Raw genomic sequence first — 129,488 nt, 5'->3', positions numbered from 1 at the left:
AGCGAGTTGGGAAAACACTGTGTGAGCTCTGCGTGTGAGGGTGTGCAAGGAGTCACAAATCTGCCTTGCAATTACCCGCTAACTTGGCCTCAAGAGAAAAAGCCAGACCAGGAGGTCTCTGACACGTTTCGGAGGGGCAGCTCTCTGCGCTGCCCCCCAGCCCTTCCTCCAGCCCCTGTGCAGGGCACGGCGCTGGAGCTTCCCAGATACTGCATTGCATCCATGTATTGCTGTAGTAACTGCTTGGTTTTCCTGGGTTTTTCATTTGCAGCTCAGCTCTGGCTTTTAAATTTAAAAAGCATGAGGCATGGTTTTTGTGGGATGCTGAAGCCCTCTGCTCCTGCCTTTGGAAGGAAGGCTTAGCAGGGAAGGAGCATTTTAATTTAAATTAAGGGAGCATTACCCACGCATTTCACATTTCATATTCTCCAGAAGTGCCAGCCATACTCCTTGCTGCTATGTTATTTTTTTCCCCTGATTTGACTTTATTCAAGCTAGAAGGTGAAGCTGAGCTGCTCATGCACCAGAGAAAGGCCAGCAGAGGCACCAGTATGACCGTACCCGGTGTTTTGGGTGTGGAGCTCATGCCACGGCTGGAGACATGGCCCCATCCCTCCCCACAGAGCATTTCTGAATTTGGTGGTGATGGAGCTTCACCCTGCAGGGATCTACATCTTGGTGCTCAGACACAGCATCTGTCCCTGCCCTGGAGCACTTGGGTGTAGCCAAGGGGTCTACTCAACACCCCTCCCCCGCCCCCCCCCCCCGCCCCCCCCCAACAACAACTTGAATTCTTCAAAGTGAGGCAGGTCTGTAGTTAACAAGTCACGGCAAATTTCCACACAAAATAAGCCCAGCACCTGCAGTCATGGGCACCTGTTTTATCCTGATGAAACCAGAGGTGCTGAGCCCTGACCAACAGTGTGGAGATCCCTGACCGACCTCATGGAGCACACGGCAACCGAAAGGTAAGTTTAAAAGCAAGGACTTCAAAGGGACATTTGGCTGTATGTCTTCAAAAGGAGACACAAGGGGAAGGGAATTAAATCCTAACAAAGACACCTTGATAGGAAGGAAATGTTCTTCCTTTCTCTGTTTAAAAAAAAAAAAAACAACAAACAACCCAAAACACCCAAAAAAGCAATGTCTGCAGTTGCCCATGTGCTGCCCTTCACGTTTTCCCTTGGGATCTGATGGACACAGAGACTCCAAATGGGCGCAGGGTCCCATTGTGGTGCATGTATCACAGCCCCATTGCAGCTCTGGGCCTGTGGTCCACTGCCCCATTGCCCCTTTGGCACAGCCAGGAAACCTCCCTGAAACCGTTAATGTCACCAGTGCTGTCCTAGCTGGGGGTTAGTTCCGATTAAGAAATGGGTCTTGATATATTGGACACAGAAATCAGAAAAAATAGGGTTTGGGTTTTTAAAATTTAACTAAAAGGGAAATAAAAAGGATTGTATGTTTTAGGGTGGCCCAAAGATTTCTCACAGGTTTGATGCTGCAATGACACATTTAACAACAGGGTCCTAAATCACAGGTAAAGAGAACTAAGGTGATGCTGCACCTGCACCTTGACTTCACTGTGGCTGAAAGCGCAAGCAATTGCCTTTAATTGCCTCTGTCACTTTTAACCTGTGTTTTGTGTGTGCCAGATGAACAGTCATTGAACCAGGGAGAATTTCTCCAAGCATCAAGACAAAGCCAAGGCTCACATTAATTAAAATGGGGTTAATTATAATAACTCTAGTACAATATGGATAGTATAATAGGACTAATTAGAGTGGGGCTAATAATAAGAGGGTTCAAGCCACAGCAGCCACTGTACAAAACCTGCACCCAAGTTCTTCAAAGGTTTCCTTGAACTTGTATCCCACTCAACTCAAGGACAATCCAGCATCTAAAAGCCGCTGCAAAGCTTTGACTGCATTTTTCCCAAGCATCCAGGCTTGCGTCCCACCAACCATATGTCTGCCTCTGCCTGCTAGCAGATTGCACCAAATATTTTCCTTTTTTATCGTGGCTGAGCAAACAAACACCATCTGTGGGGCTTGTCAAGGGAAATCCCGGCCCCCTCCGCGCCAACGGGAAGGCAGCCACGCGTGTCCGTGGGGCCTGATGATTCTGCCATCCAAACCCTGAGACGAGAGCTTTTCTCCGCTCCACATCTCTGCCCATCCGCCAAGCTGAGTTAGGACCTGGCATTTTGCAAACAGATTTAAAAGTCGGGTTTTATTACAGAAATGCTGGGGCCCATCAAAGGAGACTGCCTACTGATGACCCAGGCTTGTGGGACTGCCTTGGGGTGGTGGCAGGTGAAAGAGGGCAAGAAGGCTTTTTTTTCAGTTGGCTCTATCCACACAGGTATTTCACAGATGTATCTGCGCTGCCAGTGGCTTTGAGATTTTTCCAGCCACGCTCGAATCCCTGGCCCAGGTCTGATGGTGATTTTTGGTCCTGCTTGACCTGCTTAGAGGCAAGGGGCTAGGTGGGCGGCTGATGGGGGGTGCAAATTATTCCCTGTTCAAACCTTTATTCCTTTGGAAGGTAAAGGGGGGGGACGACACTGTGTGGTATGGAGGGTCTGTGCTATTCATTCATACACCCCAGCACAAGCGGGGAGCCCTGGGAGCAGGGGAGCATCAGCAGCTTCTGAAGCAAAGGTGCGCACATGGTCCCCAGCTGCATCGCTGTGCGCGGGGCTTCCTCCCGCTTTGTTTTTCCGTTACCTGCCTTTCTGTCAGAAACCCCTCTTCTCTCTCTTCTGGAAAAAACAGAACGGTAATGTCAATTTTGTAAAATCCCCCGCAGTTTTGACCCAGCTGAGGACTCACAGAAAGCTCTCACCGAGCGAAGGGCCTGACGGATGCAGGTGTAAATTACCTGTCACCCGGGTTGCTTTTCCACTCGCGCTTCTGCAGCGCCGGGTCCAGAGCGTGTGCTCTGACCAAATCTTTTGTACAACTGCCCTTTGGATTTAGCAATTTGCACGGCGAAAGCAGAACCGATGAACCACAGGCTTCTGTGCTGCTGCCTTTAATTAAAAATGCCATGTCTAACACCAGCAGATGTTCCTGCTATCGAGACTTGACTAATAATTTAATGCCATGTAATGCAATGCTGACTGTGCTGCTTAGTCTGAAAGCGTAATAGACTTTTTTTATTATTATTATTATTATTTCCTTTTGGGGATCAAATCCCTCAATATTTGAAATCTTGGAACTTGCTAGTCTAATGGCCCTAACCAATTACTGCGCCGAACGATCTTAGCAGCCCCATGTCTTTCAAGTCGGCACTGCAGCCCACGATGCCTCTGAGACCACGGTGGGCTCGCAGGGCTTTTGGCATGCGGCAAAATTGGCCCCAGAGGGGCTGCCTGAGGAGCAAACTAAGCCTGTTAAAGGCTTTGATTCAGACGTTTGGGGAAAGAGGGAATTCGAAGCGTGAGGCAGCTCCTCCTCCCATTTTTTTTCAGTTTTCTGCTTGAGTGGATCCATCCCATCGCTTGCTGTGGGCACTCGGCATGTCGGAGCTGAACACCCTTTCCTGGCAGGGCACAGTGGCATCAGGATGTGCCCAATACTTGAGCAGACGAGAGGGACCCCCTCCTCGCAGATGCTTTGGCCCTTTTAACCCCTGGGAAAACAGCTGACTTGTGAGACTTGAGGGAACTGCCTCCCTCAGCACGCTCCTTGATGTTACATGATGAATCACATAATAATTGTATATTTATTGAAAAACAGCAGGGAGCTTCGCTAATGAATAAAATATCAGGTACCAGTGTATTTACATAAAAGGGTCTTTACCAGATGGGCAATGCTTTGAAATGAAGCAGGAGGTAGATGAGGATTTTTTACCTTCCTCGTCAGCCGGGAAGCCCTGCGCCATCCTTCAGCGCGGGTTTTGCTCTGAAACCCCGCATTGTTTGAAAATCACCTTATCAGTTTAGCATGGCGAAGATGATCGTTGCCTCGGTGGGGTATGGAGCGGCTGATTAATGCATGTACCGAATGTGACTGCCGCACTATATCACACCACTGCTGAAACTGTTTTACCGGGTTTCTGTCATGCAACAAATTTATTTTAAAGTGTGTGGGCCTTATACTGCCTGGAATGGCTTTACTTGTACTTTAAATACTGCATAAACCAAATTTAGAGATATATTTCTCGCTTTCCCCTGTTCTCTGCATCATTTTTTTTTTTTGCTTCTGACTGTCCAATTGGTTGCAGTAATTCACTGCAGAGGAAGACGTTTCTTAGATTTCCAAGAGCACCAACTCCTTAACCTTTATAAAATTAGGGAGAATGAATCACTCGTGACTTTTACATCTTTCTCAAACACAAGTATTTGTTAGATGCTGGCTGCCCAGAGCAGCGCTTTGCCTCAGTTTAACTCAGTTGTAAATGTTTGTAAATTCGCACATAATGTCTCCACACAATGGAGACTACACGTGGATTTATTGAGAGGGACACTAAACATATTTCAGCCAGAGGAAAGGAAGACGAGGTACTTATCTGTTTTATTGTCCTATACAGTATATATCGGCATCTCATATTTTGTGAACATAAATGCCAGGTTGACTCAAGAGATCTATGGATCAAGTGTTGTTTGTAATCTGCGCTGAATGCTTCAAATTGTGTTAAAGTTTCATCTTGGCAGCAAAGCCTTTTGCCATCTTCCAGTAACCCTGCCGCACTGGGAGACGCTAGGGGCTGGTTTTTTGGAGCATAGGACAAGCACACAACGGCCACGTAAGAGACAGTTGGACATTAAGGTTGCATCCAGCAATTGTTCACGTTTAAGGGACAAATGACTGTTTTAGCTTATTTGACAGTTTATCCTGGTTTTGACAGTGTGAGGGAGTAGGTCCCTGTCCCAGCTCCATCCCCCGCAGCTCAAGGAAAGGAGCGAGGGTGCCCTGTCCAGCTGTGTCCCCTGCTGTCATCCCTCTCCTGCAACCAGTTGTTTTGGTGCCTGCACACACACAATGGGAAGAAACACCATGGGAAGGGCTGGTCCGTGACCTCACTGGGCTTGGGGACAAGCTCCCCTTTGGGCAGGACAGTGCCTGGGACACCTCTCCCTGCCCCCTTCCTTCCCCAAGGTAGGCAAGGAGGTTGCTGAAGCAGCTCACCACAGTCAGCTCCTGCCAGAAACATGGCGGATCCTACCTGCCTCCGAGGAGCATCTGACCCCCACGCATGTCTCTTAACAAGGCGCGGTTTGCATTTGGATTTTGCTTCCATGCTCACCTCTGAGGCTGTTGCTTCTTTCCCCAGAGCTGCTTCCCTCCGCGGCAGAGGGCCTGCCGATCCCCACCACCGCAGATGACAGGCTGTTAGCAAAGGGGACACCGCTCAGTGTTATTAATGCAGCGGGGGGTTTCCTGAGCACCAGAAAACAACAGGCTATTACAGAGATACAACTGCACTTTTCACAGCTGGATCCAAGCGCACAGATGCAGCTACTGTGCTGTCAATGACAACAAACATCTCTCCTCTCTGCGCCGGTGAAACCGAGAGCTGTGTTGATGGGGTGCGTGGAGGAGGATGACTACATCCACCCCTCTCCCTCAGGGCTCAGGCCCCAATTCTGCAAGGACAGAGTCACCTGCAAAGGGCAGGCTGTTGTTTAACCCTTCACACTCTCCACACACCTCCACAGTTTCCTTTCTCATGGATAAAGGTCAAGAGTTATCATGAAGACAGAGAGAGCCAAGATGGTGTTTGCTGGGGTCAAGCAGGTTAGGAGATCTGACGACACTGATGTAATAAAGGCTGAATATGCCACCATTCAAATCAGGGTGACGGTGTTTCATCCTGTGACACATCAGCTTGCTCCAGATGACAGTACCAAATTTCTCGAATCAGTGGAGCCGAGAGATTTCACAATTCCCCATCCTGCGTGGTGCTGACCTCCTTGCACCTCTGGCTAATGTTAGTAGTAAAGATAAATATTTAACCTTCCATAAATAAAGAAAAGAAAAGAAAAATCCCAATTTAAACCATCCCAGGTGTTCAGGAGCTACAGAGGGAATGAACTACCAAAGCAGAGGAGTGTGAAACCTGAAAACTCAAGAAATTCCTTCTTGGAAGACAAGGATAACTTACTGAGAAATGTTTTCAGCCCCGATTTAACACTTATCTGAGTAGAAGTCCTCTCTAGATGGAGTAAGAGCTGTGGAAAATGCCCATGTTGCCACTAGTGGTGAAAATAGACCCTCTTGTCAGGCTGCCATCGCTCAGCTGAGCGGTGCCAACACCCTGGTGCTTTTACTTCACCCGGGGAGCAGGGATGAGGGGAAACCATTCACCACCAGGAAGCAAATGGAGACCTAGGACAAGAAACACCGCCAAAATTTCAGATGGGCTGTTGGGACGCCGCTCTGATGGCTGTCTCCTACGATAGTCGCCAACCAAATTTTGCAGCTCCGCACCACCACGTCCTTTTATGATGAAGTTCCCTCAAAGAATAACTCGCTCGCTTTAATCATGTTTGCTTCGAGATTTATGGCTTGATGCTTATTCACCGGCGGAGCTTCTCGATGCGAAATGTCAGTAAGCCTGTTATAAATCGCTCCTGGCATTCCTGCTCTATCTTTTATTTGGCCAGGAGTATTTCTACCTGAAAGTGATAAATTCCTGCTATAACTGCTTTATGTGCTTCAGTAATTACACTGTATGGGAAAGGCGGGGGCTGCGTCTATGGAGGTACCACCTCAAAACCAGCAACCGGTAAAACGTGGGAGATTGGGCTGAACCCTGAGGTGCTACTGGACGCACAGGCTGAGGAAAAAAACACCCTTGAAACCAAAAGTAACAGTGACTGGTGAAGTATCTCCATCAGACTGAAGCTGATGAACAGGTGGAAGAGAGAGAAGAAAATTAAATTTTCAAAGTCAGAGTGGAAAGGCATCGGCATGGGGTGGGTGCTCTTCCTGGGCTATGTGCTGTGTGTGAGGGGAGGAGGCCCTCAGCACCGTGACACTGTGCCTGCCCACCCATGTCTGGCCTTGTTTTGGTAGGAGATGTTCGTGCTGCCTTAGACATGTTGATTATACATAGACAGATATTGGAGAGATGTATATACACACATTGGGTTTGAGTATTTGATTGATTTCATAGAATCAAAGAATCATAGAATGGTTTTGGTTGGAAGGGAACTTTTAAAGGCCATCTAGCCCAACTCCCCTGCAATGAGCAGGGATATCTTCAACTAGATCAGATTGCTCAGAGGCCCGTCCAACCTGGCCTTGAATGTTTCCAGGGATGGCGCATCTACCACCTCTCTGGGCAGCCTGTTCCAGTGTTTCACCACCCTCTTTGTAAAACATTTCTTCCTTATAGCTAGTCTAAATCTACCCTCTTGTAGTTTAAAACCATTACCTGTTGTCCTGTCATAACAGGCCCTGTTAAAAAGTTTGTCCCCATCTTTCCTGTAGAACTGTCCCTTCCAGTTCCTTTAAGACCTGGAAGACTGCTCTAAGGCCTCCCTGGAGCCTCCTCTTCTCCAGGCTGAACTCAGCCTATCTGCAGAGGAGAGGTGCTCCAGCCCTCTGATCATCTTCGTGGCCCTTCTCTGGACCTGCTCCAACAGGTCCATGTCCTTCTTATGTTGGCGGCCCCAGAGTTGGACACAGTACTCCAGATAGGGTCTCACAAGAGCAGAGTAGAGGGTCAGAATCACCTCCCTCGACCTGCTGGGCATGATTCTTTTGATGCAGCCCAGGTTACGGTTGGCTTTCTGGGCTGGGAACGAACATTGCCAGCTCATGTACAGCTTTTCATCCACCAGTACCCCCAAATCCTTCTCAGCAGGGCTACTCTCAATCCCTTCATCCCTCAGCCTATATTGATACTGGGGGTTGCCCTCACCCAGGGGCAGGAGCCTGGACTTAGCCCCTCATGAGGTTCACATGCGCCCACTTCTCAAGCCTGTCCATATCCCTCTGGATGGCATCCCGTCCCTCCAGCATGTGAACCGCACCACTCAGTTTGGTGTTGTTGGCAAACTTGCTGAGGGTACACCTGATCCCAGTGTCCATGTCACTGATGAAGACATTGAACAATACTGGTCCCAGTACGGACCCCTGAGGAATGCCACTCATCAGTGGTCTCCACTGGACAATGAGACATTGACCACTACCCTCTGGATGTGACCATCCAACCAATTCCTCATCCACCAAACAGTCCACCCATCAAATCCCAAACTCTCAATTTTAGAAGGAAGGATGTTGTGGAGGATCATGTCAGAGGCCTTACAGAAGTCCACATAGATGACATCCTTAGCTCTTCCCTTGTCCACCGATGTAGTCACTCCATCATAGAAGGCCACAAGGTTGGTCAGGCAGGACTTGCCCTTGGTCAAGCCATGCTAGCTGTCTCAAATCACTTCCCTGTCCTCCACGTGCCTTAGCATAGCTTCTAAGAGGATCTCTTCCTTGATCTTCCCAGGCACAGAGCTAAGGCTGACAGGTCAGTAGTTCCCAGGGTCCTCCCTTCTGCCCTTTTCAAAAATGGGTGCAATGTTTCCCTTTCTCCAGTCACTGGGAACTTCACCTGACAGCCACATGGAAAGTGGCTTGGCAACCACATCAGCCAGTTCCCTCAGGACTCTGAGCTGCATCCGATCAGGTCCCATAGACTTCTGTATGTTCAGGTTCCTCAGGTGCTCACGAACCTGGTCTTCTCTTCTTGCAGGAGGGACTTTTCTCTCCCAGTCCCTGCCTTACAGTTCATCCACTTGAGAGGTGTGGTGAGAAAGGTTGCCAGGTGTGCCACTGAGGCAAAAAGGTTGTTGAGCACCTCAGCCTTCTCCTTGTCCCTTGTTACCAATTGGCCAGTCTTGCTCATCAGGGGGGTACGCATTCATTGGCCTTCTTTTTCTCCATGACATCCCTATAGAAGGCCTTCTTATTATTCTTTGCGTTCCTTCCCAAGTTCAGCTCCAGCCACAGCCTTGGCCTTCCTGACTCCATCCCTACACAACTGGGCAGTGTCCCTAGCCTCTTCCCAGGACACCTGTCCCTCCTGCCATTGCCTGTGCATCTCTTCCTTGACCTTTAGTTTGACCAGCAGGTCTTGACTCAGCTATGCTGGTCTCTTACCTTCCTTTCCTGATTTCTTACACCTGGGGATCGAGAGCTCTTGCACTCTATGGTAATCATCCTCAAAGATCTGCCAGCTCTGTTCTGCTCCCTTGTCCCTGAGGGCACTTTCTCAGAGGGTCCTATTGACCAGGTCCTCGAAGAGCTGGAATTTTGCTTTCCTAAAATTCAGGGTCCTGAATTTACTCTTCCCCTGACCCATATCCGTCAGGACTGTGAACTCTACTAGAGCATGATCACTGCAGCCCAGGCTGCCCCCAGGCTTGATCTCACCAATTAGCTCACTTGCCTTGGCCACCATCAGGGCCAGTATTGCATCCCCTCTGGTGGGGCTGTCTATTACCTGGCTTAAGAAGTTATCTTTGTTGCACTCCAGGAGCCTCCTGGATTGCCTACAGCTTGCTGTGCTACTCTTCCAGCAAGACTTTCCCTTGGTTGATGAGATACAAGTTAGAGATCAGTTAGGTAAACTGGATATCTACAAGTCCATGGGGACTGATGGGATGCACCCGCAAGTGCTGAGGGAGCTGGGGGAAGTCTTTGCTGAGCCACTTTCCATCACCTTTGAAAGGTCCTGGAGAACAGGTGAGGTGCCTGAGGACTGGAGGGAAGCCAATGTCACTCCAGTCTTCAAAAAGGGCAAGAAAGATGACCTGTGAAACTACAAGCCAGTCAGCCTGACCTCCACCCCTGGAAAGATGATGGAACAGCTTGTTCTGGTGTTCTGGTTGTCATCTCAAAGCACCTGGAAGAAAAGAAGCTTATCAGAAGTAATCAACATGGATTCACCAAGGGGAAGTCATGTCTTACTAATCTGATAGCCTTCTATGATGGCGTGACTGGATGTGTGGAGGGCAGGGGATGCTGTCTACCTTGACTTCAGCAAGGCTTTCGACATTGTCTCCCACATCATCCTCACAGGCAAGATTAGGAAGTGTGGGTTAGATGAATGCACAGTGCGGTGGATTGAACAGTGGCTGGCAGATAGAGCTCAGAGGGTTGTGGTTAGTCGTGCAGAATCTGGTTGGAGGTCAGTAACGAGCGTCTCCCTCAGGGGTCAGTACTGGGTCCAGTCCAGTTCCATATATACATCAATGACCTGGATGAAGGGATAGAGTGTATCATCAGCAAGTTTGCTGTTGACACAAAACTGGGAGGGGTGGCTGACATGCCAGAAGGCTGTGCCGCCATTCAGCATGACCTGGACAGGCTGGAGACTTGGGCAGAGAGAAACCTCATGAAATTTAACAAGGGCAAGTGTAGGGTATTGCAGCTGGGGAGGAATAACCCCATGCATTAGTACAGGTTGGGGGCTGACCTGCTGGAGAGCAGCTCTGTGGAAAGGGACCTGGGAGTCCTGGTGGACAACAGGATGACCATGAGCCAGCAATGTGCCCTAGTGGCCAAGAAGGCAAACGGCACCCTGGGGTGCATCAAGAAGAGTGTGGCCAGCAGGTCGAGGGAGGTCACCCTTCCCCTCTACTCTGCCCTGGTGGGGCCACATCTGGGGTATTGTGTCCAGTTCTGGGCTCCCCAGTTCAAGAAGGACAGGGTACTGCTGGAGACGGTCCAGCAAAGGGCTACAAAGATGATTAGGGGATTGGAACATCTCTCTTATGAGGAAAGGCTGAGGGACTTGGGTCTTTTTAGAGAAAAGAACACTGAGGGGGGAATCTTATCAATGCTTCTAAATACTTAAAGGGAGGGTGCTGGGGGCATGGGAACAGTCTCTTTTCAGTGGTGCCCAGTGATAGGACAAGACGTAATGGGCACAAACTTGAATATAGGAAATTCCATCTTAACATGAGAAGGGACTTCTTTACTTTGAGGGTGGCAGAGCACTGGAACAGGCTGCCCAGAGAGGTTGTGGAGTCTGCCACTCTGGAGACATTCAAAACCCGCCTGGATGCCATCCTGTGCAACTTGCTGTACGTGATCCTGCTGCGGCAAGGGGGTTGGACTAGATGATCTCCAGAGGTCCTTTCCAACCATGACCATTCTGTGATTCTGTGATTCTGTGGTGGGGTGGCTGAAGTCCCCCAGCAGGACGAGAGCCTGAGAGTGTGATGCCTCCTGTGGCTAGAGTAAGAAGGCTTCATCAGTAGGCTTGCCTAGTTCAGGTGGCCTGTGGTAGACACCAACCACAAGGTTCCCTTTGTTGCCCATACATGGGCTTTCAACCTGCTCATGGCTGTTCTTCAGAGATAGCTCTTCACAGTCTATCCTAATTTCTTGATGTAAAGGGCAATGCCTCCACTCTTCCTTCGTCACCTTTCCCTTCCGAACAGCCTGTAGCCATCTATAGCTGATTTGGATGCTATTGAGGCACCCCAACCCTGAACTTTCCGCCTAGCAGCCATCCCGCCACTTTCCTCAGCCCGCCCCCCACGGGTGGCCCCGCCCCTTTTCGCCCGGTCTCGCCCCGCTGCTGAAGCGCGGGAAGCGCGGCCGCCCGGGGGCGGAGAGCGTGGCTTCTTCGTGGGCGCATGCGCACTGGTGGGCGCGCAGCCTTTGGCGCCTGCGCCGTGGCACCGGGCGGGGAATTTGCAGCAGTATCTGCGGCGGCGGGAAGCCATGCGGGAGGTGCTGCGCGGCCGCTCGGGCAACCGGCCGGCTCCGGGCGGCGAGCCCCTCACCGCTGCCACTATGGCGCCGCCCGGCCCCTCCTGGGCCCGCACCCGCGCCGCGCTGGGGCGGCTGGAGAGGGCGCTGAACTGCTCCCGCTGGTAAGGGACCCCCCCCCTGCCCCTTTCCCCTTTCCACCGCGGCCGTTACGGCCGTTGGGCCCCGGCTGCCGGCAGGCGAGCGGAGCTGCCGCTGGCGCCGTGCCCGTAAGGCCGCGTGTGTTAAAACTGCCGCGTTTCTCCTTCCTCTGCCCACAGCGCCGGCGTCCTGCGGGAGCCCGTGTCCCTGGGGCAGTGCGAGCACGTCTTCTGCCTGTAAGTAGCGTGGCGCGACGGGGCTCGGCCGCCCCGCCGCTCTCGCCGGGCCACTGGCGGTGTGATGGGCTCCCCGAGGTCCCCGTCCTCCTTGCTGCCATGCTTTGGAGCAAGGGCTGGCGCCTTAGGGAGGTGGGCATCGGTGGCGCTTTCCGGCTGGGGAGAGGAAAGTGGGAGCTGCAGTCCCCCAGTAGGTCCAGCTCACTGCTCTGGGGCGGCTGTCTGGCTTGCCAGAGCGAAGGCCTGGCTTTGTGAGTGCTGGGTAGGCTTCAGGGTGTTGGCCAGGTGTAAGGTGAACCCTCAGCCCGATGGTAGGGGGGTGTGTCCACTTGTAGTTGGGCTGGAGAAGAAAACAGTTTCCAGTTCTTACTGTCATCTCCAACTCCTTCTTCTTCCTTCAAAACAAACTATAAGAGCAGCCTGGAAAGATGCTTCCTGTTTCCAGGGGGGCTTTGATCTGCTTGAGAGGGTTGGGTGCTGCTTTTCATTGCTTCGGCTTTCTGCTATGTTAATGGATTTGCTCCTTCAGATCTGCCACTGTAGCTGTTCCTGTATTCATGTCCATCCAAATGTGTTGGGATAGCATGAGTGCCTCTGTTTATAGCTTGTCAAATAATCTGAATTAAGTTAAAAACATCCTAATAACGAGGCAGGTCTGAGGTGGTGGTAGTTACTTGGCCTGTCTTAGAACAGCTCACTGCATCGTTGGTACAGGCAGAGGCTGAAATGTTCCTGCCCTAGAACCTGATTTGTGGAAAGTGGTGGAGGCTGTCCTGTATGTCACTGCTCTTCATGGCATACAAATGCAAACACAGGGACTTAAAGTCAGTCATGTATCTTAAAGAGTTTATCTGCACAGCACAGATATGAGCTGTCTAGGAAAATCCTGTGCCTGTTACAGTGGAGAGGATAGACACTTTCTAACCACTGCTTGTAAGCCAGTCTAGATATTCAGCTTCACCTCTTGTTCACCACCATACTGCAGTCACTATGTGAATAAAAGCAGAGGAAAACCCTCCGTCCCTCCTGGATGTGTATTTACTCCTTGTCTTCAGCTGCAACTTTCTAATGGGAGCTTAAAGTGTTGAAGGCCTGAAGAGTAAAATACCAGCTAAAAGATTTCCTTGCTTTTTAAGAAGTAACTGATTATGGGACACGTGCCCAGTCAGGCACCCAGTATGGATGTATTAAAAGATGTACATGTGACTTATTACTATCCAGATGTGTTTTTTTTTCCCAGTGTTGACCATGAACTGCTGTATTCTAAATTGCTGAATTCTGCCTTCTGAAGCAATTTTTTTGTTACTTGTTCCATTTTTATTACCTGTGGTTAGATTACTTCGTAAAATAACCTCCAGAAGCTTGTAGAAGTTATTTGTAAATATCATAGAATGGTTAGAGTTGGAAGGGACCTTAAAGATCGCCTGCTGTGGGCAGGGACACCTTCCACTAGACCAGGTTGCTCAAAACCTCATCCAGCCTGGCCTTGAACACCTCCAGGGATGGGGCATCCATGACTTCTCTGGGCAACCTGTTCCAGTGCCTCACCACCCTTGTAGTGAAAAATGTCTTCCTAGTATCTAACCTAAATCTATCCTCTTTCAGTTTAAAACCATTACCCCTAATCCTGTCACTACGCTCCCTGATAAAGAGGCCCTCTCCACCTTTCCTGTAGGCCCCCCTTATGTACTGGAAAGCTGCTATAAAGTCTCCCTGGAGCCTTCTCTTTCTGGGCTGAATATGTTCATACCTATCTAATAAAATGTTGGGGTTTTTTTTGTTCTGTTTCAAGTGTTTGTTTGTTTTTTTTCTCAGGTGTAGTGTAGATTGCTGAAGGCTAGCATAAGGCTGGCTTAATAAACATAATTGTTTAGTTGTTGGGCGTCTAAGACTGTGGTTTTATTTTGGATAACTGTAGCGTATTCTAGGTGGTAGATTTCAAATGCAGTTTGTTGAAGCATTGGGTTTTTTTAAGAAAAAATTTCAAGACATCAGAATATGATGCATTTTGCAGTGATGAGGATGGAAAGAATAGTCAACAGGAATCTTAAGCATTCATTAGCAGCTCCTTCTTACTCCAGAAAAAAGAGTTTATTTGCTATTACCCAAGTTGTTGTTATATCGGATCTTTTCTCCATTGTGCGCCTGGACTTTTAGTCATCAATTTAACGTGTCCTTTGATGACTGAGTCTTGGATAGTGGCTATTTTTTTAAATAAAACTAAAGAAATTTAGATTAAGTTGTTTACATGCAAATTTGGTAGGGCGTGGATTGAATCTGCAGTATTCTAATGTGAACTGTTTCTTATCCGTTGCCAAGACAGACATTTATTAATATAGCTGGGAAGGAGTGAGGTTAATGGCCGGAGCTGACTGCAATGTACTGCAATAATCAGGTCACACATAATGTAACTGGTTCTCCCTCAGCATGGGTTTTATTAGGGCAGGGGTATTTATTAAGATCAGTTTCTGCAGTTTTGTCTGAGTAACTCTACTAAGTTAGTTATAGTTAATGGATAATGACTGTAAAAACCCAACAGCTAGAAGTAATTAGGAAATGTCATGGTATAAAAGTCATTCCGCATTTCCTTTGCACTACCTTTTACGGACATGGGAGACCTGAGGCCAGCTTTCCTAGAGAACAAGACCTGGTGGTTCTTATCTTTGCTCCAAGTGATTTGTCAATGTCATGTAGAATATATATGTCAGATCCAAGCACTGTACTTCAGTTGCCCGATCATAGCAGTGAGGTCCTTTACCCGCTCAGAGCAGGCTGTTTAACGCACAAAACATACCTAGCAGCAATTTTTACATACCAGATTTCCTGTCTTGGAACTAACTGAAGGCATGATACTTGTGTGGTGTTTGAGGGAGAGATGCCAGTGCAGAGAACAGATCTGAAAATAACTCTCCTCTTCAGGAAAGTGGTGGTAGTTATTCTTCTGGTATTGTTAACTGATATGCTGCTAGTTTTGGGATGTATGACTGTCAGCTTCCAAGCTGACTATATGTTTAGAGACTAGATGCGTAGACTTTGATCTTCCTCTCCAGGTAGCAGTGCCTTGATATTACTTACATTCTGTTCCTCCAAATGTTTAACATGATCTGCTCGCATTTAATTTTATACCTTTGGCTAGAATTGTGTGTGCTACGTGGTTTTAAGGTAATGGAGAATTTTGAAATTAATTCAGTCGTGAGTATGTGAAATTATAACAAATATTTAATAGGATAGGTTGGAATTTGAGAAGTAACAATGTCCCTTGAATGTTGCAGTTCAGATGGCAAATCATAAGGTCCTCTCACCAGACTAATCAAATGAATAGAAGATTTTTAGGCTCATATAGGGAAAGTAGAAGTACTAAGAAGTTACAAGTGTTAAATGACCTTTACTAAGTAAATCTGTTCCCCCACCAACCCCACCTCAATCATCTCCTGACATAAATGCTCTGAAAGAGAAAAGTGATGGAATACTCTGCATACCTGCAGATCCTCATGGGAATTTGACAGAAAAGTGTTCAGACAGGTGAAACTTCACAATATCAAGAACATTTTAAGTAGGAAAAACTGAAAATGATAGTTTACTATGGATTGGCTTCCTGTCATGTTTGAAAATGAAGGCTGCAGAAGAATAGCCCTATCTTTAGCTGAGGTGTAAAAGAACATGGAGTTTTAACTGTTTGAGCCTAATTGTTATCTGGAGACAAACAGCAACAGAGCTTTATCATACCTTGAAAGTTTGGATCAGCTTGTGAGTCTGTGGGAGTCCCAAGGTACTCCATCTTTCATGACAGTGTCCTGACAAGGCTTTGGTCTTGGCTTGCTTAATTATGGCTTCTCGCTTGCTGTGATAAATATGCTCCCTCTTTCATTTGTGACAACTCATGTGAGCTTTGCAATAGTGGTTTGTCAACGCTAAAATAAGAGATTCTTGCCGAACATTTGACTGTGAAAAGGTTGATAGTGAGTACAGTAGATAACTTATGCTGGATAATGGATTTTTACATTTGACTTCCAGATCTTGTGTGAGTGACTGTGTTGGCACAGAATGCCCAGTGTGCCACGTGCCAGCTTGGGTGCAAGATGTGCAGATAAACCGGCAACTGGATAACATGATTCAGCTTTGCAGCAAACTGCGGCAACTACTGGGTGTGGACACCTCAGGTAAGAGCAAACCTGGGTCTCTGACAGCTGTTGAATCCAGACCGCTCCGTTTCATTTCACGGGCTTTAGAGACAATGAGCAGTGCAGCCCTGTTTAAGATTCTGAAAGGCTGTTCCAAATCATGTTTGGAAAATTTGATTTGAAGAGAACTGTCTGTATGGATTGCTCGTTCTTTGAATCTGTTTTACTAAGAAATCTGCATGAGTGGGTTCGTTCATAATTCATTAGAATCCGTCTTCCAAAATTAGATGAAAGTGTGATATATTCCCAAGTCACGTGGCAGTTAGTTGAACGAACCAGGGGCACAAGTTGTCATATTTTGTGCTCTTAGGGGAGCACAAATGTGCAATATTCTGCAGTGCACACTTTAGAGGGACCCTGTTAAAGGATAAATGCATACATTCTCTTGCTTCTTGTGTATTTGTGCACGGGGGTGTGCGTGCTGTCCCAGTAATTTTCAGTTTAGGGTTTTTGCACAGGGAAAAAATTATCTGTGTTCCTTGCCTAAAAGGGGAAGGGGGTAAGTCTTAACTCATTTATTTTCTGATCCCGAACAATCAAAACAAGTTTGCTACAGTGGAATTTAGTCACTGCTGACTGTGCTAGAAGATTGCAGAGGTTGTACTCAGGGAATTCATCTCTTTATCAAATTTTAGGCTGATTGTCAAAGTAGGAAAAAATGAAGTGAAATGAGCGTAGGTGAGTGTATGCCTCTTCAGCAAGCCCAGAGAGGAGCATTTTATGTAATACCAAGTTTTAGAAAACATTCATTTAGCTGTCAGATATAGAAAAGGTAATTCTTCCTTCATTATTGCTTCCTAATATGTTTGTCTAAATTAAAGATTCTTTTTCTAAGTCTAATCCCATCAGCACCTTTGTGTTCATTTATGGGGGAGCTCCTTATTGACATCAAAACCACACTGAAGTGAGGAGGCTGGAAGCTTATGTCCAACTGTAAGGGAATACATTTTATATAGATATAAAATCCTATGGTGATTAAATTTTCTGGAGCCTAGAAAACAGTGGCTTAAATAGGGTTTCAGGGGAACATTTTAAGTGGTGAAGGCTTTTAAAAACATAGTTGGAGCAGAATCTCTGAGAGGAGCTATTTGTGATGATATAAATAAAGCATTTAAAATACAACATGGCAGTATTATTGATACCGTTTAGGCGTTTTAGAGAACTCTTACAGATGGATTAACTCTTAAAAATTAGTCTGATGTTTAACTGTACTAGAAATTGGATAATACACTTAATCCCATCATTTTTTCTAAAGAAAAGTTTGTGTGGTGTCGCTAAACCATAGAAGAAAATGAGGTGGTTTTTATTGTTCCTTGTTCTGACTTAAAAGTGGACACAAAACTGAAGTTTACAAGAGTGTTTTATTTGGAGCTAAGGTTATGAACTGATGTGGGAGATTTACTTTACATCACTTGTAGTCTTTGCCCTGTACTAGTGATTAATGGCCTTTTGAATGTTTCATACAGAGATTAAGAGAAAACTGTCATGAGTTGGTGGTAGTTCACCATCAGGATACATAAGTAAATGAGTACACTTCTAACAACAGGCAATTATGTGTTGTACTATGGCAAATCATAGGATGCTGTAGCTTTAGAGATTTTGAGGCAAATCCTTTACAATGTTTTGTCAATTATCTCTGGCAAATCTGTCACCTCCCATAGATGTATGTCTTGAACTTAATGTATACAAACTGAAATATGCTTGAATTTGAGAATTGGAGCCTCTCTTATTAAGGAGTTGCTTTTGTGTTCTTATGGCACTGTACATCTGCCACTTTCCTGACAAGAATGTTTTCTTTTGTTTTTTTTTTTTGTTAGAAGGTCAGAAATTGTATTTTGTGTTCCAGTAAAGGAAACAGACGGAAAAATCAATCTTTCTGTGGAGAAAAAGAAGAGAAGCAGTTGAAAAAGGAATTTTTCCATGTATTTTTTTGTCTTCTGCATATTTGTTTTCTCTGCCTTGTTTTGAGACAATTGTGGCTTGTCTCAAGGCTTCTGTTTGAGATCCTTTTTAACACTGAAGTTTCTAATACCAATGCATCATACTACCCATTTTTTAATCTAGGGCAGACCTAGTGAACACAGTAAGTTGTGTCTATTGTCTTTAAAAATGCACAGAACTACTATGACTGAAAAGGATAGGGTTAAACTCACGTGTTGGGTAGTTCAAGTATAAAAATTCTTGTACCCCCAGGTTCAACAGTGGATGTGAGAGTGATCTCACTTTGTACTCTGCTGGGATAAGGATAGTTTTTTGCCAAACTGTGCCTGTGTTTTAAGAAGCGACACCAAGTAATTCAGGAAAGACTGCACAAAACAGCTAATGTTTTCCTTTTAAATTCAAGGGAAGCACAGTAAATGACACTACAGAATAGTACTGGGAGAACTGAAGGGGAATTGGCAAACAACAAACCTGAAATTGGCTAGAAAACACAAGCTATAGGTAGCAAACGCTGTCTCAAAACTAACTCACTTGTTAGAGTTGTTATAACCTTAGTCTGTGTCAAGGTGAGGAGAGCTGTCTGGCCTTTTTGCTGTCCAGTGTTGTACCTTTAGAAGGGTAATGAGAAGCTATCTGGCTGGCAGGCTTCATAGATGGGATGTCTGCAACCTCAAAATCTTTAGCTCTAATGTTGCAGAGTCCAAGACATCTTGAGAATTGGAATTGATGGGATGATAGGCTTCATAGGTGGGCAATTAGTACGAACTTGTTGAATCATGGTCATAGTGTATAGAGTATACTAGAGATGAAGAAGGTTGATTTACAGTGATGACTTTGAAAGTGAATTTCTAAATACTTCAGCAGATTCTTGTGTTATGTTCTTTAAAAAGAAGAGGTGGTTGTAAATTTTCACAACAACCATTTATAGATGATTTTACCTTGTTCTTTGTGGCATAATCTGCTTCACTCTAGCACAGTCAAAAAGAAAGCCTTTCTCTCCCCTTCTCATACAGAGCTAGACTTTGCAGGTGTTGGTCAAAGCTTCCTAAGCTCATGTTGATGCTGGTGGACAGTAGGAGAGATTAACTTTTGATTAGCCTTTATAGTATCATAATTTAGTTTCACATTTACTGATGTGGAGGGAAAGACGTTGAGCTCCTATTGTAACAGATTACATTGCATTTCATGTATGCTATGACATTTTTCATAATAGCTAAAGATGAGTTTCTGAATAGCTGGAATTTCTCCCTTTTTCCCCCTGCGTTGAATACTTAACTTGCAAAATAATCATTCTTCAGCGAAGGCACTAATGTTGCACAGATGGTACCAAAGCACTTCCCTTTGATTTTTAATAAGGGACTAGTTTGTCAAAGAGATTTCTCAACTTCTGTTCTGAAACCCATAATAGAGAATAATTTGAAAGGCACACAATGTGCATCATTATATTCCTTTGATGCAGATTAATGATAGCTAAACCACATTTTCTAATTGCTCCTCTTTTTTTCTGCTCTAGCCTGTTATTGCACTACAGCAGAACTTGGAGATGTAGCTCTCTAGTTGCAAGGCACTGCATATCTCTTAATATTTTTGTCTACTCTCAACCCTTTTAATACTTAAGAAATTAAACTCTGAAATGTCAGCATTAAGAAACTTGTGCTTATTATGTGCAAATAAATCTAATTTAGAAAGAATTCAGTTAATATATTGTGTATATGAATGTTACGCTTAATAGGTGATGGAGAGTAAATTTACAACATTTATTGTAGGCTGATTTGAATACTGTTATTGTGGATAGTTTTTACACTATTGTAAATGCTTAAAATATAGAATTAGTAAAACATGCTTTATTAAATTTTGGGAGGATACTTATGTATTAGACAATTAAATCTTAATCATACATAGTAATTTTTTCATTCCTGTTGAGATGCAAGCTCTGACTTCCAACTTGGAGACAGCAAAAAATTACTTTGAATCGCTTTTTTGTATGAGCAATTTTCTCTGAAGGTAGTTTAATTGAATGCACTTAGCTACCAGATATTGTCCTCTTTATATAAATTAACATTTACATATTAAACCATAAGATTTTCCTTTCAGTTCCTTAGCACCGTGTCTCTACTCTCTTTTTCTCTCCCTCTCACAGCTCTGGGTCCATCAAAGAATTAGATTTTCAGGGAGGGTTGATTAGCTCTTTGTCCTTATTACTTCTACTCTGTACCTTGTACACTTTGGAAATGGAGGAAAGGGGCAGCAGAGGCTAAGAATAATGATTTTGCAGATCATCTGCAGAACTGTTCAGGTAAAGTTGGTGTTAGCTACACAGCGTTCTGAAGGATGGAGTTATTGAAGAATCTCTGAGAGGCTACACACACCCTGGCAGAAATTGCAGTTTCTTCCCCAGTAGGCTGTGGACATGCCCTGGGTGTGCATGGCTGGCCTCTCGATGTGACGAATCTCTTTCACAGCAGGCATGGCCTTATAATCGTGGTCTGCGAGTGCCTCCCTGTCCTAAAACATGCAACGTACCCTTTTACACCTGAAGTAGTTGCATGTGAGTAAAAACAATCCCGGGAAAGCATTTATTTGGTGTATTTTCAGCAGGTTTTTAATAACCTGACTAGTAAGTCTCTGCTGAGCAACCAGTAATGAACAGATCGGTGTAAGAACCCTTGTGGTTGAATTTTCACAAGCTTTCTTGCTGCCAGAAGTAGCATATACATAGCTTCCAGTGTAAATACTTAATTGTGTTATGCTGCTTTAGATCCTACTTCTGAAGGACAGTGCCTTTGATTGAATTTGTCACTTGGAATTCAAAGTCTTACTGTGCTATACATATCAAAAAGAATTCTGGACATCACAAAATTGTCACACAAATTACTTTTGCAAGCTGATTTTATTCTTTTTACTTGGAGATGACTGATAGTTCTAGCAAGGTAAATATTTTAGAAGGAAATCTGCTAGTTGTGTAAACAGTGAAGGCAAGACAAGTAAATAGTAACTTTTATATTTTGCATCTGTTTGCAATCAAGCTCTTCCTTTTTTTAGATATTATTGTCAGAATGAAATTGGATATGATATCTTTCTGAAGGCTAGCTAGTTATGAGATTTCAGTGTCAATTTCTGTGCTTTTTTCCCTGTTTGTGCCAAGCTCAGCCCTACAGGAAAACCAAATAGCTGCAGCTTTGTACTTGATGATTATCTTTAGATACCTAAATTATTGATTAGCTAGCCTCAAGATCTAAAGACACTTTTGGTCTGATGCTTTACATATTACTCTAGCTAAATCTCTTAATATCTAGCATATTTTAATTCAAGGGGTAAATAGGGTAATTTAAATCAAGATTGAGGAAACATTTAACTTTACAATATTGCTTTAGAGGAAAACTGCAAATGTCTATTTTGGTGTTGAATACAGTTCTGTTTTAAGTGAAATTTCAGACTTCTTTTTTGTGGCTGAGGGATTGGGGCTAGTTTGTCTGCTGTCTGTGAGTTTATCACACTTGCTGTGGAAAACAGGCTATAGTTACTAACACCAAAATAGAAGAGAAGGCAAACTATCCATAGAAAGTTAATGCGCTAAAGTGAAAGTAACACAGAGTTGCAGTGAGGTCTGTCTTTGGCTTTTAATAATCAAGACTTTGTAGTTTATTTCATGTGTTTAAAAAAACCCTGCTAATCTTGGTCTTAGTTCTGTTTAAAAATAATAATAGCAATACCCTACTTGCCTTGCTAGGCAAAATTAATTTTGGTTTTGTGATTGATTTGTATAAATCGCCAAGACACTTGTGAATGGTGGTTTAGTCCCTGAGGTTGGAGGCAACAGAAAGAATGAGTTGTGCGTTTACTTTGGAGGACTTAGAATCACAGAATCATAGAATGGTTTAGGTTGCAGATCACCGAGTTCCTACCCCCCTGCCATAGGCAGGGACACCTCCCACTAGACCAGGTTGCCCAAGGCCACATCCAGCCTGGCCTTGAACACCTCTAGGGATGGGGCCTCAACAACCTCTCGGGGGAACCTGTTCCAGTGCCTTAACCACCCTTAAAGTGAAAAATTTCTTCCTAATGTTTAGTCTAAACCTGCCCTCTTCCAGTTTAAATCCATTCCCCCTCGTCCTATCGCTACATGCCCTAGTAAAAAGTCCTTCCCCAGCTCTCCTGTAGGCCCCCTTTAGGTATTGGAAGGCAGCGATAAGATCTCCCCGGAGCTTTTTCTTCTCCAGGCTGAACAGCCCCAACTCTTTCAGCCTCTCCTCATAGGAGAGGTGCTCCAGCCCTCGGATCATCCTTGTGGCTCTCCTCTGGACACCCTCCAGCAGGTCCATGTCCTTCTTATGTTGGGGACTCCAGAGCTGGATGCAGTACTCCAGTTGGGGTCTCACGAGAGTGGAGTAGAGGGGCAGAATCACCTCCTTTGACCTGCTGGCCACACTTTTTCTGATTCAGCCCAGGATACGGTTGGCCTTCTGGGCTGCGATTGCACACTGCTGGCTCATGTTGAGTTTCTTGTCAATCAGCACCCTCAGGTCCTTCTCCTCAGGGCTGCTCTCCAGCCATTCCCCGCCGAGCCTGTATTTGTGCTTGGGATTGCCCCGACCCAGATGTAAGACCTTGCACTTGGCCTTGTTGAACTGACTTGTCCCAGTAACCTAAAATAACTTAGTTTCCAACAAGGAATCTGTAAAAAATCTGTTACAGTTCTTTTGCACTGAAAGAGTCGTTGTCAAATAAAATTAGTGTCTTAACTTAGAGGTCACTTTATGCTCCCTAATTTATTCTTAAGCCATGAGGACACCATTTATAGTCCTTGTCCTCAACTGTTATTTCATGCATTGGGAGTACAGGATATTCCTCTGTCATCTTGGTTATTGATTTGTAATATGCTGCACAATGTGACTTATAAAATTGCTCCACTGCATATTTTTAAAGAAATGCTTGAGATTATCAAAATACATAGCTTCCTTGGAATTATTTACTGCCAAGGGGTAAAGGATCAAGTGACAGGACACAATTACTTACAGATTTTCTATATATTGCTTTGATTAATCTGCTGTATCTGTGGAATCCGTCAAAATTTGTCAGGAGTGTTCCACATTCTTATAAGGATGTTATAAGATGTTATAAGGATGCCTGCTTGCAGTTATTCTTCCTGTTCATCTTCAGATGAACTGTAATATCTTTTTAGAAAATTGATTCTATGCTCTTTTGTGTATGCACAGACTACTTTAAGCCTTTTTCCAAGGAGAACTCAGTGAGAGAACAAGCTTCTCTCCTCTCTGTAATCTGGTCACTTGTCTTCTGTGCACGTGCTGCATTGTGAACCCAGACTATCGAGGAAATTTCTCTACCAGGGTGCTCACTGGCATAATGGATAGCTTTAGCTGCACTGGAATCCCTGAACTCCAACGTAGCAAGTGACCTTCCAGGTTGTTTTAAAGCCATTACATGTGTCTGGAGGCACTCATAGGTTTTATTTAGTAATGCTTCATCAGGTATTACAGTTGTTATTCTGATCTTTTTTCTTTGCAACGTTCTAATGAAGAGTACTCTATAAATTATTTTTCCTCTTCCCTGATGCACTTAGATTCCACAGAAGATATGTCCACACCAGCAGACTCAGACCCTAGAAAAAAGAAGAAGGAAGAGATAAAAATGTGGTTCAGCCCAAGAAGTAGGAAGATTCGTTGTGTCCTGAACAAGAGTCAGCCAAAGACTAAAAGCCATGACCTTTGTCAAGACACATCTTCAATTTATGATTTCTTTCCTTCCCCTCCTCATGAAAAGCCCTCCAAGCCAACAGAAAAGCCAACACAGAGACAGAGTAAGAAGATGAAGAAACGTCTAGCAGACATTAACAAAGTGTGGAGCTTAGAGAAGCCTGAGCAAAAAGGAGGAGTTGAGGAGAAGGCTGATAAGGAAAAGTGTGTGACTATCTGCAGTCAACCGGTAGTCCTGTGCACTCCAGAACCAAATAGCCCTGAAGAGATACTTCAGGAGTCTATAAAGCCAGCTGCCTCCAGCAAAACTACAGAAAATGTGGAAATATTGCCACAGGTAAAATCCTCAGAGAAGAAAGGTAACAGTGAGGTTGCGTGTCCTGCGCAAGTCAGCAAGGAAAATAGTTGTGCTACAGAGACATCACTGTCAACAGAAAATGAAACCACACCTTTAAAACGTGGAAGGGAGCAATCCAGACTTCCAGATAATTCTCAGTCTAAAAGACCAAGAAGAACTGAGAGGAGCATTATTGGGAAGTCAGGCAGGCAAGCAGATTGCTTAGAGGAGTTACCTCAGGGTTGCCCCATCTCTCCAGCGACTGAACACATGACACCAGTTCAGATTTCTTCGTCTGTATCGAAAGTCACTGACACTGTAATGAAGACGAGAAGCTCTGCAGTCTTTCAAGCAGTAGATAGTTCTTCACTTTCAAAATCTCCCTCTACACCATCTACTTCTAAGACTGGTAATCGAGTAGGAATACCACACAGTCCTTCTGTGTTGAAGTCCCCTGGTGGTAACACAATTGCCAGAAGAAATTACAAAGGAGAAACTTTGCTCCATGTTGCTTCCATCAAGGTAGGACCATCATCTTCTAGTTCAACTTTAAACAGAGGTTTAAAAAGACAATGTTGTATTAAAAATATCCTGGAAACCAGTTACTTGAGTACATCCTGTTTCTGGGGGAGGAATCTTATTTTGTGGTCTCTTTCTTCTAGGTTTATTGTGGAGTTTCCAACCTGATTCTCTGATTTGATAAAGAAATGACTATTGGAAAGATCAAAGATGGTTATACTTCAGAAACTCAATGTACTACAGTGTCAGTTATACCTATGAGTTCTAGGAAGTGATAAGCATTCAAATGTTTTGGCCTTATGTGCCAGAAAGCTGTCTCTGTGATTTGTGATGAGAAGTTTAGCTAAGTATTTCAGATCTCACCGGGTGATCTTGATCAGTTTAACTTGACTTGGTAACTCAGCCAGGACAAGATCTGAATTATCTACATGAAGATAACTCTGTGCAACCTTAATTAAGATTAACTATTTCACAATCTTTGAGGTCCTCCATCTGATGCAAGTGTTAGCTCAAGAGGAATGAAATGCTGCACCCTGGTATTCCCATGCTGAGCCCTGTGCTCTGAGCATGTCATTCTCACAGATAGTGGAGAAAGAATTAGGATGGGATGTTCTCAGTTGACTTCACTTTCATGTAGGATCAATGCTATTCTTGGAAAGACAGTTGTCACTTATTTTGCTGTTAATATCTTAGCTACTTGCTGCTGTGGTAGAGCTTCATGGCTTTGCTCTTTGCAAGGGCTGGCCTTCCCTGTTATTATGGGAAAGCTGCATGCAGGTAGGGTAAGCTGAAAGTTTCCGGTCAAACTCATCAGATGCGCTAATATGGCAGTTCTCTTCTGAGATGTCATTTCAAAGAGTTTGTAGTCTGGTAACTTAAATGTACTTTGTGCTAAATCATAATGTAAGAAATACTGTGTGGTTAATAAACTGCCTATACTGGTTGAATTGATTCACCTGTAAGCATCCTGACATTTATTCAGCACTTCTGTTTGTTGAGACAAAGGCTGTTCTTGATAACTAACCTTGCCCTCTTTCAAAGTCATTCTAATAAGCCACTCCTGCCCGAGACCTTTTTAAATGGAAGTGGCAGCCAAGCTGAGTTGAGTTCAAATATCTTACTTGATGCCATTGATACGGAATTAGGGAGGAGAAAATGAAACATTGTTCTTACAGGACTCAAGAGCTTTAAAGGATAGATCTCTTGTTACTTCTTGTTGTAAATCCTGTACATTTCTCTTTATTAAAGCACTGTTTACCAATTATCCTTCCATGATTTTCTGGGAATTTGTAAGGAATACTGTTATGACTGATTGGTTCTAAAAAAAATTGATCTACCTGACAAGTTTTCACACAGCTGTGGTTTCCAGCAATGTCTGGTACTTCTTTGGAACACAAGTATTTCATCTAAGAAAATAGCATCTTTGCTGCTTATTGTGAGACTTGGAGTAAACAGCAATATGCTAATAAGGTGGTTTTTCATTGCAAAGCATTTTGAAGATAAACGAGTAAAAATTGAACAGTTCATGCTATAGACAAAATGAATAAACAAGTTTTGATTATCCAAGTTCAGGGGTGTAGCTGGCTCTGCTTGTTGGCATTGGTACACCCCTCTCTGAGAAAGAGATATGGCTATTTCAGTGGGCTGAAAAGCTGAACTCCAGCTGTAGTGTAGGCGGTGGAGTAGTTGTACACATGAATGCTTTTTTCAGCCCTGTGTGTGAATTCATTTTGGTGTTGCCTTTTAATGTTTATAATTATTGAGTTAAAATGGGAAGTTGCTTCTGTTCCTCATTAGTTCTGCTTTGGTTTTAATCCGTCAATTCCATTTGCATTGAGGTGCTCATTAGTAAAGGCTTGTTTAACTAGGTAGGGCTTCAGACTGATCCGAAAGTTACCACTGTTTTTTAAATGTAATTAAAATAAGGCAAGGAGAGTGGTCTTTTGGTTATGGTCGTAGTTCGCTTGCACATGTCTCTGTTTCCAGCTACTAAACTTCCAATGCAAGTCTGAGAAAGTTGTTTTACTGTCTCTGAACCTCTGTTTCTCATCTGTAGAAGGAGATTATATAGATTATCTCCTTTTATTTGTAGTGTTCTTTCTTCTTGTTAAATCTTGCTTAATCGTGGGTATATTAAGGCATTCCTAAGAAGTTGCTGCATCCCCTGGTAGTCAGTGATTTTAGGCACAGTTCCTAGTCCATGTCAAAGTGGATTATAGAATCATAGAATGGTTAGAGTTGGAAGCAACCTTAAAGATCATCTCGTTCTAACCCCCCTGCCATGGGCAGGGATACCTCCTGCTAGACCAGGTTGCTCAAAGCCCCATCCAACCTGGCCTTGAACACCTCCAGGGATGGGGCATCCACAACTTCTCTGGGCAACCTGTTCCAGTGCCTTACCACCTGCACAGTGAAAAATGTCTTCCTAGTATCTAACCTAAATCTACCCTCTTTCAGTTTAAAACCGTTACCCCTCGTCCTATCACTACATTCCCTGATAAAGAGGCCCTCCCCATCTTTCCTGTAGGCCCCCTTTAGGTACTGGAAGGCTGCTAAAAGGTCTCCCTGGAGCTTTCTCTTCTCCAGGCTGAACAACCCCAACTCTCTCAGCTGGTCTTCATACAAGAGGTGTTCCAGCCCTCTGGTCATCTTGGTGGCCCTCCTTTGGACTCACTTCAACAGGTCCATGTCTTTCTTATGCTGGGGACCCCAGAGCTGGACGCAGTACTCCAGGTGGGGTCTCACCAGAGCAGAGTAGAGGGGCAGAAGTACCTCCCTTGACCTGCTGGCCACGCTTCTTCTGATGCAGCCCAGGATAGGGTTGGCTTTCTGGGCTGTGAGCGCATGTTGCCAGCTCATGTTGAGCTTCTCATCACCCAACACCCCCAAGTCCTTCTCAGGGCTCTCTCAATCTGTTCTCCACCTAGGGTGTATTTGTGCTTGGGATTGCCCTCACCCAGGGGCAGGACCCTGGACTTGGCCTTGTTGAACTTGATAATGTTTGCATAGGCCCACCTCTCCAGCCTGTCCAGGTCCCTCTGGATCGCATCCCTTCAGTCCAGTGAACACAGCTTGGTGTTGTTGGCAAACTTGCTGAGGGTGCACTCAATCCCACTGTCCATGTCACCAACAGAGATATTAAACAGCACCGGTCCCAGCAGCAATGCCTGAGGAACACCACTCGTCACTGGTTGCCACTTGGACATTGAGCCATTGACCACAACTCTGAGTGTGGCCATCCAGGCAGTTCCTTACCCACCAAGTCATCTTTTGGTCAAATCCATGTCTCTCCAATTTATAGAGAAGGATATTGTGTGGGACACTGTCAAATGTGTTGCACAAGTCCAGGTAGATGATGTCAGTTGCTCTTCCCTAATCTACCAACACTGTAATGCTGTCATAGAAGGCCACCAAATTTGTCAGGCATGATTTGCCCTTAGTGAAGCCATGTTGGCTGTCACCAATCACCCCCTTATTTTCCATGTGCCTTAGCATGCTTTCCAGGAGGATCTGCTCCATGACTTTGCCAGGCACAGATGTGAGACTGACCAGCCTGTAGTTCCCTGGATCTTCCTTTTTTCCCTTTTTAAAAATGGGAGTTATGTTTCCCCTTTTCTAGTTGGTAGGAACTTCACTGAACTGCCACAACTTCTCAAATATGATGGATAGTGGCTTGGCAATTACATCTGTTGGTTCCCTCAGGACCCAGGGATGAATCTCATCAGGTTCCATGGACTTCTACATCTTCAGGTTCTTTAGATGGTCTTAAACCTGATCCCCTACAGCGTGTGTTACTTTATTCTCCCAGTCCCTGCCTTTGCCTTCTGCAACTTGGGCAGGGTGGGTAGCCCTTGCAGGTGAAAACCGAGGCAAAAAAGTCATTGAGTACCTCAGCCTTGTCCATGTTCCAGGTGACCAGGTCTCCCATTTCTTCTGGAGAGGGCCCACATTTTCTCTGATCTTCCTTTTGTCACTGTTATGCCTATAGAAGCATTTCTTGTTGCCTTTAACATCCCTGGCCAGATTTAATTCTATTTGGGTTCTAGCTTTCCTAACCTGATCCCTGGCTGCTCAGACAATTTCTCTGTATACCTCCCAGACTACCTGTCCTTGCTTTCACCCTCTGTAGGCTTCCTTTTTGAGTTTGAGATTGTCCAGGAGTTCCTTGTTCATCCATGCAGGCCTCCTAGTGTTTTTGCTTGACTTTCTCTTTGTAGGGATACATCACTTCTGAGCTTGGAAGAGGTGATCCTTGAATATTAACCAGCTTTCTTGGGCCCCTCTTCCCTCCAGGGCTTTATTGCATACTACTCTGCCAAGCAGATCCCTGCAGAGGCCAAAATCTGTTCTTCTGAAGTCCAGGGTAGTGAGCTTACTGTGTGCCCTCCTTACTTGCCCAAAGGATCTTGGACTCCATCTTATTAAGACTTAAGTTGTTCAAGCCAGCATGATGTGAGGACTTGGTCTTTCTAAAGAACTATGAGTCATGGGGTTTGGTAACATTTTACTTTGTGAAGCAGTGAATGAGAAATAGTAGTGATTAATTGCCATGAATCTGCAGGGGATGAGTGGCAATTGCGAGAAAATGTTTTTTTTTGCATGCAGGTATCTTTCATATAGCCGGTATGTTTCTAGATCACTCTTCTAAGTTGTAGGAGCCCTGCTATGGAACTGATAAACGTGTTTTCTCAAAGGAACTGTTCTTGACAGTATTAGACTTTATTCTGTATGTATGTTCTCATTGTGTTGTGGTTTTTTTATTGTTGTGTTTTTGTGTTTTTTTTTTTTTTTTCCCAAAATAGCCCTGTCATTTTTTTCTGTTTCTGGAAGAAGTATTTCTCTTCCAGTTTTGTTTTATAGGTGATTTTTTTTTTCTTGTTCTTTCTACAGCTAGTTATGTTTTTCCATGTGTGTAATGGGAAACAGACTTATAGCTGCCACCCCCCCACCCCCACCCCCAGTGAAATAAAGTCTAATTCTCTGGGACTCCATGAACTATAAAAATAAATCTGTATTATTTTCATTAGCTGTTAAGGTCTAATACCCTGAATTTAATTAAAGCTAATTGAGTTCTCCCTTTTTTCTTATTTAAAAGAGATAATAAACAACATTATCAGGCATTAAAATTAAGTGTATTGTGCTGTTTCAAATGATTCTGAGGGATTGTCCCCATTTACAACTACTAGTTATTAACTTACTGGAATCAAAATGGTTCTCAAAAAAGGTTCTAGTGTGGATGAACTTAATGCTGATTTAAACTAATAAATTAAAATAAATGTGACTCTTCCCATAACAAACACCAGTCATGTTTATCTTCCTCCGTAGTCATTAAAGGTGAAACTTCCAATTAGTTAAAATACAAAACGTGACCTGCTGCACTCCTAATATTCTAAACTGGTGGGAAATTGCCCAATCAACAGCCTTTCCACATAGGATTTTTTTTTTTACAGTAAAATAACAAGTTGTTCACAGGACTAGCTCCTGTGGCAATTAAAAATGCAACAGACTACTAGTGCATAGTCTTAAATCTATTACGGAGAAAAAACCATAATCATAGTTTCTTGGTACAGTATTTCAGGTCTTGGTTGTGCCTCTGTTTCTTCACAAGGGAGATGATGGGGCAGTTCACAGTGTGGAATCACTGCCGGTGTAGATTCCAGGAAGAGGAATAGTGAACTGTGGCGCAACAGGATAACAGGACCATGGCAAAAGTCGCAGTGGTACAAAGGAGTGGATGGGAGGTAGCTGGGAGAAGGTTTTGATTTTTTTTTCTTATGCTTCAAGGTAGAAGCAATTAGAGAGTTGTCTCTGTTCTGAGGAAAGAAGAAAATGCATTTATGCAGAGCGTCTATTTAGTCTGAAGAAAGAGAGAAGGAGCATTGGGACCAGTTTTGGTTACCTCCTGTTTCGGGGACCCTTTAGTTTTGACAGTTGACCAGGAGAGACTTCATAAAGGCTTCACCCATGACTAGCCTGCTGTGCTGGACTCTTCACATTCATTATATTTAACACTGTAATAACTATCAGATAATTCCTTTGGAGCCTGTGAGACTGTTCTTCCTTTTTATTGCTTTGTTACCAGTTAATAACGCATTAGAAAGGAGAGTGAAAGAAGATTTTGTGGTTTTGTAAGCATGTGAGGGCCAACATCAGAATACCTTTTAGATCTTTTCTTCAGGTGTCTGACCTAGTCAGCTGTGCAGTTCCCAGTTTTGGTACCAGATGGGTATGTATCATGGTTGAGTGTACATGAGAGGAACATCTCCCCTCCTGCCTTTCCTCTTGAGCCTTTAGGTACAAGAGGGGAGTTGTGCTGCTGTGCAGTTGGGCACTCCCAGCCTCCTCTGAGCAAAAGGCAGGGGGGGTAGACAGCATCATTCCTGCCAGCTGCTTCACAGTGAATTAATGCATCCATTGTTCCAAGGTCTTTTTGTCCAGACTTCGTGATTTTGTGTGGCATGTGACTTAGCTGTGTGTATAATTTCCATTTCATTGGAGAAATGAGATCTGCTGGCAGAAACTAGAAGGATGACTCAGCCGCAGGTGTAGCACCTGAGACTGCTTTGAAGTTTGTAGTTTGACATTGACTCTCTAATGTTAAAGGCAAGTGGTATAGGAATGGTACACAGCCTCCTGATTATGAGTAGTAGCCAGCAGATAGCTTAAGACAAATATGAAGCAGTGTAATGGTTTCAAATGCAGAATTTAAGAATATGAAAATTGGCCATGAGTCAAAGCAATCCGTCTTCCCAAGTGGTGATTTGAAAGCTTAGAAACAAATTGCCATTTCTTTTTCGGTAATGCTTGGTTGTTGCTTCTCTTGTTTCTGAGATGGGTTAAACTGAACTTGGTTTTGTTAACAGTTAAGCGTAGCTACTTGTATGCTTGTTAGTTGATAAACAGTCTGCCGGGTAGGGAATTAATTTGGAGAAATTCAAGGTGAGAAACCTGCTGGTTCCTGGAAAGAGTTGCTTGGAGCATTCACCGTTACTATAAGCACTCTGTAATTCATATTTGCCCTCTTTGAGTTGTAAATGAGTTTTAAATAACCTAATTTTCTCCCCCCCACCGCCTGCCATAACTTAAACATTGGGTTTTGGGGTTGGTATTTGGGTTTGAAAGTGTTTTTTTGTTTTTGTTTTTTTTTTTATTATTATTTGGTTTTGACTTAAAGATGGAAGCCACTTGGTTACCTTTGCAAATAAAGGGAGAAATGTTTGGTTGAAGTGGTACAGGTTTTTAGCTGCATCTTTATGTACAGCCCTAATTCTTTGGATCTCTGTCTTTTGAACTGGTAGAATATGTTTTCTTTAACTTAATAATTTAAATGTGACTTTTGGGTGGAAAATGTCTATGGTTAATGGAAATAGTAAAAGGTAAAATGGAGCCCTCCTCCCTATAAAATAGGGCTGAAAGGACACTTACAGTTCTTCTTAACCATCTGTCTGTATTAAAATCACGACACAATTGACTTGGAAAAAAAAAAAAACACAAACCAAAAAACCTTGTCTAAGCCAAGAGAGGGTGTTTTTCTGGGCTTATGCCATCTGCGTCTGCAGGAACTAAATTCTCATTGGGAGGGAAGTGTTTGTAAAGCTGTGTAAATACCCTTCTCTGTGTAAGCTAATGCTGTCTTCTAGATCTGCCAACAGATGGCCCCAATGCCTTTCTTGCTTCCGTGGTTTTCAGAGCTCCCTTAAGCTGTAGCAGAGGAAGAGCAAACCCATTGCATTATTGTGTTGTCACTATACATAAGCTTTGTTATAAGCTTAAAATGTCCTTTGCTTTGTTCCTTCCAAACGAATAATTTTACATTCTGCAGTAGTTTCTGGCTCTTCAGAAGCTGGTTGTAATCCTTCATTGATAATGAGATTTAAAAATAAACACTTCCCTGTGAATTGTTAGTTAGCATTTTTTTTTACCTTGTGTTTGTCCTGTTCTCTACTTCTGAACAAGTAGTATCTCTAATTATGTTTCCACTCTGCTTTTGCTACAGACTGCTAAGGCCAGCTGTGAGGGCCCCTCATCGTGTCTGGTATGGTTGTAACTATGTATTTGGGACTGGTGATTTTATGCTGGCATTGCTAGATCAAGTAAACTCAAGGGGCTAAATGTACAAAGTATTTCAATACTGGTCAAAGCACAACTTTATGAAGCATGTTTGAATTAATAATCTCAAAGCAATAGGTGGGTATAGGTGTAGTCTCTCCTTCTTTCTTACTTGTGGAGGAAAGACACGTGGTATATAGATATTTGTGGCTTGGACTTGCCCGTACTTAGCCTTTCTTGTTTAGAGTGGAGCAAAACTTTTAAATGTGTGAGTAATTCCATCAGCTCTGATAGAACTGGTCAATATGTTAACTGCACTTTTTTTACTTTTGGATCAGTATTTGAATAGTGATCCTCTTTCGGGGGGAGGCTAACAAGTGTCTGCTAAGGATCTGCTGCTTGAAGTTTAGTTATCGTCTTTTTTTTTTTTTTTTTTTTTTTTTTTAAAAAAAACCCTACATATTCACAATACAGTAACTGACTGAAGAGCCTTTGAGGGGACAAAAGGCATGTTCTCCTAGCTGTGAACAATTTTGTTAACATATCTCTTGTAATCCTGATTGACAGCATCCATCCAGTCATTGCACAGTACAACTGGCATGCCAGCTTCACCTCCCTTTCTGTCACTCTCATTGCTAGGTGCTGGTTGCAGGGAGCAGGTTCCATTTACAGCTGTGGTGATGACAATATTTTTCTTCTGTAAACAGCAAAATACCAATTTTCTAATTTTGACCTAGACCTGGATTTCGTTCTGTGAATGTTGTCAGTATTGGTTTTCACACCGGCAACATTTCCTTTGATAAAGCTGCAGTAATTTTTTACAAATCAACATCCACATAACTGTTCTGAAAAGCTGTGATACTACCTAATGCCCACACAAATTATTAACTATGCTTACTGCTTTAAAGGAGTACTCTTGAAATGTCAAACCCTTGCTGTACATATTTGCAAACCTAACTTTAAATGATAAGCTCAGATCTCACTCATTATAGATAATTGTATCTTCCCTCTGTAGACAAAGATCTAATGCTGAGCACTGTGTTAGCTGCCTCTGAATAACTCTTCAGATTTGATGCATGTCTATTACTTTGCAACAATAAAGTATTCTAACAGCAGTATATTCTTTAATTGCTTTGAAAGGTAATGTTTTCCTGGGACATCTAGGTTATTAATATAATGCATGAAACTTACCTCTGTGTTAATTTTCTTGACTGTTGTAAAGCCAATGATTCTCACCATTTTTTTGGTGAATTTTGAGTGGACAATTGTTGCGTGCTGGATTTATTTCTGCTAAGCAGCCTGTCTGAATTTTTTCTCTCGCTAAAGAGTAAAGTTATTTTGTTTTTTCCAAAGTGTTTCTTGATTTAAAAAAAAAAGGGATTAACTTTATTTTTGTTGTATTTAGAGCTTAAATGAATGTTCTCTCACTTTTTCTAAAGTATACTGTGGAGTAAAAGTTAGGAATTCCTTGACTTGCCACTACTTAAGGGCACAGAACTTTCTGTATAACGTGGATTAAACTTCTCTTCCCCCCTCCAGGTCCTAGTATTTATATGTTACAAGTTTGGCTAAGGGCTAGACCTAGATACCAGTTTATATATTAGTTTCTTCACTGGGGATCATAATGCCCTGGTGTAGGGAAAGTGCCAGCAGTCATCTTGATGTGCAGGAGAGATATCCTAGAAAACAACAAAAAAATCCCAACAAATAAAATCGGGACACTGGTGATTGGTGACAAGCCATGCAGAAACTTGAGGCTTACTATGCTAGCTTAGCCTTTGAAAAGCTTGCATTATTTAGGTAGATTTGGTCATTAGATGACATTTTGCAGTCTCCTTCCCTGTTACCCCATCAGCTGAGAAATGGTGCGTAACTGCTCCTGGTCTGTAATTGTGCAGATAAATGATTGCTTTGGCTTATGAAGTGGTACCTGACGCTGAGAAGTGTGGGACAGCTTGGCCCCTTTAGTTGTGTACCTGCAGCTGTAGAGCATTCCTGGCATTGCAGAAAAAATTTTAGAACAGAATTCATGGCACCTCTTCCAGTAGGGGCAGACTTTTGCAATTGCTACTCTGTAGCAACAAATGCCAGAAGCAGGAACTGGCTGAAATGCACAAAGTAAGTTTTAAGTACCAACGCAGAATCATAGAATAGTTTGGGTTGGAAGGCAACTTTTAAAGGCCATCTAGTCCAACCTCCCCTGCAATGAGCAGGGATATCATCAACTAGATCAGGTTGCTCAGAGGCCCGTCCAACCTGGCTTTGAATGTTTCCAGGGATGGCGCATCTACCACCTCTCTGGGCAGCCTGTTCCAGTGTCTCACCACCCTCATTGTAAAACATTTCTTCCTTCTATCTTGTCTAAATCTACCCTCTTGTAGTTTAAAGCCATTACCCCTAGTCCCATAACAACAGGCCTTTTTAAAAACTTTCATAGAATCATAGAATGGTTTAGGTTGGAAGAGACCTTGAAGATCATCTAGTTCCAATTCCCCTGTGATAGGCAGGGACACCTCCCACTAGACCAGGTTGCTCAACTTTGTCCCCACCTTTCTTATAAGCCTCCTTTAAGTATTGGAAAAGTACAATGCTGGGGGTGCGGATGGTGCTGTGAAAGGAGAAGGGGGTCAGAGTTGGTTTGGTTTTAGTCTCTTTGGGTTACTTTTCCCACCTGCTTTAGGATAACCTGTGCCACAGAGATTTCCTTGCCTCAGCTCCTGCAGGAAGCTTCTCCATGCCTATTTATAGCCGCATCTGTATATGCTCCAATCTTATTACTAACTTTCTCTCTTATACTTGCCTTTTCAGAATGTCAAAACCTCTGTCCAGTTGCTTCCTTCACCTTGTCTCTACTCAGCCTCTTTCCTCTTCCCATAATATCTGCATCAGTTTCCACCCTTTCCCACATACCTTTACTTGCTTATAGTAAAAGCTGAATATAATCTTCTTCCATAAAGCAAAGGAAAACTATTTTGATAGAACAACTGTCAAAGAAAGTGTCAGTGAGGTTCAACATGAGTAGTAATTGCAGTGTTAAATAAAACTCTCTTCCTTTTGACTTGTGGAAAGACAATTTATAGAATCTTGTCAGGCTTATTAATCTATTTCACCTATGCGTGTTCCTAGCCAGTTACTTAGATTATTTTGAAAAAAAAAATCCAGTCTGAAGGACAAGGAATTTCTGAATAACTGTTCCTGATTTTAATCCTTGCAGTTGACTCTAGTGGACAGATTGCAATCAGCAAAAACTTCTCCGCTTATTCTGCATTAAGTCTTATGTGCGTTGTTTTTATGTAAAAATGTATACTTGTGCAAAATATGTAGGTGCTTCTAAATGAACAGTAATGATAAACGGTGGTCTCCAAACTGGTTGAGTTTGTATCTTGACAATAGCTAGATGGAAGACTTGTATCATTACATTTTTATTGCAGCTAAATTTATAATTCTGCATCTCTTAAATTTTTGTTGTCTTTGTGTATTTTCATCTTTTTTTAATAATTATGTGTTTTCCAATGTAGGGTGACTTAGCAGCTGTTGAAGAGCTGCTGAAAAATGGAGCAGATCCCAATGTCAAAGATAATGCTGGCTGGACACCACTGGTGAGTGTTGAAGACTTTTTTTCTGTCATATGTCTTCTGATCAGATTTCATTTCATCCATCCTTTCGTCTCCTATATTTTAGTTCCTTTTACATGCATTTAGATGACAAAGAATTATGCAATTGAAGAAGCGATGATAAACAAATTCAAAAGAATTTATTAGCAACTACTGATTTGCCCGAATCTAACTCTCCTTTGCTAGGGTAGGGCATGCCAAGAAATCTTATCAGCCTGTGATTCTGGAAATGGAGAAAATATAACTCTGATAAGTAGATAATGATCAGTTGCAGATAAGGTGTGTATTTTATGGGTTCTTAATGTCCTCAGTGGTTTTTTTACCATTTTGGAAATATATGAAGTAGTTGAATGAAAAAATTGCTTACTTGAATTATAGAAAATAAACAAAAGGTTCTTTTCGACCATGACTTCTTCCTCTCCTTAAGAATACTCTTCACAGAGTCTGTAATCTGGGATGCTTTGTTCCCCATAGTCTAATTTGCACACAATTGGCCTTTGTTCAGTTCTTCTCTGTGCTTTTTATTAGTGCTAGGTTCCAAGGTTAATTCATGTCAGGAATGTAATGTGGTATCCTTGCATCGCCTTCCCCGACCATCTACTGAGAGGTGTTTGAAAATGAATGCACTAACTGGTGTGACAGAGGTCCTTCCCCTGCATTCTGTTTCACTTGAGTTTTCTCTCTTTACTACTTACGGATTTACCCAACTAGCACGAGGCATGTAATCATGGGCACAAAGAAGTGGTGGAGCTGTTGCTACAATACAAGGCATTAGTGAATACTACTGGGTATCAGAATGACTCGCCACTTCATGATGCTGCCAAGAATGGGCATGTGAGCATCGTTGAGCTGCTGCTTTTGCATGGTGCCTCCCGTGATGCAGTGTAAGTACACGTGGGATGTTATTTTAAAAAAAGTTAGTGATAAATGTGATTTATTTGAAGTGAAGAGGTGGGTATTAAATATATGCTCTGCTCTACTTATATCCCTCTTTTTCAGGTAGGTCTTTCCTTTCCATTTGGCTTTGTCCTAAGCTTTTCTGAGGGATGTCCAAATAGCTAGAATATTGGAGACAGTACTAGGAAAGTAACAGAATATGCTTACCCTGTTCTTGCATTTCTCTCTTGGCATCTTGTTATAGCTACTGTCAGATCTAAGGTGCTGAGCTAGATGAGGTTTGAACTGCTATTTTGTCTCTCTACTTTTACTACACTACTTGCTAGCAGAAGGTATTTCAGTCCAGTCTCTTCTACTTTCACAAATAGCATAGAATCTCAGATTTGGGGAGTTTTTTATTTTTTCCATTCTGGATCAAAGCACTTGGTACATTTTTTAATTAAATAAAAAAAAGCTTAGAAATGTTTTCAGTTGAATCTTCTATACAATTATGCCTCCTGAAGATTTTGGCATTTGTGTATAGGAGATGCTAAAGTGTCTGTTAGTCTATGAATAATCCTACAAGCTATTATTTCAGACACTAAATGTGGCTTTAGGTGTTGCAATATTGTGTCAGGGCCTGTGTGTATAAAATTTGAGTCCAAAGCATGTTGTCAATATGTGTGTGCATATAGTAACATGATAGGATGAAGTCTTGTGTGACGCATAAAGAAGCATAAACAAGTTCAGCTTAATCACTTCAGCTCTCGGTATTAATTCTTGAAGCTTACAGAATTAAGTTACTCTGTGGAAAAGCACAGAGTTTTCAAAAACAGTCCTAATCTTGAATACACTGGATTAAAAAAAAAAATAGTAGCAACAAAACATCCCACAAAACTTTAGGATGAAAAAGTAAAACAAGGATCATTTTTTCACCTTCACTTTCTTCTTGAACAACAAAGACCAGCACATTACACCTTGAAAAGCTGACAGCTTCAGAAACTAATTTTCAAGCCACTTGAATATTGGGAAGTGGTTGCGTGACACTTTACCACTTGTCTATCTGTTATTTGAAAGTGTAGTACAGGCAGCAGCTTTGATGGAACGTTTTGACAGGGCATAAGCCTGGAAGGTTTGCACACCAGAGACTCCAAATGCCAAGAGTGGACTCTTCATGTCTCTTCGTAGCCTTGGTCTCTGCCGCATGTGTTCATGCAAACTGAGATGAAGCTGAACCTCTTTCAGCTCATTCTGCATGAGCAAACATGACTTCCTATTGAAACAGAAACTTTTTAATCATGGAATGAAAGATGTATGTAACCCTTAAGCTCTGGCTTAGCTTTTCACTGAATACAGGTAATGTTCAGTTGTACATTAAAACTGTGTGACCCAGGGTATGTCATAACTCTGCAACTAGCTACCTCTTGCAGTACCTCTTAGTATCAAAAATGGCTTCTAACCCACTCCTAAGTATGCACTGTTCTTGACTTAATCTCTAGGGGACTTGGAATCTCTAGTGTGTGGTGTTAGTGAATAGATACGTACCTTTTTTTCTTATCACTTAAAATCTTTTGGGGAACAAATTTAGCTGCCTTTAAACTTTGTTTCATTTGTCTGGCAAAAGGAACCACAGAGTGCTTTGGCAAAAATCCAGTCATGTACTCCCCCTGCCCCGGAAAAAATGAGGCTTCCAAATCTTCTGTAGTCCCTCTATCTCTGGCTGAAATGCTACTGTGCATGTTACTATTGCATTGATGATGGAAAGGGTTGGGACCCCTCCCCCCCCATTTTTACAGACCATTAGAGGCATAGAGAAAAGGAAGTACAAGCAAAATGTTTAGACTTGAATAGTAAGACTTTACTGACCTTTTCCAAACGTGACCAAGAAACAACAGAAACAAGAACTGTATGTCTGAGACTTCTGAGGATCTGTCTTGTGCCTCCATCCCTTCCTTCCTGTGTCCTGCAAGCTTCCAGCAACGAGTTGTGCTATGATCTTTCCCTGGATCATGATTTTTGCAAATCTTACAGGTTTTTTTTCTGCCACTGTTTCTGGTAGTTGTGGTCCTAACTAAACAGTGGTTGGATTTGTCTAGGTAAGTGGATTTGAACCTTCTTTAATGTAGAAGGTTTAAATATTTTTTTCTACTGGATGCAGGTGCGCTGATAATGAAGTCACATCTGACAAGAAGCTTGCTTTTCTTCAGTGACATTTTTCCTAGATCCCCGAGACCTGCAGACCACAGTTTTAAAAACAGGAGGTGAGAATAGGGTGACCACTTAAGATGGTGCAATTACGGTTCTTTTCAGTATGACTAGTTGTAATTGGCCTCTTTGTACTTAATGCAGGATTTGCTTACCTTCATATTATCACTCTAGGATCTTTAAAGTAGGAATTGAACAGTGATGAGTAGAACTTGCGTCTCTTCTCAAACGTTTATTTCATTAGGAATATACCTGAGCAGTGTCATAACTTTAGAGGTATGCAAGTGTTTGAGCTAAGACTGTACCAAACTAATTTTGCCAAACTGATGAATTTGTCTAACTTTAGTTTGCGTTTTTTTTCTGTTATGAAAATCTTTCTAGTCCTTTTATGGGCTCTTCAGGCTCTCAGTGAACTAACTTTCAGCCCAGGAGAAAGCTCTCTTTATCCTAGCATATAAAAGTGGGGTGTGGAGGAAAGTTTGATTAGTTCACTGGATTCTTAAAGTCGTTTCCTTTAGCTAAGCTAAGTAAAATGTGAACATGATAAATGTATTCAAATGATACTTGGGACACTATGAAATATATAGCATGAAACCCCACAAAAGTGACTGATGTCTTGCTGCTGTTTTGACCATAGAATTGACTCAGTTTTGTGTCTTAATGTCCCTTGTGTGTTGGAGAGTTAATCTACTGGAATAAAAACAGAGCCTGTGTTGAATAGCCTGCTTCCAGCAGTAGTTTTGAAATTTAGCATGATACTCAGTTGTGGAAGATTAAATATTTTTTTGAAGATGTGCAATATTTACTGACTGCAGGTACAAAGGTAGGTAAGATCCACTGGTCTGTGGAGAGATGTAAGATATATCTGGGAGCAAATACAGCCACTTTCTATGGGACCTCAATTCATGAGGCCCACAGATATTACCATAACCCTTAGCCATCAGAGAGCTGAGACTTTGCAATTTCAAATTTAGAACGTCAGGTTCACAGACCCATTCTCATCTCATTCTGAGTGTCTTTCAGGCTAGTCTTTTCTCCTTGCATGTTAGTACATCGTGCATTAGGAAGTAACTGTATGTAACATGAAGCAGCTACATACCTTTTGGACCAAGCAAATACAGATGAGAGCTACCTCTTTTGCCAGAAAGCAATCCTAGTATTTCAGTATTCCTGGGCAAAAATATTTTTTTAGAAATCTGTAAGATTTAATAGTTGTGGCACTTCATTTGCCATTTCAAGTTTTCACTGACTGGGAAAGATACAAACTACAAATGAAAAATATTATGTGGACCAGTGGACCTATTAATTGTCCCACTGGTCTAGTTAATTTTTTAAAGTTAATCTCCTACACATAGCTAATTTATATTTTTATAGCTTTTTTCATGTGCTCGCTCTCTTGAATTCTGTCTTTTTTCCTTGCTTCACAGCAAGCCAAGTGATTTGAAAAATTAGATCTGTGCATTTGCAATTTCACAGTACTTCCTAAATGCTTTCACTCAAATGGGCTATCTTGCCAGTTCTTCATGCACAATAAGTTTAGCAGTAGTAAAAATTGTTGTGTTGCCGTATTTTTTGAGATGTTGGTTGTCTTTGAGTAGTTGTCAGTCTGATTCTGAATAAACCTGTGGGATTGCTTAGGGATAGACCATGGTCTTCAATTTGAATAGCAGAGGTGCAAAAACTATTATAACCTGCAGTTAATTCCAGGAGGCATTAGACCCATGACACTGACATAATTTTGTCTGCTTTGTCTAAGTCAAGATAGTGCAAGGCTTTGTTGTGTAAGTGCAAGACAGTATGCTTAACTTTCTGCTGACAGCAGGTTAATTAAAACGCTGGCCCTGTTTGGGTGTCGAAGACGGTCTTTCTAGCTACACAGATTAATTTTTTTTCCTTCTGTCAGGTTCATAAAAGATTTCTGCTTACCACACTCTTGGAATATGAGTGCTGACTGGAGAGCCCCAAACTGGTCAGATTTTCATATGGGAATCAGTGGTTACATCACTGCACAGGGACTGACCTGGTTGCAGGACTTCCATTCAATACTGAACTCTTTTTATGGGGCTGGGGTAAAACTTGGTTTATTCTCAGCTGTGGAACAGCTATTAACTTCTGGTGTCAAAATGGAGCAGCTTAAAACTCCTTATTACAAAGTATTGTATAGTCTTTGATTGCTTGTATCAAAAGCTGTGAAAGTTTGGGGCTTCTAAAGAATTGACAAGGATGTGTCTCCTTATTTATCTTCTGTCCTATGGTTGCTTATTTCCTGAAAGTTTACTGAAACATTTAGAAGGTAGCTGTTAAGTTTCTTTTTGACTACAGCAGTAGCCTCTGTTGTCTTTGTACCTAAGACTTCAGCAATGTTGCACCGTAAACGGAATCCCATTTCTAAAGCTTTTCATAAGAAGTTCTTTGATCTCTCAGTCCTCAAGATATCATCTGTCATCTCATGTAAAGTCATACTCAGCAGATTACATTAAGTTGCTCTTCATTGGGCTCATCTTTGTTCTCAGCACAGACATCCTACTCTTTGATTGGAATTTGTTCTAGCTGTAAGAGCCCTCTACTGACTATTCAGTACCTTGATGACTGACTAATAGGAGACTGCTTGCATCAAAGGATACATCTGACTCTTAAATGTTTAAAACAACTTGGAAAAAGCCCACTTGCATTCTTGTAGAAAGAAGTATGCCTTAGAGACCTTGTATTCTAGCTGAAGCACCAGAGACACTTATTTCTCTCTTGCAGAAACAATTGTGTCTTCCGTCTGAGTGTGGAACTTGTCCCATTAAGCAGTCATGTGCGTTGGACCCATTCTTAACAAACCCAGACCTGCAGCAGGAGCATACAGACAGAGTTACTGATACTTCTAAAAAAGCTGTGTTTATGTGTCAGGGTGTGCATGTCTCTTATTTTGCAAACTGAATCAAAATTCATTTTTTACTCTGAACAAGGTGGATGATTTTGCTTGTTCAGCTGGGCTGAGCGAAGACAGATTTGAGCGTGCATTTTTGCTAAAAGCTTCTGTTTCTCATTCTTGTGCCTTACGCCTTTCTGGTGTTCTTGTGGCTGCATAGATCTGGTCCTTGATGCTGATTGTAGCGTTCAAAATAATATACATTCCTAATATGTCAAAAATGATTCCTCGAGTAACTGCACTGCTCAGTGTACCAACCCAACAAAGACTGGGCAAGGTCTCTTTCTGATCATGATTACTTACTTTTTGGATGGTTAGTGGGTGGTTAACTAAAAAGAACAAATCTGGTTTTCATGCTTTTTCTTTGGAAAGGATTTGTAAATTACAGTAATACCATACTTGAAATCTGTTGTTAGGATGTGTTCCTTGTCTCAGTTTTTATTTTGTAAACCCTCTTTTTTCCTGTTTCAGCTACTTTTTCTCACTTTCCTTAAGCTCAACAAGCTGCTTTGTTGCAGATATTTGAAACTCTTAAACCCATCCCTTGGGCTGATGTTCCTTTTTTCAGACCTCAGCTCCCAAGTTTGTCACATTTTAGTTTGACTATGGCAACCTTAACATCCTATGAATAGCCATTAATTCTTCAGTGCTGCATAATGACAGGATAGCATTTTGCAATACACTGGTAAGAGGCAATGGAAATGATCTTAAAAATGCAGAAAAAAAAAATCAAGTGAATATAGAGGGAGTAGCTGGAGCTCTTATTTGTACGGTTTAATTGGCAAAAAATGTACTATATTTAAATGTGTTGGCCTATATATTTATCTATGGTAAACATTCATAAGGTTTTTTTCCAGCAATAAAGGATCTTACTGTGACTTGGGGGGGTAGACACTCCCAAATCTCTGCTACTGACACACAGTGATTTCCTGCCCCTGCTTAGTTCACAGTAAAAGGTCAACCATCTAGTCTAAAGGTGATTTTAGTGTATGTGCTAATTTTTTTTTTTTTCCCCAACCCTCTCTGGATGCGTTGTTCAAAGGAACTCTGTCCTGCAGCAGTTTGAGTCGAATATGGCCCTTATTTAAAGAAAGGGCAAGAGCTACCCTGATGATGCATGACAAAGCAGGAACAGCATGACAATATTTAATGGGCTGCAACTCCCAGGACTAAGCTGAGATTTAACCAATTATCTTTTAGTCTGCAGAGTTTGTATTATGCTAGCTCTTCGCTCATTAGTAACACAGAAGAGCTTGGGGTTGGTAATATTGTAAAATTAACAATTGTAAAATACCACCCCAGAATCTTCTGTGTGGGGTTTTTGTGGATTGTTGTTTTCCCAAGAGGCTATGTTAGTGAGCAGTGCTCAGTGAATAGCATAGAAAGGTGCTAAGGTCAGATACATCTTTCAGCTTTGCAGTGGTCAAAGTCCCCCAGTTAAGTCAGAGTGAAGACTTAATGATTGGAGCTTCTCTTTGGGCTGGATTGGGTTATGGCCTAATGTGGAATTCCCTACAAAGCTTCCTAGATTCTTACTCTGCATAGGAACATGTGGCTAACTAAGAGACAGCGCTTTGAAGATGCAGTGGTTTTTTGACCTCTTTAAATGTTTCATTGTTTGATGACTAAGCTTGCTGGATTTCAGATACTGAGTCAGGGCTTTGTTCTCCGTGACAAGCTTCCTCTTCATAACGAGCTCTTATTATGCTTTTTGAGAGCCAGAGCTACGTGAGGTGGGGAGAAGAGGATCACTGGAATAGCCATTATTCTCGCAAAGGGCAAAGCAAGCAGAATATTTCCCAAGAGTACTGGCAAAGGACCATGTTTGTTGACAGCAATTATACCTGTTCTGCAGTTTCAAGCTTTTCTCCACTCACTATTGTCCTGCTGCTGCAAAGTTGTGTGAAGAAGAGATAGAAGCCATGGCTGTGCTTGATGTTTTGCTTAATAGCAAATCGTATCTGTCTGAGTAATGCTAAAAGAATGGGAGAGGAAATGGGTCTTGAAACATATCTAATAACTATGAGGTGCCACATAGGATGAATAGTGTTCAACAAAATTGGCAAAACAACTAAAATTTGAATGGATTGGCTGTAATGTGTTCTGTGGAACAGCACACTGAGGGGAAAATGAGATGCATACTCAAATTTTGGAAGTGCGAGGGAGTCACAGTTCCCAAGTAGGAAGCAGATAGCTTTTCCCATAAAAGCATAACCGCATCAAGCTCCAGTGTTTACCACAGTATGTAGAATCTTCTGACATGTCTTTTATGGCAAATGGGTAAGCCAAAAATACATTTTTCTTGCTTATATGACTGCAATGAAAGATTAAAGCTGAAATTTCTGGGTCTTGTGAATGATATCAAAGTGCATCGTGAAACAGTTTAAGGGCTGTGGTTTATTTAACTGAACATACAGCTCTGAACGTTCCTTACTCCTCAGCTGAATGCAGCAGCTTGTAATTCAGTATCCATCTGTCTTGATGCAATTCTTACTTGAAATTTTGTGGTTTCTAGCTGAAATTACATATTAATAAGAAAGTGGGAGGGAAAGCTACACAGCTAATGTGCCCAGTTAGTTAAGAATCAATTCACATTTTATTTACTTAAACCCATCTGTGCTTGTTTTGCCAGTAATATATTTGGTCTGCGGCCTGTAGACTATGCAGAAAGTGAAAAGATGAAGACTGTGCTAATGTTACCAGTGAAGAATGAATCGTTTTCACTTAACCGACCCTTTGAGGTAAGTGTTTTTTTGTTTTGTTTTGCTTTTTAAAAAACATAATTTTATCCTATGAGTATTGAAGGCTTGGACCTAAGTACAGAACATCATCTGACTTCACAGGGACATTTAAAATAGGTTGGGATACTAACTTGGACAATATTTCCAGAATATGCGTGGGACATTCCCAGGTCAAGAGGGACAGGGAACTGCTGGAGCGAGTCCAGCGAAGGGCAACTAAGATGATTAAGGGCTTGGAGCATCTCCCTGATGAGGAAAGGCTGAGAGAGCTGGGACTCTTTAGCCTGGAGAAGAGAAGGCTGAGGGGAGACCTTATTATGGCGTACAAGTATCTAAAGGGTGGGTTGAAGGAGGATGGAGCCAGGCTCTTTTCAATGGTTCCCAGTGACAGGACGAGGGGTAATGGGCACAAGTTAGAACACAGGAAGTTCCGTTCAAATACACGGAAACACTTCTTTACGGTGAGGGTGACAGAGCACTGGAACAGGCTGCCCAGGGAGGTTGTGGAGTCCCCTTCTCTGGAGATTTTCAAGACCCGCCTGGATGCAGTCCTGAGTAATGTGCTCTAGGCAATCCTGCGTTAGCAGGGGAGTTGGACTAGATGATCTCTAGAGGTCCCTTCCAACTCTGAAAATTCTGTGATTCTGTGACACTTACAAGCTATGGTATTCTATGTTATCATAGCTTTATCTGGGAAAACAAAGGATGTTTCTTGTCATTATAGGAAAACGAACACCGTATTATTCCTGAAATACTGTTGGTTGAACATGCTATTGTTGTTTTCTGCCTATTTAAATTTGTTCTACTAGCCAAACTGGCTGAAAGCAGCAGCAGTGTTTGCTCCAGGTGCTTTTTGTGTGCCTTTAAAAGGCTGTTCCAGTGTTGTCCTTTGTCCAACAATAAAGGTATCAGCTCAGCAGTTGGAAAGAGCTTTTTGAAGATTGTTTTGGGGGTTTCGTTTTTGTTCCCCCCCCATTTTGCCAAAGACTTCTCAGGACTTCGGACCAAAATCAGGCTATTCAGACTTAGCAAGTTAACTACATTATGAAAAGCTTTGTGCTTCCTAATGAATGATGATTAGACTCACCAGGCTGGTACAAGCAGTCGTATTCTACTCCAGGGTATACAACCTGTTGTGATCCCTCCTCATTGAGGTAATAAGATACCCATTGGCCAGAAGTAAACTGTTGGAGCTAAATCAGCAAGGATATGACTGTTCTTCCCATCTGCAGCAAATGTAAGATGCAGCTTTTCTGTTGCAAACAAAACATGCAGTATTTGCATTTGCTTTGGAGTGCGTGCATGCCAGTGGATGGTTACCAACTTGTATGGATGACTTGATCCAAAATCTGAGGCTTTAAGGTATCTGGGTCTCAAAGGTGTGTCTGTACTAAGGAATCAGGGAGTACTTACAAAGACCCAGGAGCTAAAGTATTATGTCTTTGTCAGCATAAAATTTTAGCAAGCAGCTCCTCTTACTTTGCGTTAGTAGTATCCACATGAAAAAACTTAGGCGTTTGTTACCTACAGGGCAATGTATTAGGGACTTTTTTTAGTAAAAGGAGATGCAGGTGTTTAATTATGTAGGTTACTCAACATATTGGTAGTGTATCTGTTGGTGATACGTCACTAAAAGTAGAGGCTTTACTACTTCACTGGTAGATTTTTTTTCTTCAACTTTCTTCTTCTTGCAGTCAGCAAGGCTGTTTACACAACGTTCAAACAGCTAAATGTGTGCACACCAGTGTCACGTAAAAAAAAAAGGTAAAGAAGAAAAAAAATTATGCACAAGCTGGTTTTAGTACCTTGCATAAGCTAAATAACGTACCTCTAATATCAAGCTTTTTTCCTCTAGAGCTGGTTTGTTATATAGAGATTTATTTATGGACCCTGTCCACTAGGCTTGCCATGAATTGTTTTTCAAAATGCTTATTCTTTGTTACATAAATCTGTCAAGCAAGTTAGTTGCTTTCTTTATCTTCCCAAACATTCAGCTTACTGTAGGACTTTCTTTTCATGCAGGCACTGAGTCCCAGCCAGCAAAGAGATGGACCTCTTGTTATACTAGGGAGCAATCTTAGTTCGGAGCAACAGAAATTGCTGATCAAACTAGCAACAGTTCTGAAGGCTCGAAGGTGTACTGAATTTAACAGCAGAGGTATGCAGTCTTGTTGAAATGTCTGTGTCCAAATATAAGTAACTACAGTTCTGCACTTTATCCTTTAAAATACTGGCTGCAACAGGTTTTTTTTGATGTACCTAATAAGTGCAGTTTCTGAAATCCCTGAATTATACCAGTAGTAGAACGATGGTGTCTTGTGTTGTGTGTAAATGCATATGAAGCCTTGCCTGGTTACTGAGGCGGGAAGCTTCTGGGGGAGTCACAGTTTGACAGTATATTGTCTGTTATTTAAAATCCATAAGTTCTCCTCAAAGACCTCTTTACACTTCTTCTACCAACTTTTACGAAGGTCTCTGTTCATATGATACATCCTGTAAGGTTTTTATCTTCCAGAAGTGAGTCTTAGGCAGATGGTGCCTTTTTAGAAAGAACGTGTCACTGACTAAAAGTTGACAATTTTTTTCTCACATGCTACCTTCCTTCAAATTTTGTTCTTCATTAAGAGGATGGAGCCAAATTATGTGGATTTGGTTTGTTTCTTTTTTGTTCCCTTTTGAGGGGGGTAACATTGTCTTAATGCCTGCTATTAGCTTTTCTTTGGAGTGCTGATTCTTCTGCTTGTGAAAGAAATGCTAAGGTAATTTTCCCCTGCCATCTTTCACACCCTGATTACTACTCCGGAATTGAGTTGAGTTCTGTTAGCTTTGTGTTAAAGCAGTGAGATTCCATAGTAAGATTCCTGTCAGAGTTAAATATAATTTTAAAAGGATTGGAAAAAAAGTACTAGCCTATAAAACAGAGCCTCCTTTGAAGATTTAAGTGTTAGCTTAGAACTATAAAAACATGGCTTCTCTTTTTCACAGCAAGTATATGTTGAAACCCACAAAACTCCTAATAGCTCTTCTACTTACTCGTGTCTTAGTCTCAAAAATCACATACTTGTGCTGGAAAGAGTGGGTCATAAATTATTATAGTCTGTTTATTCTTTAAATGGTGACTGATTGCTTTTCAGACAGCCATGGCTCTGATTTTTATGTGCTCTTACTTCTACTGATGTAATCTTTCTCCTAGTAACTCATCTTGTTATACCTGATGTTCCAATGCCAAGTACTGTCAAATGTATGATGGCTGTTCTGACTGGATGTTGGGTCCTCAAGTTTGAATGTAAGTATTAAATATATGGGATTCTGGGGCTTTGTAACCTGAAACCAGAGAAAAAATTCTTTTTCAACAACTGCCCTAATGTCGACACTATATTAGCATAAAGTGTGAGGGATTTGTTTTTTAATCTCCTGAATGACGAGAAATTTAATTAAATACAACAACTCCTTCCTTGGCAAATATGTGCGTTTCATTATTAGATGCATTGGGTAGGTCATACCCTAAGTATCAGTGGGGAGTGAATTTGTACATTGCTACATTAAGAATGATTTGGAAGATTATAGAAAATATCCTGGGAGAGGAGGGAGTTTGTTAAATTCTTGGATTTCTTATAAGCAGCTTCCACTGAAATTGATAGGAAACTTTTGCTTGCTTGGGGTATGTGATCAAGGCCTGTAGGAAGGTAAGGTGTTGCTTATTTACATATAAGCTGAGATGTGTTGAAAGTTACAACTTCTAACCAAAGTTATGCTCTCAGCTGATCATAACCCCTGTTTGTACTTTCCACTGAAGTTCTCTATTTGTTGAGAAAATTGTCAGGCTTTATGCAATCACAGGCTCAGGCGGATCAAATGTATATGCAACTTTTGATACCCATTTCTGTACACGAGCCCTGCAGACTGGAGTGCTATTCAACCAAGATAGTAACTTCCAAGCAAAGATGACTCGCATAGTGTCCCCTTAGCATGCAAGTAGTTTGATGTCATCTTTCATGCAATCTGTAATTAGTTTTTATACAGTGCATGCTTTTTTTAAACAGCTGTTCTGTGAACTTACACCTCAAATTCTGGTTTTTATTTGTTCTTTCTAATGTATTTCTTAGTATCTACTTTCACAGTAGTTGTAAAAGCCATCTTCTTGCCCTTGACCTTTATGGATCAGTCCTTTTAGCTAGTAAGTACACTACAAATGAGTTAATTATCCGTGGAAAACTCACAGACAAATTTCATTCCAGTTTTCTACTGTGTGATTAAACATCAGAATACAAGGATTCTTTAATGGTCTACATTTTCCAGTCACTAATGTTTATGAAGGCACTGCTTAAAGGTTCAAAAGATGCATAGTAGTTTTTCAAATGAGGCATATCATCAGACTCTTTGAACATTGGATGCTTTTTCACAGTGTTCATTTGGCTTGTAGATAGTCAGTGGACTTGTTCCATGCTTTTTTTAAAAGGTCTGTTGAATAGGTGTCCCCTCAGAAATGTTTTCTGCAACACCTACAGTGGCTTCTGTTTGTGGCCTTATAAGCATTTGCAAATGAAAAAACATTGTGTTGTCTTTGTGCTGTGATTCGTACAAATAGGTGTAGCTTCTTGTTGAATGCATAACATGGAGAAATACTGTTTATGCTTAAACAAGCAGATGGATTTAATAACCTCCAGACACTTTGTTGATAAGCAGAAGGGAGATAGTTTCTTGTTTGGAGGTAGGGATGCAGCAGGAAACTCAGGCGGCCTAGAAGCGATGTTTGGGTTGGGTAACTGGAAAGGGTGTGTGCAGGTGCTCTGGAGCAATATCCTGTTTAAGGCAAAATCGTCTTGCGCTGTGGTGAGTCACTTTGCAGGTTCGTGGCTTCACTCAGTTCAGGAGGTCTGTGTACCTTCTATCATACATGCTAGGGTGGTTTTCCTTCATTTCATTTTATCTTCTTGCTAATCAGATGCTCAGAAAACTAACGTTGCCAGTAAAGGTATGTAGCTTTCTTTAGCTGAGTGGTAGGGAGATTTAATTAGTGAGACCTGAGTTTAAATCTTTATGGAAGAACTTTTATATTTAGAACTGATTGGAAAATAAAAAATAAAAAGAAAAATAGTGTGGGGGTTATTCAGGGAATATTTTCTTTTTTTTTTTTTTTTTTTTTTTGGTTTGCAGCTGAGTTTTATGTTGTTGGTACTGATTAGTACAATCCTGACTGTTAATGCTCCGAGCTTAGTAAGCAACATACTACTTAAAAGCGAGTGATTCTCCTCCCTAGTGGGAAATGTTAGTAATAACTCATGGGGTCTGATGCAGCTAAGTGCCTATAATTAACAGCACCACTCCATCTGTTCCCACCAGTCTGTTATTAGTCTTCTTCAGAGTCATTACAAGTTAAAGATTGTTATAACAAATAATGGCACTCCTGCTGATGGAACATTTGTCTAGGAAAAAGAGGTCTTTGCTTTTCTTTTCCATAATTTTTCTCCTTATTTATTGTGTCTTTTTGACTTCTGTTTGGTTAAGTTTCCTTAAATGTTATGCAAATAAACTTCCAAAAGTATGTGCATATTCCTGTTTACTTCTGTCAAAGCAAATAAATTGAAGGAGTTGCTTATAGTTCAGTATTCTTAACTGTTCACTTGAAGTAAATTCATGTTCAAAAACTTCACTGAAATATTTGAAAAAACAAAGCTCACTGTAGCACTTAATGAAATGCTGACTATGCATAAGTAAGTATTTGAATTTTTTTTTTTTACTACAAGGTAAGCTGCATTTGACAGTGATTTCTAAAGTTATATTTATAGCCTATGCATAATTATACCACTTTTTTAAAAACATCGCAGGCATGCAAAAAGCAGTATTTCATTTGAGAGTATATTTCTTATGTTAACTCTTCTGTTACAGCAGGCTTTCAAGATGTGTTTCTCTAATAAAAAGCAATTTCCTTCTCTTGTATAACTCTACAGTACTTCCCTTTACATGTGCCTATACACACACAGATATAGCATCCATTAGTATCAGTAGAGAGGTAATGTGGAATTTTCCAGAAGAGTTTGAGCTAGATGTAACGCCTCTAAATATTAGAGAACCAAGATTTGAAGATGTATTTTCAGTTTTGGAGTTTTCTTTTGTCTTCAGGTAGAAGATTAGGATGAAAGGATGGCACCACTGAGCAATATTAGATCTTCATAGAAGAATTATTTCACCTTACCAGTTGCAGTTCCATATTTTCCATATATAATACACTGTCAGCAGTATATCCACTTTCAAAGCAGCACAGAATTCAATTGAGACAGTGTTGTCACTGTGCTCCTTGCCCTTGGCCATATCTTTCATTGGTTTCATTATTTTATTGCCTTCATTATTTCTGGGACGGTAATAGGGCACAAAGTAGCATATCATTATCCTTCTGCAAGTAGGCTGAGACAAAGATTCAAGTGTCACTGTTTCCTCTATGCTTTTTGTAGAGCATAGAATAGTGTAATTAAAACCAGCAGAAGTCTTTAATAGCTTTTCAGCTTGTTTTTTCTTAAACTGATTGTCATCTGTTTAAAGCAGGGAATGAAAAATTATCTCAGTAACGATATGCGTTGAAACAAGCTTGTGTCAGTCTTTGCAGCAAAGTATCTGGCAGAATTTTAAGCTTCTGATTGCTTATTCCTTTATCTGTTTTGCTTACCTGGAACAGCTCTGATCATTTAAAAGAATGCAAAAAACCCCTACTTTTCCTGTAAGGACTCAGAACAACTGGGAGTTGACTGGGAGAGCTAAGGGATTGCATGACTGACATTTCAAGGCAAAAGCATCTTTCTGAATTTCTTGGAACAACATGCCCATCCTTGTTTAGACTATTAGACAAGGGAAGTGCAAAGCTGGTTGAGCTGACTGCTTCTCAGGCTGGACTGTCTCTCTTCCATGCATAAACATAACACAGATACTCAGCAAAGCCCTCCCTCCTTAAAACAGGTGAAAACTTTGATCACTGGAGTTTCACACTTCTTTTACAGTAGAGACTTATTTCAACTGCCTCTTTCTACAAAAGGACTTGCAGCTCTGTGGGAGGTGGTAGAAGTATGTAAGGTGCATGCTCTCGTCGTATTGGGTGTACAGCAGAGGGGAATGTTTCACATCGACAGGGTCTGAACCTCTGCACTCCCACAGTGTCTGCACCTTCTGGAAAGGAGTGAAACAGTTTTGCTTCAAAGTTGGCACAAGTGTAGGCTGAAGCTGCTAGGGTTTGCAGAGGAGAAAATGGGGGCAAGGATATCTTCAGTCTGGTGTTTGCCTTTGTCTGCAGAACTGGAAAGTGGGCTGCTTTGAAATAAGGTCTAGAAGAAAATTAAACCATGTTTCCCTCTGTTCCGTATTATCCAGATGCTGAGTTTACGATATTTAGAGATTCCTTTTGTTCTCATTCAGTTTTGGTTTGAAGAAAACCTTACATTAAGGAAGCCCATTCTGAGGCAAAGGATGGGGAATATTACTACTTTCATTTAAAAGCATATGAGAGGATCTGGAGCGAGGATGAGCACTTCCAGTAGAATTGAACCTGCCCTCTGCACCTTAGGAATGGCTACCTCCAGTTTAGAAAACAGTTGTGGCAAATACTGGTTTCCTAAAGAAGATAGGACACTTGGGGGTTTAAGTGAAGTAATCCTTTTCACATTACATGCTCCTATCTTCTAGGAATTGATGTTTAAGGACTTTATAAGCATCTGCTCCATCATGTTTAATAAATATCACTTGGATTAACTTGTTAATTACCATTCGTAAGCAGATTCATTTTAGTCTCTGCAACATTGTGTCATTTGACACTGTTCCACACAAAATCCTGGTCTCTAATTTGGAGAGACGTGGATTTGACCAATGTACCACTTGGTGGATAAGGAACTGGCTGGTTGGTCACACTCAAAGAGTTGCAGTCAGTGGCTCCATGTCCAAGCAGTGACAAGTAGTGTTCCTCAGGGGTTGGTGCTGGGACCGGTGCTGTTTAACATCTCTGTTGGTGACATGGATGTTGGGATGGAGTGCACCTTCAACAAGTCTGCCAACAACACCAAGCTGTGTGGTGCAGTTGGCCCGCTGGAGTGAAGGGATGCCATTCAGAGGGACCTGGACAGGCTGGAGAAATGGCCCTGTGCAAACCTCATGGAGTTCAACAAGGCCAAGTGCAAGGTCCTGCACATAGTCCGGGGCAATCCCAAGCACAAATACAGGCTGGGCGGGGAATGGATTGAAAGCAGCCCTCAGGAGAAGGACTTGGGGGTGTTGGTTGATGAGAAGCTCAACGTGAGCCGGCAATGTGCGCTCACAGCCCGGAAAGCTAACTGTATCCTGGGCTGCATCAGAAGCAGCATGGCCAGCAGGTCAAGGGAGGTGATTCTGCCCCTCTACTCTGCTCTTGTGAGACCACACCTGAACTATTGCATCCAGCTCTGGAGCCCTCAACATAAGAAGGACAAGGAGCTATTGGAGTGAGTCCAGAGGAGGGCCACCAAGACAACCAGAGGTCTGGAGCACCTCTTCTGTGAAGACAGGCTGAGAGAGTTGGGGTTTTTCAGCCTGGAGAAGAGAAAGCTCTGGGGAGACCTTATAGCAACCTTCCAGTATCTGAAGGGGGACTCCAGGAAGGCTGGAGAAGGACTTTTACAAAGGCATGTAGTGATAAGATGAAGGGTAATGGCTTCAAACTTGAAGAGGATAGATTTAGAATGGATATTAGGAAAAAGTTTTTCTCTCTGAGGGTGATGAGGCACTGGAACAGGTTGTCCAGAAAAGTTGTGGAAACTCCAGCCCTGGAGATGTTCAAGGCCAGGCTGGATGGGGCTTTGAGCAACCTGGTGTAGTGGGAGGTGTCTCTGACCATGGCAGGGGTGTTGGAACTAGATGATCTTTAAGGTCGCTTCCAACTCTAACCATTCTATGATTCTATGATTTCCATGTGTTGGAAAAATAGACTGGTCTTGTTTCATGGAGCAGAGTAGAGATCTCATTTGGTGAAAATCTGTTATTTCTAAAGTTACTTTATAAACATTTAAGAGACAGTATAAAAATTCTTTTCTGTGCTGTAGCTGAGACCAGTAATGCTGTTGATGAAAGCAAATTGAAGCTAGCCGTGCCAAATTCCTTTAAGGCTTTCTCTCAGTCCAGATTTCCTCCTTTTCTAGGAAAATAATCCCATCAAGCTTTACTCTATCTGCACATAAGTCTTAAAACCTAGCGCACAGTGAGCTGTGCAAGTTTCAATGGCAATCTCTACTAGATCTCGGATGTGTACTATCTTATCTTCTTTGTTGCTATCGTGTATTTCTAAATTACTTTTAGCTGTTCTAAGAGATTTTGGGGACTAACCCCTGCTCTTTGCTTTATTAATGCAAATCCAACAAAACTCCACTAAGGCTAATTGAGTTACTGAGAGCTACCCCTGGGTATCTGTGGGTGATTACAACTTGTTCTTGGCAACCAGTTCTTTTTGTATTTCATCCTGTTTAAATTGTTTTTGCTGATGCAGTTAGTTTCATTATAAGCCAATAAGACTTACATGAATAAGGATTATAGGGCTCTGATCTTAAATTTTGCAAATAATGATTTCTTTATTTCCAGTACTAATAGCTACAGTTGTATCAAAGGTCAATTAACGATACCATTAGAGTGGGCACACTTTTGACCTGCTTGCTCCTTATATACTGGAAGGTGAGAAGGTAGGGGCAGCTGTTCAGTGAAGTAATCAGGATCAGTATAAGTAGTGATGCTTTACTGATATTGCTAATGAGGGAAAAAAATGAGCAGTATTCTCCTTGCCAAATGTGGTGGCATCAAGCTGAAATGCAGCTGTATTAAGCTAAAACCTTTTTCTGCAGTATTTTCTAGGGACCTTAATGCAGGCTCAGTTTTTGCTAGAATTTGGCAAATGAACTTGTATATATCTACAACTTGCAAGCATGAAATCACCCATTTAAGAGGATTTTAAACTTCTAGTGTTCTGTATTTCTAGGGAGGAACCTTGCGTGACCACTCTGCACATGTGATCTTGCCCCAGTGTGGTCTTCTGTCAGGCAAGCTTTATTAATGAGTGTTTGCAGACTTGAACTGGGCATTGCAAAAGCTCTGGTCCATCTGAAATGGAACTATGCCACTTGCCTTAGTACAGGTCTTACCTTTGTGTGGGTAATTGATCCAAGAACTACTGTGATTAAACTAGAGGGCCATTAAAGCATAGTTGCAGTAATCACCCTCTTCTCTTTAGGGAAGAGAACGTGTTGTGTGGCGATGAAGCTGTAATGCACGGTCCAAGGGGGATCAAAAGAGACTTCAGGGCTTTGGAACAGTTGGTAAGGGCATCTGGAGCACAGGTTTTTTCCTCTCTCCTCACAGTTGCAGACAGTGACATTGGAAGAAACAGACGAGCCCAGTCTCTTAATGTGTGGCTCCGTGGCTGGTTTCAGTGCCACAATTTGGGGGTTTTCGATAATGGGGTGGCCTACACCACACCAGGTTTTGCTGGTGTCAGGTGGGGTTTACCTTTCTCAAAGCAGGAAGAGGGTCTTGGTTCATGAACTAGTGGGGCTGATTGACAGTTTTAAACTAGGCTTGAGGGGGGAGGAGGGCAATATCAGGCTTGCCCGTGACAAGCTGTGGGACAACAGGCAATGGTTAGAGGGACAAAGTGCTAGCGAGGACCCACAGACTGTTGCTCTGAGATGTGCCGACTACACTGCAGCACACTTGAGGTCTTATGGAGATGAACCAGGGGCTCCTGGGATAATGGGAGCCAAGAAGGATAAGCCAGTGAAAGACCCCAAAGGAATTAAGGGATGTTCCTCTAAGAAGGTGACACAGCTAAGAGCCCAGCTGAAGTGCCTCTACACCAATGCATGCATTATGGGCAATGAACAGGAGGAACTGGAAGCCACTGTGCTGCTAGAAAGCTACGACCTAGTTGCCATTATTGAAACCTTGGCGGGACGAATCCCATGACTGGAGTGTGGCTGTCAATGGCTACAGGCTGTTCAGAAGGGACAGGTGAGGAAGGAGGGGTGGAGGCATTGCCCTTTACATCAAGAAATGGAGAGAGTGTGAAGAGCTGTCTCTGAGGAATAGCCATGAGTGGGTTGAAAGCCTATGGGTAAGAATAAGAGACTGAGGCAACAAAGGGAACCTTGTGGTTGGTGTCAGGCCACCTGATCTAGGTGAGCCTATTGATGAAGCCTTCTGACTCTAGCTGCAGGAGGTATCACACTCTCAGGCTATTGTCCTGCAGGGGGACTTCAACCACCCCACCATCTGCTGGAAGAATAGCATAGAGAACTGTAGGCAATCCAGGAGGCTCCTGGAGTGCAACAAAGATCACTTCTTAAGCCAGGTAATAGACAGCCCCACCAGAGGGGATGCAATACTGGCCCTGATGGTGGCCAAGGCAAGTGAGCTAATTGGTGAGATCAAGCCTGGGGGCAGCCTGGGCTGCAGTGATCATGCTCTAGTAGAGTTCACAGTCCTGACGGATATGGGTCAGGGGAAGAATAAATTCAGGACCCTGAATTTTAGGAAAGCAAAATTCCAGCTCTTCGAGGACCTGGTCAATAGGACCCTCTGGGAAAGTGCCCTCAGGGACAAGGGAGCAGAACAGAGCTGGCAGATCTTTGAGGATGATTACCATAGAGTGCAAGAGCTCTCGATCCCCAGGTGTAAGAAATCAGGAAAGGAAGGTAAGAGACCAGCACAGCTGAGTCAAGACCTGCTGGTCAAACTAAAGGTCAAGGAAGAGATGCACAGGCAATGGCAGGAGGGACAGGTGTCCTGGGAAGAGGCTAGGGACACTGCCCAGTTGTGTAGGGATGGGGTCAGGAAGGCCAAGGCTGTGGCTGGAGCTGAACTTGGGAAGGAACACAAAGAATAATAATAAGGCCTTCTATAGGGATGTCATGGAGAAAAAGAAGGCCAATGAATGCGTACCCCCCTGATGAGCAAGACTGGCCAATTGGTAACAAGGGACAAGGAGAAGGCTGAGGTGCTCAACAACCTTTTTGCCTCAGTGGCACACCTGGCAACCTTTCTCACCACACCTCTCAAGTGGATGGACTGTAAGGCAGGGACTGGGAGAGAAAAGTCCCTCCTGCAGTAAGAGAAGACCAGGTTCGTGAGCACCTGAGGAACCTGAACATGATGAGATTCAGCTCAGAGTCCTGAGGGAACTGGCTGATGTGGTTGCCAAGCCACTTTCCATGTGGCTGTCAGGTGAAGTTCCCAGTGAGTGGAGAAAGGGAAACATTGCACCCATTTTTGAAAAGGGCAGAAGGGAGGCCCCTGGGAACTACTGACCTGTCAGCCTTAGCTCTGTGCCTGGGAAGATCAAGGAAGAGATCCTCTTAGAAGCTATGCTAAGGCACGTGGAGGACAGGGAAGTGATTTGAGACAGCCAGCATGGCTTGACCAAGGGCAAGTCCTGCCTGACCAACCTTGTGGCCTTCTATGATGGAGTGACTACATCGGTGGACAAGGGAAGAGCTAAGGATGTCATCTATGTGGACTTCTGTAAGGCCTCTGACATGATCCTCCACAACATCCTTCTTTCTGAATTGGTGAGTTTTGGATTTGATGGGTGGACTGTTTGGCGGATCAGGAATTGGTTGGATGGTCACATCCAGAGGGTAGTGGTCAATGTCTCATTGTCCAAGTGGAGACCACTGATGAGTGGCATTCCTCAGGGGTCTGTACTGGGACCAGTACTGTTCAATGTTTTCATCGGTGACATGGACACTGGGATCAGGTGTACCCTCAGCAAGTTTGCCAACACCACCAAACTGAGTGGTGCGGTTCACATGCTGGAGGGACGGGATGCCATCCAGAGGGATATGGACAGGCTTGAGAAGTGGGCGCATGTGAACCTCATGAGGTTCAACAGGGCTAAGTCCAGGCTCCTGCCCCTGGGTGAGGGCAACCCCCAGTATCAATATAGGCTGAGGGATGAAGGGATTGAGAGTAGCCCTGCTGAGAAGGATTTGGGGGTACTGGTGGATGAAAAGCTGTACATGAGCTGGCAATGTTCGTTCCCAGCCCAGAAAGCCAACCGTATCCTGGGCTGCATCAAAAGAAGCGTGGCCAGCAGTTTGAGGGAGGTGATTCTGACCCTCTACTCTGCTCTTGTGAGACCCTATCTGGAGTACTGCGTCCAACTCTGGGGCCGCCAACATAAGAAGGACATGGACCTGTTGGAGCAGGTCCAGAGAAGGGCCACGAAGGAGAAGAGAAGGCTCCAGGGAGGCCTTAGAGCAGTCTTCCAGGTCTTAAAGGAACTGGAAGGGACAGTTCTACAGGAAAGATGGGGACAAACTTTTTAACAGGGCCTGTTATGACAGGACAACAGGTAATGGTTTTAAACTATAAGAGGGTAGATTTAGACTAGCTATAAGGAAGAAATGTTGATTCTATGATTCTTTGATTCTATGAAATCAATCAAATACTCAAACCCAATGTGTGTATATACATCTCTCCAATATCTGTCTATGTATAATCAACATGTCTAAGGCAGCACCTGTTGGAGGGTCACGAAGATGATCAGATGGCTGGAGCACCTCTCCTCTGCAGATAGGCTAAAGAGTTCAGCCTGGAGAAGAGAAGGCTCCAGGGAGACCTTAGAGCAGCCTTCCAGTACTTAAAGGGGGCTTATAAGAAAGATGGGGACAAACTTTTTAACAGGGCCTGTTGCAATAGGACAAGGGGTAATGGTTTTAAACTAAAAGAGGTAGATTTTATCTAAAAGGAAGAAATGTTTTACAAAGAGGGTGGTGAAATGCTGGAACAGGCTGCCCAGAGAAGTGGTAGATGTGCCATCCCTGGAAACATTCAAGGCCAGGTTGTACAGGCCTCTGAGCAACCTGATCTAGTTGAAGATCTTCCTGCTTATTGCAGGGGGGGTTGAACTAGATGGCCTTTAAACGTCCCTTCCAACCCAAACTATTCTATGATTCTATATTACATGAATAAACTTGATCAACCTCAAAGCTAGAAGGTCTGCAGCTCTTATTGGCAATAGTATCATGGAATAAATCAAGATTGACTGGGATCCTAAGTAAGTCAAGTGGTCTTATTTTAAATAGAACAGACCAGATTTTTACTTAGGCTTGCTTGTAAATAACGCACAAACTGCAAATGTGGGAAGGAAAACAACATAATCCTGATCTCTGCCCCCTCCTAAAATTACATGTGTCCTCTGAAAAGTAAGTTTACTTTCCCCTCCATTTTCAGAAAGCTTAAGGATGTCCTTGTCCTCCCAAGATTGTCAGCCCTGTTGTGGCGGGGCTCATTGACAGAGCTTTAAACTAGATTTGAAGGGGAATGGGGATAGATCTAAGCTTGCTAGCAAAAAGCCTGAAAGCGGCATGCTGGCACTAGACCTGGAAAAGATAGGAGGTGTAACTGGGCCCCTTAGGAATAAGTCTGGGGGTGGCAGAATTTCAGGTCCCTCCAGCAAAAAGGACAAAGGACCAATAGCCCAGCTGAAGTGCTTATACACTAATGCATGTAGCATGGGCAACAAACAGGAGGAGCTGGAAGCCATTGTACAGCAGGATAGTTGCCATCACAGAAACTTGGTGGGATGACTCACATAGCTATAGTGCTGCCATGGATGGCTATAGGCTCTTCAGGAAGGATAGGCAAGCAAGGAGAGGCGGGGGTGTGGCCCTATATGTCAGGGAGTGTTATGAATGCTTTGAACTAAATTATGGAGATAATGGGGTTGAATGTTTATGGGTAAGAATGGGGTGGAGCCAACTAGGGAAGGTGCCCTGCTGGATCTGTTGTTTGTAAACAGGAAAGGTCTTGTGGGGGATGTGACGGTTGGAGGCTGTCTTGGGAACAGCGATCATGAAATGATAGAGTATTCGATTCTGGGAGAAGCAAGGAGGGGGTTCAGCAGAACTGCCACCTTGGACTTCCGGATGGTGGACTTTGGGCTTTTCAAGAGCCTGGTTGACAAAGTCCCCTGGGAGGCAGTCCCCCAGGGCAAAGGAGCCCAGGAAGCCTGGATGTTTTTCAAGAAGGAAGTCTTAAAGGTGCAGGAGCAGGCTGTCCCCGTGTGCCAAAAGACAAGCCGTCGGGGGGAAAAAGATTGGCCTGGCTAAACAGGGAGCTAGTGTTGTGACTTAGGGGAAAAAAAAGAGGATTTATGGCCTCTGGAAGGAAGGGCAGGCCATTCAAGAGGACTACAAAGAGGTAGTAAAGCTATGTAGGGAAAAAATCAGGAGGGCCAAAGCCCAGTTAGAACTAAACCTGGCTTCTGTTGTCAAGGTATATTATCAATAAAAAGAGGACTATGGATAATCTCTGTCCTCTAGTAGATGGGGCCAGTAACATAGTGACCAAGGATGAGGAAAAGGCTGAAGTACTCAATACCGCCTTTGCCTCAGTCTTCAGCAGTAGGACCAGTTGTTCCCCAAGAACCCAGGCCCCTGAGCTAGAAGACAAGGATGGGAGCAGAATGAAGCCCCTGTAATCCAAAGGGAAATGGTGAAGGACCTGCTTCAGCACCTGGAGGTGCACAAATCTATGGGGCCGGATGGGATCCACCCAAGGGTACTGAGGGAGCTAGAAGAAGTGCTCACCAGGCCACTTTGCATCATTTATGAGCAGTCCTGGATAACTGGGGAGGTCCCAGCTGACTGGAGGTTGGCAAATGTGACACCCATCTACAAGAAGGGCCGGAAGGAGGATCCAGGGAACTACAGGCCTGTCAGTCTGACCTTGGTGCCTGGGAAGGTCATGGAACAGATCATCCTCAGTGCAATTACACGGCACATGCAGGAGAACAGGGTGATCGGGCCCAGTTAGCATGGGTCCATGAAAGGCAGGTCATGCCTGACAAACCTGATCTCCTTCTATGATAAGGTGACCCACTTAGTGGATGAGGGAAAAGCTGTGGATGTTATCTACCTGGATTTTTGTAAAGCTTTTGACACCGTTTCCCACAGCATTTTCCTGGAGAAACTGGCTGCTCATGGCCTGGACAGGCGTACTCTTCACTGGGTAAAAAACTGGCTGGATGGCCATGCTCAGAGAGTGGTGGTGAATGGCGTTAAATCCAGTTGGTGTCCGGTCACAAGTGGTGTCCCCCAGGGCTCAGTGCTGGGGCCGGTTCTCTTTAATATCTTTATCAATGATCTGGATGAGGGGATCAAATGCACCCTCAGTAAGTTCACAGATGACACTAAGCTAGGCGGGCGTGTTGATCTGCTTGAGGGTAGGTTGGCTCTGCAGAGGGATCTGGACAGGCTGGACTGATGGGCCAAGGCCAATGGTATGAGATTCAACAAGCGTAAGTGCCGGGTCCTGCACATGGGTCACAACAACCCCATGCAGCGCTACAGGATTGGGGCGGAGTGGCTTGAAAGCTGCCCGGGAGAAAAGGACCTGGGGGTGTTGGTGGACAGCCGGCTGAATATGAGCTGGTAGTGTGCCCAGGTGGCCAAGAAGGCCAACAACATCCTAGCCTGTATCAGGAATAGTGTGGTGAGCAGGACTAGGGAAGTGATCATCCCCCTGTACTCGGCACTGGTGAGACCCCACCTCGAGTACTGCGTTCAGTTTTGGGCCCCTCGCTACAAGAAGGACACTGAGGTGTTGGAGCATGTCCAGAGAACGGCTACAAAGCTGGTGAGGGGTCTGGAGGACAAATCTTATGAGGAACAACTGAGGGAACTGAGGTTGTTTAACCTGGAGAAGAGGAGGCTGAGGGGAGACCTTATCGCCCTCTACAACTACCTGAAAGGAGGTTGTAGAGAGTTGGGGGCTGACCTCTTCTCCCTGGTGACAAGTGATAGGATGAGATGAAATGGGTTTAAGTTACGTCAGGGGAGGCTTAGATTGGATATTAGGAAACACTTTTTCACTGAAAGGGTTATTAAACATTGGAATAGGCTGCCCAGGGAGGTGGTGGATTCACCATCCCTGGAGGTGTTTAAAAAAAGGGTAGATGTGGTACTTAGGGACATGGTTTAGAAGTGTTATTTGTCAGGGTAGGTTAATGGTTGGACTTGATGATCTTAAAGGTCCCTTTCCAACCTCAGCAATTCTATGATTCTATGATTATTTTTTTTTGCATAAGTACTTAAAATGACCATCTCAATTTCAGAAGGGAGATGGCATAGTATTGATGGTGTCCTGATCGCTTTTTAATTAGGATAATAGCAATTCTTTTTTTCGGTCCATTCATTTGACCAGTGTCTTGGCATCGAGTTCTTGCTGGTGGCTTTTCGATACAGTGCCAATCAAATGAGAGTCTGTGATATCAGGACTTCTGGGAATCAATTTAACATGGCTCCTGTTAGAAGTCAAAGGGCACTATACCTCTGATTAAATAGGAGTGCTTTAAGGTCCCTATAAAAGTAGTGGAGCAACATGCTTTTGAATACAGCATGGAATTTTATTTCCTTTTACATGTCCTCTTAATCAGGATGACACTCAGCCTGATGGAGAGTTTATTAAAAGGGAACTGTCGTGTTATCCAGCCACTTATACACGTTAGCAGCTTTAAAATTAATAATGCCTACTAAAGAAACAGACCTGGGCTTTACTGAGTGGACTCAGCTTAGTACTCATTTTTCACAGAAAATAAAATCCTTAGCTGTAAAAAAAAAACAAAAAACAAACAAAAAAACAAAACAAAAAAAACAAACAAAAAAAAAAACCCAAAAAAAACCCAAACAAAACCATTGGAAGGGCCTACAGTATGCTCTAATCTTCTGTTTGTATCCCTACTCTTTAGTGTGAAATTGAAGGTCATCCTGTAGTTGTTGTACCAACTTTTAGAAGAATGATAAAGCTTGTACACTCCTGGTTCTTCCAAATGACACTGTAATGCAACCAAAGCTGATTATGCTGTCTTTGAGAACCTCACTTAGACTGTTAGGACATACTGGTCTCTATCACCTAAGTTATTTTAGCTTCCTTCTTCTAGTTAGGAAACCTTACCCTGTGGATAGATATTTCTTGACCGTTCACCTTAGATTTGTAAGCACCTTCCTCAAACGTTGGTTGCTGACTGCATCAGGTTTCTGAATATATAGCTAGACCATGAATATATATAGCTAGACACATGACATGTGAGGCTGTTTGCCTCATTTCTTTGTGCCTGAGCCTCTCCTTTCGCTCTTACTCTCTTCTGTGTTGTCTCATCTCTTTCCAAGCGATACTCTTACCACAGATTGCCATGAAGTATGTTGAAGCCTTAAGCACCACCTCTTCTGAGCTTGAGGATTCCAATGACTTTCGTTCCTCTTTTGCTACCTGCACAGAGAGGAAGTGTCAGATGAGACTGCTTGAAATGTCCCTGAGCACAATGGTTCCAAAAAGCTTTTATTCTTTTCTATCAAATATGACAAGACCCATGAGTCAGAGCTAGTTCTTCTTTGACATCTTGCATGAAAAATATGTTCGGGAATTGAAAATGTACTACTTTTCCATCACCAAAAAAACATACTGAGTCTGTTGCTCCACAAAGTTGTGTGTATGTAGGCCTAACAGTCTTGCCTTAACATATTTATATTAAAGAGAAACACCTGGGCACTGAGAACTTGCATTCATGGCTTTTCATCTTATCTGGAATACATAGCTTTTGTGCCAGTAATCTCTTAAGACACGGATCTGTTTTGATTCTAGCTGGTTAACAAAAGTTAAAATTAATGAGAATGCTGATCATGCAGACGCTGGCTAGACAAGTGGTCTGTTTGCATTTTTCCAGTTTTTCAAGGGAACATGTTTATCTTGTGGTTCTTATCGATACAGTGAAAACAGGATACATGCAGATGAGTGTCTCTTCTTGCTCTCAAGGAACTTTGAGGCATACAGATTCCTCAGAGGACTTGGCAATGTAAAATGGACAGACATGTATGCAAAACAGACATTACCTATTTTGTGTTTTCTGCTGAAACAGACATTCCACTAACATTAGTCATTTTCATGATTATTTTTTTTCCACGGAAGTAACTATAAAAACTTGTCATAGTCTTTTGTGTTCATTCAATCTTTTATTACTTTCGTGTCAAATTTGCTTCATTTACTGATGCTGGCACTGGATGCTCAATTTGTAATGTACTCACTGTATAAAAACCTCAGCTCTGTGGTGAAAGTCCTTGAAATTGGGCTTTTGATGGTAGATTGAAATAAAACATGCTCTTAATGAATGGACGGTTCTGTTCTTAAGACTAGATGAGAAGGGTTTTCCTTTATTGTAGGTGGCATCCATTAAGATCTGTATTTTCTCGGAAGGAAAGAAGAGCCATGTAAGTTAGGTAAATTGATGCAGGAAATCTTGTTGAGTTGTGATGGTAAAAAAAAAAATTGAAATAACTTTTAGATTTATTTTTGAGTCATGAGTACTTTGGAAATAAGTTATCAGTATTCATTGCTGTTATCAATAATGAATATGTAGGTTGCTTTTCTGCAAGATACACGACTAGGTTGCCCTTCTGGTTTTGTACAAGTTCATGTTAATTTTCCTTGAAGGAATGAACAAGTGCAAATAATCAACCTGGTACTGGACAGTTGTGGTTTTCTGTATATGTTTATCATTTTTGCTGTAAGTACATTGGAGGACTTCTAGTAAGTGGGAGGAATTCCCACTGCATTTTGTGAGTTTGAACTGGTGGTAAATTGCTAACGGTTGGCTTTCAAGACCTCTCTAGATTAGACATTCCTATCTATTGGCTGCCATGGTATCCAAGTACCTTTGTCAGTGATACTTCTCTTCATAGTCTTGTGCTTTCTTCTTTTTTAGGATCACACACACACACACACCATTTTGCTTCTGATTTTGGTTAGTTTGTTGGGTTGTTTTCTTTTTTTTGGTACTACGGTCTTCATACTTGGACAGTAGAAATAAGTTGCCTGAGTAAGAAGCACTGCAAGGAGTGAGGTACTACTTCAAAAGTTACAACCTTGACAACATTCTAAATCCTCATGGAACCATTTTCAAAATCAACTTGGCAAACATTCTTTCTTGGGTAATTTTTATTAATGAGTGCAACGTATATGCAGGCAAAATGTTCCATCCTTGAATGGGTGACCATAGCAATTTCTCTTTCCAAACTGAGGTCAGGTAGTACGTTTAACTGATGTTAGTGAAACATTAGCATCAGTGCATTCTGCATTTGGAAAAAATAACTAGCCTTAAAACAAGGTAAAAACACATTGACTCTAAAAGACAATCTCATTATGCAGCAGTAGTAACAAAAATGAATGCCACTGTTAAACCCTAGCATAAATCTCTAGTTTATGCTGATCTTGGAGACCTTGAAATCCGATCTGATTTGTTATTTGAGTCCATAGCTGTTCAGAAACAGCTTTGTGCTTGCTTTGTAATTGCTCTTTATCAGGCAATTGCTTCCATTTCGTAACTGCGGAGTTGGTTGTAGATGCTGGCTTTAAGCTTCCAAATGATCAGCAATTTGACATTTGACATTAAATGGTTGACCTTTAGTGGGTAAGAGGAAAAACTACTAATTCTAGTGTTTACAGCACCGATTTTAGTGTGATACTGCTTCTCTCCATCTAACTTGCATCTTCAACTACTGTTGTAATTTTTTTCAAGTTTAAAAGCAAACTGCTAAAGCACACAAGCTTCGATGCTATGTTTTGCGCTGTGGGTAATCCTTTTCTTTTATTACAACTCTTTAGTCCCTAAAATGACATGCAAGCCTCTGTTAAAACATAGGATCTCTAATCTTTGCCTTTCTTATTGCGATTTTTGTAGGGGTACAAGCCTGTCTACAAACCACAGTACGAGAACAAGAAGAGAAGTATGAAATCCAAGGTGGCCCACAGAGAGGCCGGCTCAACAGAGAACAGCTGGTGGGTTTTATTGCTTGAGACAGATTATCTTAATGACCTTTGGTTCGTGCATTTTTGCCCTTTGCCACATGTGCAGGTGTAGTGGATGTAAAATTTTAATGTGGTCTTGTACAGAAATTTGATTATGTGCAAGGTGAGGGAAAGAACTGCGAACACCCATAAAGCTGTCATTTTTCTCTATTAGTGGATCTGTTGCTATAACCTTGTCAGAGGGAATGCTGTATTACATTCATGGAAGAAGCTGTATGTGACAGGAAGTGATGCTGCTTTGGTCTTCTCTGCTCAGCGTTAGAACCTAGTTGAAATTATCTGAAAGTTTGAAAGAAAAATGGTTTTATTACTTCTTGTTTCCATATAGTGGCACTCGTATTTATCTGGGTTAATTTCTGGTTACTTTCTGGATTACACTGGAGAAGTTCATTAAATGTATTGTAACAGTAGCTGTAGATATTCCTAGCTCATAGTTAAACCCTCTTGTGCTGGAAAATACCTAAACATAAGCAAGAATTTACCATGTAAGCAAGCTTTTCTTGATTGCATCCTTACACTGAGGACCTTAAATATTAAGTTATTGTTCTAACTTCCAGTGTTGGTTATTTTAAATTGTATTTTTTTGTAGGTATAGATTGTTCCTTTACACTTTTTTTCCTGTGTGCTCAGTTGTGAAGTCCTGTATTTATACATAGGTTTTTTTTCTTCCACTTAGCTGCCGAAGTTGTTTGATGGATGCTACTTCTATTTTTTGGGATCTTTCAAGCGTCATCAGAAGGGTGATCTTGTGGAGTTGGTCAAAGCAGCAGGAGGACAAATTCTGGTTAGGCAGCCCAAACCAGACAGTGATGTGACGCAGACAATCAACACGGTGGCTTACCATGCAGAATCTACTTCTGACCAGAGATTTTGCACTCAGTATGTAATCTATGATGTGTCTTCTAAATTCAAGCCAGAGAAAATTCGTCAGGGCAAAGTCTGGATGGCCCCCTCCAGCTGGCTTATAGACTGTGTGATGTCATTTCAACTCCTGCCTGTAAAATGAATGCCAGTGTCTCATGAGCAAGGCTTTAAAATATGGTGAATCTTGAGCAGGTTGGAGCACTCTGGTAAACACTAGTCTGAAGCTATGATTATGTTTTGCACTTAGGAATACAGGAGAGCTTTGACCATTTAAATGAGTTACTAAGATCACTGAGATGCTGGAATAAATGAACTTACAATGGAGGAGAGAGATAAATATACTGCATTGAAAAATGTGTCTGGGGTTATTTAGAATGCTTTATTTTTGCATTTAACTTAACTGTAATAATCACTGGCATTTTGTAACTAAGATTTTGCAAAACGAAACCTTTTGCATTCTTGATTTAAACCAGCCCTTTCTGGGTGATAGAGCGTGATCCTATTTTTTTTGTGTTTGATATCCATTGACAAGGATCTACTGTATGTGTCAAGATTGCCCAGCCAGGCCAGAATTTCTATTTTTTAAAAAAAGGACTCTGTTGATTTCAATATAGTCACTTGCCTGTGTAGACATCTCTTCTGTCAGATGACGTGTGATGTTTCTTATAACTTTTTACAACTGAATTTTGCAGGAAATTCTTGGCATGGGATAAGCCTTGTAGAAATTAAAGTAGAACTAATGGCGTGAATTCATTTGAAAGTAGACAATTTTGAAAAGAGTGTCTCTAAAAATCTCGATCTAAAATTTCTTATTTGTAGCAAGAGTAATGCTGTATTCACTTCTGTAACTCAAATCTGATTCTATTTTCTGAAGGTTTTTAAGCATCAGGATCCTTATTAAATTATTATAATAAAAAATATTTCTGTAAGTATGGATTGTTGCTATCATGGTTACTTTGATTAAAAATCTAATGATCTCAAAAGAATTATGCCTCACTTTGCACAATTGTACTTAAACTTAGCTGGCTACACTGGAGCAATATTTGATTCTTTCATATTTGTTACAATATTCCTTATAATTGAGTGTAAGTTATTGTCAGAATCATACTTCCTCCCTCTGTGCTTTTATGTAATGTGTTGCATTTTTTTTGTGTTGCCTTAGTTTGCAAATTCATAATAATATGCAATGAGAATGATGGTTGTGGGATAAAACAAAGTTTCTTGTGTTTGCTTTTGTATTGCTTGTAATAATAAAACTTTTGTTGCCAGTAAGTTTGGAGTATCTTATTGCATGAGTTTAGCTGCAGAATAAGTTCGTAGTCCATCTGGATCTCAACAGGCAAATGGAAATGTAAGTACTTTTCTGTCAACTTGAGACAGCTGTGAAGACAGCATATCCATCTGCAAGAGCAGCTCTTCAGTGCAAGAGAGTTGTTTTCTGTAACCATTGCCACTGGAGATACTATGCCAATTTTCAATATGCTCTACAGAACTGTAAAGCATATAACTCTAGAGCTAGAACTATACACTTCAGGTGTAACAGATATAGTTTTCAGTAGCATCTACTAGACTTCAGTAGCTGGAGTATCTTGATCTATCACTTAAGCTTGACTGAAACATTGCTCTTCACTAAATGCAGTTTTCAAGTAGTTGCATGTCTGTGTGAACGAGCAAAAACGCAAGGCTCATTAATAAATGGAACAACCCATGGGATGAATGTGTTTTGGGTTTTTGTGCAGATAAACACTGGCAGCAAATAAGGTACTGAGTCGATACTGCATGGACTTGGTCATTTATTTTAACAATTGTAGCACGTTTTCACTTGGCATTTCATAGCACATCAATATACCTAATGCGGTATTCTTTGCAGAAGTAGCAGTGAATCTCTGTAAAATTCTTAAAAATGGAGCTTTTCTGCTGTGTACCAGGAAGAAATTTGGCCCATCAGTAGTCAGTTCTATGTCCTAAAGTAGGGGCAGCAGATACACAGTTTTAGAGAGCCATTGTTCCTTGGCAGCTGAAAAGAAACTCTTAGAAAATTGCCATCAATTTTTTTTACTCTTTTTTTTTGAGCCTCACTATGAACTCTTCCTAAGGTCTTGCTCCTTCAAATCAAGTTATGTTTTAAAGCAGAGTTACTATCAAATCGCATTAAGAATCCCTCCGTATCATACTGAGGAGTGATCCTTACTTACTTCTCATTGAAGTGTACTCAAGATTAACTCTGGCCTGTCTCCTTCAGGTCTCTTCAGGAACTCAGAGTTTGCACATGGTCACCTTACATAGACTTAGGTGCTTAAAGAGCTGCACAGCACCGCAGTAAGTAGGCATTGATGCTGGAATTGTAGCAGGAGTCAAACACTATTGAGAAAATAGGTAAGTACACAAAAGCTAGAGGTCAGTGACACAGACCCTGCCTAATTCAGTCTTGCTAATCATTAAAAGCACTTGATACACATTTCTAAAAAAAAGTCTTGTAGTAAGGATAAATCAAGTTCCTTAATCTGTTGGATGGATTTTGGCTCATGAAAGCAAGCTTATAAAATTATGAGGCATGTGGCAAAGGGTGTGTAGGGATCATTTCTCACTGTGTTTTAGTCCAGAATTAAGGATGCACTAAAGGAAGCTAGTAGGAGGCAGGCTCAAAATAGGAGAGGTATTTCATGCAGTGTGAGTAGACTTGCACTGACAGCTGTAGCCTGTTTTGGGTGCTGTATATTTTGGCATAGTCTGAAGCAGCAGGTAGTTCATCAAAGAAAATCTGATGAAGGTTAGTAAAGAACCTTAGCTATAACGTGGATTTATATTAGTATTCTGTTGCTAAAGTGAATATACTTAATGTGCATTGATGACTGGGGCATTTGAAGAGGTAAGAGCCCAAGACTTGCCATCCTGATTATAGATGTTTTTATTATTCTTGTATTTGTACCTCAAAAATGCTGTGAATCTCAGAAAGGCTAATGATTTTCAGGCAGCTTCCCTTGAAATGTATCTGTTTATCTCGTTATGAATTAGTTCATATGGGACACCTGATAACACTTTCAGTAGCAATGTCTGGCATTCAAGTTGTGGTTTAAGGGAGAACATATGAAGTCTGACCACTTTGTTTGTTTGTTTGTTGTGTTTTGGGGGGTGGGGATGTTTGGTTTGGTTTCTCTCTGTGTGTGTATTGAAGTGAAAGATGCTCAAGAGTATGGAGGTTGCTTCCCTGCGTCACTGTCCTGGGTATGTCCCAGGGAGTATAGTCATAGAATAGCTCAGACTTTTGGCAGTTTTTACCTCTATTTGGTTACTTGTTTTCAAAGATCTCGTAGATTTTTCCTTATCCCTGAATTATCAATAGTTCTCTTTGGACTTTGTTCCTCCAGCTAGAAAATAAAATCTGTTCTCTGTTGCTGAACATTGAGGATTCATTTCTTCTCTTGAGATACTCAGAAGTGATTTGTCTGAGGTAGAAATGAGTGGCCCAAAAAAAAGGAACTTATCAGAGCAACTCAGTGGAGCTAGAGGTTGCGTTATTTCTGCAAGTGCTCTAAGGGAACAGCAAGCAAACGAGTAATACTGTACAGCGACAGCTGCTTGTGGTCTTGAAATAGAATGGGCGCGTCTGCGTGTGCTCAGGGTCTGTTGTCTCGCAGTCCTCTCCCTAATGAACAAGCATGGGAGGGTCCAGTCTTGCGTCTCCCTAATAACAAAGGTGTCGGCAAGTGCTTGACCCAACTGGCTTCTACGCAGCCTTTGTTAGGCTTGAAGTAAAGCCCCTTTCTTCTGCTCTGTCACAAGCATCTGAGCTGAGCTCTGCGGGACCCAACACAAAGTTATTGGTGATCAGCCTGGGCAAGGCTCACAGAAGGAGCGAGAGCGATTAAACAGAAATAATTCAAGGAAGGGAATCATTCCAGGCAGGGAATTGAAGCTGGTTGTATTCCCTAAGTCCAGTGTCATATTTAAGAGCAAATTTAATCTGGAGCAGTTATTTTGTGCTGCAGTCTTCCAGCAGATCAGCACTTTGGCTAATGAAACTCGCAAATATTCTGCTCGGCACAAACATGTCTGTATGGAAGCCATAGACTGGTGTAAAACTGCACATTGGTGTGTATTATTTGGAGAAAACATGTAAATGTAGGGATCAACTGGTCCCTCTGCTTTCTGTGCTGCTTCTGATTCATGCGGGCTAGCTTTACTGTCAGGGTGGTAGAGGGAAGGGGAAAAATCAGTTTATAGCTGCTCATGCTGTAGTACCAATAGAGCTTCTGGGCAGTAGCATCTGTTCTGGCCTGTCCTGTGGACCAGCTGAACTGCCAGCAAAGTTTGGATAGCGGCACCTTGGGATCTTGTTGAGGACAGGTCTATGAAACATGGAAGAGCAAAGCTTTTCTTTTTTCCTCTTTAAGCTATTTTGTACTTCAGTGCTGGAGGATCACCTATTTTTGGTCTTGGAAACGGGGTGAATTTGATGTCAGATTAATCGCTATTAATCGGTTTGGCCCCCATGTCCTTTTTCTGACTTTCTCCCATCCTTTGCAAGAAAAAACTGTTTGATGGAAAGGTTTGAATCTTTCTCTCCAATATCAAAGTGGACCGCATTGTGTTGCAAAAGCCAACAAAGTAGGCTTAAATATCAATTTCAAAACTACAGAAAGAGGTCTTTGGACAGCCAAATAGTATTGGCTGGGAAATGGGCAGTAGTGTCTCTGATGGAACAAATGAAGATTCAGCTGTTTTTAATAGCGGTGCAGCATGTTCTGTCTTTTCAGACTTGTTTGATTTAAATTAATGGTAGTTTAACTGGTGTTAAATTGCCCTTAAAAGTAGAAGAACATTTTGTATGTAATCAGATGGGGGAAAGGGAGGAAGCTTCCCACCTTTCTTTCTTTTTTTTTTTCCCCTCTATGAAGAAGACGCATTTTCTGTGCTTCAATTTAATTCCTGGCAGGAGGTCTGTTCTGATGAAGTAGCAGAGAAACGTCGGCTCCTGCTGCGTGTTTGAGACACCGGTGTCATTCACCGAGTGGAGATGCTGAGGCAGTGACAGGCGAGGGGATGGCTGGTACCCGTGGTTTTGTTATGCAGCAGGGGTTGCGGTGTCTTGCTCCAGCGGCTGTTGGAAGCATCGTGCACCGCAGCTGGGAGAAGTGAACTGTGCAGCGCCACGGTTTGCTGCATTACAATATCTGCCCTGGATGTCCAAGTGTGTTTAAGAAGCAGAGAGGTTTCTTCCCCGATGGGCACAGCTGTAAACCGCAGCAGCCCTTTCTCAGGTCTGAGTTTACTTTGGGGCTATGTCGATTTGGTTGCAGCAAGCATGCTGAAGGCAGTGCTGTGCCGTGGTGAGTGCTGTGCAAGCATGCACAGAACTTCCCTTCACAAACTCATGAGCTAAACAGATACATGGTGACAAAGAAATTAAAAATATATATAAAAAATGGGATGCGCAGCGACAGCTAAACTGGCTGGCTTGCTCAGCTTGCTGAATTGATAAAAAATTACTTATTTCTTCAGTTAGTTAGTGGGGTTGGGTTAGTTTCCTGCTAGTTTAGCAAACCGTACTGATTCTCACAGAAGTCAAAGAAGTATTTGGTGGGGGGAGCAGGTGTGAGACTGCCTCTTGGCAGCGATCAGCTGTGGCTCAGTTGCAGTGTGAAGGCCTCTGAAGTGAGGTTTTTCAGTTCCCTTGCCCACTTGTGCACTCCACATACCCCCGAGGGGGTCCCAGTCTCACTGCGGGGTTGGTACTGGGTGCTAGTGGCAGCCTGACTAGGGAAATGGTTCTCTGCAGCTCTGCTGGAAGGGTCAGCTTTGAACAGCTGGGAAACCCAGATCAGCTATAGTTTGGGGTCCAGCCAAAATTCATGGTCTGTAGCAAAATTTAACTTTTCTTCTGCATCATAAAAGATCTGGAAGAACATTTGAAAAAAAAAAAAAAAAACAAAAACAAACAAAGAAGAAATTGGGAGCCTTTTAATTGAATTAAATATTAATATGGATAATGTAATCAATGCCGTATTGATTGCGTTAACCACAATAATGTTTAATTCAATAAGTCTGCAGTGCTGGATCTTTTTCTTCCCCTGTATTTATTTTATGCTGTGCAGCAATGTAATGCCAGGCTACACCCCGCGTTGAACTCCTTCATGTGCCCTCGGGTTGACTGTATAAAGTCAGGGTCACCTGCATGGCTGATGCATCCCAAACTCCAAGCGACTACTCTTAGTGGCATGCACAGTTTTTAAAACCCTCTGCACAAACAATTGCTGTTAATGTAAATGTTGCCCATGACCTCCATGGGCTTTGCTTCTGGATCCTGGGCCTGATGCAATGCTTCATTCCTGCTTTCACCAGTTGAGTCCCAGCAGCTGCGTGTATCAAAATGGGAAGATTTTCTACCCTAAGCTCTCTAAGGTGCTTCTGAAGAGATGCCAGGTTCTGGTTTTAAACTCAGCCAAGCTTGAATGATTTTATTTGTGGTTGTAGGCTGAAGGTTTTTATTAAATTAAAATTCACGGTTTTGTTTAGCTGAAAAATTGGAGGCAGATGTTCTCCCCAGCTGAATCCACTCACAGTACAAGTTTTCTGGTCTCTGGTTTTTGCATGCTGTGTACCTGTTGAACCAAGCCGTGGTAAAAACATCTGGGAACAGCCTGGAATAAGCATTTGGTTTTTCCAGTGATGCCTTTTTGCGGACTCCTTCAAGAGTTTCTGTGGACTACTGGCTTCTGGTTTTAGAAAACCTGTTTGATGAAATCGACCTTGGCTCAATAATGAGAGAGGGAGAAACTGCTCACATGGAATTGGAAATTCCTGTGGTCTGTGCAGCAGCATACATCTGTGGTTCAGAAGTGGGGTGTCCTGAGCTAGCTCAGGTCTTGTGAGCTACAAACTTGCTCTTCCACCCTTCACAGGACACCAGACTTGCCCAAGGAGCTGGGTGAAGGCACTTAGCCTACCCTGCACCCTGGGCTAGCGTAGGACACAACTGGTCCCACCGGCAAGGCAAGTTTTTACCAATCCCTGTGGATGCTGAGAATGCTCTCAGCAACAGGCAGAGAAAGTAGGGGGAGAAAAGGGGACGGGATTTGGTTTGTTCTTGTTGCATTCCACCTGCATTTGTCAAATCCAAGGAAAATCCCATAACTTTGCTTTTATTTTTTCCTTACTGGGCCTCTGCGTTTCACCATGATGCCTTATTAGTGTGCAGGGAAGCAGGTAGGTCCTAACAGTACCAGATACTGTTAGGACTTATCTGCAAAAGGGACAGGCACGGTGGGCTCAACTGTAGTCAGCTCTCAGTAGGGACCAGGTTTGGAGATAGCCATACATTTTCACTTGTTTTTGAGCACCTGCAGTCATGTACTTAAAACTGGATTTGGACTGCAAAGACAGATATTGAATGCAAAATGGACCTCCGGGCTTTGAAGTTGAAGCCCCCAAATTCATGCACAAGGGAATAAGTGATCAGATGCAGCAGCTCCTGCATTAAGGTGCTGTGGTTGTGGCACACGTCTTTCAAAGGGCAAGTGCTATAAGAGCCACAAGTCAGAAGGAACCACAGTTCCTCCTGAAGGCCAGGCAAGGTAGTACTGGCTCTGGATCAATCTCCTGGATGGCACTGTAGTCATCTGTTAAATTGGAGGTGGCAAGAAGTGACAGACCGTGAGCAGAAAAGGAGAGAAAAGTCTTCACAAACACACAAAGGTGCAAAGTCCTCACTCACCTTCTCCCTGCAAACAGCATGCTGTAATCCCATAAAGACAAAAAATGTGCACCGTGGTGAGGCAGGAGGAGACCTGACTCTTTGTTTAAGCAGACAATGCTCAAGATAGCAGAAGAGGGACATAGGTGGAAGATTGCTTAGCTCATGCTCCCCCCAGGTGCTGTGCTGTTTGGCACGCTAGAGAAAGCCCCAAGGTCAGGAGATTGCAAAGGTATAAAGAATCTCGTACTGATCCCATTCAAGGTCCAAGCTGCTTTCCAGGTGGTGTATGCCCAGTCATACCTACACTTAGTCTTCAAGGACTTCATAGTTGGCTGGAGGAAAGGACAGAGATGACAACCGGAGACCTGAAGGGGTTTCATGGGGAGCTGTGAGGTGAACGAAGAACTGGGAGCTCCAGCACCCAGAGAGAGTTTTAGTTCAGGTCCAAGCTCCTGTACTGGCAGCCATCGGGAGTCCCAGATCGGTGCTGATGGCTTCTGGCTGGCTCCAGATGGTAAATGAAACCGGACTGTGGCCTCTTCTGTTTTAGGAAGATGGCTGTTAGCTGTGACTGCCAAAGAGGCTAAATCACAATTTTCTTCTGTTCCCTACAGGTGATAAATCTTTGTATGTTTTATAATATTTGATCATCGTAGCGAAACGCGCTTGAGTCCAGCAGGGAGAGCGGCTAGAACTAGCCCTTGGGATGCATTGTGTACTCCCACACCTAATTAGTGCACTTATTAAGGTAACTATTGAAACTGTCTTTGTGTATCAGATGATAATATTCACTTCTTCTGGTCTCATTCTTTCCCCTTTCATTTCACATCCCTGAAAGAAAAGCACTTAAATGTTACAATTCTGAAGCCGAGCACCCGGCAAGCGAAGAAATCCTTAAATGAAGGTATTTGAGGCTGTTTTGTATCTTCAATGCCATGGTCACCCACACCTCCTCTGTTCCTGCTTTGCATTGTGCCCAGGCTGCTCCTGGTATTTCTTTCATCTTCAAAATGATAGTTTTAAAAAAAGATCATTTTGTACCTGCTTGGAGGACTGAACGGTTGATTTCTCTGGGCAGCTATTTCTGGAGCGGTGCCCTGCAGAAGGATGCCTGTGTTTCACTCGGAAAAACACCTTCTTGTGGTGTTTCTGCAAGCAATGAGAGGCTACTTTTCCCATGACAGGCACCCAGAGGATGGAAATCATCATTTTTGGTGCTGCCCAGGCCAGCATGAGAACTTGGGAGTGAGTTCATATCCACATAACGTAGTGGTGCACCACCCATCAGCCAAGCACCCATGGTGAAAGGCTGAGTTGGAGCAAGCAAAGCCATTTCATCTCCCTTACCACAGCCTCCACCAGCCCGCTGGGCAGTGCTTGCATAGGCAGGCAAGCAAAGGAAGAGAAAGATGCAAGAAAAAGCATGTGGCAATGGAAGAGGTTTATGCAGGTACTTCAAAGCTCTGCCCTTGGGATGAGAAATAAAATTCTCCTGCAAAAGGGGCAGCTTCCAAATCTTTACCTCTCCAGACCCTTTTTTTGCAGGGTTGCTCTGCCCAAAGCAAATCGGAGAACTTTCTTTAATCATCTTGCACTTGCAACCACCTTTGCTTGGGTCTCTCTTGCTGCCGTGTCCGCTTTAGATTTTTACAGACTTATTCACTGCATTATAACATTTACGCACCATGGTTCCCAGACATTTCCTTCTAATGGATTTTGCATTAGTAGCTAGTATCGGGAAATCTAGTACCAAAAGGTTAATGTACATCCATTAGTCCTTCCCCTCCCCCCCCCCCCTTCTTTATGTGCTAGTAGAAGACAACCAATTTCAGTAAAAGGGAAAGGGTCTGGAAGCACTTGAAAATCTGTATGTGCAAAGCTGTGGGGCTACTAATATTGTCCTGTCTAAGCACTGCGGGTAGAGTGGGATTTGCAGATGTTGAATGATACTTTTCAGGTGTTTCCCAGCCTCCACAACCTTTCTTTTCCTCATAAAAAGAGTTGGGGTTTTTTTTGAGACTGCTCTTTTCATTGAGTGGATTACTTGCCCTGTATGTCCTACATGACAAAGGAAGCTGTGCTTTCACCCATGTTCTCTCTCAGTTATAGGCAAGCTAAGAAGGAATGATGTTGGGGTAGTTCAGACTGTTGAGCGGGCAGCTGAGCTGGCTTTACCAGCTAGACTCTTCCTCAGCCTGTAGCAAACGGTTTTCTCCCTCATCCCCCCCAAGCCAGCATGACAGCTTCTCTCCTGCTAATTGGAGCAAAGCTGAACCCTGAGTGTATCTCATTGCATTCTCTGACCTGCACTTTAGACGAGGTCAAGCTTTTTCATGGAAAAAAATCTATTACTCTAATCACCGCAAGTGGGAAGGGTGGGGAGGGCTGGCTATTTGTTTTCCCTCCTGATGTATTTATGATCTGCAGAACTTGCCATGTTCTTTAACTGAAACCTTATGTTTTAGCACCACAGACCTTTGAAAGTTAAGAATTTGGGTTATAATACTCTCCTGCTGTCTGTCTTTGCGTTTAGCACGTGGTCAGCATGGGCTGAGCCTCCTTACCCTTGGAGCCTTCTACCAAGACCCTAATGGAGAGCCACAGCAATGCCCTCAGCCTTCCCATGGTCTCTTGCCCACCCCAAACCAGGACTCAGCCCTCAGGTCTCCAGTTTCCCCAAGGTCCTTCCACATGTCTAAACTGTTTCTCCATGCTCCATGGTATTCTGCTTTCCACCCCTGGCAGAGCGGAGGGGCTGGGCAGCAGAGCAGACAAGGGACACGCAAGATGAGGCATGGCTAACTCACTGCTCTGTGAACCGGCAGCTCCTGGCTTCTGAATCTTGTTGCTGTTATTTCCTGGTACCACGTTGTTGATCAGAGTGACGATTTGTGTCTGGCAGTAAAATCTGTGGCTCATGGAGAACATCCACACTGATCTTATTTGAGCCCCAGAGCGACCATTGCAGGCTGAGCTGCTGCAAGATGGTCTACCACCGTGTAACGAGGCTCAGTTCTGCAAGGTGCAACATCCCCGTGCCCCTGACTTTAAGTGATTGTTCTCCAGATCCCAGGTAAGCTCTCCTCTTCTGGAGGCTCACTGGTTTGAAGAAATTTAGGTGAAAAGGGGGTATACAAAGCCGGGTGCATAAGCAGCTCTGGGTATGTGAGTTCAAAATGTTGCAGATTCAAGGCCAAGGAAAAGAAAAAAATCCCATGTGCTTTAATTTCACTTAATGAGAAACCATTCACAGCTTTCCGTTTCTGATCCATATCTTTCCTTTTCTATTCTAATGGTAATTACTGTAGCAGTTTATTAACAAAGAAATCATTTGATAGCTTTCACATATTTCCATACTTCAAGTATCTAACAACCTATTGATTTGATAGCTTGGCAGCGTTCCTGATTGAGGAGCTGGAGTTTGATTTTATTAAAACACTTTGATCATTTCACATGCAAAGGATAATTATTTTTCTGGTTGAAGCAAGGAATGGATTGCAGATCGATGGAGTCTACAGTATGTTTCTGTGTGTGATCCCTGCCGCACCCACAGTAGGAGCAAGCAGTGTCTGCATTTTCTTACGAAAGGACCTGAAAAAATGTCATTGGGTTGGATTTCTGACCCCTGAATTACTACAATCGGCAACGGGAAGGTATGCAACATGTGCAGAAAGGTCATTTCAATATTTGGCTCTACTGAGCATATCTTTATGATGGGTTTTAGTGTTTGCAGCTGTATGCCCTGCTTTCCGCTGGGCCCCGGCAAGGTGTTGCATGGAACAGGTTTCGCGATGGCAATGCATTTTCATCGCCCTCCCTCACTCATGCTGCAGACTCATGACACCACTGGTTGTTTCACCACCCCTGCTCTTGTTTTCTGGATGGTTCCTCATTTTTTCAAGGTGGCTGGAGAAATTTTCCCTGACACCAGTTCACACTGGCACAGAAGACAGAGCTCCCAGAGGGCTACGCAGTGTGTGATGAATGAGACTGCAACAGCAGTACACAAGACCAGCCATGGTCCAGGCACGGTCCAGCACCTCAGAGATAACCAGCGGCCAATCTGCCACTGCACTGGGATGGCTGGTGTGCATGAGATGGGGCGGAGGCTCACAGGAGTTAAAAACAAGGTGGTGCTTCTGGAAGCAGTGCGCGGCATAGACTGCTTGTGCACACTGTCATTGTGATTTTTGTAAACTTCTAGCAAATTGTTCACAATTATAGTGGAGGCCTATGTACAAATTGTATTTCTGCGGTGAAATAGCAGGGAAACTCGCCTAGAAAGAGGCTCCAGCTACTTCAGGAAGTAGACTTAGACCAAACGCTTTTGGTTGCATCACAAGCCTGTCTGGAAGGAGTGAGGGGAGCAAAATGGACGGAAGCGATTTGCTGTAAGTTTTCTCACGCAGGTTTGGAAAGAACAGAAACGTTTGACCTCTATGAGGAGAAGCTGCTACCTGTGTCCTCGCAGGGCTTTTTATGCACAAGACCCTAATGGGCTTCCTAACTGGTTGTTTAATAATTCATGTGCTTCTAAAATGTCCCGGTTTGATCATGCAATGCCTAGGTGACCCTACAACCTATTGGGAATAAGGCACCAGGAGAACTTGAATTACAAGTTAGTGATTTTCCCATCTAATATATCACAGACTGAAAGCTTTATGACTTCAGAGCTTACTGTATTAATTTTATGCATGAGTGCTTTATTTCTGCCATACGAGATATATCACTGGCTTACTAGAGCAAAATATCATTAGACCTGGAAAGGATTTGGTCACTTACACTTTGTCACCAAGGATCATTGCTCATAGATTATGTAGGGCTGTACTGTGCCATTTCTCATGTGTTTATTAAGTGATTATAAATATCGAACAGCGTGCCTTCAGGGGACACTTGAGATCTGTTATTGTAGCAACATTTCATTTAGAAAGATGGCACACATGCAGTGATTTGTGCCTTGGGAGGGTCTGTCAAAGGGTTTGTCTGATAAGAAGACAGCAATAGCCTGTTCTGCCTCAAAGCAGCTCTCCTTTGTTGTTTTTGGTCTTACCCATTACCATTGTGCATCTTCTTTCATCCTGGTGGCCCTCTCTGGTGGCTGGCGTTGAGGACAGGATCCTGAGACACTCCGAGTCCAGTCCTGCCTGTGCCAGAGCCCTTGACTAAATCACATCAAACTACTTTGGGTCTTTTGGTTTTCTCTATCTCAGTTCAGGATGTCAGTCTTGCAAATGCCACAAACTTGACTTTTCAGAAGTGCTAAGCTCTCAGTCTTTATTGTTTCAATGATAATGAATGGGGTTTGTATATGAACCCACGAAATACAGCTGTTTACCCTGAACATTCAACCTACTTCTGCACAAACCAGGGGAAAACCTTCTTGAGACCTTGGTGCCATTTCCCACAGCCCGAACCTGTGCAGGAGTCCACCTCAGAGCTCTTCCACTCAACCATTGAGACCAAAGAGCAGCCCCTATCTCCAGACTTTGCTTTCCATTTGCTGCCAAGACTGCTGGTGAGCTGGTGTCTAGAGTCAAGTTTTCAGAAGAACTCTGTTCCTCTTTGGTCACTACAATATGTTTGATTTTTCCACAAAAAAATAACTTGTAAAACATATGCAGGAGAGTTGGTGAAGGCTGGGCCTCTTCTGGAAATGCTTCTTTATGTCCCTTCCTTTCATTTAAAATTTTATATTAAAATGTTTCCCGCTGAGTATGTAAAGCAAAACCTGAAAATGTAGCTGTTCTCTATTTCTGGATTTCTACTTATAACTAAACAACACAGGCTCACCTTTGATTAAGTGATCCACAGAACTAAAAAACCACACCACTATCTGCCTCTTAAACGTTAATTAATGCTTCCGTGATTCATTAATGAAAAAGACCAAGGTGAGAAGAAGTAGATGAGCAGTAAAGAGTTGCATAAATTCATCAACAAAACTGTTAGAAGCCTGCACTGGTGTTCTGATACTGAGAGCGTGGGAAAATGGGGTAAAAGTGATTTGTGACCAGGAGAAGGTAGAATTTCCTTGTGTTACATGACTGCGTGCTTTTATTAGTTTGATGATGTACAGTGGGACTATTTCTCTTGGAAATGGCTTTTTGGTTAGCATTTCATTTTCCTTCCCAAAGTTAGCTCTTGCTCGCAGTGATGTGAAACACAGTTGCTTGCAATTGGCTATCCCCGAACTTTATTAATACCACTTGTTGTTGTTGTAAATGATCTATTTCAGAACAAGCAATAAAGCTCTTGTTTTGCAGGTAAGCAAGCCCTTGCCCTTTATCACATGGCATTTCCACAGCAGGGGAAGAATGAAAAATTTGTTAATAAAAAATAATAAGGGTAAAACTCATAATACGTTGCATCGATAGTTATATCACTTTTATACCAGCTGCTTCTCTTTAGGAATTTGAGACCATGTACTAATTTAATATAACTAAATTGGCCCAGGTTTTGATGTGATCTATCCTACTGATATTGCATTTCTGCTGTCACTTTGATATTACACCGTGCGTCCAAATAATAGCATCTGGAAAAGGGCCAAGTTCACTCTTACCTGCAAAAGGCACAAGTTTCCAGGGTCAGAGAGGTGGCGTAGATTAGCCGGCATTGGATTAACGTACATTTAGCACCAAATAGATATGGGAAAATTGGATCGAGGGGCCTGTTGCTCATACCCACGGGAATGATTTCCCCTGGTGAATGGAGCTACTAATATCAGGGCTGGGGAATGATGAGAGACTCCCGGTGTTGCTGGTGCTGGATGTAGCATCTTTGCATGAAATGAATTTTTTCCCCTGCATCTTCTCCGAGAGCAGGTTCTGGTTCAAATTTGTGCTTGTTTAAAGGGAATGTGGCTCAGCTGTTTCCATGTTTCTTTCTTTTCATGTTTTCTAACCTGCTCGGTTTCTTTTTTCTCTTTATGGGCAACAGAAAGGCTGTGACACCTCAAGGTTGCCTGAGGACGAGGCTCCAGCAATGTTGCCCACTGATTGCTCCTGCACATGGAGGTAACAAAATCTTTGCTATGTGTTATGTACCTACAGGAGTTTTTATTCAAAACCTGAGGCCAAATGCCACTTATTATGTAATAATAGTTGAAAAGTGTGTCTGACAAAATGACAGAACAAGTCTGTGGTGCGTGTGGATTTCTCTAAATCTCCTCTCCACTCTGCTCAAGGTTGGAGGCGCAATGGGCCAGGCATGGCCGGTGAAACTTTCCTTGCTGGGGTAACTCCTTCAAAGGATGTGTGTCTGCTTCACTGGTCAGTAATTCAGACATGCATCCACCTAAATTTCTATTTCTGCACTGACCTGCTCCTCAGGATCTTGTCTCCCATTCAGCAACTACTTATTTCTGCTCTCAACATGATTCCGCAGAAGAAAATTCTTGTATTTCTGCTACCAGGCACCACAGTCACTCATAGCATAGAAACATTGGCTGAGTTTGGCCTAGGAAATTATGGTTTTGGTTAGTGAACCACTTGCTCAGATCCAGAAGGATGGCACCCATGTCACCGCTAACAATTTTGGTGAGAGGTGGGACTGTAAATGGTGCACTGGTCCCCAGGCTCCAGCTGGATGGAGACCAGCCCTTTATCTTCTCAGAAGCACCCAAGATGAATGCTTCATCTCATGGAATCTGTGGTATCTCCACCTCATAGGATTTATGGTATGTCCACTTTTCCCACACTGTCCACTACTCCAGGGGACTTTTTAACCATCAGGGAAATATTAAGGGTTGCAAAGGGTTTTCTGTATGTACCTCCTCCCATACCTGAGGTGCCTGTTCCTTCTTCCGTTTGTTGTTTTTCACACTGATGACAAAACCGGTGGGACTTAGGATGTTTTAAGTAAAACCATGAGGGCTAAAATACCCCGTGGAACTTCACAGCGTGATAGCAAACACACTTTGTTTTCCAGGCACGGCTCCATTTGCTTTCTTTTCACGCTGGCGGTGTGAGGAGGGGCAACATTACTATTTGTTTAGAAATGCAATTAGCCCAAGTGTGCAGGCCTGCAGCAAGCCAAGAGGATAACCTTGAATTCAGACGAAGTTAGGGGAAATTTAAAGCCATCTGCAGCTCCAATGGGTCCCCGTGCACCCCTTTCACTCGCAGTTTCTATTCATGCCGATAAAGTGCCAGAAGATATGCAATACAATGGGAAATTGCTTCTTTGGGTATCGTTGCATCTTGACTTAGAAGTGCTTTAACCTTGGCCTCATGCTTCCTGTGGGGCCTGTTGTCTTTGCTGCAGAAGTACTGACACCAGCTAGGAATGTGTAGGATTTTTCATCTGAGTAAAATTAAAACCCGAAACCTTTACCATCCTCTCGATGCCAGACATGCTCTACCTGCATTAACTTGAGCTTAATGGACTGCAAAATGAGCATTTCAGCATGTATGGGAGTGGATTATTTGCGGGAGAGCAAGTTCCTCACATTTTTATCTCTTCCCTTCCCCACCCTGTCCCAGCTCCCCCCAGCAGCGCAGACATCCATCCACAATCGGGATGAAGACAGTCCATTAACACAGCACGACTCCAGAGCAACTCTGTTTCAAAACATTAAGGATGATTTTTTTCCCGGGAAGGTGTTTTCTACTGCCTCAAAAAATAAATAAATAAATAAATAAAAATTAACAATACTTTTGTCCTTAAAAAAACAAAAAAGTGAAACAGCAAATACAGCTAAATTATTGGAACAGAGCCTGGCTCTAGGAAATCCAGAAAACTGTTCCAGCAAGGCAGAGGTTGCATCCATCAAGCCAGCTAAGTAATGAAAACAGCAAAGATCCCAGTCCCTATCTATTAAACTGAAATGATTTTCATTAACCAAGTGCTTGATGGTGGTGTTGAGGACGATGTAAACACTGAAGACAACACTTTTCAGCACGCCAGCTGAACACCTTACCCTGGCTTTATTGCAGCGTCTTCTGAAGTCCTTCAAGGTAGGACCCAAGGTTCCAAAAGCCGGAACCTGCTGGCCACAGCTACCCCAGCGCCTGGCACGCTGTCTGCACAGCCGGTGGTAGGACACTGCATTTTTGCAGCCCACTCCAAGGCATGGTCTGCAGTCTCCACTCCCGTCATCATGCATCAGTTAGAGGGACAATGTAAAGCCTGGTGAGCCCCCTTTTTCACCTGCATCCTTGGAGTTTTGCCTTCCAGATTCACATGATTTTTCCAAAACTCCCTAGGCTGGGAATCAACAGTTTCTCCAAACACAGAGCAAAGCCACCGCTGAAATACTGAAGGCATAATCCGTGTGGGTAACAGGGTAATCCCTATGGGTAACCAGGTGGGAGAGCGGCCCAGCAGTTTCTCTTCAAGTTTTCATGGGTTATCACTATAAAGAGAACAGCAGCACGAAACATTGTGTGTGTGTGTTGCAAAGACCAAAAATACCTTGACTGCGTCCTTTCCAGTGCCAGATGCCTTACGGTCTAAATGAGCATCTTTAATAGTGGTATTAATTATTATTGAAATCCTGCTCTGTCCCACTGAAACAAATCTAATAGCTCAGGCTCACTCCTCCTCGCCCTCCTTCCTTTCCCCAGACTGCTAACTCATGTGTCTGAAGCAAACATCAGAAAGTCACACAGCAAAGGATCCTTTTGCCTGACTGGTTGGGCCACTGAAGTGGAGAGACCTTGGGAGAGGTGATTCTGCTGAGAACTGTGCCAGCCAGGTGAGCAAGAAAGCACTCTGCACTGCATTGAGGACACAGCTCTGAGATGGGGTCAGGCATGGGTATCAGCATGAGGGATGCTGCATGAGCTGTGGATTGGAAGGGTTGTGTTGGGAAGGATGCCCTGAAACTGTCAGATAATGTTTCTTGGTATTACGCTACTCACTCTCTGCCTTCTTCTAAGGAGAGCCCAGTGCCAAGGAAATATCGACTGGCAGCTCCCAGGGACGCAGATAACTAATTAATTAGTGACCTCAGAGGAATCAGCATGGTCAGAGGACACAAACTCCCCAAGAAAGGAGAGGCTTTGACTGCCTCTTGCTGAACAGCCATTGATAACACCCAACTGGCTGCTTGCCCGAAAGATGAGGCTGTCTGTGCAGAAGGGTGCAACCATCACACGTACCCCTGGCCTTGGCAGGGAGGACACCAGCCAGCGCTGGTGGGGACACCGTCTAGCTCTGCGCCATCCCAAAGGAGTCCAACTTAGCTTTCTAGTTGGGTTTTGTCTTTCCTTCCATTTTCCTGGTACATTATTATCCCCTTTTCTGGGCTTGCACAGCCTGTGTCCAGAAGCATGCCACCTTTGGGCAGGGGCTTATTCTTCCCTGCCTCGGGCTGGGTTATGCAGATGCAGCACAGTAAGGCTGCAGATAATATTTTATATGGCTTAATATGGATCAGGGCCTCTGATTGTTTTTTACTTATGGGATATTGGTGCTGGTCTGCCTGCTCCCTGTTCATGGACTCTCGGCATGTGTGTCCTTGGGAAAGGAATCATCAAAAGGAGCAATTCAATGACTGAGGGCAGTCACCTGGGTTGAGATGCTATCCCGTGGGGGTTTCTGTGGATCTCAGGTGCTTTGTTTTCTGTGTGGTGCTGCTGGAAAAAAAATACCAGCCATCTACTCTGTGCTTCTCTGATATTTATTTGAAAGCCAATCTGTGGACATGGTGGCTAATGGGTTTCCAAGGCAGAGTCAGCTTCTGTCTAGGTGGCTTGGAGTTCACAGTCATCCTGCAAAATCCTGTGCATTGAGAACACTCTTGAAGAGAATTTAGAGGATCTCCATCAGCTTAGTATGTCATCCAAAGTAGTCGTGTTTCCAGAGGTCCTCTGTCGATAAGGAAGTAAGTGTCGCCATGTTGTGTTGAACATAGTCCCATGTTGGGCATATTCAGATGCAAAACTCTCACTGCAACCTGTGGCACTGGAGTGTTACTGGCTCTCCTGGGACCACACAGGAAGAGTGTGGCTGAGTGGGGGCACGAACCGGCATCTTCTGAGAGCAGAACTCTTTTAGATAGTGAAGTTAGTCACAGTGAAAAGAAATGTTCCCTAAAAATCCAACTACTGAAAATGTAGGAAGCATATCTGCAAATATCAATATATATATACGGTATATTAAATACATAAATACAGGCACTCACATCCATGCAGTCTATTTCCTGTGTTTTAAAAGCTAACCTTCCACACTACAAAGGAAGGTGGAGTTTTGATAAATTTTTCATTTTCTATATTGACTTGCTGTTGCAAAACATGTAATTTTGCTATAGAAAAGGCATTCATTCGCTATACGGTCACATGGGCCCTCTTTTCTCTTTAAGAGCCACCAGGAAGAAACACATTATTGCTCACGCTGTGCTGGAAGCTGAAGATTTGCTCTTTGGCTTTACATTTAGCAGAGCCGTGGCTGAATAAGGGCTGCTGCAGCGGATCCGGCATCCCTGCCGGCTGGGACAGCTGAGACAGGGGAAGGTCATGTCAGATAGGACTCCACTCATTATGTGCCACTGAAGCCATTATATGCTGCTGGCTTAGGAGCACCAGTGCTCAGCATGCTGGTACTGTGTGGAGCCAGCTGGGTGGGATGGTGGGATGGAGAGTACTGAAAGTTCACTTTCTTTCCCAGCGTTAGCCTGGTTTGGAGTGTGCCTTGCAGGCTCTTGGGGGAGAACATCATCGCCCTACTGATGCTTTGCAGGTGATACGGAGCTGAGACAGCTCCTCCCCAGGGTGTGCAGGAAATGATCCTGTAATTATAAAATAATCTTGGGTAACGACATATTAATGAGGATGGGGAAAACATTGATGCTCTCAGGGTGGGCTTTACCACTGCTTGGAGAAGGAGAGAGGCCGTACACAGCTGCTGCACTTCAAGAGTAAAAAATGGCATCAAAGTAAGACTTGGGTGTAAAGCACCCTAGGAGGAAGAACCGCCTTTCTGGCTCTGGGTGTGTTTCTTCTGCGAAGTTCACTGTTACTCATGCTGACGGTGTTGCCTCTAAGACATCCACTCCCTGACCCGCTCTTTTGTTCCAATTCAAGAGTTTTTGTCGGCCTTTTCTATCCACGTCTCCTAGGCAGTATCTTTTCTAACTCCCCTCACACTGTCCTCTTGATCCCTTATCTTTCCAACCCATGAATTCCACCTTCCCCTACTTTCTACCCCACCAAGCCCCATGGTCTTCTCTCTAGCCCTCAGTATGCTCCATCACCTTTGTCCACCTTCTCCTCTTCTCCATCTCCCATGAATGCCTCTTGTATCTTCAAGAGTGTCAGCCGGGGGGGGACGGGAAGGATGGTGCCCACAGAGGAGGTTGTGCTCCCCCATCTAATAACATATGTATCAGACACCTTTCTCTTGAGATGGCAGCCTCTGGAAGCCCAAGACGAACCTTTCAACAAGATTAAAGAGATGGTATTAATTGCTATCGATCATGGGTCAACAAATTAAATTGCATCTGCAACTGCATCTCGGAAAGGTCTAAATGAGAAGAGTAGTTAATGGGTCTGGCTGGCCCCGAGCTGTGATTAATTAAAGGGAGAAATGAACTAAAACATTGAAAAAAAAATAAAAGGCAGAAAGGAAGGAGATTGAGATGAGGCTGAAACTCTCTGGTTCAGAAAAAAAATAAGTGTATCTGGAGAGAGCTCAATGAGATTTCAATTCTGGTTCCACCCTGTCTGGCCTGAGATGGACTGCTGCGAAGCAGAGCCGGTGGCGATGATTTTTGTGGCTATTGCTCCAAGTGCCCCAGGTGTTGTGGAAATGCTGCCCACCTGTGACCGGTGACTCTTCCACTCAGACCCCCCAGAAAAGCCGATCTGTGCCCATCGCTCCTCCCTGCCACCCCAGACTTTGCCCTGCTGCCACCTTGGTGCTGGGGGAGAGCAGCGGGATCCCTCAGCCAGACCGTGTGCCTAACGCCGGTGGATTCAGGTGAAACAGATCCTTTCTACAGCCTGAGCCAGCATCTTGTGGACATCTCACAGAAACGTCTGTGATGGGATCTGCAGGGCTTCCCCCTCCTTTCACCCAAACACACGCCCCAGCTCACTGTGTGTGGTCCTTCGGGCATCCCCTTGCCATCACCTTTTTTTTTTCCCCCCATTTCTTTTTTAAACTCAATGCCCTGAAAGGGTGAAGGGAAAAAACTGAGCATCCCCATGTGGCTTAGCAATCCCACTCACCATAGATACTGCCCTTCCCCCTCCCCTCCTGCGGGGTAGCCAGCACCGCAGTATCCTGGTGGGAGCCGGGAGTAAAGTACTCCTGGGTGGGAATAAGGGCGCTACCGTCACTCCTTGGGAAATAATGAAGTAGCACAGCATGGAATGGAGATGGTGCTTAATTAATAATGAAGAAAATAATATGTGGCACGTATAGTGCTGTACTTGTTCCAAGCACTGTACAAACATTAACTACAGTAATTAAGCTGTAATTAATTAGAGTAACTACTAATCAGTGTAAATAATGATGCATCTGGAGGTACCAAATGGAGTTTGTGAACTGAAAGCAAATTTCCATGTTCAGGAAAAGGCATCAAATATAAAATGGCACCAGAAAAAGGCAAAAGCATATGGAGATTAAAGCGGGAGCCTGGGAGTTGTGTCGGTCCACAATGGCTTCCCAAAAGGGAATCATGGTTTGGCAGGTATCTTTGTGACAAAGCAAACCTGATTTACTGCTGAGGAGCTCCCTGGGCCACCCATCCCAACTACAGGACTTTCACAGCTATTTCCAGGCTCCAAGCCCGCTCCTCCCACCCCAGCTGCATCACTGCACTCATCAAGAGAGTTGGGGGCTGGAGCAAGGGATGAGATGAGGAACTGGGAGCTTGAGGGGGGGAAGATCAGCAGAGTAAAATACACCACAAATATATAATTTTGGGGGTTTTTGCTGGTTCACACACTTTATATTTAACAAAATAATTTTTTAATAATATAGTCTTTTACACATCAAATATTGTTTCTAGACACCCCCCTCCCCCCATTTTTTACAGAATAGTTTTTTTTTTCTCACTAGTTTCAGGCACACTATTGTCGGAAATTTTTGAAACCGGATAATCATTGATAGGCAACAGCTTACAAAGAAATGTGGTGATGACTTCTTTAATGGTACCAGTTCAACTTGCAGGAAACCAATGCTCAGCCAAAGTACGGCAATCACTGCGCTAGTGCTTGTCCTACCCCATGCCCTCTGGTAAATGCAAAAAAGAGGGAAGAAATAAAAATATAAAGGCAACAGTGTGCATAAACCGAGACCGACCGTGCTGATCTGCTTCGGTGGAAGATGCTGTAAGGACGATCTGCTGCCATCGCTGTTAAGAGCAGGTGGTGGACTGAAGTCTGAAGAAAATAAGCACCATCACCCTAGTGGCTGTGACCAAAAAGCAGCAAACTAAGCGTGGACAGTGATGGGAAAGGTTCCTGCGCTCACCTGGGCAGGGCAGAGCGGAGAAATGACATTGGTGGCTTTTCTCTCACAGTATCGCTTGGAAGCTGCAGCTGCAGCCTGAGATAGCAAGAGGTGCCGCTGCCAAAAAGCCCAAAGGGGACCCTCGGCTGCTGGCGGGGATCACAGGGACCTCTCCGCCGGACAGGCAGGCATGCAGCTGCATTCTAGAAAGACTCTTCACCAGGAGCGAATTCCTGCAGACGCGGCCAGCCCATCCCCAGCACCCCGGCTTGCTTTATTCCCATCAGTATGGTTGCTCCCGGGACTGGGGGAGAGCCAGGGCAGCTCCCTGGCACTGCAGCAAAGGGCCTTACCCACCAGCTGAGCTGGTTTCGTGGTGGCACAGCAATGGGACATTTCTGGAAACCTTTCTAAGGGCGATGGGCAGAGCAGGGGGATCAGATATTTTAATTTTGACTCGCAGCAGCCGAGTCCCGCTGACGCTGACGTGAATGAAAAGGTGCCTTCAGCTCCAGCGAGAGCAGCCTCGGCACCGGCAAAACAGGGAGCTGCAGCACAGCTGGGACCCTCTTCCCCTCCACCACCGACGCCCCAGCTGGACGCCACACAGAGACAACCCAGGGAATACGCTGCTTTCTTGGTGCCTTTCCAAGGCTTTCTGGCTCACCGCCCCTGCTTGCCCGCGCAGCCGGTGTTGGCTCTGGCTCTGATCAAGGTGACAGTGACTGTGTAGGTGTCTTTGACGTTATTGTCCCCACTCAGTGGAGAAAGCGTAACACAGATACAGCTCGTGTCTTGGGTGTCTGGCTGTATACCTGTGCTTCTACCTTGGTCCTTCCGCAGGTTTCATTCCAGCTGTTTTTTTTTAACCCCTTCCTTCCCTTTTAATTCCTACCTCCCTCCTATCCCTACCGTCCCCCGCCTTATAGACACGACGAAAACGATCCATCGCTTCACTTATAGCTGTATTGCCCCGACGATCCCAGCTTAGGAAGAGGCTTTAAAAAAAACCCCAAAGCACAATAGCAAAAAACCTTGAATAAATAAATGTGAAAACCCCGCAATCCACACCGTAGAAAGTGAGAGCGGTGAATCGATCGGCATCTCGGAGGTGTCACAGGTCCAAGAACTTGCATGGGCCGTTTTTGCTTTTTCCTCCCCAAATCTGACCACCGCATCCTTACCAAGCACTGATAATTACAAAAGCAGAGTAGATACCTAGATACCGGTTACATAGTGTGTAAAGCGAGAGAAGAGCAGGAGGCAGGGGGAGAGGGAGACCCTTCTCCGCGAGTAAAATCTCTGCTTGTGCGAAATCCTTGCAGGTTTTGCTGGTGACCCTGTTGCAGCTGGCGGGAGGTCGAACGCGTGCGCAGCGTTGAAGCCGTTCCTTCGTCATCATTGTCGTCATCGTCATCGATGGGTTGTTTGCCTGGCGGTGCCGCTGGCAGGGGTTTTTGCTGCTACAGAGCCTGCTTGCCCTGGCACTCGCGCTTGGAGCACTGCGCTGGCTTCCACCAGTCCCCATTGTGGCAGTGGCAGATGTTGCAGTCGTCCACCTTCACTTCGATGCCGGCGGGAATTATCGTGGTTCCTGCAAAGCAGTTCGGCCCTGCAAAAAAACACAGGAGTAATAGAAATAAATACTTTTTTTTTTATTTTTATTTTATTGATTTTATTTTCAATTGGGTGTAGCAGTTCTGCTACGAGTGCCTGGGAACAGGCAGGCGCTCAGCCCCAGCCTCTCGCTGTGTTCTGGCTGCAACGGCGCCGCTGCCAAAATCAGCAGCAGCTCTCCCAGCTTTGCCTCACACCGATCACTTGTCTCAGGTGTTTTTTGGTGCCCTTAGGCACTGAAGAAAAAAGAAAAGGCCTTGAAACTTTCCTTCTGTTTCTGTACCTGACCCTAATACAAATAGAATTGGATGCCCCATTGCTGGACCCAGCTTTTTCTACTTAGCTGCCCACTAATTTAGTATCACTTTCTCCTAAGATTTGACTCTGAGATGGACAAGACCATGAGGACAGGCATCAGGACACAGACCAGCCGTCGCTACTCTATCCCCATGAGCCTGCACTGAGACGCCAATTCGTCCCCCAGGACCGCAGCAGCCGTGCCTGAACACCTGGTTACCCCAGGGACCACCACCCCCCCAGCTCAGGGCTGTTAACCATAAATGATTGATAGCATCAAATTAAAAAAAATCATTCACCTCTCAAATAAGCTGATAAGATCTGTTTTTTCTCAAGGGCGATTCCTTTAATCTGCTCGTTATTCGTATTTTTTTTTGGCTGCTTTATTACACAATATCAAAGCTGAGCAGCAAGTCAGCAAGGATCTTATTTTCCTCCTTCTCGTAAAAGCCCGGTGAATACCCATTGCCCAGCTGTCCCTCTGCAAATCCTCTCCGCCTCTCTTGCTCATTCATTACTTAGCACTGGGAATTAATGTCAGAGCCAGCAGCACACACACAAAAAAAATCAGGGTGGTGGCATTCGTGGCATCGGGGAAGCGTGAAGACATTTGAAAAGCATCTCATGGCTCGGGTGCTGCTCCAAAACGTCACCCCTTGACCGGCCACTGGTTTTAATCTATGCCGCCAGGACACGAGGTGCATTCAAAGGATGAGAGCGTGTACAGACATGAAACTACAACCAAGTTGTTGGTGCTTAAAATAAAACTTAAGACTGTTTGAAAGGGAAAATAGGCTCTCTATGTGGCAGGAAACAGGCTGAGCTGTAGTCAACCCAGTGCTGGGGTTTCACGTTTTATAGTGTCAGAGAACTATTCATTTCATCTCGCTGACTCATCAGTGCCCTGGCTTTATTAAGATGCTCCACAGCACCCTACGTCTGAGCTCAACAGGCCACGAGTTTGACAGGTCTGGGCTTAACCAGACGTAGGCAATTCAGGTCGCTGCTGAGCCAAACGGTGCCTGAATGTTTATTTTTAACCAGCCTCCCCCTCTTTATTAAAGGCTCCTTCAAATGCGTATCAGCTCAACAGCAACTTTTCACACCGGTCTTAATGAAGCCACAGCAGAAGGGCCCAAGAAAGGTGCCTCCGATGGCTCCTGTACCAGAATTTGGGGTAACTGGGTATTCCCCAGGGTTGCTCCTCCCTTCCAGGGGCAGGACCTGGGAAGGCACGCTGTGGCACTGGGAAGGTCTGTGTCTCTCCATGAAAGGGGTATGATGCCTCCTCCTTTGCCTGGCCTGCACGTGAGTCAGTCAGGATGCCAGGACAAAGCAGGTTTTTGCTCCAAACAAGGAAATTCAACATCAGTTGTTGTGCTAGTGTTCAGGCTACGTTGGTCTGCAGGCAGTTGAGGACCATTGCACTGGGCATGGTGATGTTTTAAGTCTGCTTTGAGCTGGCTTTGGGGTGGACAACCTCCAAAGGTCCCCTCCAACCTCAGTCACTCCTTGGTGCAAAGAATTTCAAAGCCAAGAGTTACTGGCCAAGGACACAGAGGGATACAGAGAAGCCAAACTCTACGTATGCACATGTATACATATATATTATATATGTTTTTCTTTACATGCATGTGGTTGAAAAAGTCATGACCTGTTTTTGGTCACAAGCTGGAGATTTCTGAAGTCAGCATCACTCTGGAAGACAAGATCCCGGTTGGAAAGCCTGTGATCCCAACTGCAGTATTTCTCTAGCAACCCATTGAAGCTGTCGCTTCTTCCCATGGTTTTTGGGTCCCTGCGCCAGCCACGCCTGTGCTCTTCATCACAGATTTTAGTTCTCTGCTTCATCAAGTCTGGTGGGTGCTGTTGTGTGATGACACCCAGAGTGGGTTCCGCCATCAGGGTGGCTCATTTTCTGCTGTTCAATGTCTGGGGCTCAAATGCAATGAAAATGACAATAATTGCAGCTGGCCAGACTTAAAGTTGAAGTAAGTGCCTGTGCCTCTTTAATAGGGTACTCTGATTGCCTGTCGATGTCAGGGATGCCCAGGGTGGAGCAGCCTCCACACAACAGCCTGCTCCGTGCTCCCACAGAGCAAAAAAAAACCCTTTTCATTAAAATTTAAACAAAAAGCTTCCTCCAGGGATTAGCGTGGCAAGGAAAGGGGAAGAGTGTTTTCTCTCTCGTTGCCCTGCGGCTGCCTGTTAATCATCGCATTTGAGAAGCCAATACTGCCTTGACACCCCCACACGTCTCCAGACGCAGCCTTCTCCGGGTGCTGAACGACGGCGGATTTATAGCACCACCGGCCCGTTCAATGAGGCTGAAAACATGTGGGAGGGGGTGGTGACGGGAGCCAGCGGGTTTTCTCACTTGCAGGTGGGTCAACCTTTGCTGCCCAACCCGGGTTTGGGGACCCTGCGCCCCCTCTGTTGGGTTTTGGCTGCCTCCCTGCACTGAAAGGCCACAGGGGGACAGCACAGCTCAGGGTCGCAGTCAGCCAAGGGCGAGTGCGTTGGGACTAGCAAATGGGGAACTGCAAACTGGGGAAAAGCTTGTTCTTCCTTGCATCCTGCTTATCTGTCCATCTCACGGCTGCTCCATCACGGTCACAGCTGTCCTTCTGCCCTTTCTCCTCCTCCGGGCAGCCTCAGGTCCCTTCTTCCTCTTGGGTTCCCCCAGGGGGGTCATTTGGGAAAAAAATAATCATTAAACACTCCTCATTAATGTCCCTATCCCAGAGCTGAGAAGCAGAAAGCAGAGACTACGACAAAAAGAGGAGATGGATGAGGGGGATGTACTAAAAGCATCACCCATGCCTTTGAGGTCCCTGGCGGAGAGGGGATCACTCATTTTGGGGACAGCACCAGAGCAGCAACATTGCTGCCCTGGACCAGGACACAGGGCTGGTCTGCAAAATAATAATTAAACACTAATAATCTGCCCCTCTGATCTCCGGCATCTAATCGAGCCAAGAAGGACCTGGCTAGTGCCTCTGTGTCTGACAGAATATCCTTGGGATGCTGCCACCCCTCCCAAAGGGGATGGGTGAAGGGAAGAGGAAAATTTACAGGTATTTTGGATAAATTGTAGGGACTGAAGGCTGGGAGGAACATCGGGGGACGGCCAAACCAGCCCTTGCTGAAGCAGCAACAAGCGTCCCTGGGCTGGTCGGCTAACCATCACCTGAGCACACCTAAGGAAGGACCTGTATTCAGAGCCTGAACTGAGAGGAAAACTACAGTAAGTGGGTTTGTTTTCCTTTTTCTTGGGTTTTTAGCATAACGGATGAAAACCTGGCTTTGGGCTCTACTGACATCTGCCCTCCTTTGTGATGTTTTGCTGCCGTTTCGGGACATCCATCTCTTCTGTCAGACTTCAGTTCTTTTAATTTAGGCCAACAATACCACTGATCCACTGCTCTGGACCTTCTTTTTTTTTTTTCCCCCTCAAAATAGCCACCTCTGCACTGCCAGTGTGAAAAGTTTCCTTTTGCACACCCCAGCAAGCTGGACGGAGCATTTTTGCATCCTCTCTCCCCACCCTGCTACCCCTACCCCTACAGAAATGTGTATTTCAAACAGAAGGCCAAATTTCCACACTCCATTTCTGATAATTCAACTTAAATTCCCACTGACTGGAATCACTGAAGTCCAATTTTCCAGCACAATCACTGTCAGCCAGCCCACTTTTTTTTGTATCTAAACCTCTCCCACCTTTCTATTGGAAAAGTGGATCCTGTCTGTCCAAAATGGGATGCAGTGAGCATCGTATCTGCAGCTGAGGCACAAGAAAGATACACTTGGAGAGGGACACCGCTCTGCTGAACGTTAGTGGAAAATATGCCCCAGACAGGTGGCATTTTCCACGCAACGGCAAAGCCAGTGGGGAGTTTTCCTATGACCTCGGGTTTTTACAGAGCCGACAGCTAGTGCATTGCTGGACATAACATCCAGCACCTGGGGATGCTACGTGGCTTTGTGATGTGCCTTAGAAAAGCTGCAGCCCGTAAGGCCATGACCAGATCCCACAGCAAGAAACCAAGTCCTTTTTTTGCTCTTCGGCAGAGCTAACCAGATTCCTTTAAGTTCTCTATAATTCTTCTTCCCTCCCTTAGATCAGCCTCCCAACATTTCAAAAGCCCCGTGCCCCAAACTCATGCTGCTGGGGACCGTCCTGAGCTTTTCCCACTGTGGAGGAGGAGCAGGCTGACACCAGGATCTGCCAAACTGATATCAAAAAAAAAAATCACAAAGAATGGGACAGAACAGCACAGCAACAGGTTTTTTTAATTATTATTCAAAGGAAGACACTGCTCACAAACATTTGACTACACGTCAAGCACATCAAGAAAGTTATTTATGATAATAGCAGTAGGAACAAGAAGCTGCTGTGGGCAAGGGCTGTCGTCCTGGTCTTTGTAAAAGCATCTTAAGCCACAACTGCGATGAAAACAGGACAGTAATCACCCTCTTTTCCTTGCTCAGGAAGGCTGATGGGAGAAGTTAGCTGCTCCCACAGACAACATAATTGTGAGATTTGCTTTGCTTAACATAATTAATACTCATAAAAGACCACAGCACTCCAGGCTGTTTGCTAGAACAACTGTGAAGATTTTTATGGAGATATATTAGGGACGTTCAGCTGCTGTTTTGATGGGAGAGATGCAGCACAGAGAGAAAAATCATATATGGTTTGTTGTTTGGGAAGAGTGACGGCAAATTTTGCAACCGTACATGTAAGACCAGATACCCGGGTGATGACCCACAGCAGGTACTGCTGAACTGCACCCCTGCTATGGAGGGGTTATGTCTAAGCCCATGCGTTCCTGCTATGTTGTGCAATGCTACCCAAGGTGTGAGACTAAGTCCTCTTGGGACTCACTGGCATGGTGGTGCTTCAAAGCAACCCAGAAATCCTCATATCAGACACTATCACACTGGAAAAACCTCACGTCCCAAACACAAGAGAAGAAGCCATCCAAGCTCCCCAGCAAACTACACCTGCACAGTCCCCACCACAGCACTAGGGGGGTGTGGAGGAAAACATCTGAATTTAAGAGCTGCCTGCACAGACAGTGAGTTAAAGCTGGAAATAGCAGGAGCGTGGGGTTTGATGCTCTCCAACACCAAGAGCATGCAGCGTCACACTGATGCTTGGGAGGTGCTCGGTGCCGAACACCAGCCCAGCTCCTGGGGGCTGTGGGCTGCAGGATGCTCCCAGCTGCTTCTCAAGTGGGTTTTACTGAGCTCAACAGCTTTGCCCGTGGCTCACAGCAGCTCTGAATTTAGCTTCGTGTGTGCAAAGAAGCAATAAAAGGAAATCAAATGTTAAGCATTGAGAGCAAGCACGAATCACTTCAGGCCAACTGTGGTATTCAGATTTGCCCTGAATAGCATCTTGCACCAAGCGAAGCTCATCACCTTCACTGGAACTTCTCGTGGTACAACTTCCTAATTGAGCAAGAAGCGGTATTTTCCTCTTAGTTAAATATTTTCTGACGATAATCCTATGTCTCCTGCCACTCCTTTAAGAGCCTCCCCAACCCTTTAGGAAATATTAACCCTGACTCAAGAGAATTTAGTTTATTCGGTCAATGGATAATGTCAAGGAAAGAGGTGCTGATGGCTATGCTTATCTACCTCATACCAGTAGTTTAGATAGCTGCTAAATAGCAACTCAATTTAGCCAGCTGTCCCTGAGGGTCCTGCATTATGTGCCCCACAATTAAAGCTGCAAGGGATAAGCAGAAGACGGTGGTGTTTCCTGACAGTATTTAGAAATGGATACAGCCTGAAAACATCCCCATGGACACCCATTCAGCTGAACGAGTCTTGACGCTTTTGCTTTTGGAGCTTGACCATGAATGCAATAGGGCACGGGAACTGACTGCTGGCAAGCGGCACCAAACGGGGGGGAGCCATTTCTACTGAACTTTGCCAAATGTCCTCCTCTCAGTGGGAAGGTGGATTTTTCTTTGCGTGTCTCCATGAAACACATTCTGCAGCATGACCGTCCCATGCCATAGCTATGTAGTCTCCAGTGCCAGCATCTAGCACTCCCAGCATCGCTCAACTGAAAAAAGCACTCACAAAGCAACAACCAGGTGAGGATTACGCCCTGAAACCCACACAAGGATGCTCGTGGACAACCCTCCAACAGAGAAAGAAGCAAAACACGGCAGAAATACAATTGACCCCAGGCTCTGGTACAAAGGGCAGACATCGGCGGCTGCCTGTACCTCGCGACTTTTTCCATGTCCAGGCTGAACTCTGCGCTCAAGGGGAACTAAAACCAACATCTTGTTTTTAGTGAGGGCCCCCCTTTCTGGAGGTTAACTCAGCTCCTCTCTGCTGATCCTGCAGGATCTTTTAAAATGTTCGTTTAGCTCTGTCTATGCTATTTATGCAATCACTTCAGATTGCAAGAAAAGACCTCAATTTGTGGCTTTAATTAATGAGTCAAGGAGGGAAGAAGTCTTGTTTCCACTGCTTGGTACCAAGACTACTTGCCCCCTCTCTCTGGGCAGAGGAGAAGGCAGCAGGTGAAGCCAGAGGTGAAACATAAAGTCAGTTGCCAATGCTGAGCTTTGCCTTATTGAAAATTAAATTTGGTGATGCTCTGGGAGAGGGCTGAAAACCCCACCAAAAGAGAACAGCCCTGGAGCTCTTTTGTGTTAGAAAGAGGCTGAAGGCAAAGGTCCTGGCTTGAAGCACCACTGAAGTCCAAGGGTGAATCGGAAGCAGGGCTGCCACAACTGTCGCATGTGTGTGTGGGGGTGAGTTTACACCCTGATAATACCCAGGTCTAACCCTTGGTCTGTGTCTACTTGCTTCTTGGTGGTGGTAGAAGGGAGGAGAATATCCTGCAGTTCTGCTTCCTCCTTGCTCCCAGAGGTGATGTCCATGTCCCCCGGGCTACGGAGGACACAGGTCTGTGCAGATTAGAGGACATCCATTCATCCCACAATTTCCCAATACATACATCAAGTGAAAATACCCGCCCTGGACTCCCCTATAGCACAAGTCCATCCCCACCCAAGCAGCAAAAAGGCTTCTGTAGGGCTGGAAATGGGACCATTTCAGGTCAGTGCCCCCATCGAGATCACCAGCAAGACTTTGAAAGCCCCTTTCCAGCCTGCTCACCCTCTCTGGCAGCAGAGGAGCTCTCCTAAGCTGCCTGCACCCAAATTTGAAAGCTGCATCAACACCTCAACCACCACCCCAATAAAATCTGGATGCTGTTCCATCTTTGGGAGGGACTAGGAGTCAAGTCTACCAAACCACGCCAGCCTCAGCACTGCAAATTACAAATCCCTACAGTGGGCAGGCGGGGGATGCTGGAGGTGTCAGTCCTCGCTGCTGTAAGCAAAACACTTTGCAGAGCCATCTGCCACCTCAAATGCTAATTGGCTGCACATCTCAGCTTGAAAGTGCTGCATGCTGGAGCACGTCAATATTTTCAGTGTGGGTAGGTGAAAGTTGGTCACCAGCACAAACATGCCATCATCTGCCGATCCCCCACTGCGCCACCACAGACCTGTTGGATGCCAATCGCATCCTTTGGGTATAAGGAAGCCCTCCCCAGCCAGAAAGGTGGCATCTCCATCTGGCAGGAGGGGAGCTATGTCTCACAGCGGGGAGGGTGGCAAATGGGGGGGAGGAAGGCAAAAGCAGCATCATTTTTTTGGCAATGAGCCCATGAGAGAGCGGATGCTGGGATGAAATCACTGAGGGTTTCATCCCATCCTCCCCCATGAGTTGAGGGATGAAAACCAAAGCAGGCACAGAAAGCTTTAGGGAGGAGGTGTGAGAGACCACAGGGTTAGTGGTGGCCCCAGCAGCTCCCTGGCCCCTTTGCCATTCAAAAGCTCAGGAATTCCTCTCTGCATCTTTTTTTTTTTTCCTTTTTCTTTTTTTTTTCCCTTTTTGTTGCTATTGATGTTTTAAAATCCCAAAAGAAAGCCTTGCACAGACCCGAAGTATGTAGGGGTATGTGTGCATCTATATACATACAAGCAAAGCCAAGGAAGTTTAAAAAACACATTTCCCACAGACTTTTTTTTTTTTTTGTCATTCATTTGCTTTCAGCCAGTGTTTTCCTGGAAAGGCAGAAGGTTTGTGCAAGCTTTCCCACCAAATCTCAGCATACTCTGGTCTTCATTCACCAGCACAGACAATATTTGCTTATCTGTAAAGAGCTCCCACAGAGGTGGGTGTGTCACTCCTGTCCTCTCTGCTGAAAGGAACCAAAATATGGATTCATGCAACGATGGATCAAATGATTTTTCTGTTATAAGGCCACCTTCTGCCTGGGAGGTTTCTACTTTAAGGCAGAGTATTGCATGATGATGGCTCTTACCCATGGTAACAGGTGTCACCTCCTCGAGGTGACCCCAGGGTGGAAGGTTCACTCTGCCTTTGCCGCCTTGTCCAGTGGAGAGATGGCACCTCCAATAAATGCCCCAAATTTCACTCTGTTGTCTAAAACATTGCAAAATGAGAGCCTCTTCTTTTTTTATCTGTGGACAAACCCCACTGGCTCTGCCTAAAAGCTCCCTGGAGTCAACTGGTGGTATCTCCTAGTGATCCATGAGCTTTCAATCTTATGCACCATTGCCCCAAAGAATTCATCTCCTCCAAAGATGATCTGCAGCTCTTTTCCATCCTTCCTGAATATTTCACTTCTCACAAGACGATGCTAACAGCCCTTCTTCTCAAGCACTGCCTATTTACATGAGCGATTTTTCCAGCCATAATTCACATTGCTGGGTGCCTGAAGATGCCTAAAAGTTATTTAATCTCTGCATTAAAAAAAAAGCAGTATCTGCAGTATCCTTCTCCAATCTAAATCCAAGTTGCTCACCCTAAGCAACCCTTACATCATTAAAAGAAGTGTATTAAAAAGGCAAGACTGAGCTGAAAAGCTACACTCAGGGCAACAGGAGCTTTTCCACTGACTTTTGCCAGTGATGAAGCTGGCACAAGAAGTGAGATAAAACACACCTGCAGCTCTCAACCAGCCCAGCAGGATGGGGATCTCCTGGTGGCCCCACATCACCTTCTGGCTCTCCCCATGCAGAGATGTTTCATGTCATCTGGGCCTTGCTCAGACAACGCCAAGCATCTGCTGCCTGGGAGTCTAACGAATGCAGGGGGCCCACTCAAGTTCCCTAAATTATGACCTGGCTCCCAGTGACACAGACTGATTTAATCCTCACTGCTTTGCACCACGGTTAGAAAATTACTGATAGCTCGTTATCTGTCTTAATCAAGATCAGCAAACAAATGAGGGACAGAGAGACATCCAGAAGGGAATACACCGCATTACTCCTTCTTATTGATAGCACAGTTACTTAATTTGATGTGGAGACATAACTTCAGGCATCACTAAATACTGCAGCAGGAATGTTTTGGTGCAAGGAAGATCTATGGGTGCAATTTAAAAGCAGTCTGTTTAGGAGCGGTGACGTCTACCAGTGCCGATACAGATCTGAGCTGTGTGGACAGACTTGAGATTATCACTCAGCAAGTGAAATAAAGACAGCGGCTCTTCGACAGTTAAAAAGGATCCGCTGAAAATTGCAGCCCCGCTTCCCTCTTCCTCTGCTGCGCTCATGACCACAGGGGACCGAGCCCAAGGCTGATGGCCACCCCCAACCTGCCCATCCCCAGGCAGCGCCGTCATTCGCTTTCTGACATACAGCACTGCCCGTGCCGGGGTGGCAGCAAAGCTCGAGATTAGACACTTGGCACGGCTCACTGCAGGGAACACGGCATGCAGGTGATGGAGAAAAACACATCTGCAGAAAACAGCTCTGCCACTAGTGGTGCCAATGACTGACAGCCGATGCTGCTGCCGGTAGGTACAAGGGGATGCCAAACCGGGCAGTTCCCAGGGTTAAAGCCCAGAAGGAGCTGAACTTTTCCTCCAGCAGGAATGTTGTGGATTGAGATATGGTAATAAACTACTGGGAGTCTCAACCATGAGAATGAATCTTTTTAATCGTTTTTTATCAAGCCAAGACTAGTGCAGATAATCTACTAAAACCGATCTGGGTATGCTAAAGAAAATAGGCGAGGGGTACGTTTCCCACTGCTTTAGATTAAGGGTATTTGCCTCATTGTATGGGCTTTTACCCCAAACCCAGTGCATCCAGCCTGTCTATTCCTCATCCCAAGTGCACGAAAACCAAAGCTGGGAGCACATCTGAGCACACGCCAAACTCCTTGCAAAACCTCTCCCCCCGTTTCCCTATTTTACTGGGTTTCTAACCCAGTGGTGGTTTAAGGACTGTTTACCAGCAGGGTTAGGCATTGCTGCAGTGCAAAGTAGTAACTAATATCAAATTCATAATAATTTACCCATTCTGCTGGTTGAATAATACACCTGACCTGAGGTCAGCATTGGAGCCGAACCACTGCCACCATAGTCACAGAGGAGCCAACACATGGAGTGTCTCAGGATCAGCTCTCAGACAGCAGAATAGCAAATCGCAGAGCTACAGACCTAGTCTTAAATATAGGGCTTTCCCCAACTCTTCTAATATAAAATGCAGGTTGGCATTTTCAAAGTCACCTATGGGATTTGCGCATCAAATTCCTCTTCATTTTAAAAGGATCTGCGGGTACAAATACCTTAATCAGCACCAAAAAGTTGAGCTTATGGTAAAAAAAATTGCATAGGCAAGGTGCTCAGCATTGCACAGGCAGATATTGTGCATATAAAACAGCTTTTCTGAATCAGATTTTTACTGTGTACATTCAAGGTTGAAGAAGGAAAATAGTAACACCTCGAAGACAGCAATAACCATCTATTCAAGTGAGAAATGCATGTTTCAACATTTACCTGACCAAATGAAAAGCATTAGCTCTTAAAAATCTCTTTGCAGACAGTGTAAAGCTTTGGGAGAATACCATAGATTTTTTAAAAAATATAGGTAGATTTTAATTGCAGGCAATGAAATCAACTCCTAGGTCATTATAACCTTTCAGGTAAGTAATAGGCTTTTAAAAACTTGTCTAAATAGATATTTCCCAAAATGAACTCCAACAGTGCTGAAGGTACATTAATTCTTTTAATGATTCAAACATGGCAAATAAGGGTGGGTGGGTTTTTTTGGAGCTGGTATAAAATAGATTAGTTTAAAAGAAATCAATTAATAAAACACTGCATCAGCTAACAATGTTACTGATAAAATCAGCAGCCAAAGGGAGGAAAAGTTGGACCTTCCAGAGACTAAACTTTTAAGTGAAGAAATATACACCGGCAGGGTGTAACATCCTGTTGTGCTTCTGCTGCCTTCACCTTGCCAGCTTAGGTCCCAAGAGCAGCCATGGGACAACGTGTGCTGTAGGACAGGCTTGGTCCAGGCGACAGTGCCCTTACAGCTGCTATTTCCCACATCACCCGAGAAATAAATCGGGATATAGAGCGGCAAAATTGGCCAGTGACTTGGCTGGATGTTCATCCTGCCCACTGCAATGGTGTTGGGGCTCCTCCCAAGCCACCGTCCTTGGACACCGGCAGGAAGCAGCAGCTCCAGCAGGCAGCAACAGTTCTTTGTCCGTGCAGACGTGAGGAGAAACCCTTATAGAGGGAAGCAAGTGGCAAAATAGCCCTCGACTTGCCAAAGTACCAGGTCTTTGCTCTCTGCCTGAGTATCTCCATTCAAAGGCGAAGGTTAACAACAAAAGAATAACAACTAAGACTTTTTCTCTGGGTCTTTTGAGCTTTTATCCAACTTATTCACCTCTTGGTTGTGCTCGGTGTGAAAATTTAATGATTTTTATGGCCCATTTTAACATTTTTATGTCTTTTTTCTTCGGAAAAAAATCCCACATTTGGTGTAAGAATTAAAACAGTATTTCATCCTTAACTGCAATCACAGATGATGTATGGAAGAGAGCTGGCTGCATGTCAACTCAATATAAAGCCAGAATTGAATCTAACTTGGTCACTACAGCTGTGCATGATGTTTTATGGGGTGAGTTTTTTTCATATCAGTCATAAATGAAGTGAAAACTGTGACTGTGCTACTTTTGTATAAAACAGGAGGGAACAAATGCAAAAGGGGGGCGAGGGGGAGAGAACCAGGATAACTATACATTTGTAGTTGTGCTTTTAGATGGGCAGTCTACTGAAAGCTCAACCCAACCCACCATTAGATAACGAAACTACAGCAGTTAATGCACGATGACAGTGGCACCACCGTGCACATTAGTTGTGGCAATGGTCGCCCGTTGGTGTGAGTAAACCTCTGTGCAAACCCCTTGCCAAGGGGCAGAAGGGTTTCTTCAGCCGCGGGAAACCATGCGCCAAGGATGAATCTTCAGCTCCTGTCTGAAAAACAGAGCTTCATCGCAATCCAGATGGCTGTGGGAATGTGTCAATTGGTAGAAAAATGCCTTGATGCCTTTCCACCAGTGTGAGATGAAATGTGACACTTTGAGAGCATCAGCAATGGTCCCATTTTTATTTTTTTTTCCACCCAGCGACAGCTTTTTCTGATGAAGGTTTTAAACATGGGATCGTGTTAGAAATGGAACTTCAAAGCAAAGCAAAAACTTTTCATGTAAGAAAAGAGCTGCTGTTGAAATAATTTCTTTCTATTCCTGACTCATGTTTGAGTTGGCTTTTCTGCTGCTGGTTTTGAGAAGAACCCAATTTTTGCACTTTGTGTGACACAGCAAGTCTGTCTCCTGCTGTCTTCATCTCCGTTATCATCTTCCTGGCCTCCACGACGGTGGACGCAGAAATGACTGGTCATGGGCGGGTAAGACTCAAGTGAAAGGTGAATTTAATGAACATGTATGTGTATAAAACCTAAACGTCTAAGTCAGTCACCAAAGGTTCCCTTTCCAGTCAAAGGATGGACTCTTCTGGAGGATGCTTAAACAGAGCCAAGCGGCATCAGCCTTTGCCTTTTTTTATTCTTATAAATTTGCTAAATATAATCCCACCCCAACCTTCAGGTCGGGCTGCAGTGGCAGAGCTCCTATTTCTATGTCAATCTGTACAAATGGTTGGTTACCCGGAGAAAGGGAATAACCACAATGGCAGAAACATTATTTCTTAATATCTGGGGGGAATTTAATTACTTGCACGGGACACAGAAAAAGAAACGTGAGAAAACACCTCCCCTTCGACCGCACCCCAAGCAACCGATAAGCTCGCTGTTAGAAAGGAGAGGCAAGACACAGCGCCGCTGTGCTGAACTCTGCAGCTCCTGATGAAACAGGAGGCAGAGGAAGGGGCAGGATGGATGGATGGACCTGGAGGGCGCACATGGGGAGAGCAAACCACGGCAAGGACAGGCACACCTTGGTCTGGTGGACAGATCGAGACACGCAGAGGTTGGTGCTTCTGGAATAAACAGGCCCCAAAACCTTCTGCTGGGACCTGCCCCGATGTCTCCAACAGCTGCAGAAGCAGCTTTAATCCATGTTTTCTCCCCTGATTTTGCTCTTCCGAGGGCCCATTATGCTACCTGAATTTAATGGTATCCATGGCATTTGCACAATGCTTTCCGATGGTGCCGTGCAAAGAGTCAGGTTGCTAATAAAAATAAAATGAATGGTGCTGGTTTTGCATGTGAATAGCTGCATTTAACAAAATCATCAAATGGAAAAGGATCGTCCTTTTCTTTGCTAATAATTCTGGGTGCCACTACAAAATGCATTACCACAATCTATGTGGGCTTTTATACTCCAGCAGATGCCATGTGATACTATGCTGATGTGCCAGGACAGGATAGTTATTTTGTGCTGGAAGGTAGCAACTAGGAATGATGAAAGGCTGGGGAAAATTTATGGTGGATACATGTGGTTCTGCATCCCTCCCCCCTAAATTTTCAGAATGCTTCGTTACCCCTCGTTCTGCCAGTCTGTTCTTATTACTTAATTACTGGATAAAACTATTACTCACTCTCTGGTCTTGGTGGCACTGAATGGCTCACAACTGAGAGCCTGTTGTCATCACAGCATCCCCACGGGGCAGGGATGTGCAAAGGGGAAACTGAGGCACAGAGGCAATGCCCTGCTCGAGGGGCCGTGGGTTATTAAAACTAAACCCACGGCAGAAGCTCTAAGCACTGTGCTGACCTGATGTGCAGCCCTTACATTTTCATCTCTTGTTGGAGGTCTACAGGCTTTGGTGTTTGGTTACGGGTGTTCTGTAGTGGCGCAAAGATGTGGGTTAATAGTGCTCCTGGTCCAGGTAGAGGTGGGGAGGGCAGGGCTTTGGAGACCCCGACCCGCGTTCTACCTCCCGTAGACAGCCAGTGCCCAAAAAACCCAACAGAGTCATCCCACTAATGTGTAGTTGTGGGTTTACTGGGAGAATGAAACCGGTCGTTGCCTCCTTTCCCTCATATTTGCAGTACAGGGCGCAGTACTCAGCTGTGTGATGGGGACAGCCCAGGCCATCCCATTCAGCAGCCCAGTTGCTCCTGCAGAAGGAAATGCTCAGATCACTCTCTGCCTTTCAGCAGACAACTTTTTTGAACAAAACTTGTAGGAACACGAGAGGTTTGAGGCTGCAAACTGCGTTCTCAAATGTGACTGAAGTTGGTTCAGACCTTATTGGCAGGGGGAAGGGACTGCAGGTTGGAGCAGTGACTGATGGACAGTGATGGACAACAACTTCCAATTGAAACTCCCCGTTTCTGAGTGTTTCCACGCTCTTTAGCAAGTACTCCCTGCCTTGTTTTCCCTGCATTCATTTTGTCCTTTAGAATTTTTTTTTAAAGACAGAAGGAGGATTTAGACATTAGAACAGCTACTGACCTGATACAAGTTAATGATCTTATAAAATGCCTAAAAAACGCTTTACTTTAAAAGATTGATGTTTCCCATTGTATTTTTTCGATGCCAATTAATTACTTAATTCATTAGCAATGTAACACTAGAATAGTCTTTGAAAATCCGGTGCTTTGTGTAGATGCCTTTAATTATGGATAATTAAATACTGTGGAAGGACCTGATTATACCTCTGAGCATTTTCTAATCTGGAAAATGAAACACACTCTTGTACTCTTGAATACATATAACAAAAGCTGAGCTCAACAACCACATGCAGGAAAAAAAGATGGGGGAAAAAAAAAAAAGATGGGGGAAAAAAAAAAAAGCACCCCAAAATCCAGACCGGTCCAAAGTCCAACAAGTAAAGGAGGGCACAAATTCCTGGGGAAGCTCAAGAGCTTTGTGCACACCTTGTCTGGTTGACTTCTCTGTAAGGGGTTGTACCCAGTCCCTGCCGTGTCGGGGACAGGAGCAGAAGCCCAGGCAAGCTCAACACGGAGCTGCTGCAGCCAGCGAGCAAACACGGGCTCGGGGCAACTCGGTGTGAACTCTCGCTAAAGTTGGGAACAGGTTTCCAGATGGTCCTTTGTACGTATGGCTGCAACAGCCAAAACTGCTAAAAAGAGCAAAGCACTCTCCAAATGAAATCAGGGCTGACCTTGGAAGATGAAAACTCGCCAGCGCCAGAAGTTACTCTCTTAGTTTGGCTTTGCATTCATTCCCCTTCCTTTTTTCTTTTCTCCTTTTTCTCCTCTTTATTCCTTTGCAGCGATCACAGTGAGAAAGTCAGCATCCAGAAGGCTATAATAACCAGCATCGCTGTCTCAGAAAGGGTTTTAATCTCAGAAAAGAGCCTGGGAAATGTTTGTTTTGAAGGCAGCATTGCCCCAGCGCTTTCAAGACAGATCCCCTCCCTACTGCAGCTGAGATCCTGCAGTAGGACCCAAGGAGGTTTATTTTTGGCTCTTTTTGTACTCACTGGAAAAAAGCAGGGGGAAAGGAGGGGCACCGATGTCTAAATAAAGCGAATATGTGCTGTCACGCCAGGCACCCCCACTGCATATGCCCTCCCTTCCTCCTCCCCTCAGCATCTTATTTATACCACGGCCAATTGCTCCCAGCATCCCTGCCGCTCCTGCGCCCTCCGCAACCGATTGCCTTAATTAAAAGCCACCAATTACGGTGCCGAGTGATAAAACGAGGCTGGGGGCTTTTCGTTGCTAGCGGCCAGTCCCGCTTGGCTGGCTGGGAGCTGACTTTTGCCGCTGGGCAGCCCGACCCAACTCCCTAATGAATGGGCAGGTTATTGATGCGCCAAGCACATATGCTGCAGAATGGGGTCGTTAAGCACTGTATCGCAAGTAAGCCATCAGCCAGTGAGACTAAATACTTATAGAGAGCCCAGGCCAGGGCTCGGTAAACCTCCAGCGGATGCTTTTGAGAACAAACAGCATCTATTTACAACCCCCAGACTCTTCCATTGCATCCTTCTTCCCCGGGCCATGAAGCGATTGCCCAACCCAGTGAATAAACTCTACCATCTTTCCTGAAGGTATTTCTCAGCTGGAAAAATTTGGGAGAAAAATCAAGACGGGTCCTGTGAAACCTTAGGGGCAGGATGACACAAGGGTGACACACAAATGGGCTTCACACTGGCGCTGATTGATCAAGAGCACCAAAAAGAGGGAAAATGTCACCCGTAACTTGCAGGCTGCCTGTCTGGGTTAAGAAGTCGAAGTATCAGCCGCAACTTTGTGGTGGCTGATGTTCAGGGGTGGGGTGTTGCTCTGCCCTAGAGATGCCCTCCTGGGGTGCACAGCCAAAGTCCTCAGTGGAAGCAGCTGATCTCAGCTGACAAATGCAGAAATTCAGCGACTGCGGGGTGAAATGCACAACTAGACACTGCAGCTTATCAGACATATTATCAACGCTGCCCAGGGACCTGGTGCCTACAGTCATTTGTCAGCATCAGCTACCTGACGCTGCCAGAAAGGCTCCCTCCTATAGACAAGGGGTCAGGGACTCACTGCTAGCCCTGCACGAAGAGGTTACCTCCTCCCAGCGTGATGGTGTTGGGGTACAGCACTGAAAGACAAGGGTGCAGCAGACAGCACAAAGACAGCCTTATTAAAAGATGCCATTACAAAAAGGACATTAAAAGATGCCATGCCTGCAAGCACCACCAGACTCACTGCCGCTTTGACCGTGCCAGTTGAGAAAGTTTTGGACACAATGAGCTTATGCGGGAAGTTTTATTTAATACTTTTTTTCCCCAACAGATTAGTGGAAAACAGAAAGCCAATGATATGGAGCCCGTTTGTTGACCCCCTGCCTATTAATACATACAGCGATGGAGAACCATTGGGTTGGCCCCACATAGGAGTCTATTCCCCACAAAACTGAAATTCAACCAGCACACGCAATACCTGATTTACTGCAGATGTCCCTGTGCAAATGTTTTGTGTACCAGAGCAGGTCGTGCCTAGCAAGCCTGATCCTCAGTCCGGAGGACAAAATGCACCAATTTCCTTGATGCACCTTGAGCACCACCTTCACATCTGGCAAATCCTATTCCAACAAGGAAAAGCTTTCAAACGCCGCTTTGGAACCCCGGTGCATCCGCGGGGCTGGGACATCCCAGCCTGCTTGCTGGGCGCTGGCTGTCCTGGCCAGTTTGACAGTGCCTATCAGCATCCCACATGAACCTGCCAAGCACGGTCACTGCCGCTGCTCCCAATTAGCCGGCGCTCTCCTCTAATCTCATCAGGATAGTCACGGTGCTTTGTTTAACTCGTGGTTAGGAGAGGAGGTTTTCATTTGATCACGTGTGAACCCAAGGAGGGAGAGCGCCGGCAGCTCTTTCCTGAGATGGAGAAAGCAAACAGGGGAGAAGGGGCAAACCGCAAAAAAACACTATTTCATTCAACAGAGGAGTATGGAAAGTCCTGGTTCTATTGCTGGGGGTTTGTAATCCCTTCCTTTGAGGCCATTCCCCTTCCATCACCACTCCTCGAACCTTTAGATCCCTAGATATAAGTTAGGCTAAATCTGTAAAGGAAAGTAATCACCTTTATTTCACTGGTTGACCCACTTGGGAAACCCAAGCGACCATTTGGGCAGGGAAGTCCTTCAAGTACGGGTGAAACTGTTGAAGAAGGGGCTCTGGGAGGTTCACACTGAACACTGACGGAGCTGAACCCAGCACAGCCCCTCCATGTTTCTCCGTCCCTTACTCAGATTTTAGCAAGGTATTTTTGGCAATAAAATGGCAGCAAACCAAAGGAGGCAGAGCAGCAATGTAGGGATGTGCATGCAGACCCTCCTAGCCCAGACAAGCAAACTCTTGCCGGGAGCAAACAAAAGCAAACAAAATGCGCGCCGGGAGGACGGCCGCCTCTAACTTCGCCATTCATCCCAAGGGGCAGTGCCGCCTGGCAGGGGCGACGGCAGCAGCATCCCCCAACTCATAGGGCAGGAGGCCAGCTTACACGGGCAGGGGAACTGGCCCTGGCTATTTTTCACATGTAACAACTTCATTGTTGAGTTGTTATGACAAATGAGGGATGGCCAAAACCTCCGCTGTTGAAAAAGTATGTTTTCCTTAGAGCAAGGCAGCCAGGTCAATTTACACCAGTCTAAGAAATTGGACCACAGTGTATTTGCTCTCTAGGGGGGGGCACGAATGTAGCTGAGAAAAACTGTGTTTTCTGTGCAAAACACAGCACATATATTTAATTGTTACTATTGTGGACAGGTTTCCATTTTTAATCACAGTTTTCCAAGTCCTCAGTAATTTCCGTTTGACGTTTCCTGTAATACATTTCTTTTTTGTTAACTGACACAGCTTGAAAAGTAACCAAAACTTCTCTGCTACCGCTTTCCCTGTAGCATGGCGAGGGCACCAGAGCCTCACACGCATCAACCGAGGCATGTCAAACAAAAGCAAGCTAAATTCATTCATTAATAGCTGGCAGCCACTGCCCTGATCCGTAACCCAGCGGGCAGGTCTGCGACTGCCGTGCCACTGGGAAGGGGCTGGTGCTCACGCTGCCCGCGCAACTGCTGGTCTCTGCTTGCTGGTCGATAAGGAATGACGCATTGGCTGCTGCTGAGGACCTGGTTCAGATGAGTAATCCTCATGCAGAAGGAGTCCCTTGGACGTCAGCAATGGCTGCGATGAGTCAGAGATCAGAGAACGAGGCTTTTCTGGAAGGAACACCCCACGTTGGCTCGGCCGTCATGAAATCAGAGCCTTTGACTTGCAAACTGAGCTGGCTCGGCACTGAAATGCTGCGTGTCGGCGGCAGCGCGTTCCCCTGCCTTGACTCAGACACAGCTGACGGGGGAGCTGACAGGTGAATTATTTACTCCCCATTATTTTGTTGCTGTTTCTGTATGCGGTGAGAGCTGAGAGGGGACGGCATGAAAGCACGCTTGTATTTCGGTTCACAACCCAGAAACCAGGCAAATGCACTGACCTGAGCTAATGAGACTCAGGAGTACTGAAGCAAAATCGAACGAGGGCTCCTCCACCCGCACCTCCTGACATTTCCCATGCATTTCAATCAGACGAGAAAGTGCGATTCCAGGTGCTATTTTGCAAACGGCAAAGCCTGCGGGCCTGTTCCCGCAAGATGCGGAGGGTTTCCCAAGAAGCACTGGATGCCAGCAGCCCTCTCCAGTCAGGCATGAAAGGTGGTGGCCCCAAAGGCATCTCACCCCGGAGGAATATTTTAATCCCATCCTTGACCTGACTACTTATCCAGGCGAGGGTGAGAGCTGAGAGGGAAGGACACTTCCCATCGCAGTCGGGACTATTATTTCTGTTATTCCTCTCCCACTCAAATGGGGAGGGCAAGTCAAAGTTGCGAGCACTTTTTGGTTTTAATAAAAATCAGAGCAGGTTGTCTGAAACAATTCATTGCGCAAAAAAGCCCCTTCATTTCTGTCTTCCCTGTTTGAAATGTTCCAAATTATAAAATAAAGATCTACATCCAAAACCATGTCACTCCTTCCACCCTCCCAGATTTGAGTCAGTTCATTTTGAAAGCATTAAAATGGGACATCTGATCACTTCAAGGTTTTTTTTCCCCGACCTTTTTTAACGTACAAACAGCGAGTTTGCTGTAATTGGCCTTTTTCCCAGGGACATATCAGTGAGTCAGCATTTTCGGACCAACACATTCCCATCTTCTTCAAATACACTCAGCTGGCTGCAGTGAAAAAAGTCTGAGCTCGGAAAGGTCGGGGAGAACTTTGTGTGCTCATCTTCACACAGACCTATTTCTCTCAGCGGATCCCCGTGCAGGACAGCAGTACTTTTCTTTTTGGTACATCAGCTCCTGCTCCATTTATTCTAACAAACGTGAGCTTCCCTACCAGCACTACCTGGCACAAAACACTTTTAACTGGGACAAAAACGTGGCTTAGTTGATGTAAAATTAGTTATACCAGTTTACATCAGTTGTGGTCTGGTCCGTATCTAGATTTCTTTTCTTAAAACTACTTACTGAATTCCTTGTGGCAATTATGATTTCAGAAATGGGTACAAGTAGAATACGTACATCCTAGTGTTTACCTGAAAAGAATAAACCCGGGGAGCCTCCACGCACAAGAAATATAATACTGCTTACATGGTGTAGAGTATGGGTGATGAGGGTGTAGGGGCTCTGGGATACCTAAGAGGAGCTTTGATTGCCCTTCCACCTTCCTAGGAGATGAAATCTAACTCACAGTTGACATCTTTTATACAAGAATAAGGTTAAATCATATGTACAATTAGATCACGCGCATCCGGAGTGCATCGCAGACAGTGTAGATTTCACTGGAACTCTGTTTGTTAGAAAGGACTGACAGTCTGTGGTGTTTTCCATGCTGTTTTGAAGGGGTCTTAGCCTGATTTTTTGAGTTTCTACTATGAGAAAATGCTGCTGTTTACAGTTTTAAGTTTCAAGAACTTGCGTACAAGAAGAAATGATAAGCAATACAGGCATGCCTACACAGGGTTGCTAAGAGCGACCATGTTCTGCAATGAGACCCGCCTAGTACATACCTACCCCTGGAAGGACGGGTTCCTTCAGTCCAGCAGAAAAGCAGTATGTCCTCAGGACACAGAAGTTAGGAGGACCATGGGGCCGTCACCGTCTTTGCTAACGACCTACTGTATCACCCGGGATGCATCACTACACTCCTCCCTGTTCTCTCTCCTCCCCAGTCCCTGTTTCAGGTGTGAGCTCTGAAGTCTCCACGCGTGAAGCCTCCTGGTGGCTTAGTGCTTCCGGAGACAAAATTGTTAAGGGGTAAAAGTGCAGTGGCAGCTTTCCTTGTGGAGGGACTCAGAGAGCGCACCCATACTGCTAAATAAAGCAGGGCATTAGACTCTCCTCTGGCTCTAATGCCATGTGGCAAAGACTGGCCACATCCACACCACCCAGCACTTCTCCTTGGACCTCCTCCAGACTCCAGGGGGTGCCCTCTTCACCCTAAGACATAATTATTTTGTGTACATTTCTTTGGACTGCTTGAGCTAGCAGGAGGGTGGCCCTGCAGCCCAGCGGGGTGATGGTCCCTTAGCAGCAAGGGTGCTGTACGTGCCTTGGGGCTGGGCTGAAGACATGGCTGGGCAACGGAGCACACAGAGCTTGCTAAAACAGTGCTGGCTGACTGCTGCGACTTAGGTGTGCCAACCATTACAAAGGGACCCATGGGTGAGTGCTCTGCCCAGCCCTCCTTTATTTAGCAATATCAATACGGCTAAAGGTGCAAGGAACCAAACCACACCAACCCAAACAGCCAAAGCAAAGAAAGCAACATTCTCCTCTTATCCACTGGGCTTTTATTTGCTGATGACCAAGCCTAAGCTCTTCAGTCTTAGGTATGAAATCAGACCAACATTGCAGAAAGGTTTTCTAAACACAAACACAGAAAGCAAGAAATTACCCCCAACCAGCCAAGCTCTTTGCAGCCTGTGCTGCAGGAATTGAGGCGAGAAAAGCCTCATGCTGCAGGAGCAACACTTCGGCACCGAGTTTGTAGACCTGCACTGAGAGCTGAAACCACCCGTGGAAAGTCAGAGCATGAAGACAGCTAACTGAGAGGGAGAGGGGTGGGCCAAGGGGGTGGAAGGAAATGGCTGCTGATGTTTATGGGCAGAAGAGCATCTCTGGACAACAGGGATGGGTAATATCTGATGGCAGTCTTGACACTGTACCAGCCTCGAGCCCGTTCTACAGGAACCTTCTCCAGACAGCATAGCTCAACCACTGTCACACAGCATTATTACTGCCATGGATAAATAATCCTCTTTCACCCTCACCTGGGCATGCTGTAACAAATTGTGGGTCCCTCTGGCAAATGGTTTCACAAAACTTGCACTTATTTTCATTCTGCCCAGGAGATGTGCTCCATCAACAAATCGGGGATAGAGATGAAGAAAAACGCACCTTAAAAATACTTTTTAGTCTCTCCAGCCAAACTGATTGGTGAGTTGGCAAGCGTAACAGGCTAGGATGATGTGCATACATAGAGTAATACCCAGAATGAGATTACTGCACTGATTTCCTTCACAGAGGTGCGTAGGTGTAGAAGAGACAGAAGGCTGCAGCCGAAATGCAGGAGGAAAGAAGCAAAGAGGATGGAGATGTAAAAAAGGCAGAAGGAAGGAAAGGAAGCAGGAGGAGAAAACTTCTAAGTGCCTTTTTTAATTCTAAGTTTTCTCAGACTTGCTTAGCTCTAATCTTTAATTCATATTTTCATTACAGTCTCTTTGCTCTGTAAAGTCTGCATTTCATGTAAAAGGAGCAGCTCAAACATCAATTATTCGACATAAGTCAACCCCTTGTTAAAGTCCTCTACTCTACATATATGTAGGCTCCAATAAAAGAAGCATTAAACATTCATTAAATTAGAAATACATGAAGACAGTGTCTGCCACTCTTCTCATACAGATATGCTTAATAATCCCAACCTTCTAGAGCAGCAAAAGCAAACCCATCTCTAATCCTTTTAGAAAGCCTGGCCATGCAAAACACCCCAGCCTCCTGCAATTTGCCTGTGAGTCATCCAGAGATATTAGTTCTTGCAGGTCCGATCCTCAGCTGGAGTAAATCAGAGTAAAACAATGCTGCCAGCATTACACCAAGTGACACAGACTCAGGATTTGGCTTTAGGCCTCTCTTGCAGCAAAATGGTTTACAGCAATGTAATTGGATAATAATGTCACTTTTGGTCTTTTAAGTTACACCAAGAATCTGATCAGGTGGGGAACAGCAACACCACGCCTGCTTTAATTTCAGTACTGCCCGGGCTGCTTGTGTTCCGCAAAAGGAACCTGGTTACCCAACCTGAATCTAGGAACTTCCACCCCCCCAAAAAAACCCCAAACCCACTCCCTCCTCTACCATATACTGTCACGATGGTAGTGGATCCTGAACTACCACTGCCATAGGCTTGTGCACACAAATTACAGCAACATTTTCCCAAGGGAAAAAATCACCGGTGAGCAGATGCTTCCTCATAAATATTTCTGAGTTTAAAGAGCAATGCAGTAATGTGTTTCCCACACCTCTGCGAGCTGTGTCCGCTTAGTGAGAGCTTTGGAGCAAGTCCCATCCAACAAATGACTTCTCACAGTCCTCCCCAACCCTTCTCTTTAGGGTGCCTCTAGACATTCATTTTGAACACTGCTGGCGTGGAAGCATGGCAATATGGTTTGGACCTGGGGTACAAATTCGGGATAGCAGCTTTTATCTCCTGTCTGGACTTCTGCTGTCTGGCAGGATCTTCTTCTGTCTGTTTAATATTTGAATTATCCTTTTCTTGCATCCTGGGCAGAGGAAGAGACCACAAATGCTCAGGAAGTACCTGTAAGTGTGCAGATGAACACGTCGGGTCAAAAGGGGTTGCTGCCCTGCTGGAGCCCTACTGCAGCACTCTTTGAATCGGGCTTTTCCCAGCAGCGTCCCTGTCACTCTGACGCTGCACAGCCCAGCAGCAACCATTTGGGTGAGCACTGAGCTGTGTGATAGAGTTAATCACATTAAGCGCTGTTCAGTTCATGTCTTTTTTGTTCTCTAAAGGCTTTTCCTCTCCCTCGTCTCTTTTAGTCTCTTCTTCTAAACTTCAGGAGGTGGAAGATTCAACTCAGCCCTCCCTGATGCTATCTAGCACCAGGATGGCTAATTTTGGAAGCTTTAACCTCTATACACCTTTCCAAAGCTTTTCACCATTATTAAACAGCTCTTCCAACAGCTGTGTCCACAGGGAGCAGGTCACAGTCTTGAGTCAGCAGGGCATTTAAACATCTGGATAATCCACCTGAGTGAGATTTCCAAAAGCAACGGAGGGGCTAGCTCTTGATAGACGCTTACGTACCTAACTCTCATCAGCAAGTTCAGCATCTGCGTGTCTTTAACCACTTGGCTCAAAGTCATGGAGGTGAACGAGCTCCACTGAAAACTAATTTCAGCGAAATGACTTCTTTTTCAAGGAACAGTAAAGCAAGTACAGAGTATTTTGTTAGGTTGGTGACTGCTTGGCCCAAATATACCACCTTGTTTTCAGTCTTGATCTTCTACCAGTTTTTAAATCAATCCTTTTTTCCCCTCTGTTGGTAATCAAATCACTCCTTTAATTGCGCTAATAGGGCACCACAGTTTACATTCCTGCTGGTAAACACAAAGAACATTAGCCAACAAACGATCAAAAATGCATCATTTGTAGTCTCAGGAATTTTCTTTTGCATTCAGCCTTCCAAAATCATTGGTTTTCATAGCTGGCCACGAAGCCTCGGTGCACTGGGCTCTGTCATCGCAATGTTAAGGCAGCTCCCACAGGCTCTGTAAAAAGGGAAGATGATTCCTGATTTAGGGTGGCATCTCTGCTTCAGCACAGCAGTGCTAAGGAGTCGGCTGTGAAACAACCACCAGCCCCCACCTGCTGGGCAAGCACTGCCCGAAAAGCAGCAGGTCCTTCCCGTGACCCCCTCAGCCTGCCATCTGAATGGGGTGGTGGTGGTGGGGTCAACCGAGTACCCAAAAAGCTGGCTGGCTGGCTGCCATGAATATTTCATCCACCAAGAACGAAGGGTGATGTGGCTATGCTATGCTACCAGCTTCTGTCTCCGGGACCTAAGAAGAGGATCGTGGAGTCCAGCAAAGTCCAGCGTGGGGGGTACATCTTCATGGCTGGTCACATTCAACTTGCATCTGCACAATCAGCATATTGCATAGACTTTGACTGAAGGGGTTTTAACTGCAATCTTAAAATCTGGCCATTTCAGGAATTCCTGAAATAAATTAGAAGAGGAATTTTATTTAGTTTTTTCTAAAGGAATTTCCCCATGGCTCCAAACCACTGCTTTCCATAAAGTAAATGAATATGAAGTCTTCTCTTGTCCTCTTGCCACATTTTCTGTGTCATCTTTATCCTGCAACAGCTGTATATAATCAAATGGCAAACAAAACATCCTCTCCCCAAAACCTTCCTTTTTTTCCTCAAACTTTTAGTAATTTTTTTCCACACTTCATTGATTTTTTTGTCACTGGTCATCTTAGAAGCAGATGCTTTCCAAAGCAATGACCTGGAGATTCAGCGATTGACATCTTGCGGATAAATAACAAGCTATATTTATGCAATAAAGCATAAGTAACTTAATATCCAGGCACTGGATTATTTGATATTAAAATCTTGGCACTTTTCAAGATAGCTGATAATTTGGAACAATAGAGACCACATGGAGAAGTTCTTTTTGTCAATAGTGGTTAACAACTTGCACTGTTAATCCATTACCTTCACCTAAAATACAATAAATAATTTACATTCACATGGAGCCTTTTGTCCCCCAATATCCCAAAGGGTTTTGCAAAATAAACACATCGCATTGCCCCTCTAAGGCAATACCTGGGCATTGATTTGGTCGTCTCACTGATTCAGAAGGAAGAGCCCTGGTCATTGACTGCATCACTGACATCTCTTTCTGTGGCATCTAGATCTTCCTGGGAGTTCTACCCACTCAAGTGGTAATCAGTATTAACCCTGCTTAATTTATGAAAGTAAATGAAGCTCCTGAACCAACTTTCACCTGGCATATGGCTGGGCAGGACAGAAAGGGCCCGGCCTGGGAGCTGCCCACCCATGGCCTGGCACCAACTCCACCCTTGTCCACAGTGGAGCTTTTCCAAAGGGACACCGCTTTGGCCCTTGGGGACTTCAAAAAATCTCCCACTTATTAAAAAGGCATTTCTACAGACCACTTCCTAGGAAAAGGTAGCCTCAAAGGTCAGGCCCCGGGTGTTGTTCTACACAGTGGTGTGAAAAATTCACATAGGGACACAGGTAAAGCAGATTTGTTTGCTAAAGGAAAGGCTGCCCTCGGCTTCGGTGGGCTGGGAAAATTCCCCGGGGTTTTCTGGGCAAAGCATGCTGTGTCACAGAAGGAACAGGCTGGGGTGCAGAATGCTTATTTCAAATTAACTTGAATGGAGAAATAATGAGCAGCAAGTTTATATTCCCAGTAAATCAAGAGAGAAGCTTAGGTAAAATGTGGCTTTATATGCATGGAAATAAATTATTATTTACTCGCTTTTGTGCTCATGTCCTCAAAGATTAAGACATTTGTATGGAATTATTAATATTTATAGCATATAATAATAAATACCCATAAGAGCCTTGCCTGAATACCTGCTATTTTACCAAGGTAAAATCTGTTGAAGGTCAAAGGGATCTTTTACTTGTGTGTGGAGGGCAGGATCAGAATCTTTACTTTGAAATCTGTATCAACTGTGATAATTTAAAACTTTAATTAAAGACTCAGTGACAGATTATCTACAAAACGTCTTCCTGCTGCCCGGTATTTCATCACGAATGTCTCCAGAAGCCCACGCTAACGTGAGTAAGCACACTTGCCAGGAAGTATTTCACTGCGGACACGTTAGCTTTTATCTGTCTTGTTGGGTAACAAATCCTTTTGTTGAGGATTGGTGGCAACAAAAATTAAATTAAAAGCAAAACCAGACCCCAAAACAGAAATTTATAATGCTTATTCTGTTCATCCCTCAAGAAAATGAAAGTGCCAAGGCAAAGTCTATTTTAGCAATTGCGTTAATGCATGTGTAAATGGGTGAAGGCGCCTTTGAAATGCTCTGAAAAGAATTTCACACTTTAGAGAGGAGAAGTTAACAATTCTATCGTGGCATTTAGTGGAATTCTTAAATTAATTTCCCCGACACAGCTGTGCCATAAAATCCCCCACGATGACAAATTTCTGCTAATGTAGAGATTATTTTTTGACACAATTTTGAAGGAGCACTTTTTGAAAAATCAGGAGAACACGGGTCGCTGGGAACCCTGTGCTGCACTGTCCTTCCCTCCACTCACCTCCAGCCTTTCCCTGAGCAGTTGTGAGGCTGCTAATTTGAAATTGCATCTGTTTTTCCTTCCACGGAGCGGCAAACAGGGGCCAGATGCACAAGTGGCATGAAGAGCCCCCTTAGAGCACTGGGCAAAGATCAGCGTGTCGCTAACCCAGCACGGCGTTGGAGGAAGGACCTCCAAGGCCACCTGGGGACTCCCTGCTGGAGCACATCTCCTCACCCCCGAGCTTGAAAGGGCACATTGGGAATGGGTGGTTTTGGCTCTGAACAAACAGCACGCAATGAAACACAATGAATTTCTCCCTTTGCACACAGCAGTAGGTGAGAGTTGTTCCAAGTTGGCAAAGAAGAGGAACTCATTTAATCTGGATCACAGATTAAACCAGATTAAGAGATGCGAATGATGACACACTCCCCCCTCCCTGCATCCTGCATCCTTGCCAGACCACGTCCAAAGGGTTGAAGGAAACATAAAGAGCAACCTCGCAGCAACACATAAGGAAGGGCTTTAAAAACAATACGTCCCACCAATAATGAGGTTCAGCCTGCAGCAGTAGATGGACGTACAGGGAGGGACAAGCAGAGGTTAGGAAATGAAGAGCTCATGGTCAGGTGAGAAGACCCAGGCGAGGTATGAGTAACACCACACAGGCGTATCTACAGCCCTGGACACAGGAGGATGAGGACCTCGTGGGGGATTTTTGCTTGGAAAGGCTTCAGTGTAAGCAGAGTGGATGGATGTTCTCACGGAACTGCAGGAGAACCTGAGGTAAGGAGGGATAGCACAGATGGTGGCAGCCATAAGCTTGATTTTAACAGTGATAGGCAAGTTTTAGACCCCGCAGAGAGAGAGTTAACAATAGCTGACACACTTTTATCTGGAGAAGTCAAAATGACTAGAAATAACAACTCGGGGCCATAATTCTGCAGTCTGTCACTACCAGGAAACGTAAAATCCAGTGACCTTTCATCTCCACGGTAGAAATGCTGTGCAGCACCTGGAGCCATCACCCTTAAAACCAACTCTGACAAATTGGACGATAGGACACAAAGGATAAAATGTCCTCTCCCTCCCTCACTTCCAAATTTTAGCCTCCCGGTGAACTCCGCCTGCTCTGCGTGTAATGCGGTATCCCTTGCCCCGCACAGCCAGCATTTAGCGAAGCACAAGACAGCAATTCTATTTCTTTTGACAATAAGGAATAAATCTCCAAAGCCAGACTGCCCTTAAATGATGGTAGAGGGAGGGAAATTGATATTGGCTTTTTATGAATCTTCAGGTCAGGTACGTTAGAATCAACAGATTTTTGCATTAACCTCACTGCTTCACAGCACTATTGCCCTTGGCAAGACGTAATTAAGAAAGGCCTGAAAGTCTATCTGAACGTATGGAGCGGAAATTATTCTCCCATTAATGGCAGCAACAGCTAAACAAGCAGGCAAGCCACATTGCTAGCAGAGTGCAGCGAATGATGCAAGGCTGTGTTTTAACCCAAAACAAGGATTTTCCTTACCAAAATTTTAAGGAGCAGTTTTTGAAATGAGGCTTTGCACTATGTGTTGTTCTGGGGATTAACACTCTTTTCCCCCCAACAGCTGTATCCCTTGAGCTCTTCTGTTTGCCAGTCTAAAATGATGACCACAGGGACTGAGACTAAGCTCAAATCTTTTCATCACACTGAAACATGGCACTGTAACTGTCTTCACCACTTTGGTAGAAAGCAAAAGCTACTGGATGGAAGGAAAAAAGCTAATAAATTAAAAAAGGGGGGTTTCAGTCATTTAAGTGGGTCTGTCAGCTTGTGTTATCTTCATGCATCTGTGGAACCAAGCTTTAATTGACTGGCTGCAGTGGAGAGACGAAAGATAAAATCTTGGTCTCAAGATGAACAGACAGCTTAAAGCGTTGCGATCCTCATTCATTAGGATGTGTCAGAGGGATTCAGAGAGGGAAGAAACACAACAATGTCTGCTACTCTTTCACATGAAGTTCCCAAAATGTAAGAGGGAGGTGAAGGGTGTGCACCACACTCGGAGCCATGTCCAAGCGGAATAACAGAATTTGCTCATCAGATTCCCTGTGACAAGAGAGACTATCCTGGCGCCTACTTATTTCTATCACTTTGTGAATTATTTCATTTCATTTGTGAAGGATGAAGTCAGAATTACAGGCATTCAGCCAGCTATTAGCCAGTCAGCGCTGGCTGCAGCAGGAGAAGCAGAAAGCCCTGCCAGCTGGGGGTGGTCCCACATCTCACCCCCACAGCCAGGCTGGGATGCAAGGAGGGGTTCAGCTCCCCTCCACAGTAACCCCCCATGCAGATATGCTCCTCGATCCCAAGGAAGAGCCACTCCACCCTGCTGCCTCTCCCCTTCATCCACCACTGGCTCAGAGCCATGCTGCAAGCCCTGGTCTCCCTGGCCCCATAGACCAGGATCCCCAAGGCGGGTAGGCTGCTCTCAAGAGGATGGTGAGAAATACTTCCCTGCGTAACAAAGTTCTCTGAAACCTATTTATCTCCAACAGATGAGTGAAGAGAGTAGTGGAGAAATTTGGCAAAACCACGCAGCAAGCTTCCTGGCTTCCAGTTGAGGATCCAATTGCTACACTGTGCCTTGGAGCCCTTTCAGCGAGTGGCTGATATTCCTTCTTTCCTCCTGTCCTTGCTCCCATCAGTAGGAGCTGCTTCTTTCCCTTTCCTCCCGGCTCTCTGGGCACCCTGCCTGGTTTTGGAAGAAAGATGCTGCCCACTCCTGGTCACCACAGATGTTGGGGACTGCAACACAGAAAGCCACCAACCCCCAAAGTGGGGGAGTCTGGTTATTGGGGGAAATGGTCATGGTGGTGAAGGGTTGGTAGGGAAATCCAGCAGATCCTGGAACTGTGTGAAGCCACCTTTGAGTGTGCACTCCTGGGAAGGCTGAGTGACGCTCACAGTTTGTATTTGTGTGATGCAAAACAGATGGGAAGGAATCGTTGAGCGCTGCCACCATAAATGAGGGGGATTTGGCGTGGTACCCTATATGTGATGGGAACACAGAGGCCAAACACACACCAGCGGCATTTGTTCGGGTGTAAATGAGTCAGAGCTACAGTGACAGGCACGACGATGGCCACTGTTAACCCTCCCAGTCATCAACCCAAGACATCAATCTTGCTGAGTGAGATGGGAAACCTCATACCCAAGCGCAGTGGTGGATAGAGCTGGTTAACATACCTTTTCTCTGAAGATCATCATCAACAACAACAAACCAATGAAATTTCCTATGAACATTTTCTGCTTTTCAGCAGAAACATAAAACTCTAAATGAAAACCTTATTTTTGAGTAAAAATTATGGTTTAATGTAAATATCAGGATTTCAAGTAGCATTTTTGATATAATTTTCCAGACTGGTCTTGATTTTGCCAATCCCTTTAGTAAGAATATTTTGCATTTCCAACTGTTTGCCTTTTCCCTGTCTTAAAGAGCAGAAAATGTGTTGAAAATGTTATTTCTTTGTAAACATTTTCATTTAGATCCAAAATCAACCATTACTCCTATCCAGCAGCGGGGAGGCATGTAAGAGGAAATATATATGGTTAGTGAATTCCAAATACGAGAAGGTGAATCAAAGCAGCCATTTCTTATATGTTAAGAAAGCCATGAAGAGGTTTATGTGAAGCTGGCTCAACTCTTAATCTGTCTTCATACCTACATTAGGAGAAAGGTGCTTTTCCAGAGACATATGTGCGTACGGGCCGTGGTATGAGACTGGGGAGACTTTCTTGGAAACAGATGTATTTTCCAAAGAAGTACCTTCAGTCATCTCAAAACTTTTCTTGAAAGTATTGTTGAATCTGACTCCAATTCATGAAATTGTTTCAGCAGGACAGTGAGGGCCAACACTACACACACAGACTCCAGCACACAACCTACAACGTTACAGGCTTGGTGGGTGCCTTACTGGTCCCAATGGAAGCTTTGCCATGGATTTCAGTGAGTTTTCCCCTGGTCTTAGGAAATAACCATAGGTTTCTTAATTTAGGGACAAAGACTCTCTCTTTTCTTATATACTTGATTTCATGTTAGACTAATTATGAGAAAAAAGCAAAGACATGAAACGACTATCACTGATATCAGGACTCAGTCCTATGAAGCCTTTCTCAAGTCAGCAATCCCATAATCTCCACGTGAGGAGACAGGCCAGGAAGGGTAGCCTTAATTTTCACAGTTGCCACCTTGTAACTGAAGCCCACAGGCAAGGAAAAGTAACAGCCCCAATGCCAGCCTGCATTGATGGAAGCAAACCTCCTGGCGATGCATCGGTAACAACATTTTAATAAAATGTTTCCTTTATATCTCTTTGTTAAAGCCAATACAGTACTTTCTTACCATTTTTGCAGACAGGACAACACTGTTCTGGTTCATAGACTGGGTTGACACACTCGGGAACTGCGCAGTCTGCTACAACACAGTGAACTTCATTGCTGGGCTCGCAGCGACACCATTCGCATGGCGAGGGCTAGGAACAAATCTAAAATTAGCCCATTTCCTCCTGTAGCTCACAAGTTTGCAACATTTCTATCTTGCCACAAGATAAACACATCAGCGTTCAATACCTCTTGACTGCATTCATTCGTCATGGGTAATACAAATTAACCTACAGGACAAAATAGCAACATCTCAAATAGGCAACTAGAACATTAGAAAAAAACAACAAGCATGATACTTGTTTTCCCAGAGAGGGTGTGGGGTTTTTCAGCATTCATGAGACTTTAGGTCCCTTCGTCAAAAAGACCGAGCTGAAGCCATTGGGCTTTACCTCTGCTCTACTCATCTGTTGTCATCTCACACATTCGGCCGGGAGCAGAGCAGGATTTTTGGAAGACCACAAGTGGTGGTTCATCCCAGGAAGGGAGGACAGGGTTATTTTCCAAGTCATATTCTTATCTCATGTAGACCACCACTGCCAGCAAACCCCAAGCTGTCAGAAAGGTGCTGCTGGGGTGGCAGGTCCATCCACCAGCCTCCCTATGTGCTTTCACTCCCGCTTTTCAGAGCGGAGGAGAACGCTGTTGCTCTTGGGGTGGCAAAAGCATTTTATTCTGTGTCTGTGCAGCACCTGCATCAGGAATCTGTCAGCACTTCCATAACATAACCTTTAGACCTGGCCCTGGCCCCGGCCCCACTCCTGCCTGTTTCAACAAGGTTTGTGAGCAACCGCCGCACACAGAATATATAAATTAAGAGCCTGAATAATTCTGCTGAAGTCGGGGAGTTCTGGATTAAAGCACTCAGCTAAACGGTTTTGCTTCAGCTCCATCAGTTCAAACAGGAATCTCTTATCCACCTCCAAATAGTAGAGAGTTGTCATTGTTTTGCCCTTAAAAAACCTGTGGAAATCTGTCGAAAAATAGAAAGGTCGGTGATTTAAGGTTCCCAGTGTCCTTATGTGTGTGCAAGTGTGATGAAAGGATGACAACAGAGCTAAGAAAGGAGAACAAGAGGAGACTTTGAAAGGAAAATAACTTCCTTTCAGTACCTGTAGGTTCAATACATAAATCCCAATTCCTCAGCAATGGTAGATCCATCAGTAGCACTTGAACAGGTAAATGTGGGTATTGGAAAAAAATCTGCTCTCTGTTGCATTGACGGGAATCTGTGGCAATGGGAATTGCTGTATATTAAAAAAACAGAAGTGAGATGCCAAGGAAAGGAGGATTCATCCCCATGTGTTTCAGACCCCAGTGATGGGTCACTCATTTCTACAAGACAGATACAACCTGTGAGCCCTGGTTCTGCCAGGTAAAAAGCTTTCCAGTTCACCTCTAAGAAGCTCCATATGTCTTGAGTCAAATAATTTATTCCCAAGAAATTCATTTCTACCTTAAAATGCACTAATTAAAGCTTCCCTTGCTTTGTCTCAGTGTCTGCAGTCTATAATTCCCATCACCTCTCATTTGCTCACAGCTTTGGCAATTTAGATAAAATCAGCACTCCTTGAGCAAGGGAAGAAGTCTGTGGAGGTGGAATTCCTCTCTCTAATTATCTTTCCTCATTCAATCCTGCTTTGATTTCTGTCTGAAGCACCAGGAATCTAAATTCATTTGACTGACATTTCTTATTCAAGGCTATTTAATAAGAAGAAACAACACAGAAGAAAATAGACAGAACTATTTGCTGAGGGATCAATAAGAAAATTGCTGCCTTGTTTTTACTCATTTTAATCGCTAATTATATGGAGCAGGAGAACTAGATCTTGTGATTTGTGGAGGCTTTCACTGACATATCCTTCAGGACTTGTCCCCATCTTCACTACTACAATGGCTGCAATGAAGAAATACATGACGCGTTTCCAGGACTGCAGCCCAACCTGTGGCTTAGAGATGATCAGCACAAGTAGAAGATGCCCCTGAATGACTCTGCAACTGAGTAAATGAGACATGACCTGCACATCTTTTACTTTTGCGTTGTTGGTGTAACCTGAAAAGGACCCTGTAATAAACCATGATGTTGCCTGACACTGAAAGCGGCTTTTCAAGAGGGAAGAACTGCACACAATTAAAGAAGGAAAGCACACCTCGGCAGTACAAGGAATGAGCAGCCAGCAAACGAAAAGGCTGCTTTGGCATGAACAACAAGACTTTTCTTAGCCACCTCCTCTTCCCCATCTTATCAAGGTCAAGCTACTTGGTCTTGACTCCAGGATCTTCCTCCATCTGCCCATTTTGTTCACTTGCTAGTGCCCCTTACCCGGCCCTTCTCCTTCACGGGTGACTCCAGTCTTCCTCTCCACTTAGTTTATGAATGTCTCGCCACTTTCTCCTGTGGGATGTGCTTTGGGATCAAATTTGCAAACCCCTGCCCTTTCAGAAAGGACTTTGCCCCAAGCCCACTGATTGAGCGTTTTTTCTGTTGTCTGTGGGTTCTGCATCCCAGCTATTAATTTCCCTGGAGCTACCCTTCTTGTGGAACAATTATGGAACGCTGGCCACAAAACTCCTCTATTTATTTACGTAGACAGTAAGTAGATGAAGCAGCAAAATGACAAACTGGAACCAGTGAAAGATGTCCCAAAGTTTTGTTTCCCGATACCTGATTTAAAGATTTATCCCCCATGGAAGAGGGGTGGTTTACACGTTTGTAGCCACTGAAGTTCAAACAGCAGCTAACACCAATTCCTGAAAAGAAACTCTCATCCCTACTGAAAAACAAGGTTGAAAAAATACAGAGGGTTTCCGAAGTACGAAGGAGAAAGGACACAAATCAGAGGCTACACCATTCGCACATGGACAGTGCAAACACTTTGTTGATGCTCCTTAAATTGAAATTCTGGAAAAAGTGGTAAGATTAAAGGATCATAAAAAGCTTGGGCCAGACAATGATTTATTCGCTCCACCTGTCCAAGGCAGAATAGTCTCTTAGAAGAGTCTCCAGGGAAGGATTTGTAAGGAAGGATTTCAAGAGATGTTGGCGCAGAAACATCCTTCTCAGCATTGTCCAAAGGGAAAAGGTGTTGATGGTGCCCAGCCATAACACAGATACATGTCCACACAATCGCACGCTTCCTTACTGTTCAAGGTATGTTTTAATAAATGGACCTATCATTAAAACCAGAGGAGCAAACCGGGTCCTTTTGTAGAAGGTATCAGTAGAGCATTTTGACTTGGGAAAACTGGTGCAAAGCACCTGAAATTCTTTTTACCCAATTTTCACTTACAACGAGGGTGAGAGCGCTAACCCTCAGAGACAGTGACAATATATGTTCTTCGATGTTGTTGTCAGTGTAGGGGCCAAGTCAAGCCAAGTTGGTGGGAAGCAGATATGGCCAACATCTGCTTTCAGGGGGTTTTGAGAGCAGATGAAGTGGGACACAGAGCACAAAGGGCCTTCTCAGTCTCAGCACTGACCCCGATTCACCTCTTCTTCAGCCAGTCACTTCAAAGAGACCGAAGAAGCACAAGGATGTGGACCCTGAACACCACTGTTTATAACCACACCTAAGACATGGCCCAACTTCTATTTTCCTTCTGTTCTATTGATCTCAAGGAGGACTGTGACCCCAGGTTTGGCTGGGAGGGCAGGTTCATTCCCTGCTTCTGTCAGGGGATGGCCCCATCCCACACAGCAGGGTGGCAGGAAGAAGGAGCCAAGCACTGCTTCGGTTGCGTGGCTGGAAAACCTTAGTCTCAGGTGCTGCCAAATGGGACACATCTGCAATCAGCAGAGTTTGTTAACAAAGAAAGAAGGAAGGAAAATTAAAACAGAGAATAGAGAATACGCATGGCTAATAAAGATTTTATGTGCATGAGCACATAATGATAAACTTGATAGATGATATAAACAAACAAATGAAAAAGGCAGCAAAGGAAACAGAATGAGAAACAAGATACACACTGAGCAGGGGAAATCAGGAAGGCAAACAAGATGTGGATACTTTACTCTTGCTCCCATACACACCAGGTCCCCACCATTTTCACCCTCTCTTTGGAAGCGAATGCCAGCCCATGTAGGAATTACGTTTGCTAACATCATCCAGCTACTCCTGACAGTGATAAGGGGCTCCCTCTCTTAAAGGAGTTGGGCAACACATGGGTTCTTTAGTCAGCCACTTGGTTTCATAAAACCACAGAAATGGCATACCTCTGAGAGGTCTACACTTGAGGGCTCCAGCATGCCCTCAAGTCATCCAGAAGGACTGGAGGACAGTCAGAGAGACAGCCTAAAATACTAATTCTCCCCAAACTCAAGGGAGAGGTGGAGAAAACAAAATGGAAAATTGAATGCAAAACTCAGTGTCTAAATCTATGCTTTTATGATCTTCTATAGCTGAAGAAATCTGAATCAAGCATTATTTTTTTTTAAAACAAGGCAGCTGGTACAATCAGACAAATAACAGAGATAAAACTTCAAGTTTTTAGGTAAGACCTTGCCAGATCTTACTTTACTGCATCTGGGACATCTCATTTAATCACAGACATTCTCTTGTCCCAAATACTTACTGAACTTCACCTGTACTTCACCCTTTGCTTAAGCCTCGTTCACAACTACAGCACCCTAAGCCACCTCTCTGCTGCCCACGCATGTGAAAGATTTTTCTGTAACATGCAGATTGCCCTGCAAAAGCTTATTACCGAGTAGTAAGTATTCTCCTTGAGTGAATGGAGAAAGCATATATATATATGAAACATCATCCTGCAGCCCTTCTCTTCCCTGTCTCCAATAAGGATTCTCCGTCTACAGATCTGCTTGTCAATCATTCTTAGCTGCTTCTACATAAACATCTCTAGAGAGCTGGAGAGGGAGTGATTTACTTAAGACAAATGAAAAACTTTGAAGATGACATCTGATGGATACTTTTTCTTTACCTGTTTGAGCTGTCAATCAGAAGCAATTTCTCTCAGGTTTTGCTCTGCTGTCACATTCACCAGGCTAACTGCGGCTTCCAAGAGCACTCATTTCAGTCCGACATGAGGGCTGTTGCCCAGCTCAGAAAGGATCTCCGATCAAGTTTTAAGGCCACAGCCTCCTGTGATCAGCTGTGATAAATCCAGTTGGCTTCACTCGGGCTGGGGGGTTGCAGTTCATTCCCCTCCAGGAGCTGGGAAAACAGTGCCCATTTTCCAAGCACTCTTCCGAGAGCAAAGTGCTATTTGGCACCTAAGTACCCCAAGAGCCAATGGATCATACATCAATAAAACAGACTACACACAGACCTGTTGCTCCTTGAGACTTCCCACTCTAAGAATTTAAATGCTGGCTCCTGATTTCCTCCAGGCATGTTTAGCACAGCCACTTCCTGAGACTTTGGACCTCTCCTCACCTTTTCAAGAAAATACTTTGAATTGTGTGGTACTTTCTTCGTACCTGAGTTTTCAGCCTCATGGAAGAAGGTTTACACCTTTGCTGGAGCTAGCGTATAGGTTGCTCAAAGCTACTGCAAATTCTTGCAATTGCCCTCTAGTCACCTGTTCCGAGATCCAGTTATCTGGACTTACTGGCCTGCTCTCTTCCACCTCTTTCCTATTCTCTCTAGCAAAGCTTGAGGAGGGTATTTGTACAAGAATATCCCATAATCCCATACTCAAAGTCTTAATTTCATTGACTAGGTCCCATGAAGTGGTCACATAAGGACCATGTCCTCATGCTGTCTGTCACACAACAGCCCTTCATCAATTATACACAGCTACTAACAAACAACTACAGAGCAATACAAACTTTACAACTATTATATCACAAATACTTGACATTTGTTTTCAGGAAGGGAATAGCAAAGCTTCATGTAAGTGTTTACAACCATCTAATCATGTTACAATAGACACATACGGATCATTGTGCAGGGGCTGTTCAAGTTAGCAGAAGACAATCTAAGTATTTCCACTGAATGGAACAGACCTGCTACTGGGGCCTGTGATGCCTTTCACAGTCATATAGGTATATTTACAAAATGAGCAGAATGACTGGAGAAATCTCCTTGGTTGACTGGAATTCGAAGCGGTGTATAACCAAGAAATTAAGCCAGTGGGCTTTCTTGCTGACCCCCATGGAAACCCAAGGATCCATCACACCAGAGCAAATGCAGAGCAGATGCCAGGACTCTCGATATCACTGCAAACCTTAATCAGGCATGTTAGCTCCCACCTCCTTTAAACACCAAAAAGGAAATGGGGCAGAAGTATATGCCTTTTCTAGATTATATTACAAAGGGATAAAATGCTTTTCATGGTAGTTTTACTGAATACGGAGCCGCAGTACTTTCTCCCCCTTTGAGAACACGTTAGAAAAAAGAAGTGCAAACCCCTTAAAAAGAAGATGCCATCATCTCCATTTCTACTGATGTCACAGCAGTTTTGAATGCAATGCATCTAACCTGGTACTTCTGCACACATTTGTCACTACCTTGCCTTAGATTTGGATCCACTAGCTGTACCCACAGGCACCTCCTCCCTACACGTCCGTGGGAAGGACTCGATGTGTGCCATCCCCTGCGAGTGCTGGACTCCGAGGGAAGGAAAGCTGGAAACCATCGCTGCTGCCAACCTCTCCATCTTTTTATTTTCAAGAGAGTGTGTGCCAGTGCTCATATGGATAACCCCGTTCAGCCTCCCCCCTCAGCCAGGCTCGACTGATGGCATCCTGCTCCATGCAGACAAAACAGCAGGAAAAGCAGAGCGATGCAAAGTGAAGTCTGTCAAATTGGGCACTTACATCTTAAGAGTAGCTGTAACTTTTAATGACACTAAGGACAATGGCAATTCTGATGGAAATGATTTTTGTAGCTACACTTTCAGGTGGTGAATTTATTGGCAGGAAGCAAGAAAGGGAAGAAAGTTAAAAAGGACTTGATGAATAAAATCGGAGGCAAAAATGGTTTCTGCATTATGGCTGAGGTGGGAAGACATAAACCAGGGGAGATGAATAAAAAAGAAACAGGGATAGCATTCATCGAAGATACTCCTGAAG

The 129,488-nt window shown here is 44.1% G+C and overlaps 2 protein-coding genes across 2 annotated transcripts in view; one reads left to right on the top strand and one right to left on the bottom strand.

Annotated features, from left to right (window-relative positions):
• Positions 1–11,681: 11,681 nt before the first annotated feature.
• On the top strand, positions 11,682–67,005 carry BARD1 (BRCA1 associated RING domain 1; the record flags this gene model as incomplete). The annotated part of the gene is made up of 11 exons (XM_082483495.1): positions 11,682–11,833; positions 11,990–12,046; positions 16,061–16,206; positions 23,750–24,741; positions 36,306–36,386; positions 37,113–37,285; positions 45,032–45,140; positions 47,169–47,298; positions 48,334–48,426; positions 65,872–65,969; positions 66,676–67,005. The coding sequence occupies 11 exons, from the start codon at positions 11,682–11,684 to the stop codon at positions 67,003–67,005; spliced, it is 2,361 nt and encodes a 786-aa protein (XP_082339621.1).
• A 23,411-nt stretch (positions 67,006–90,416) lies between these two features.
• VWC2L (von Willebrand factor C domain containing 2 like) overlaps positions 90,417–129,488 on the bottom strand; it is a gene marked incomplete at both ends in the record, with an annotated part of 50,933 nt that continues 11,861 nt past the window's right edge. The window contains 2 exons of the mRNA XM_082484278.1: positions 90,417–90,565; positions 122,418–122,547. Of these exons, the coding sequence (XP_082340404.1) occupies positions 90,417–90,565; positions 122,418–122,547 (279 nt within the window). The remainder of the gene's footprint in view (positions 90,566–122,417; positions 122,548–129,488) is intronic.

Source organism: Vanellus vanellus (assembly GCF_965231255.1).
Source record: "Vanellus vanellus genome assembly, chromosome: 5".
Lineage (NCBI taxonomy): Eukaryota > Metazoa > Chordata > Aves > Charadriiformes > Charadriidae > Vanellus > Vanellus vanellus.
Note: the sequence above shows the minus strand (reverse complement) of the source record. Positions and strands in the feature narration are given on the sequence as shown.